Below are 121,896 nucleotides of genomic sequence, written 5' to 3' on the forward strand. Positions count from 1 at the left end.
TGTCAGCAGATTTAACAGGAGTGGATCTGGCTAGCGGTTGGTGGGTTTGGTTTAGGATGTTGAATGGATTAGTCGATTAGAAGTGTCTGCATCAAAGGAATCAAAGTCCTGATGAAAACTGAGGTAACCCACACTGTACACAAAGCCATGATGCGTCTTTGTTGCCTAATCATGCCTAATGCATAATACTATACACAGGTGTATTCATATTCATATGAAGACATGATGTGTCAATGTGTGGTAGTAGTGGTACCATTTATCACAGGTGTCACATTGATTGAATGGCTTTTTGTTTCATTGTGCATACTTTTTTTTTACAAATGTAGCATCTATCTCTAGGTCCTGAGTTTGATTCTACATCTCCTGCCAGTCCTGCTAATGCTATTATTAATTATAATATTAAGTGTGACAGGTATCTCTATTTTAGATTCTAGTCTAGATGATAGTAGTAATAGTAGATCTGTGTTCATTAGACCTCATTAGTGCTTAGATTTAGATCTATCTATAAATATAATCTAGATTCTAGATCTATATCTTAAAATATCTTAGAATATCTATAACTATAATTATATAATAGTAAATAGTAATAATTTTAATACTATAATATATCTAGAGTAGACCTAGATTGATCTAATAACTAGAATCTAATCTCTAGTCTAGATGTCTACTAGACTATCTAATTCTAAGTTACTACTAAGTATCATACTTAGTCTTAGTATGGTATAATAATAAAACCAGTATTAACTTTGAGGTCAGCTTCATACTTGTACGGAAATCAAATAGACAATCAGATATCTAGATTATAAAGTAGAAATTAATTTAAACTATACCAATAATGATCCTAATAAAATAGTCCTAAAGGTTGAAGTAGGCGTTTAAATGAAAACAGAATCAACATAGATCTAACTATTTATGTAGGGGAAAAAAAAACAATTCTATTCTTTTTTACCCTTTCCGAATGTTGTATTGGATAAGTGTCGATCATTGAGCGCCAGCTCTGCCATTTCTAGAATAACAAGCTTGCAAGTTGGCACATTCTTATGACCAATAGACGCTAAATCATTGCCGATATAAACGCCTTCTTAAACTTTGGATGTAATCTGCTAATATTAAGTTTTATTGATAGATCAATTATTTTCAATATTTATTTGAAAGCAAAATTTTTTAAAGTCAAATCTAAACCTCTAGATCTATTATGCACATTTTTTTATTTTTTTTACATTTTTTAAGAGTCTATTTAACTTTAAAATGCATCGATTTTGGCCATGAAAACAAATGTGATTTTAATTCGAAAGAGTGCTAAACCAAAGCGGGTAAGCCGGTTCTTACTCTCTTTAGAGACTTAAAAAAAAAATAGAATATAATAGACTCACAATTTAACATAGACCAAAGAGAAGAATGAACATTCAGTCCTTTTTTTTTTTTTTTCTATTTTTGAGATAATTTAATTTAATAAATTTAAAGTAACGGCGATATTATTTGAAGCTTTGTTACATTGTTTTTGGCGGCCAAAGAATGGGAAATAGCCGCTATTAGTTTTGTGTGGTCTGTCTGTCTGTCCGACCGTCCATCCGTCCCGTTTAGATCTCATAAACTAGAACAGATATTGAAAATCCGAACTCATGATATTTTAGATATTTTAAAGTTCTAAAGCAACGGAAGTTTTTTTCATTAAAATACATCATTTTTACAACTAGGCTATTCACTATTAATAGTAAAAAAAACAAAAAACAAAAAAAAAAAAAAACACGGGAGACTATTTAGCTATGGAAATATTTTTTGGCATAGGTCTACTTTTAACACGTTTATGCAAACGATCCCGGGCATGCTACCCTGCCTCATAGTGGCGCCCAAGTGGAAACGATCGTAAGAGGAAACGATTAGGCTAAAGGGTAGCAAAACAAGACTCCCGTGGGGGTGCCTAAGTGGCTGCGAGAGCATCCTCATTGCACTGTGCGGAGTTGTAAAAAAAGCTCCCACAACCTTGTCACAATCCAGGCACTGTTCCTCAAGGGGCCGTTACATAAATGGCGTGTCCCGCACAGTTATCCTGGTATAGAAAAGGAAAATGGCGGGTGTCTTAGTGTATGCGGTCTCTTTCCGCGAGTCTGACCCACCCATCAGACAGAACAGTGTAGGCCTACGTTGTTCTCATTCAGGCCGGTGAGAGGGGGCTCTTGTTCACTTTTGCTGGCCTAGAGTTCCAAGAGCCGATTGCTCAACTCTACCTGACAGTTTAAGAAGAAGAAGAAGAAAAATGCAAACGATTTTAGAATTTTTGTTAAAAAAAATGTTCCTAAACAATTAAGTAGTGTCTACCATATGCTTCCGCAGACTAAAATACTAAAATACAGAGGGAAAATGCCTTTGTTAGGAATGAGAGATTGTCATAAAAACAATTAAATCAATAAGATAATCGTTCAATAACATCAGTTAGGCCGGGTTCACATTGAACTATATCTTTATAACTATCAATTCATTGAATACATAGGCCTATGAATATTAACAATGGAAGCCTATAGGCCCTAAATCTCCGTATCCTGTGGTATCAAGTCGTTAGTTGAAACCTGCATTTTTACCTGCTAGAGCGTACCACTTCTGGGGCCGATTTAAAGTTTGTGTTTCAACGTTTCAACTCAAACTGTGTTTGTAACCATGTCTTTTTTTTTCAAATCAATATGCGAAAAGAGATAGTCGGTCCACTGAAGTATAACTTACACAAATTAAAAAGTGTTTATGCATGCACACACATCATTGCACTTCAAACCTATCTATTATATATTTACGAGGGCCCCGATTCACTCATCAATAATTCTCCCACTTGTCGTGGACGAAAAAATTCGAAAATTTAGCCTGTTATCACTTATGGACAAGTAATCTATTTTTTATAATCGAAACTGCAGCGGTTAAATTTACAGTAATCGATTCTTTATTCGTTATTTCACTTATTTCGACACGGACACCTTGCTTCACTGCATTCAAGAAGAACATTAAGACCTATCTGTTTAAAACTTTTTTTAGACTAGTGTAGAATATTTGTGTTATACAAATAACAAACTAGTGTTTAAGAGGGAAGACATATTAGGAACTCCATTTATTACGTAAACACAAGCGGTGTTGCACTGACGCGCTAGTGTGCAAATGTACATATAATACTATTATATTATATTATATTACATTTGTCATTTTAGCTCTCGTGTTTATGTTTGTAATCTTATCACAGCTCTATGAGCCTACATTAGACCTATAGGTTCTTTAGCAGCGCTCTAATGAATTAAATAATAATTATTATCTATATATATAATTCTCTTCATGGCTCAACAGTTTGGACAAGACGTAAAAGAAAGATCACTTTATTTCTAAAAGTCGGATTAGAGCTAACCTACGAAAAAAAGAAGGGGGGGGGGGAGAACAAGTAGTATTCACCCGTCACAAAAACAGCAGGGCCGAACTTAACCGTTGTGACCAAGAAGTCATGGAAAGGTCACTCTTTTTTATTTTTACCCCACGTAGTATTAGCGGCGAAAAAAGGAGGGGGGGGGGAGGAGGAGAACAAGTAATCTACTCTGTATTCACCCGTCACTAAATAGCAGGTCCGGACTAAACCATTGTGGGGCCCTATGCGAAACGGAATTCGCGGTGCCCAGTTTGGGTAGGGATACGGATTATAAGTGAAAATTAAGAGTTTATATTAGAAAATACATTCGTCTTTGCATTTTATTCATTCTTTTCTACGTACAGAATTACTTTACGAGCCTTGCGTGTAGCGAGGTCAAACAGTATATCATAACAATTCTATTTCCTACATAGATCACGCTCAGTAGCAAGAATTACCAAATGTTTCAATCTATCTACGAGAATTGTTGACCTCAAGTAATTCTTCATTAGTTTGAGGCGCTAGAAGCTTCTTTCACCAGATTCCAAAATTACGCATAATGCCGTTTTTTTTTTTTAATCGCGCGTAGGATTGTCGTTCTCCATATTGAATGACACCCCAAAATGACAATTTTTGTCTATATATTTTAGGAGATTAGTATGAGGTCACAGCTGGGGCTGCGCAGCCAAGGGAAATACTGTATTCCTCATTAATCTTCGGACTCGGAGACAAGCCTTATTATTATTATTATGAGTTTTCTAAAGATTTTAATAATTTCCGGTTATTTCTAGGACTTTTTCGTATATGTTGCATATTCAGGAGATTTCCAGGAGCTCCTGGTAAATCGACAGGAGTCCGCATGAAATCTGTTATAAGTTATAATATGGTTTTATTTAATAATTTATACACCTAGAATTAGCGCGGGTCCTATGAAAGTGTGGGGCCCACTGCGGTCGCACAGGTTGCAGTGGCCTAAGGCCAGCCCTGCAAAATAGCGGCGTATGCTACGCCACGGTCGACTAGTTATTATTATTATTACTACAGCTCATTGTTCATCCTATTAAAAAAAAAGACCTTTTGAATAGTGTTTTACTTGAAAAATATTCTAATATGAATTTATAGGCCCTTACTACAACGGATTTTTTTTCATTGAAAAGATAAGATACCCTACAGATTTAGATTCAGGATCGCCGCTGAAAAAAAAAATAAAAAAATAATGTTTTTTAAGAAAGCTCGTGAGTGATCCATTTTGTTCAGTAGGCATGTTTGTAACTTTGTTTTGTTACAGAACTATAATTCAAAGCTCTAAACAATTTTTTTTTTTTTTTTTTTGCGTTTTTAGGATTGAAGTATGTATTGTGAGTTTCAGTCCCAAATTTATTTATACAATACAATAGAAAAATATCAGTATGAGTAAAGGTTGGGAAAAGATGACTAATAAAATAATATTTGGATGCAGAACTCATCTCATATCATCATAGTTACTCTTATACTAAACATTTCGTATGAATTCTAAATTTTCCAAAATAAAGTATTTTGTTAAAATAATTTTGTAAATCATCTGCAATTACATCAACTTGGTTGCCATATTTGACTATTCTGTTTTAAAACGTCATGCCTGGAAAGGGGAGAGGGCGATAGAGTGAAAACGTTAATCCTCGCTCCTTTTTATAATTTTTTACTAATGATTGCATCCGGCATAGGGGTGGGGCGACTCGATATAAGAATTTAATTTATAGTATTTATAAATTATATTAGTGACAGTTTTTTTTTTAGTTTGTAATTTCTTAACTAAAATACAAAAAGAAAAAAGTATTGGTTTGTCCGATGGGCGGAGGGCGATTGCATGTATCGCCCTCCCACCTGGTACACCCCTTTTTCATTTAAATTTACTAATGATAAAATTTGAGATTAGAGTGTGTGTGCGACATACAAATGGATTCAAATATCAATATGTACGGTGGAAGCAATCACCCTCCCCCCCCCCAGACACACACACACACACACCTAATCGGCCAAGATACCAGAAGGGTAGCGACATAGTATAAAAATGATATAGGAATTCAACTATTTTTTTTCCCAAACTATGATTTCGTCATAAAAGTAGGACCGCCCCCCCCCCTCAAAGGGCTTATGTGCAAGGGCATTAGATATATTCGCCCCCTCCCCACCCAATCAACTAACAGGGGAACGACACATTATATAAAGATCGGTTAAAGTATCAATAACAAGTTTAATTGATTCTTTTATCAAGCTGTGATTTCTACAAATAAATTGTAAAGAAAACCTAAACCCTAACCCCGCCGGACAACGGCTTTGTCTGCATCAGTAGTGTGAAAACTTGTAGGTCGCAACTGGGTTTGATTGGCCGTGTAAAACTCTGCAATCATCCTTAATCTTCTGAATCGAAGACATTGCCATTCATACCTTCGTTTTTCTTTCTTATGAATGGGCTCTGAAAATAACTGATCAGAACGTCTCCACTTGAAACGGTCAATATACTGCCCAGTTTTCTTGGTCAAAATCTTAATTCACAAACCTCTAGTTGGCTAGTCAGTTTTGGTCAGGATCTAGAGTCACCGACTTAACAATCACAATCACTTCAATCAGATTACTTTGATCACTGCCTTGACATAACAAGATAGTATGGTGTGTTGATCATTGCAAGATTAGACAACACAATGGTGTTCTTTTTTTTTTTAATGTAATCTGTAAGATCCAGTTCTTGGTACTATCTAACTTCTTACTTACAATGTAAATGATGATTAATCTTTATATTGTTTATATTCGAACCGAATTTCGGAAACCGAACATTTAAAATGCCATTGATGCGTGAATCTAAAATGTCTTTATCGTTAAAATAGTTGTTCAGGATAACACGACATTTAGTCCTAAACTCATTTTTTTTTATTTGAAATTATAAATCTAGTTTTTTTCTTCGTCGTCTTCGCTGTCTCCGATAAGGTCTCGGTCTTCGCTGTCTCCGATAAGGTCTCGGTCTTCGCTGTCTCCGATAAGGTCTCGGTCTTCGCTGTCTCCGACAAGGTCTCGGCTATTTAGTTTTCAAATGTCAGTATTGGAGAATTACATAGGCGTTACATAGCGGACAAACTAGAAAGGAAGTGGCGATAGGGTGTTGTTTTTCCTTTGAAGTACAAGCGCTCTTTAGCACCGAATTTTCCAAGTTCTTCCGTTTGAAGAGCAATATAATTTCAACAGTGGCGTAGCTAGGGTGGGGGGGGGGAAATGAAAAATCCTCCCATGGCCCCCAATTGAGGGGGGGGGGCTAAAAGAGTGTGTTTTTTACATTAAATATTCAATATTACGCAAAATGCAAGGGCCCCTAAAGAGACCAAACCCCAAAGTGATTAAAAATTCATAGCTACGCCCCTGAATTTCAATTTGAAGGAAGTAATAGACTTTCACTCTAGGACATTAACTGAAAACTTATGAGCAACACCAGGAAATAATTATGTATTTTAAAATTATAGGGCAGTGCACTCAATAACAAAATTTCATTATTTTATCTTATCTAATAGTATAAATCCAGACGTAACTTCAGAAAAGAAGATGATTACTTCCTATGCTTCATGTATCTAGTCATGCATGTTAACCAAAGACTTACATTCGAAGGTTCAGCTCAATTATTTTTATTTAGATAGCAATATTGATGTTAAAGTTTGCGCCCCTGACATTGTTCAGTTCAGTGGCGTCACTAGGGGAGTGCGGAGCGTGCGGTCCGCACCGGGTGACACCCGTTAGAGGGGGGCACCCAAGTTAAAAAATGCACTTTTGGAATAGCTGACAATTTTTAAAAAAAGTAAGTGTCATTGGCTAAATATTGGAACATGTTATTCACAATTGATAAATAGATCTAAATATATTTTTAAAAATATTTCAGCTAAACATATTTTAATTTTTATATGAAATTCTACAAATATTCCAAAACGTTGCATCATACTTTATATTAAAAGCAGATGTGAAACCTTACTTTTAGATGTAAATTAGCTGCATGTATATAAATCAGCTTTGATTTTTAACAAGGTCGAATCTATTGAAATAGTAGCTAGCACCGTAATATCAGGATGCCATCCAAATAGTCACTGTTTAACAAATGACGACAATCTCCAGGCATATGTAAATTTTGTAGAATAGGACATAAATTAAGCAACAATTGAGATTTCTGAAGACGATAATGTAATAGTTGAATAGAAAAAAAAACTCTAACCAAGAAGAAGGAAATGTTACAATGAATCAGTGGAAGGATATAGGTTTCAATATTTTTGTGGTGTGTCCCCTTTTTCCATAAATTGCGAAAAAATTATCTCAAGGAAAAAGAAAAGTACATCAGTTATTAAAATAATGGTTCTGGTGCTTCTTGTTGAGGATGATTTAGTCACTTAATAGCAAGAAATTGTATGTGTTTTGTTGTCAACTATTTTCAACGAATTCTATAGAAATGAAATACAAATTAGTTACTTAATAAGTGCTAAACATACAAGTCCGAAATTAGAATATCAAAAGACTATGAAGAATAGCCATCAGGATTGGAAAACAATGGCAATCGGGTACTAATAAAATTGACAAGAAGGAAGTTCTTGCTATGGTTGATGTAAAGAAGAAAAACAATGGAAAGATACATTGCACAGACTGTTTCTATACAATCAGAATATTTGACATTTTGTGACTACATTAAAACGATTTGAATGGAGAACAAAGCTGGCGAGATTTATTATCTTTAATGTCTAGACAGGAGTGAGCTTGAATTTCTGATATGTCGAGCTCAGGAATATAAACAATACAGCTACGGTTTATGGAGCCATAAAGGAGTACAGAAAATTTTAAGAACCAAAAGAAAAGCTATTTAGTACATGTGTATAAAAGTTCCCCATTCAGGCCTTGTGATCTGTAGTGCAGATGATGTAAAGGTCATATGTATCTGTGGCCTAGGGTTAACAAGGGTGTCATGAAGCCAACTGCCTTTACTTTTCTCCAACTAATGCCAGGCATCCATTAGAGCTGGGTGGACTCAGAGATGCTCAAAGATCCCGAAATTAAAAATCCCAGTCTTCACCTGGATTCGAACCTGCCACCCAGGGTTCAGAAGCCAAGCGCTTTACCTCTCAACCACCGCTCCTCCAATAGATGTGTATAACATTCACTTAATCTGTCTCCTCCAATAGATGTGTATAACATTCACTTAATCTGTCTCCTCCAATAGATGTGTATAACATTCACTTAATCTGTCTCCTCCAATAGATGTGTATAACATTCACTTAATCTGTCTCCTCCAATAGATGTGTATAACATTCACTTAATCTACGTGGTCATTCTTTTTCCTAAAATGCTTCTTGCCTAAAATGTTGGTGCAATAGAATTTTTTTTTTCGTTCTAAAATTATTGCCTTTAGAGATGCAGCTTAAGATCTATTGCCAGATGCCTTTTATTTTACCTATCTTTACTTTATTTTTTTGCGGGGAAGGTGTATCCAACTAGAAGGTATACATAAGAATAGGCCTGCCTTTAAACAGTTGACAAAGTGGTGGCTTTTTCTTTACCAAGTTCGAAAAAGGAGCAGACGACACTTTCATGACGGGTAAATTTATTAAAAATGAAATCTTTCAAGACATTAATTTTTAGTGATTGATACGTTTTCAAATTTGATAATTTATTTAAAGTTGCATTGTTGCAAAATTGAACTATAGATAAATTGTAACAACTGAATTTTAAAATTTAATTGACATTGTATAGTTGTTTAATAATCAATTAATGTAGTTCATTCTCAAGTATGTGTATTATGGCTAAACAAAGAAAAAACACGAAATTTTTCTGTGTGTGTGGGAGGGGGAGCGGGAGGGTGACACCCTGAGTGGACCGCACCGGGTGACACCTACCCTAATGACGCCACTGGTTAAGTTTAATGGGAAAATCTCTTATAGGCCTACTAGATCTAGACCTAAAAGAAATAATAGACTTTAAAAACTGCATTATTTTAAAACATCTGTATTTTTTGCGAAACCATAACATTTACTTCAATAAAATCTAAGTTTGGTTAAATTTTAGTACATCTAGACTGGCTTTGATCAAATCATTTCGCTTTTTTTTTCCTTAAAAAAATATTTCTGTAGTCTAATTTCTTAAAATCACGATTTAAAAAAAACAAAAACAGCGCAGGCCAAAATGATTTTTAAAATGTATTGTTTTTATTTTATAGACATTGATGACGAATTATATACATTTTGATGCCTCCTAAAAATATAAATAAACAATACTTTGTTTTCTCTATAGCTATAAAAGTGTTTGTTATATACCAAAGACACGTCAGTAAATCATTGTTGAAATATCAGAGTTCAGTTTGGTAGTTTTATGTTTTCAACATAGAAAGCAATATATGGTCACTGTAATAAACACATTTCCTTGAATGCCCTGTATCACTTTTCATTCAAGAAACAATCTACATCTAAACTGTTTTAGTGTTTTAAAACTGTATTAAGACTTCTAGTAGCCTGTGTGGGATTTGGATGCGGGCCTAACGGTAAACAAGTTGATTAGTAAATATTTAACTCTTTACAGTACATACATTTTAGAGTCATGTGTCATCGCTCACATTATCAACCATATTATCTAGCAGAGCGATCTGACTTGAATGGATCACTGGGGTCAAGTTCGTGTACTCCAGGCTCTCTAATGAGGGCTTGCGATAGATGTCTTTGTCTATTTTGTGTAGCAGGATACAGTTTGAACTCTCATTCTTCTGTACTACGTTCAACGTGTCCAGGTCTTTCTCTTTTACGTCAGGGAGGGAGCAGACGTCTCTGTGGTATGACTTCTGAAATTCTTGATTATTTCCCTTGGCAACATCCGGTCCTGCTGTCTTCAAGCCATCAAGGAGGAACGCGGTTCCGGGTCGGCAGTCGTTGGTACGTAGCTCAGAAGATTTGAACTCGTGCGCCATTACCTCTGGGTAGTCCTGGATAGAGAACGGAATGTAGTTATATGGCGACGTAGACCGCGATGCTCGGGAGTGAGGTTTGAAGACGCGCCGTACACTTTGGTAGACGAGTAAGCAATGGTAGCAGACGAAAAATGTTCCCAAGGTGAAAGTCAGGACTAAGGGAACATTGTCCATGATAAGTGGCGATTCCTGTCTTAAAGCCAGCAAGAGAAGAACCAAAGGTAGCAGTGCTCTGCATGCGAAACACGTGATGCAAGAAACAAGCGTAGCTTTCTTGTAGGATTCAGAATCCCTTCTGGACAGCTTCACCAGCCGACAACACTCCAAGGGCGTAGAGCTGACCTCCATCAAGGAGGCGGTCACGCCGAACAGCAAGTTCTGCTTGTAGCCAAGAAAGACAATGTTCGAAGCGGAGCCCAAAATGTAGTACAGGATGTCCAGCCTCCGAATCCCGGATTGGCCAGCCGTTGCAGTGACTTGAGTAGGTGAATCTTGGGTTACCACAGTCTCTCGGACAAGTACCAGTCTGGCCGCAGCCACCATACAACGAGCTGCACTGGAGCCGAGGATGAAGCTGATGAGGAAGCTAGGATAGGGTGAGGGTTGGTAGCTGAACGGAAGTGATGAGACTGTGGTGTAGGTCAAGGCTGTGAATATGAGTACCACCAGAATCCACAATGTTATTTGTTCTGCCAAACTGTGAATGTAGAAACAAAATGTCAATGAAAACCAAATAGCAAATTGTACAAATTATAATTCTTACTTATTTATTTAGCTACTATCCGTCACGCAATCTTTTCTTTCTTGTTCAAGTGTAATCAAACTTGAAGGTTTCTGCCTCTAGTTCACGCCAGTAGGTGCTTCTTGGACGATCTATTTCCTTAATTTGAGGGCCCCTCTTTATTGCTTGCCTTGTTATTCTAGTTGGCGGCTCGCGCAAAGTGTGTCCAATACAGCCCCATATTATCTTATTTCTACTAATATAGAAGTTTGGCTGTACAAGGTCGCTTCTAAGTGACCAGCTCTTAATAAAAGTTTGCTATTTTCTAATCGCAGTTCTAGTTGTACTCCAGATCTTGGCTCTATAGAGCAAAATGACTTTAAACTTGACTTACAATACTCAGTCCTTTTGACTCCCAGTGGAACATAGGGCCGCATCCGTGCTACGCCACCGGGATCTGTTCTGGAAATTTCTCCTCGGGTTGATGTTCATCCTGTCATCTGCTTCTTGGTGCTCAGAACTCCTCCATATTGGTTTTGAATGTTCTCATCGGACTCCTTGTGGAGACTCCAGTCTAGAGCCAGTCTTACAAAATGTTGTCTGCTATTCTTCACATTGTGTGTCCAACACAGGGCCCCATCTGCGTCATACAATTTCCTGCTCTAGTTTTTGTTTGCTGAGAACTTTCCCGCAGACAATCATTTGAAATTTTGTTCGGCCATCTGACATCAATTATATGTCACAAGCTTTTGTTGGTGAATGCCTGGACTTTGGTTTAGTTTAAGCTATCGTCAAAAGGTCCTCCAAAAGCCTGTCGCAAAAGTACGTATATGTGAAATGTGCTCTTTAGCTTAATGAAATCTTAAAATATCTCAAGACAATGACCTGAGCTCTCTCTAACTTTGCATCTAAAGTCCAAGGCTCGCAAGCATACAAGTCGACGGGATACAGCAGCCGTATATTTATCTGTTGAAGTCTTTGTGCTTACATTAATATGAAATTTGTTTTCAAGTAAATTTTATTCCCCCCCCCCCTTTTCTTTTTTTGGCCCTCTTTACATCTTCAGTTTTTACCGCAAGTCCTGCAACCAATCGTTAAGATTATATTTCCTTTGTTAAAATCAGAGAGAGAGAGAGGGAGAGCACCAATGTTCTTTGCAAGTTATCAAACTTTTTTGAGACACGATATCGCCAAATTACATTTTAGTTTTTAATAATCGTTATAAGTATTATCTCCAAGAGCATGACGCTTTTCCTTTTTAGACTAGCCATTTCATCTATGGCGTAATACAATTTTAATCACTAATAGCGAATAGATTCACTCCTCGACAGGTATAAATAGTGAGATACTTGAATGAAATATGTACATTTTAAATAAGAGAGTTCCTCCCCGATTTTTAAGTATGATAAAGCCCTTATAGCTGTAATTGTTTGTTCTACAGTATATGATACAAAACTATAACTGGACACAATGTCATTGTGCTTCACAGTTTGTATTTACCCAACTAGAATAAACGTTTTACTCACACTCTTGCCAAGTGATAGGGATTACATCTGTACACATCTGCTAAGCCACCGATATAGGAGGATGACTTGGATACCACTGTGGTCATTATCTGGTCCACTAGCCTAGCCAGGACAAAATGGATTAGTACGCAAAAGTTGGCAGAGAAGGACATGATTATGATGTCCTGTTGAGAAATGGAGAATGAAGCCATAATGTCAAACTTTTGGTCGCTGAAGAGCCCCTGTCACGTGAGTCGAGTGACCGCTGTTACTGAGCAATGGCCTGTAGATTTAGTCCATCGGCGCTCTTGTACTGGACACAGCAGTAGAACACGTTGTAAGCACATATCTGAATGGAGATGTAGGTCTAAATCAAAGACACAAATTACTCAGTAATGTGCTCAGTAGAGCTACTAGCCGATCGAAGATAGACAATAATCAAAGTCCACTACAGTTACTTAGTTTGACTGCAGCTTATGGATTCCAAACCTGTTTAAGAAACAATAAAAAAAAATTAATAGCTGACAATTTATATACTCTCAACATCACTATAGACCCTATTTGTTGCCCCAATATAAATCTACTAGCCGGTTATGACCCGCGGCCTGCGGGCATTAGTTTGGGTATTACCGATCTACTAGATTGAATTTGATCTATGTTTGTGTCAAACATGGAGAATGTTCCCTTCACATTTTTTAAAATTTTGCCATAAAAGTCGAGTGTAAAAATGGGTTTACCCGTTCAGTTTCAACCATAAAGTACTGTGAAAACGGGTTTACCCGATTTGTTATAAAGTAGTTTCGTTCTTTCATAGAGATACAATTAGGTAGTTTTTGTCTATTTTAGGGCTCTCCGCTGACGGGAGGAACATCGCGATGGTAGTTTATGCTTTTTATTACTCGGTTCCGAGTAGCTTTCTTCATCTGCTCCCATGTCATTCCTGTATCCTGACCCTCTCAAGGTTTGCTTTGGCCTGTCCACTTTCCTCTTTCTTTGTGGATTTCAATCAAGTGCCTCAGTAGTGATGGGAACTAAACTAATTTTTTTTAGTTAAACTAAAACTAAGTTTGAACTAAAAAAAAGTAATTAAACTTTTAGTTAATCACAAATTGAAAAAATTAGTTAAACTAAACTAAGAAATTTTAGTTAAACTTTTACAAACTATTTTGACCTTTTTTAAGGACGAAACAGCCATACATGAAAAATATAAAGCACAACCAATCTCTTTAGCTAAATGTAATAAACATTTATTTGTGCACATGAAACAAGATTTAAATGTCTTTATGGGATAGATGTAGATCTTAATAGAATCACTAGAATTAGAATACTATTATAGAAAGAAATTAGAAGTAATTGTCCAAGTTCTAATATAAGTTACCTTTAGAAGTAATGATAAAACTGCACTCTAACTAACTCGACCTAGATTCTAGAATATTCTGGATCTAGATCTAATATCTTCTGCAAACGAAATGATCAGAAACATAATCTGGATCTAGAATTAAATCTAGCTACTAGACCTAGATCAAATAATTAATATTTTAATCAAAAAATAATCTAAGAAATACTAGTTAGGCCTACTACTACTACTACTACTATATTAGTAGCATATTAGTTGAAACATTGTTATTTTCATAAACTTCAGCTATTTTTTAACGTTATATATTTCATATTCCGGTTATTGTGTTGGATACATGATGTATTATTATGTTATTAAAAGTTCTATCATTTTTTAAGAAATTCACAAAATGTTACATTAAAGTTTCAAAAATGCGTTGACGAAACAGATCTAGATCTATTTTATTACTTAGAAACCAAATTTAACAATGAAAGGGCGGGGTAAGACACATTTGACCTGTGTAACTGTAAGAGTAGATCTCGATTTATCCTTGACTATCAGATGTGTTATTTGTTCGCTAAACAACTGAAGCCTATTACGCACAAGGAAAACTCATGGCAGTCTTTTTATCTTTTATAACAACTAGTCGACATATCGACTACACACTAGCCCTAGAGCTATCTGACCAATACACACTGGTCTGCTGTCCAACTTTTAGTGTTCTACTCAAGTTCAAGTTTGTTTACTTTTGGGCAGAGAGGAAAAGGGGGGGGGGGGATGAAAGTGTTACTTTTTTTTTCTAGGACTGGTTACCCGAACGCTAAGAACTGTAAGTGCAGTCATTCATTGTAGATCAAGAAATCTTGATCTCAGTATGGCAGATTATAGGCCAACGCTTCGGTACCTTCTATCAAAGGTTTAACTATTTGTTTTAGTTGAAACTATTAAAAAATGTATCTCTAGATTCTCCTGTTATTAACAAATTATAGTTTAGCGCTAATGAGTAAATTGAAACCACTAAATATTGACTTAAAACGCTTCAGATTCCCACTACAAACTAACTAAAACTAAGCACGGTGCGCGTTGTATACACACAACCACGTGACTAGGGAGGAATACGAATAGTAGAATCTCTAACTAATAGTTCTAGTCTAGTCTAATAAAGTAAAGTAATATAGATTTCAATTAATAGATCTATATTATTGACTTATAATTTTAAATTTACATCTAGATCTAAGACTAGGCTAAGAGTTAGACTCTACTTAAGACTAAGAGACTAAAATAATTAAATATAGACTATTATGCCTATAGATCTAATAGTAGTAATAGACTAATTCTAATACTAATAGACTAGACGTCACTAGACTCTAGATCTATCTACTAGTAAAAAGTTTTAAAATAAAATAGAGTCGACATTTCTTTTAGATCTATAGTAAAGCAAAATTCTTTGTCTGCAGCTATACAGGAACACACTGGTGTTTAAAAAAAAAGCAACAAAATGTAGATCAATAGAAGCAAGGAATTATCAGGGTTTATCAAGCAGCGAAACTTGCTAGAAATATAATGAACACGTTTATTTTTCTCGCCTTTCAAATACATTGGGGAATAGCGACCATTATAGGGTAAAGGTCAAAAGGCTTTCTAGTGAGCTGTGCACCCTCTAGTTATTTCTCCTCTATATTATTTATTACATATATTCTCCAAATTAGATAGATCTAAATATTTATTGGTATGTCTGTTAAAAAAGTTTGTAAAATTTGTAATTAAACTTTTTAGTTTGTAACTAAAAAAAATTAATTAAACTAGGATTTTAACTAAACTTTTTTTTTTAAATTAAACTTTGGCCTTAACTAATTTTTTTTAGTTAAACTAAAAGTTAGCAACTTTTTAGTTAACTTTTGCCCATCACTAAGTGCCTGCCTTGCAACATTGCTATTTGGTTTTCGCAAGGTGTGTCCTATCCAGATTCACTTTCGCTTTTTTGATATCTTGGGCGATGTTTTTTTTTTTTGCCTGGTTCTCGCCCACAAGTTGACAGTATATATCTTTTCAGGCCACATAATTCCCATGTGCCACATGTGACATAGATCAATGGAAGGAAATTTTTTTGGGGGGGAGGGTTAAAGAAGGTAAGTATTATAGTATAGTGACTAGTGAGAGTAGATCTGACTTAGTAATGATCTGCCTTTTCATCAAAATTAAAAAGAAACTTGATGCACTGTCAGTTGTTGTCACGTTTGAAGAGCTCCTTCTTCAAATCCTTTTCAAGTTACTCTGGAACCAAATCTTCGAACTATTTTTGGTATGAGGAAACCTCCTTAACCTACTCTTAGACTATAGTAACGTAAACATGTAAGATTTCAGGTGAAATCGAGAACAATCAGTCTGCCAGTCCAGTGCAGATCCCTCTAACTGATCCACGCCCAGGTAGCTTTAGTTCCGACTCAGGTAAGACACAGACACACTATTATTGAGTGTAGGGCTAGTTGTACTTTACCAACATGGACAAGTGACAAATAAAACGATAATGGACGATGCGAAGAAAAACAAAACAAAATAAGAAAACATCAAGTCAAATAAACTCCAGAGATCGGAAACTAAAACTTGAGAAGAGTGGAAACAAGAAATACAAATGTTGCAGCCATGTTTTAATTTCAGTTGATTTTATTTCTTGGAAACTGCATTCATATTTATGTTGCAGTGCCTTGGTCTTGAAGGAGTCGACTTAATGTGGAAACATGTCAACTTAATTGTGATAACTTGATTGTGGCAACTTGATTGTGATCATCATCATTATCATCAAACTTCATTTGAGTGAGGGCTTGAGAGGCTCAAATCCTCTCTTGCAAAAGCCCTGGACAGAAACCCTGCTGTCTTGCGAAGTGCATTAATGTCGCTATACAGGTCGAGAATTTTTGGTTTCCCAGACCTGTCGAGACGGAGATCAGCAAGTCTGGGGCAGTCAAACAGAATATGAGGCACAGTTTCCTCTTCCTCCCCGCAGTGGGGGCACCGTGAATCAAAATTTGGCCATAGCCGTGAGAAATATGAGCCAACAGGACAATGGCCTGTCCTGCACTGTGCTATAATAGCTTCCTCAGGCCTGGACAGCCTCCACCACGGGGAAGTGTGGTCAGGGCGCCTCATGCGCTCCCAGACTCCACGGGCTTTTTGGGAATTGTCCCAGCACTCAAACCACTTTTCCATTTCTGTTTTTTGAATTGTAGCCAGAGCATGATGAAAACTTACAACCTGTTCAGTGGGTGGAATTTGCCCTCCCTGGTGGGCCAAGGAGTCTGCAAGTGTTGCCAGTCACACATATGTGACTCGGTACCCACTGCATTATTACAGGGGTGCCATAGCGTTGTTTTATGTTGTGTGAAGCCATGATGACAGTGTCGATATTGGGAGGCCATGGCCCGGGGCTTTGCAAAGCCTGTAGTACAGATTTTGAGTCAGTGACCACAACAATCTGTGTTGCCCTCAAATGTCCCTCGCTGAGTTTAGAGTCAATGACTTTTAAGGCTTTACAGACTGCCATGGTCTCCGCATCGAAACTGCAAACACTACCACATGGTCCAAAGATTTTGACTGAGTGAAAGCCAAGAAAGTCGATGTAGGCCTGCTCTTCCAGAATCTATCGATGCCGACTTGATTGTGATAACTTGATTGTGGCAGCTTGATTGTGATAACTTGATTGCATCAACTTAAGTGTGATAACTTGATTGGGTCAACTTAATTGTGATAACTTGACTGTGGCAACTTAATTGTGATAACTTGACTGTGGCAACTTAATTGTGATAACTTGACTGTGGCAACTTAATTTGTGTCGACTTGAGTTGTTAACTTGAATGTGTCAAAAGAAAGTGTAGCCAATGCTGTTGTGATAAGTATTGTAAGGAATACTTCTTGATGTATTTTAAGATATGGCTATAGCACCAGTGGACACAGATAGTTGGTTAACAGTGTAAGTGTTTTAAGACATGGGTTTAACACAAAATTAAAAAAAAAAATGTTTCCCAGGCACTTAAGTAAATTGCTCCCCCCCCCCCCATCCAATTAAAATGAAAATTTCCTGTTGTAGCGCTGGGCTAAATTGCTTATTCCTGTAATTAAAAAAATATTTTTTTTTACCTTTTTTTCACTACCACCCCTCCCCTTTAACTATAAAAATATCCGCCGAAAGAAAAATCAAAGTGTTACTAATTTTTTCAAATTAAAAACCAAATGGGGCAGTCAGTTAGGTGTCTGAAATGAATTTCCATGATCAGGCATTCTTTCTGTCAAGTGTCTGAGATAAAGTTCCATGATCAGGCATCCTTCGGTGATGTGCCAGGGTTCTAAAGGTTTCTCCTTTTACTAATGACTGAAGCTCTGGACTAAACGTCTCAAGTGAACGTGTGTCCATGTCTCAAGTGAACGTGTGTCCATGTCTCAAGTGAACGTGTGTCCATGTCTCAAGTGAACGTGTGTCCATGTCTCAAGTGAACGTGTGTCCATGTCTCAAGTGAACGTGTGTCCATGTCTCAAGTGAACGTGTGTCCATGTGATAATCTAGTCGTACAAATTAGAGACATGAAACGAAGTCATCCGACTATACAAGTTTACTTGACCCGCTCTCACCAAACCTGTACTTTACACTTTACTTGACCACTCAGCTCCTTTTTTTTTTTTTTTTTTTTTTTTTTTCACATTGATAAGCCGCCATTTAATTTGATATAATCTACACCATGATGGATAGTGTCAAAAGATTTAAATCTCTTCCTTAAGCTTTACAGTAACCATCACTGGTAATAGTGCGCATTAGATCTAGACTATCATCCTAAAAAATAGGTTAACAATTTAATCTACGCAGGCATTATAGGCTTAGTAGGCACAAAAAGATACGCATATGCTAATAGCATAGTTTAAATTATGTGCATATAAAGTTTCCCCTTTCAGACCTCGTGATCTATGGGACAGAGAATGTCAGTGTCATCTGTTTCTGTGGCCCACGGTTAGCGAGGGTGTCGTGTGGCCAAGACAACGATTAACTGCCTTTACTTTTCTTCAACTAATGTCAGGTACCCATTAGAGCTGGTCTGACTCAGAGGCGCCCAAGGATCCCGAAATGAAAAAGCCCAGTCTTCACAAAGATTCGAACCCAGGACCTCCGCTTTGGAAGACAAGCGCTTTACCACTAAGCCACAGCGCCTCCTATGTGCATATAGCACATTGTATAATATAAAAATATAGTTCAGAAAATTGAATATAATGTAATGTGGAATCTACATGGTAATGAAAATTTTAAAAAATATTAGATAATCATTATAAGCTAAATTATAAAACGTATGCAAAGTGTTTAATATTGTGAAAGAAAAGGCTCTTCAATTAAAGAATTTCTAATTTAGAACTATTCTAATACAAACTAATACAAATAAATGATACAATGGTGTAAGTAATGTTAAAGCATACACACACTTTTTTTCCCTTGACGATGTAAAGAAATACACAGTTATTCCACCTTTGATCATCAGCCGGAGATATATCTACATGTCTCCTTTCTTGTTTCTCTTGTATTATCTCTCACTCTCTCCCTCCCTCTCTCTCTCTCTCTCTCGCTTGCCCGTATTTTTTTTCACCTCAATACTTTTTTTTGAGTTGTGGCACAGTGACGCTAGCTAAAACCAGGAAGTACAGAATCTAATGAACTCTTATGATTGGTGGCTATTTTAAAACTACGCCATTCTCCACCCCTCATCACGCATGTTGATTTGTAAGGGGGAAAAAATCGGGAAGTTCCCGAATCGCTAAACCCTTTAAAAAAAATTGGAAAGGAGAAAGCCGGGGTGGGGGGGGGAGCAATCGATGGTATAGCGACCGGGCTAAGATGTTCATCCATACAGCGTTAACACACGAAGACAGAAGTGTTAGGTTATTGTGAGGAGAATCATTCAATGTATTGCTTGGAACAAAACTGTCGAGGTCATCCAGTTTCAGAATTAACAATTATAGCTAGTCTATCTAATATGCGTGCTATTTTTAGTCTGCTAATAAGGTCAGATATGAAGACCTGTTAGCAGGTACTATTCATCTGTCTAATCTTGTGGTATGTAATTGCGACGGTCCTCACTGTTGCCCCTTCAAACCCTACCCACTACCATGTCTCTACGGTCCTGCAGGAGTTTTGAACTAGGAAGCAATAATCTTCATTTCTGAAAGAAAGTCATAAACTTAGAAAACCAACAAGTTAAGTTAAACCCTTTCATGGGATTTTGTTCCCGGCAGTGAGTGACATGAGTAAACCGCAATGGATCTTGGGACAAATAGGCAGGGAGTTTTTCTCCTCATCCTGACGGATATTGCGTGTGTATGTGTTTGGTGGTGGAATAGTTGTATTAGTAAGGGCGATCGATTGATGTTAAGAGAAAAAGGGGGTGGGGGCTTTTTTTTTTAAATTACACAATGTGTGTAGACTTAAATAAATTACACAATGTGTGTAGACTTAAATAAATTACACAATGTGTGTAGACTTAAATAAATTACACAATGTGTGTAGACTTAAATAAATTACACAATGTGTGTAAACTTCAATAAATTATACAATGTGTGTAGACTTCAATAAATGACACAATGTGTGTATACTTAAATAAATTACACAATGTGTGTAAACTTCAATAAATTATACAATGTGTGTAGACTTCAATAAATGACACAATGTGTGTATACTTAAATAAATTACACAATGTGTGTAAACTTCAATAAATTATACAATGTGTGTAGACTTCAATAAATGACACAATGTGTGTAAACTTCAATAAGTTGTTTGTAATGTCAATAAAATAGCTGTACATGAATATTTCTAACCTATTTTTACCTCCAACTCAAAAGTTCAGGATTCAACCCCACACACACACATCGTTGAATAGTTGAATGATGTATTTGAAAACTTGATTCCAGCTCTAGTGGTAGACATGTTCGACATGACCACACCACATAAGAGTTTCAGTTTGCTTGTAATGAAATCAAAACTTCTTGAACATATCACAGTTACAATGCAAATCACAAAGTTCAATACTTACGATAGCTATCTAATGCGTAGCACTCTGAATCTAATGTGTAGCACTCTGAACAATGAACTACTGAAAGGAAAGTGCACAGAAGTATGTACTAGGCACCAACTTGCTGACATCAACATCCTCAAACTCCCCTTGAGTGAGGGCCTGAGAGGCCCAAATCCTCCTTTGCAAGAGTCCTGGACAGAAACCCCGCTGCTTTGCGTAGTGAATGTATGTCACCATACTAAAGTGTGTCTCTCCAGGCTGTCGAGGCGGAGATCAGCAAGTCTAGGGCAGTCAAAAAGAATATGAGGCACGGCTTCCTCCCCTTACCCGCAGCGGGGGCACAGTGATTCGAAGCTTAGACATAGTCATGCGAAATATGAGCCAATGGGACAGTGGCTTGTCCTGCACGATGCCACAATAGCTTGCTTAGGCCTGGGCAGCCTCCACCATGTGCTCCCAGACTCCGCGGGTCCCCTGTGACTTGTCCAGCATTCAAACCACTTTTCCATTCTCAATTCTCAGGATGTGCATATACGTTTTGGCGCCGCCGTTTTGGCGCGAAGGTCGTTTTGGCGCGAGCCGTTTTGGCGACGGGACGTTTTGGCGCGAAATACGTTATGTACGTTTATTGTATTATTTCTTGTAAAAGAATTATTCATATCTATGTTTTGCATGAGTGTTTGTGTTAAGACATATTTTTCACGTACTAAATGTAAATGTGTGTTTGTTTTTCACATCATTTTCTTTAATAAACATTTTGGCTTGTGTATGTGTGTTTATTAAGAGGCACACTTTTATTTTCAAAAAAAGTTTTTTAAGATATTACTTTAAAATTAAAAACAAAATGAAACGATGATAGACTAAAAATTGATGCAATTATTTGTTTCCATTAACATTGGTTTATTTAATGACTGTATGGTATCTCCAGCTATACATACCAAACATTTGCTAATAATAAGTAAAAATATAATACATGTACCATGTTTCTCAAAATACTAAGTTAAGTATACATAGACACCATGGTTATTTGCCTAAGTCGCTGGAATTCAAGGATTCATTAAAAAAAAACTACGTGCTTATTAAATTATCGTCAAATGATATCTCGCGCCAAAACGTCCCGTCGCCAAAACGGCTCGCGCCAAAACGTCCCGTCGCCAAAACGGCGGGGCCAAAACGGCGTCGCCAAAACGGCGGCGCCAAAACGTCACGTACCGTGAAAATTCACAGCCTGCTCGGTGGGTGGGCCAAGGAGTCAGCAATGGTGTTGCCGGCCACTGCATTATTACAGGGGAGCCATAGCGTTGTTTCATATTAAGTGAAGCCATGATGACAGTGTCGATATTTTTGGGTGCCATCGTCCAGGGCTTTGCAAAGCCTGCACTACAGATTTTGAGTCCTTGACCACAAACAATCTAAGCTGGCTTCACATGTCCCTCGCCGAGTTGAGAGTCAATGACCCTTCAGGCCTCACAGACTGCCATGGCCTCCACATCGAAACTGCAAAGACTAACACATAGTCTAAAGATTTTGACTGAGTCAAAGCCAAGAAACTCGATGTAGGCCCCATAGCCTGCTCTTCCAGAATCTATTGATGCCGACCCATCAGTAGATACAAAAAGGCACTGAGCTTGAAGGTATTCATGGTCTCCAGTGCAAGTATCTGGAAAAGGACAAAGCACAGAAGTATGAACGTCTGCAGGCACCAACTTGCTTTAACTGACATGGAAGAGAGCACCTGGCAGCAGGCGGTTTCCGAACGAAGCAGCTGGAGGTTTCTTACAAAAGTTGCGGCGTACACACACACACATACTTTTGAGACCAAAAGAAAATCCACAGCCGATGACAGACGTCGACGGCCAAAAGTAAACCTAAATCGACCACCGCCTGACAACGATTATATCTATGGCAAAATATATAGGTCGCAGCTGGGACTTTGTAGCCACATGAAATATGGCTCCTTTTGTCTCGAAAGGCAATGGATGCGCCCAAGTGAGTCACTGGTTTTGGCTTAATCTTGAGACGGGGCAGAATCTGGTGTGGCTAATCAAGCCAATTCTAGAACGGCAGACTTTGCCACAATTCGTACATGTGTATGCCTCTGATTTAGGGCTAGCAGACAGGGCAGCTTTCTTTTTTTCCCTCTTGATTAAAGCCGCTTCACTTCTTTTGTTCTCAGCAAGGGTTGTCCCAGCACGCACAGTCTGTCTCCATGCACTCCGGTCTTTGGCTATGTTTTCCCACATACTTTCACTGATGCCTGAGGCTCTCATGTCTCGCTTGCAGACATCTCTATATGTTAGTCTTGGGCGGCCCTTGGGTCTGACTCCTTCCACAAGCTCAGCATATAAGATATCTTTCGGGATTCTACCATCTGGCATGCGGGTGACATGTCCGAGCCAGCGTAATCTTCTTTGTGTCAGGAGAGCATACATGCTGTTCATATTGACCAATCTCAAAACTTCCTGATTGGAGACATGGTCCCTCCAAGAGATGCCCATTATGCGTCTCAGGCAGCGCAAGTGGAAACTATTCAATCTGTGCTCTTGGTACATGTATGTTGACCAGCTTTCACTGCCATAAAGGAGAGTGCTCACAACACAGGCGTTGTAGACTAGGATTTTGGTCGCTGTGGTCAATTTACCATTTTCCCACATGAAATACTGTACTAATTAATCTTAGGACTAAAAAAAAGGCTTAAATATAAAATATTAAGGCCCTATAAGCGCTTTACTTGTTAAGGAGATTATATCAAAAAATAAATAATGCATTAAAATCTACACGATTTTCAGTCTTTTATTCTCGAACCCTTTCACTTCAATGTATTCACAACATTGTAATGACATGGAGTAGAAACTCAAACTGCATGTTTTCTAAAGAAAGTTTACATCTTAACCTCTTGCAAAACGTTTATGAAATTAATCTCCAAGTCTAATTTTATCGGAAAATTCTTTTAATTGTTAAGCTCTTAACTTTGTGATGTGCTGCTGTGCTCATGTTAAATGCAATCGCCTTCCGCCCATCGGACAAACCAATATTTTTTTCTTTTTGTATTAGAGTTAAGAGATTACAAAATTAAAAAAAAATCTGTGACTAATATAATTCATATATGCTATAAATTAAATTCTTATATTGAGTCGCCCAAGCCCTATTCTTTAATGCCAAATGCAACCATTAGCAGAAATTATGAAAAGGATCGAGGATAAATCGTTTTCACTCTACCGCCCCTACTTTCCAGACGAAAACGTGATGTTTTAAATCAGAATAGTCAAATATTGCGTCAGAGTTTATGTAATTTCACATGAATTTATCATAATTTTTTAAAGAAAGACTTTGCTTTGAAAGATTCATTCGAAATTTTTCAGTATAAGAGTAAAGATTGAGATGAGTTCTGAACCCAAATATTCTTTTCCTATTCGCTTTTTTCCAACCTTTACTCAATCTGATATTTTTCTAGTTACATAAATTTGGGACTATAACTCACAATTAATGCTTGAATCCTAAAATTAAGAGTAAGTCTAATTGGTTCACTTCATTTCTCCTCCCACTTCCGAAATTTTTTTTTTAGAACTTTTAATTGTAACTCTGTGACAAAACAAAGTTACAAACATGCATATCGTACAAAAGGTATCGTTACAAATTAGCTTTTTAAAAAATTATTATTTTTCGAATATTTCTTTTTTCGGCGGCGATCCTCCAAGTCTTAATCTAAATATGTGGGGTATATTCAAATCTTTTTTTTTTTTGCAATGTAGTAAGGGCCTATAAATTCATATTAGAATATTTTTCAAGTAAAACATTATTCAAAAGGTCCCTTTTTAATAGGATGAATAATGAGCTGTAGATCTCAGGAGAAAGCGTTTCTGTGATTTCTACAAATAAATTGAACCGCCCCCCCCCACTCAAAAGTTTATGGGGGGGGGGGGCGGGACTGATGCCATCGCCACCTCCCGACCCCACCAAATCGGCCAACATACTAGAGGGGGGGGGAATAATCTAAAAATAGGTTGAAATATAAATAATTAGTATATATTATTAACATAAGTAATACATTCGTATACAAATTGTGTGAATTTTATACAAAAATTCGTATTTCGGGGGGGGGGGGGCGATCGCCCCTACCGCCCCCCCCCCTGGATCCGCCAGTACTTCCGGCGGTAACAATAGTCACTCCCACTAATTTGTTCCGAAGAGAAACATCCTCCACGACGTCTGAAACTTCTTTGAACAGTTCTTTGCCAGTGGAGGTCCCGTGCACGCGCCTCATAGCAGCTATCTCTTCTGTGATTTTAAAATTGCTTTTCATAATGCAAAGGTTGAGCGCTATCAGATATGTCGGCGGCAAAAATAAAAAAAACATTTCCAACTCTGCTGTTCTATCGCTTAGTTTTAAATTGCGATTGAGGGGTTGCAGGGGCAGCTTCATTTCATGACACATTTCTTCCATCACTGGTAGTAACTATTGTTTGACGCATTCGCCGTCGTAAAAAAAGCTTCATTTCACGACTTAAAATGTGAGCAGCTCTGTACTATGCCTTTGTCGCCGACTCATTTTCTTGTCCCTTCTTGGTTAATAAAAACTTTAGAACCGCTGCTCTAATCAAATGTGAATATTCCTTGATTATTTTGCGTTTAGGTTTCATTGTCTTTTTCTTTTATCTGGGGGGGGGGGGGATGTCCAAAACAGAGGATGATTTTGTAAAATGATTTAATCAATAAGGGGATTCCATGAGGACAATAATTAATGATAACACCTAGATATTTAGAGTTTTTAATCTGTCCAACTTTACACTGCACACATGCAATATGCTCTGTAGATTAACCTTTTGACGTCATCAATGAGGTTATCTTCCCCCCCCCCCCTCCAACCGTTTGGAGAACATCATTCTGTTGTCCCATCTCGCCAGGTTATTGACACCTCGTGTCTTCCAGATCTGGCTGAACTTCCTGAATTAGGGGCTACTCTCTCTCTGTAGTCCTCGGTCAAACAGTCACACGCTCTTCTCTGCGGCACAAACACATAGATCTAGCCGTACTCTCTCTCTCACTTTGAAACTGGTGTCGCCAACTCGGGAATCCTGACGCGCGGAGGGCAATCAGCATTGCGCCGCGTCACTACTTCCGGGTTGCCCTATTTACTCAGGTCGAAGTGAGCCGTGGTGAGGGGGGAGGGACTTGTGTGAGTGTATTTCCGTGCTGTGCAAACGAGTGTGTGTGAGTAAATCTCACGCTACATCCCGATGACGTCATTATTTCTACACTTATCAAGCCTTTTATTTAACACCCCCTCCCCCATGTATTATATAACAAGATAGATCTCGAAGAGAGAAAACAAATTTAATCATGAATCCGGAAGTTAAAGGTTTTGAACAAATTTGCTTGTGATATAGGCTTACCACATCGAGTAGGCTGTCACATCTAATGTAGGTGCTAATATAAAATGTAGCAGTGGCGTAGCTACCAATGTGCGGGTGGTGCGGGCCGCACAGGGCACCAAGTGGAGAGGGGCACCAAAATTCCCCCAGTGTGTATTAATTTCCTATTTCCGTGAGCTTTTTAGTAAAAACGACTAATTGTATGGACACGAACAAACTTAAACTACTGTATTTTAAACATGAACTAACGATTTATAAACTAGTCAAGTCGCTATTTTGTTTCATCTCCTTGACTATTTCTTCCATACAATGTAAGCTATAGAACAGTTTGAATATAATTTACTAGATTCATTTCGGACACACGGTACATGATGTTACTACACTAATCGATGCTCTGTAATATAAGGAAGAAGAAGAAGATAGGCCAACCTTTTTTAACTTCATTGTTTAGTCCATTGGTTTAATCTAGATATTGAGTTTACAAATATATTTCTAAACTCTAGCTCTAAACAATTGTCTTATTTTATTCATTTCTTTATGATTCTTTATAGTTTAATTTTGGAAATAATTCTATTGTAATGTCAATATTTTTAAATAAGCTAACCTTTGTTTTCTACGAGTTTTTTTAAAACTAACTAATTAATTGTAATACTGTAACGTAAACAAAATGATGAACAATGCTCAAGACTGACTAGTCTGGCTGGCGACTCAAAACCATTTAAGCTCAGACGGAGAAATCGGCATCTCTGGTTCTGTCCGGTCTGGGTAGACTACAACTAAGGGCCCCATACCCAGATCTACCGACCCATCGGTATAACAGAAAATGGCATCTAATGGGTAGGACTTTAGTGTAGCTGATGCCAAGTTTTGGAGTATGGCAGGTGTTAATCGCCTCTTGGTGGCTCCCTCTTGCCCTAAAAGGGACATGCTTATTTGTGGGGCCGGCTTCCCCTCCACAAAGGGCAAGTACTAATTATTCTAATTTGGATTCTGTCAGTGGAGAGCCCAAATGATTTTGACAAATTGGCCACAATGTGGAGGAACGATCTCATTTTATGCGGTTCCTCTTTCTCCACTGTCGCACTAATATTGAGGTGGGTAGCCTAAAGTCGCCCCTTTTATATCGCTCATAGGCTGTTAGTACCGCCCTCTCCCTCCTTAAATGTAAAGGGGCCACGTTTGTTAAGATTTCAGCAGCGTTTGTTGGGCTTCTCCGAAAGGTGCTACAAATGAACCTTAGTGCCTGTGATTGTACTCGGTCGAGTGATTCGAGGGCAGTTTTACTAGCATATACTTGAGCTGTACTCAATTTGTGATCTGACTGACCCTAAGTACAATGTGCGTAGCATGTCAGCTTTGGCACCCCACTTTGTGCTGGCCAGCTTTCTTAGTAACGCTAACTTCTCCGAGGCTTTTATTTCAACCTCCTGGACGTGCTGGAACATTGACAGTTTTCTGTCCAGGGTCACCCCTAGATATTTTGGCGTGTTTTCACGTTGGAGTCGCAGCCCACCGAGTTGAAGCTCGAATGGAGCCTTAAAAATGTCGATCCCTAGGCTGAACAGAGACCAGGTCGTTTTGGCAACGTTTATCTGAATCTGTCATTTGTCGCAATATGAGGAGATGGTTTGGAGGTCTGCTGTAATGCCGCCTGTATTTGGTCGGCTTTCTTCCCGGTTGACCAGAGGACAATGTCATCCGGATAAAGCAGTTTCTTTGACCGCAGTGAGGTGCGTTTATTAAATTTCTTAAGTCTAAAGAAGCATCGAGACAATTTCAAGTCACATCATTGCCAGAGTCCACCAACCATAGGCGAGCTGTTAATGGGTATGAATTAACTGAACAATTAAAAGCAGCAAAGCAAGATGAGACGGTTATCATTGAATCCAGAAAAAAATGATGAGGCCGACATCGTGAAGAGAAGAAAATACTTCAATACCGCAGGTTCTAGAGACTAAAGGACAGCACACAAGCATGTCCTCAAAAATTCATACTGAAGAAGCTGAACCATCAGACAGTGTAAACAATACAGAAAGCAGGATAATAAACTCTAGACTAAACGACATTGGAGATTGGCCTGATGTCATCACAGATAATATTCGCATACACCTTCTCACTCAAGGATCTGAAACAGTTCATCGTATGGACAGTCTATTTAGAGAGGCGTATAGACATCAAGAATCAGCAAAAGGAAAGGCTAGAAAGCTTTCAAAGGCTTGGTTTTTCCGGCAAATGTCAAACGGCGAGAAAGTTCTTAGTAAAGTGGATGTGTTATTCGCCAAAAAAAAAAGAATCCTTATTTTGCTTCCCCTGCATACTCTTCTCAACAAGATCAAGTACCAAATCTTCATTTAAATCCAAAAGATGGATTCAATGAGTGGTGGAGGTTATCCCCGAAAATAGAAAAACACATTCAGACATCGCTTGCTTGGAGGGAACTTGAAGTTTGCCTGAGAGTAGGGAACAATATTGACAAGGCCAAAGATTTGATTATACAAGAGACGAAAACCTGGAGAGTTAGTAAAATTACTATCAAAGTACGATCCACTCTTGAGGGACCATGTGCTTCGAACTAAGCTTTGTTCCAGACCGAATACATACATGTCTCCACAAATACAAAATGAATTTATTTCAATATTGGGGGATCACGCTAAAAAACAAATCATACAGCAAGTAAAACAAGCCAAATATTTCTCTATTATTTTTGACAGTACACCTGACATCTCAAAGCTGGATCAAATTTCCCAAATTTTACGGTATGTTGTCATGGAGAATGACGGGGTGCAGGTTCGTGAGTCTTTTGTTGACTTCATCGACACAAAGGACACGCATGCTGCTGGAATCGCTGAGATGATTCTAGAGAAATTGCGTTTGGATGGCTTAGACATAATGGACTGTAGGGGTCAAGACAATGATTATGCTGCGGTCATGAAAGGTCATTAAGGTCATGAAAGAATTAACAATATTTGATTAATGAATACATATTATTTTGAAAAAAAAAGTAAGGTTTTGCAATGTTATATAATTAGTTAGTTGGGTTTTTTTAGGGGGGGGGCATCAAGATGAGGTACCGCACCAGGCATCATATACTCTAGCTACGCCACTGATGTAGGTGCTAATATCTATTGTAGGTGCTTATATCTAATGTAGGTGCTAATATCTATTGTAGGTGCTAATATCTATTGCTGGTGCTAATATCTATTGCTGGTGCTAATATCTAATGTAGGTGCTAATATCTAATGTAGGTGCTAATATCTATTGCGCTAACATCTAAAGTAGGAGCTAATATCTAATGTAGGTGCTAATATCTAATGTAGGTGCTAATATCTATTGCGCTAACATCTAAAGTAGGAGCTAATATCTAATGTAGGTGCTAATATCTATTGTAGGTTCATTTCCAACTGCAAATTTAATTTTATTTGACATGAAGCGTCTATTTTTATTTCCAAATTTACCCTATCTAGATCTAGTATTCAGGTATGACCTGTGAGAAATGAAATCCATAAAGTAGCCTATTTTTAGCTCCAATCGTTTCCCGTGGAATAATCTAGAACAAAATATCGGTTGTATTACGCTATATCGAAGTAGTTTTTTTTTTTTTTTTTACATTCTGACATCTGTGTACTGAATACTGAGTTGAGTGTGTGTTTGTGTACACATGTGTGTGTGTGAAGCTAGATAGAAAGCCTTGTCTAAGAATGCACACTGACTTGGGGGGGGGGCGGGCAACACTTTGAGCTGTGATCTACATAGTTTGTCACCACTGACACAGATGAATCCATTGTTTGCTGATAGGGGGGGGGGGAGAGGTCAATGTACCCTTCTTCAACGTCTATGCCCCCTTTTTTTTTTAAGCGTAACCCTCCCCTTTTTTGGTTGTGAAACTCATTCTCTGATGTCTTGACACATCCCCCTTGCAGGCTACAAAGTCAACGTGCCCCTTCCAGCACAGACAAAAGTCTTCACTTCTTCAATGTTGACAATGACTATACCATTGATCAGAAGAGTTTTATTTGTTGTAGGGCGTAGGTGACAGATTCCAGACATTTTCTTGTCCAACTATTAGAAACATCCATCATGGAGATATATGCCTGCCGCCCCCCCTCCCCCCCCCCCCCCCCCACTGACAAGATCTTTTTATGGCTTCATTCTCCTTTGATTCTTTCACTTTGAAGCTCGCAAAGTTTGTTTTTATGGACGACAGTTGACGAGTGTGTCATGTGGCCAGCACAACGACATTTACTTCCTATTTCCTCCATATATAATATCAGGTTAGAGCTAGTGGACCAGTACCGAGGTCTTCACTAATTAAGGAGCAAGGATAGTAAACTGTAGGGTCCATAAATGTGAATCTCATTTCATCATCTTTGCCTGTGGTCCCGTCTGTGGCATAGGCCACCAACCAGCTTCGTCCAGGCATTTCGGTTCTGGGCGAGTCTCTCCAACTGTCCCCACGTGTCTTGCCAAGGGCTTGCCTTGTTATGTTGGATGCAGGCTTGCGAAGGGTGTGACATATCCATCCCCAGCGTCTCTTTGTTTTGTTCTTTGCAACAGTTCCTCATTCGAGATCTTTTTTGGCCAAAGGATCATAAGAATCTTCCTCAGGCAGGTATTGAATATAAGGATTTGTTCATGGTGGTGATGGTGGTTCTCCAGGTCTCTGCTCCATAAAGTTGTATTGGCTTAACTATTGGCTTAACAATGGTGTTAAAGAGCCTGTTCTTGGTGGTGGTGCTTATTTCCCTAGATCCCCGGGTGTTCTTCAGCTGATGGAAGGCTGCTCGAGCCTTACCAATGCGGGTTCTGACATCTGCATCTGTTCCTCCATGCTGGCCTAGGATACTGCCGAAATAGGTGAAGTTTTCCACCTCTTTCAGCGCCTCACCTTGGACTGCTATGAGTGTATTGTTGCATGCCTTTATCTTAAACACCTTGCTCTTCCCTCTGTTTATGGTAAGACCCATTCTAGCTGAATTGTCCGCAACCGCAACGACCCTTAGCTTTTCCTGCATCTTCTGTTGTGTGTGAGAGAGAAGAGCCAAGTCATTGGCAAAGTCAACGTCGTCTAGCTGTTTCCACAGTGTCCACTGTACACCGTTCCGCTTCTGGTCTGTTGTTGTCTTCATGACCCAATCTATGGCTAGTAGAAATGAGAAGGGAGAGAGTAAACAGCCTTGTCTCACTCCTGTTTAGACTTCAAATGCCTCTGTCAGTTGTCTGCCATGCACTATTCAGCAAGTCATCCCCTCATATGACTTCTTGATGATATTAGTAATTTTTTCAGGCACTCCATAGTGTCTCTAAAGTCTCTAGAGGGTCTGTCTGTCTGTCTGTCTGTCAATGCTGTCAAATGCCTTCCCATAGTCTATAAAACTGAAGTAGAGAGGAGAGTTACATTCCGTGGAGAGTTATGCCGTAGTGTCGCTGCTATCTGATCTGTGCATGATCTCTCCTTTTGAAAGCCGGCCTTTTGGTCACGGAGATGTGGATCTACATCAACTTTCGGTTTAGCATAATGCGGTTAAACACTTTGCCTGGAATGGACAGTAGTGTTATCCCTCGATAGTTGGAGCAGGAACTGATATTTCCATTCTTTGGGAGTTTGATAAGGTAGCTCTCCTTCCACTATGGTGGCACTTCTTTTTTCCATATCTTGCAGAAGCTTGATGTCAAATCAATTCGTGATATATTTCGTTTAATGCTTTGTCTGTATAAGTAAATACAAAGGTTTGATAGACCTTGCGGTTTTGTTTTTTTTTTGTTTTGGGAATTGCGGTCGTCAGGTTGCAAATGTCAAAAAGCGTTCTTAGTGAGAACCTAGGTGGTAAAAGAAAAGTGCACGAATTTTGATTCGGATACGTACGATAGTTTAAGAGATCTCGTGATCAATGAGCGGTATTTTCAAGTATGTAAAGTAGACTATCAGTACACACCAGATACGCTAGTTGATTTGTTATTAGGCTTTATATATATGGCCGGAACACCCCCTTATTTTATTTTAATAAACGGGCCACACTTTAACCATCAACCTAACATACTTATTTAGCCTGTGAATTAGTGTATCTGTTACAATGAAACTTTACGGCTCTCGGAAACCCCCATTTTTTTTTTACCTGCGTATCTTAATCCCCCCCTCCCTACATAGACTTTTGACTTGATTTGGTAAGACCCGCTTCAGAGTGCACCCCGATAAATTCACGCAGGGCCAGCCCACATACATACCGTCATAGTTTTGGCTCATTAATTTAGTAGCAATTTATTCCCCCCCCCCCCAACAACAAGTAGTCCCCTTCCCACATTCTATCTTGGTATTTCGTTCTCTTGGAATAAAAATAAGTAGATAACTAAAAAGAAAGATCCATTTGGTTTTTATGAATTGTAGCTGTTTATTTGACTCCTTTAGAACGACAATAGATCTAGATGTAGCCTTTTCAATGTCATTAGGATTTAGTCGTTTGACAATGTTACAAAGTTCCATTCCTTGCTTTATCGCTCTATTGAAAAAAGAAAGACTCTAGTTCTATCTTATTAATGCTATTAGGTTTCTTTTTTATTTAGACCGTGTCTACAAGAAAGTGGAAATGACGTAAGAAATAATAAAAATAAGTAGTCTTAGGGCAAAATTTAAAAAAAAAAATTGCTTTAAATAGGCAAAATTAGTGATATTTTAAAAAATGGTTTAAATGTAGACAGCGGACTATATATGTGGATGTTCGAAATTGATGCGGATACTTACGATAGTTTAAAAGATCTCGTAATCAATGAGTGGTATTTTCGTATATATATATATATATAGTAGATATACTTTTATATATTTATTTAGCACTACAGAATCCAAATGTGTAAAGTGTGTGTACAGAAAACTGTGTTTCATTAGCCACCATTCTAAAAGACAAGTTTTACACTTTGACCACATAATTATAAAGGAACATAATGCAGTAAATAAACAAGACCATTTTTTTTTGTTCCAAACTGAAATATTGTCTGTAGGAGCAAGGCCTGTTTTTTGTTTCCTTAGTGAGGGGAAGGGGCGTTAACTGTTTCTGTACTAGGTGAAGGGGCGTTAACTGTTTCTGTACTAGGTGAAGGGGCGTTAACTGTTTCTGTACTAGGTGAAGGGGCGTTAACTGTTTCTGTACTAGGTGAAGGGGCGTTAACTGTTTCTGTACTAGGTGAAGGGGCGTTAACTGTTTCTGTACTAGGTGAAGGGGTGCTAAGGAGTAGGACAATCATTTCATTGTGAAATATAGTGAGACTGGTGAAGTGGTGGCTCTAGTTAAGAATTGATGACAGGACAAGACAAGGTACATATTGACTTTATTTGGTGTGTTGTGTGAATTGAAGAAGATAAGACAAGGTATATAGTGACTTTATTTGGTGTGTTGTGTGAATTGAAGAAGATAAGACAAGGTATATAGTGACTTTATTTGGTGTGTTGTGTGAATTGAAGAAGATAAGACAAGGTATATAGTGACTTTATTTGGTGTGTTGTGTGAATAGACTTAAAAATGACAGACCATGAAGTGTCAAATAGTAATGACAAAGTGATTTGTTTTTGTTTCAGAGAAAAGACTAAATAGAATCATACTCTGTGGATCAAATTCTTTTTTTAAAACCATAATATTCTTTTTTCTTTTGTCTGATTTTATAACTAAGTGATTTATTCACAAAAACATAACTAAAATGAAAACAATAAATAAACACAAAAGCCACAAAATTGTCCATTTTAATTGAAATATATCTACTTCATGACATCCACTAGTGGCATGTGGTGTCTCTGACAACACAGTACATCCACTAGTGGCATGTGGTGTCTCTGACAACACAGTACATCAGCTAGTGACATGTGGTGTCACTGACAACACAGTACATCAGCAAGTGGCATGTTGGTGTCACTGACAACACAGTGCATCAGCTAGTGGCATGTTGGTGTCACTGACAACACAGTGCATCAGCTAGTGGCATGTTGGTGTCACTGACAACACAGTGCATCAGCTAGTGGCATGTTGGTGTCACTGACAACACAGTGCATCAGCTAGTGGCATGTTGGTGTCACTGACAACACAGTGCATCAGCTAGTGGCATGTTGGTGTCACTGACAACACAGTGCATCAGCTAGTGGCATGTTGGTGTCACTGACAACACAGTGCATCAGCTAGTGGCATGTTGGTGTCACTGACAACACAGTGCATCAGCTAGTGGCATGTTGGTGTCACTGACAACACAGTGCATCAGCTAGAGGCATGTTGGTGTCACTGACAACACAGTACATCAGCTAGTGGCATGTTGGTGTCACTGACAACACAGTACATCAGCTAGTGGCATGTTGGTGTCACTGACAACACAGTACATCAGCTAGTGTACCATTAAACAATTAGATGTTGGAGTGGGAGGGTGATAGCGTATTGCGCACTATGTTTTATTGCTGACTCCACCAAAAGGAAACAACAAAACCAAGATGACCACAACAATGGCAGCAGAACACATAAACTGTGTGGACCTACACCCATGGCCTAGAGATTAGTTTAGTATGTGAATGAAAGATGATTCAGCACACATCCATCTGCCAGACCTAAGAAAATAAGCAAAACCTCAATACATAGAGACAATGTAGTTGTGTTCTCATCCACTAATACAATACATCTTGAATGCATTTATCAATTTGTGCCATGAACAGCTTCTCATGTAAATCAAGCTCTCACTTCAAGACATGTTACAAACTTTTCTTTCCAAGTTCAGAGGTCATAAGCTCACACAGTTACATAGTAAAAATGAAGAAAAAGTTTTGTCAGTTTATCAAGTTATGTTCTGATTTTTAAAAGATCTACACTTTGTTTGTCAAATGAAACAGTTTAGCTGAGAACCATCTCCCTCAAAGCTTTCCAAGAAGATAATTCTATTCTTTACTGTTACATGCTCCCTCTAAAGAGACAAGCTGGTCAGTCCTGGTCATTTTTTGCAGCTTACCCACCTCCTGCATGCTGTCATTGTTGCTGATAATAAAAGTGATTTACTATCAAATAAATATGGTTGGAATAGCAGCTCTTTTTGAAGACTTAAAATTCAGGGAACATCCTCAGAATGATCAAAATAAATTCTAATTATTTCCCTTTTCATTCAAGAAAAAAAACGCAGCCTTTCACACCCATGTCAAACAATGCAGACTTCAAAATGACTTCTTTAAGCCATGACTGAGCAAAGTTCATGACATTAGAAGAGTCACTAAGTTGGTGGAGTCACTAAATAGTCAACCTATTGGACACAACACAAATGAAAGAAACAATACAAACATATTTTACTGACAATGTTCAAAAATGAATGAAAAAAATAAGTCAAACAAATCATAAATCGGTTGGTATAATCAAGTTCTAAAGAAGAGTTGACCCTCAAAGATACCCAAGGAGCGTGTGATACTGATATAGGTACCAGTCATCAAAACTTGAAACACATTTTTATTGATAAATGTTTAGGTGGGCAGAGCTAAGACTGGATTCAAAAAGAATGATAGAATGCATTATAAAGCACAGCCACGAGAAGACAATAACATAGGCCTGGCCAAAACTGCTGCTTGTACTTGCAAAAACCTGCATGTTTTATTAAGAGGTTAAATGGCCAAGGTGTCAACACCTCAGTTACACTCCACCCTAAGTTTCTTTATTGTCTACGTAAATGTTATTTGTCCTATAAATTACAATAAGTCTATTTTTTTTTAAATGTGACAAAATCTGAACTTGAAACTATTAGAATGAGGTTCAATGAGAAATATAAAACTAGAGCCCAAATCCCAGTTTTAAAATGTCCACAAATAATTGAACAAAGGAGGTCTAGTCTCAGGCTTTTTGGCACACTGTGAATCCACTGTATCAAGCAAGTATGGCCAAGTGAGTTCATTCCAAGCCAATCCAAACAGCCAGTTGGATTCAAACCCACTCTCTACTGCACTACATCATGTACACTAGCGATGCTCAAGTCTAGACCAGGCTGAGACCAAGCTGAACACAAGGACTACATCACAGGCTGTTGGTTCAAAAGTGAATTGTTTATGTTATGCATCATCAATAGAGTAATACTTCCACCAAAACAAATAAATGTAGAGTTCTGTTTTAGGACCAAAAACAAAATATAAACAGGAACTGTATAAAAACTTTGGATTCTACTAGGCCAGAGACATGGTATAACAATTTGTACATAATTCAATGTATGTAAAGAATATATTATAATAGTAAATAAAACAATGGATGCTTATGGCAAAGTGTAGAAGAAATGAGTCATTATGCATTGAATGAAAAATAAAACAACCAACATTTCAAACAAAAACTAGGTTAGGGAGAATGACTTCCCCTTCCTTCAGAACTCTTCAGTCAAATCTAAGTAATACAAACAATTCTATAAAGGTGTGCATTAGGAGGAAGGGGCAAGCTCAGCCAAACAATCAGGTCTAGAAATCAATGGTTACAATCATGGGAAATTCACAATTCACTTCCGGGTATTAGAAGGGTACTTTACAATAGCAATGCAGACGTGTACACACATGCAGAGGGGTGGACAAAGAAGAGGGGGGGGGGGGGGAGGAGACATTCTTATTAGTCATGCAGACATTTATAAAGAAATGTAAATAAAAAAAAAAAGCATGCATACATATGATGAAAAAAAAAAAAAACTTAGTTCAAGCTATGTCAGACAACAAGGCTTTCACTAATTGCTGGCTACATAATCTAAGGTTAGGCAATAAAGTTCAATTCAATGAGAGACTGGGTCACTATTTACATGCAGGTTATTCAACAGAATCAAACATGGGCAGTTTTATTGGTGCAAATAGGTTTGCATGTCTTGCTTTGTAATTTTTGTTTCTTTATGAGTTCCAACAAATTGGTTATCGCATTCCTAAGTTGACTTGTTATCATACCAAATATCAAAGGCATTGAAATAAATAGAATTTGTCACTACAGAGGTATCTTGAACATTTTGTTTCTGCCATATACCACCTCAGCTGATTTGGCTTTTCAAAGTTTCTCCCTATTAGAAAAATACATTCAAATAGTTTTTTTTTTGTTTCTTTACTAATCCTTGAAAAAGAGCCAGGCATTGCCGAAGTTGTGAAACATTGTCACAAAACACAATTTACACACACTTTTAGCTATAATTTCAATCTATGTTAATTGAGGCCAATAATTAACAGTTGGAGCTCACTGTTTGGCCATGATTTCTTGGAGTGCACTTTTGACATACAAAAATGATTTTGGGGTTAGTAATGCCCAGGTCTGATGTACAACTGACCAAACAGAAGACAAACTACGCTAAAGGTTTTGGATTTTAATCTTTTTTTTTTTTAAACTTTTAAAAATTTTAAATAAAAATGAAAATAATAACTTGTCCTTCTCTTCTTATAAATGTCTATCTGATGTTCAATGAGATCTAACAGATTTCTAGACCACTGTATCATATAACAGAGTTCTAGACCACTGTATCATATAACAGAGTTCTAGACCACTGTATCATATAACAGAGTTCTAGACCACTGTATCATATAACATAGTTCTAGACCACTGTATCATATAACATAGTTCTAGACCATTGTATGATATAACAGAGTTCTAGACCACTGTATCATATAGCATAGTTCTAGATGACTGTATCATATAACATAGTTCTAGTCAACTGTATCACAATGTTTAGGACTGGAAATTAAGTCAAATGTTAAAAAAAAACAACACAAACATGAAAAAGAAACAACAACAACATAATTCAGGGCTGCACATCCATCAACAAAACCTATGGAAAAAAGCTTTGGCTAGAGACCAATAGAAATGTTCTAACTAAAGGAATAATGTCAACAAACATTTGAACCAAAGAATATTTGAAAGTATATCAACATATGACACTGCCAGCTTCTGTTGTATATTAAGAAAACATGAACCATATTATTGGATAATGTACTACTCATCTAGGTGTCTACTTAATTGTCCAGATTTGTAAAAAGTGTACAAGTTTAAAGCCAACTCAATAAAAAAAAAATTCTTTCAAAAACATGGTAACCTTTCTTCTCAGTCAGTGAGAACATTTTTTTTCTTTTAATTGAGCTGATCCAAAGTTATTTATGCTGTCATTTTTGAAGCAGTCAGTCAGAGTCAATCTCGCTAACAACATAAGTAACAAATCAATGTCACAAATATTTCTGAATTAGAAAAACTGCTTATTTCTACAACTATTGTCTATTCAGTCTTTTTAATTTGAAAATATTACTGGATGTCTGGTCAACATTTTTTTTAAGCATTAAAAAAAATGAATGAAATACCATGTTATGATAAATTTATGTTTAAACAAAGAAAAGTCACATTAAAAATTACCCTAAAAATAAAAGGTAATCAAGTATTCGTCACCGGTCTCTACCTTACAAACAATGGTCAGTGGTACAGATAAGACCCAGACTATCTATCCTAGTACACAACTCAAAGAGGAGAGACTGGACCAAGTCAAACCTGTGGGTGATTTCAATGTTTTGATAGTTCATTCTGTCATCCCACTAGCTACAAGAGCTCTTGCTTTCCATAATGACTTGCTTAGTCCTCCTTACAACTGGATCTCTTGGACCTAGTACTCATGCTAGGAGGTGGTCAGTTTGTTATGGCCATGTCCAGCCTCGGAGAGATTATCTTCCTGCAATGTTTTGTGGAATGAGCCTGAAAATTCAAAACCTCGCATCCAGATGGTGGTGTAGCAGAGGAAGTACACCAGTATAACCACCACAAACACCAACAGGATAGACCGGTTCTTACAGATGCGAAGTCTGTGCAACTTAGAGGATGACTTGGACAGTGCATACAATGCTGCTAGAGCCAGCAGCACCAGAAGTAAAACAATAAAAGCACTAATACCTCCTTTGTTGAAAAACTGTAAAAAAAAATAATTAAAAAATAATCATTCAATAGATAATTCATAGTATATGATCTCTATCATATCATGAGTAGCCTTCTACACAGTAACAAAAAAAAATTGATATTCTAGGTAACAAAAGTTAAGTTCTCATAAAGCTGCAAATATTTATAGCAATAACACCAATTTCAAATCACCTAAGTGGCACCCTTGAGGCCAAAAATGTATTGAGGCCTTTAACAATTCTGTAGACAAGAGTTTTGGGTTTAAAGGAGCTTAACAAGAGTTTAATGCTATGCTCTGGATAAAGATATCCAAGAAATGACATTTTAAGTTTGAGGATTACAAACAATATTTCAAAAGAATTTTTGATGGTCAATTTTTAAAGGTTCTATTCAACTGTAATTATCACACTGGTATATATATATATATATATAGCAACACACTTTTCCCATTACCTACTAGTACATTCCTAATTCCAATATGAAAACTAAGAAAGTCTTTTTGTTGAACTACTTGTTCTAGAAATAAAAACGTTTTGTTGAGGTCAGGAACTCTGTTCTATATAAGAGAAATACTACTAGACTCACACTGCCACAATCTGCTAGACTTCCTTTTTGACTCAGAGTCAACTGAATGTCCTCAATGTGTACAATATTATGTGTGCGGCTGCAATTACCACCCTGACAACCAACAGTGTCATTAAACAGACGACGTCTTGGTGGGGCATGTAGACAGTAGCCAGGCCCATTAATCTCACCAGCATTAATTCCTCTCCTGAAAACAAAACCAAAAGTCACTGGTCAATTCAAGAATTTTAGATTTAGAAACAGAGAATAACAAAAAAAAAACAACAATATGACAATCAGTTGAATGTAGGGGGAACATAACTACAACTAAAAGTTTGCCGATATTGTTCACTTACTTCAACATTCGACAACGATGTTCAGTTAACCTTTCTGCTGCTTTGTCTAGATTTCTCACATCTTTACTGCTCCATAATCTTTCTGCAGCTGCTGATGCTCTAGGCCTGCAGTGTAAGAAAATCAGATCTTGACTATCCATAGAATAACACAAGTAACATAATCAAATCTTTATTGTCTGTTGTGAATAAGAAGAAACTTCTTCCATTGGACAGACATAAACCCAATGAGCGTCTACAGCTTAGAACACAATAGGTTAAGTAAGACTGAACATAGGGTAATACCCACTTCTCAGGGACCTACTATCTTATGGATAAAGCCAGGTTGAATACACTTAGAACCACAAGAGTTGTTTTAGTGAGTCTTTCATGCATGGTAATAAGATAGCTCATTAGGATTAATACTATAGCACAGTGTGTTCCTTAAGACTTCTTGTGGCCTTACCCCCAGAGAAAGAATGGCTTAAAGGGACCAACACAATCCTGGCATTGCTTTGTTTTTTTCTCCAAGTTCGTTTAAGCTTAACCAAAGATTTTACCTTCCAAGTTATTACATGTACCTGAAAATTGATCATATCTCATTCTAAGTTAACTATTCCTCAGCCAAACTTACCACATCATGGGGATGAGATTCTCATTGGTAAAATATTCTGACCAAAAAGCTGCCTCTCCACCCAGAACTTTTTTCTCATCAATGTGATAACCTAAAACATCATTGGTTGGAATCAAAAAATTATTAACCTATAAAGTTCACTGCTCTAAAGCTGAAGTATAGTACACAGATTTCTCTAGTCAATAACTGACAAGTGTAAGGTTTGGTCAACTCAATGGAAATGTGATAGAGTTTTTTTTTCTCAATAAACGTGAGATAGCATAGAAAGCTAGGAGAACTCAATTTGAAACTAGAGTCTTAGGATTAAAAAAACTTGACTAAAAACTTGACTACATGACATATATTTTAACTTATTTACAAGGTAATCATAATTGTGTACTAAGCAGATTAAATCAGAAACATCAATAACATTGTTAAAATTATAGAATTTTAAGAGCACTTAATAGATCAATTATACTTTTGAATTACTAACTATGATTACATCAATTTAGAAAGCAGAGTTTATTATCTTTATTTAATTAAAATATATTGCCGTATTTTTTAAAAATCTACAAAAACGTAGCATATCCTACCATAACTGGCATCTACTGGATCACAGTTGTAGTATTTGGGCCATTTAGTTCCATACTCAATGTGGTCCATGTACCAACATGTGGAATAGAGTACATGATAGCCTAGGGAGGTAGCCCTCATCACATCTCCCATATCCCCCATCCAGACCTGAATGATGGTGTCATTAGGCAACTGAAAACAGACACAAACAATATTATTAAACAATTTATTATTTTATTTAGTATGAAAGACAACTCATTTTAAAAATAATACTCATTTTTAAATTTGTCATAGAAAGTTAAAAAATAAATATCAGTGTCAGATTAAATTATTAATTAGTATTAATACAAATTGAAAGGAAAATCTTCAGAAAAATTTATGGTGCCATACATGAGGAAACCAGATGAAGGACTCACACCAACCAAGAAATATACTGGTTAATTGAAGACACCTCCAAAGTGACAGAAATAAGAAATAAAAAGGAACAGATTACGTTGGGCTGTCACCTCGAAAGAATGTCAAAGAACAGAAGATGTAGAGGAAGATCTATAACAGCTAAGAGTCCAGGCATGGAGACATAAAGCGCTGGATAGATCAGAATGGAAAGATGTGCTATAGAAGGCCAAGGCTCTTCACAGGTTCTAGTGCCACTGGGATGGATTAATACAAATCAATACTGAGGAATATTGAAAAGTTTCTGACCTAACAATGAAACAAGTAGTTCAAATTAATTTTAAAAATCTCTGCAAAATATTCTTTGGATCTATGCACCTCTTCATGTGATACTTTCACCTTTCCAAGCACCTCCAATCAGTCTGGATAGTGGGCCTAAATGTTGCGCTCAGAGAGCAGAGATTTTCAACTATTTTATGGATACTTATATACTAAATAATATTGAACATCTTTCTCCCTAAACTAGTTGAAATAATGTCAGCTGACTACCTGAAGGTTGTTGTTCATGACTTCTTGCCACATGATGTATTTAATTCCCTTCTTTCTCTTCTTTCCTAATTCATTCAGGATCTGGATCAATCTGGTTGACAGTAGGTATCAAATATTTGATTAAACATGTACATTTCAATCTTAATTCATGCACTATATTAACTCCACCAGAGCATGAACCCGCTTTTCCAGGCATTTCTTAAAATGGCTATATACCTGCACTTGTGAAAGCTGGAATTTTTGTTACCCTATGCAGAACAATCGTGTCAGAATCTAAAAATAGGTACCGGGTAACAAAATGTGGGGAAATTTTGATATTAACCATTTAAAATTTATGTGGATTCACAATAAAATGGAATCAGGCACGTATACTGTAGGTCTAGGCTTGTAATAAGCCTAAAGTTAATGTTAGTTGATTTAATCTAAATTTAACCAAACATAATCTTTTAACTTTCATTTATAGAGTTAGTGACATTTCAGCTGATAAGAACAAATTTGAACTTTATTGGATCTAGAGCTAGAAAAATGGTCAGATAATAGCAAAGCTGTATTTAGTTTGATAAATTCATATAATGGAAAACATAATTTATAAAAAAAAATCTTTACTAAAATGGTGACTATTTCAAACCAAAGAAAAACTGTTGATGAAGTCTTTGCCTTAAAGAAAGGAAGTTCTGAAGTTCAATCACAACGGCAATATAAATAAACTTCACCTATTTTCATAATATTCATAAACTCGTTTCACATCGTCAGACCAGATGGACCAACTCTGGAACTGTTGGTTGGAGTTGACAGACTGAGCATTAGGTTGTTGCTGTTGGCTCTGTCGCAACTTGGCAAGTTCAGTAGCAAAGGCCATGACCTCAGCATTGGATTGCCTGAAAAGTGAATCAGTCAGAAACTTCTTACATTTTATTTGTCAATACTTCATAGATGGTTTCATTAATAAATGCACAAGAATAACTAGAAGCAGACAAGGACGTGATTAAAAAAGAAACAACAGCCACACTCATGATCAGAATAAATCAATAGGGATAAGCAGTGCTATTTTTGTGACAGCACGGCACCTTTTTCAATGTGGGGAAAAAAATATTACTTTTATAATTATTAATAATAATAATAATAATCTTTATTATCCGTAAGGAAATTTGTCTTACAATTTGTGCACTACACCAAACAAAAAACATTATAACTATAAGAAACCAAAGTGTACTTTCACACCAGACTCACTCATAATTTACATGTGACAAAGTTTATACCAGATTGTTCTTATTTAATGATTTGATTGCCAGGGGAACAAAAGAGTGTTTGTGTCTGTTTGTCTTTGCTATCGGTGTCTTGTATCTTGTACTAATTTATTAGTAGTTAAAAGTTAGGCAATCCATCACTGAGTACCAGCACTGGGAATAAGATATTACAAGTAAAAAAAAAAAAAAAAAATTGTCAATTAACATATGGAGAATAAAAGTAGCTAAGAATTTTGTAACCAGATCATAAGTCAGACAGGTCCTAACTAGAACCAAATCATTTGTGTAACACTTACCAACAACCTAAGGGTACTTCATCCCCTCCCAAGTGCAGGTATTGATCTTTAAATACATCCATGACTTCCTGAAACAGTGTCTTGAGAAATCTATAGGTGGAATTTTTGCTAGGATCAATGGGCCCTAAGTAGCCTTTAACTGGGCTACTGCCAGAGTAGCACTGAGTCAACAGTTCAGGACGGCTCAAGCCCCAGGAATAGGTGTGACCTAAGAAAGCCAAGTCAACAATAAGTAAGTTTTTAAAAGCATTCATCAAAAGAGAAAGGTTCAAATGGTCTATAACACAGCCTTTGTCATGAATAAAACCTTAGAAGACACCTTCCATTCAACTATAAACACATAATGCTAATTTAGTTCTTTTTGTCCACATTTGGGTAATACAGCTAGTCTCTCAGAGATGTGTTCAAACAATATATAGATCAATATATCCGTCTGTTATACATTTATCACTTGTAAATGACTGTTAACATTGTGATGACATACAGTCCTCTCTATTGAATGTGTGATTGCTGAACCATGATCATGTCTGACCTGGTCATAAACTGTTTCTGACTTTTGAAAGATTATTTATTGCCTTGAATATCTTGAGATTATGTTATTTTTCCTTTCTTTCCAAGAAATCAGCACAAATAGAAACAGCATGATGTCATTCATTCTTTCAAATAGTTTGCAGACTATATAAATAAAGATACAGTAACACAGACATTCAGATAATTATTAATTCTTTTGTCTTTTGACATTTTTTTTTTTAAACTGTTAATTTGATTAGACCACTTGTATTTGTGTATGCAATCAATGGAAGTGACTTCATTTTTCTACTATTCAGTTATGTTTAGCTAACTGTGATTTTAGTTCAGTCTATTCATTCCAAAAATATATTTGACATTATGTGACAAAATGTAAAATCCATTTATTTCTGTCTTATTTATTAGTAGCTCTCGAATATTATGCTTTACTTGAAGTTATACTTGTTCATACTTCTTCTATTACAATTGGTTCATATAGGAATACAAATTGCAATAGTTCTAAATTCAGATTTAAATGTGCACAATCATAAGTATATGTCACAATAGCTTTTTATGATCTAGAATAGATAACTGTGCCAATATGATATGCCAAATTGATATGAATCTGTAGCATTAGGAGTTAAATTCATAACTGAACGCCACAGACCAATCTTCAAATTTGAATTGGACAATAACAACCTCAGTTTTTTTAACATTTTCATGGGCAAAAATGCTTGCTTGCATATTATGTTGATATGAATTGATAGCCATTTGGGCAAATTTTCTTAGTTCTGAAAAATGTTCACATGGTAAAGAACGACAAAAATTAAGCATTTCAGTACTTCCTGAATGTGTTTTCAGATAAAGGACTTCTGTTTGTATATTACTAGATGTTATAAGAATATCTCGTTCAGTAAGCGAAAATGGATTTAAAACACAAGCATGCAGTGTACTTCTCCATCAAAATCATTAATCTTGTAATAATTTGATTTCTTTCAATGTATTTTGAATAATTGACTTCAAATATTCTCTTTGTTCCTTCTAAATTGAAAACTGTCCCAAATTTATGTTTTTGAGATATAAACATCTTTAACTTCATTTTAAATCAATTAATATTATTTACTTAACAAGGAAACAATTTTTCCTTCCCCGCAGTTTTAAATTTAGGTCTCTATGATGGCTAGTGACATCAACTAAAATGCTGAATCAAACACCCTCTTGTCATCAAAACTGCTCTTTCTTCAGGCAGCTCATCTTTCCTTTTTAAAAACTCCTAAATGCTTGGATTCCAAACGAAAGGGTCTCAGGTTCAACTATTTTAGGATGCCCCACAGAGTAAACCCACAGGATACCTGACACTAGCTGGGGAAACTAAGGGCAGTTGGGCGTTATTCTGGCCACACGTCACCCTCATTAACCATAGAAACTTACAGCCTTTATATTATCTACCACATAGATCACAAGTTTTGAAAGGGCTACTATAGTATTTGTTACAATATTTTTTAGTTAACAAAATATTATGAGAACTTTTCCTTTAGGAAGCCAACACACCTCACAATTAAGGTTGAGATCACTATATTCCATAGCTAACAGTTCACAATATTCTCTGAAATCTCTTCTGTTTAACTCACTTGCTCTAATTTTGTTCACACACTTTTGTAAAGATTGTATCATAACATGCTGCAAATTCCAAATTCCTACACACAGAGCTTCTTGCTGTATAATACAATAATAGTTCAGAAGGGGGCAACCAAAAATATTTTCAAGCAATGTCACAGTTCCAGCATCTCTACCAGTAATTGACAGTGCTCCATTAGTACTTACATTTTTGTTGATGCTTTCTGGACATGACTTTGCTTTAATCAATATGTCCGACCCTTTTTTTTTTCATGGAGTGACACTCAAGGCAGTTCTTCACCGAGGTTAAAATTTTAATCAATCCCTCTTATAAAAAAAAGCTTAACTGGACAACATCATAAATGTCAGTAGACTTTTTTTTAAAAGGCTAATGAAATGAAGAACATCTATGTAAACATGAAATCAATTTGGTAATCCTAATAGCTAGTGAGTTAAAATTCTTTTGTACTTTTTTCCCCCTAAAAATTGGTTATAATTATTTTACAAAAAAACATGCTTTTTTTTTTTTAATCAGGGGTATGGTGTGCCACTTGTAATTGTGCAACGCTCCATAGGTTGGCCTCTCCTGATCTAATGTCATGTAGCATTAGCCCAAAAGTGTTATGAAAAAAAACAACAACTGTATTATGATAAGCCAATTGACATCCTCAGTGCACAGCTTACAACTTCATTATGCAAAGTGAAAGAAGTTTCTCAAGGGCCAAATAAGGCCTGCAGGCTTTTGGACGTCACTGTTTTAATGAAAGCTACATTCTTCAGTAATCAATTATCATTAGAATCAGATTTACATCTTAACTTCATAAACCTTCATTCCTTTTGTTGTTGTTGTTTTTTTGTCTTACTGTGAAAAAAAAAGAAAAAAAAAATACAAATGATTAATTGCTATTATTTTGGTCAGCCTGTACCTGGTGTATCAAACTCAGGCATGACCCGAATACCACGCATCCTAGCGTACTCTATGATCTCACTGATGTCCTCCAGGCTATAGACATATGTTGGGTGAAAGGCTCCCTTCCTGCTCAGTTCAGGGTAGACCTGACTCTCATAAGGAAAGGACTGGTCATCAACTATATGCCAGTGGAACACATTCAGTTTGTTCATTTCCATGCTATCCTGTGAAACAAACAAATGAAATAGAATCAACATTTTGAACCAGAAACAAGTATTAGAACAAGTCAAGTAATCTGTGTTTGTCTGTGTGTGCATGCCTGTAAGTAAATATTTTGTTATCCTACACCATAAAAGAGTAATAATGTAACTGTATGTCATTCTAAATTATTTGTAAAACCCTATTACAAAAACAATTTCAAGGGAAATTTCTATGCAGGGTATAAAAAAACATCTTTCTATGATGTTTCAAATATTCTACCAAAATTATATTTTGCAACCATGCATGGCATAAAAATCCTGTTAGTTTTTTTTTTTCCAGAAACTAATTCTAGTTATGAGGGTTTTGAAACAAGCAGTAGGATAAGTTCATAGGAGAATGATAGCTAAAAAATTTACTAAAAATTACTAGAAGTTTCAGTACTACTATTAAAAAAAAACACTGAAAATAATTAATAATAAAACTTTAAAAATTAGCCTACAAACTCTATACCAGTACATCGTTTGTCATCTGAAAATATGCCCAGGTACAATACAATTCATTAGAACTTCATATGATTGAGCATGGCTGTGCATGTCTCATTCCTAAAGAGATTTACTCAATGGTAACACCTTACCAATATATCAAGAAGCACTTCTTTGAAGAGGTAATGTCTTGATGTGTCTACATGCAGACCACGATGGGGAAATCTTGGATAATCACTGACCACAGTTTCTTTAATATAAAGCTGGGGAGGAAGAAAGAAATGCAAACAAAAAAATTAACATCTGATGTTGGCATGTGGAACCCTCACCAAAAAATTTTGTTTTAATTTTTAAAAAAAGGGTGTTGTCACCACGGTAGACATAAAACTATCCCAAGATGAATGGAAAATATACATCATAGACATATATTCAAAAGAAACATTTTGGTACAATATAAAACAAAAAATGGATGTTACAAAAAAAATCTCTGGTAGAATAAATTCAAATATTAAAATACAACACAGGATCTACAGTACAGACAAAGCTATTAGGATTGATTTATTCCAAGACAATTTGAACAAGACCAGCCTCAGTAACCTTCTCAACAATGCATGAAAGAACAAAAAAATGACATGGAAGTGCTTTCATGTGCTAATCTATTAAAGAACTATACTATCCTATAGGATTTACAAATCATAGTTAAACTGTTTTCCCAGTCTTAAGAAAGTTTTCTTTTGTCATTTAAGAAAAGGAAAATATTCTCAAAGAGGACAGAAATGATTCAAGGATAATCTCAAAACAACTAGGAAAGTGTTCATTGCTGATAGAGATGGTAGCTGAGAAAATAGTTCCTGGTGCAGAGATAAAACTTGTCCTCTCCCCCTCAACCAGACTGAGTTGTAGGACATCTCTAGAGTTGTAATGACTTTTTTTTTTTGCAATAAGCTGCCGCTGTGATCATTATCATTATTCAATGAGTAAGGCAGTAGACTAAACTAATCAAATGTACAAAGAAGAAATTGTTTGTATGTAGACTGTATTGGATTGCTCATCACCAATCAGATTTTATAGTGTATTTCAAAAACTTCAATGTTATGACTCATTTGAATTCTAAGCTTCTATCTCTAATAAATTGTAGAAATTGTTCATTTTAGTACAATCATTTATATAGAACTAGTCTGACCACACTATCTACCATTCTAAAGGGATGGAAGTTTGATATCAATGCATCCAAGTGAACATGATTTGAAAATAAACAGTAAAAAGTATAAGACTTACAATATTATCCTTAGGTCCTGTCCACACCAGCTGACCAAAGGTTTCCAATCCTCGAAGTACTCCCCAAATCTCATTGGCCCAAATGTATGTTTTCTTTTTCTTGACCACCAAATCATCTGAAATGAAATTCATTTGGATATAACTTGATGGATTAAAATAAAGGATCATTTTGACAAAGTTACTGTAGCATTCTTAACCATGAGAGTGGGAGGAACAAGAGAGAGAGGGAGAGAAAAAGAGAATAGAAATTCATTTTGTTGATCCAATACAATAAACTGATTACTTATTTTTATCAATTTTTGCACAAATTTAAAATTAGTCAATTCTATGTGAAAATTAATTGTTTATGACATTTTTTCAATAGTTCTGCAAATTTTAAAATATATACTTATTAAAATCACCTAAACTTGTTTCCTACGTTAGACTTTTAGATAGAAACGGTATAACATTTTGCTGTGTTATTCAAACTTTTACTACCATCTAAAATGTAAGTTTGCCGCTACCTTTGTCATCTATTGATAATCTATCAAGGTACAGGGCAAAGCCCCTGTCACCAAGCATTTTTCAGCATTTCTGAGCTAACTAATTTTCCTTCAGTTTATCATGTACTATCTCTACTACAAAGAAGTTAAATAAAATTCAATTAAGAAGAGGTGAAAGGCCTGTATCTGAAGTGTGAGAGACATTCAAGGCAGTGTTTCTTAAAACTTTTACCGTTGGCGCCCCTGCACACTAAACTTTTTTTTTTTCAGAAATAGTGCTATGTACATAATTTTAGACTTCTGTATAACCAAAAATTTTTTTCTTTCAGGAGATAGTATTAGAGAAGCATCAGGTTCCCTATCCATCCAGCAAGATGGTCTGTTGAAGCGTCGTTAGCTCCTCCAAGCGTTTTTTTTTAGTTCTCAGCTTGTGTCGTCATCATCGTATTTTTCTTCTCGTAGTAAGAAGAGCCCATTTCACTGTTCAATTATAATGAAGTGGAACGTTCCGATAAAGAAATATTTTCTTGGAATCTGAGCGCAATATTTATACTAGTTTAAAAAGTCTATTAAAGAAGGAGGCAGCATTTGCCAATACTATTATACAGGGGATGTTTTTAAATACATATAGCACACATATGTCTTTAAGATCATCTTCATGTTCAGTAAGAAGCCTTGCCATGAACTTTTTAGTTTGTTAAACACTTGTGAAAATTTTGACCATGCTGAGTAGAAAATTTTGACCATTCTGACCAATAAAAAAAAATCACGTCAGTAGAGACGTTTTGAAATGTCTTCTTTAAAAAAATGTAATCAATATTTTTGCAGATGCCTCACACAAAAAAACGGTAAACATTTTAAAAGATCCTATAAGTAGAAGATACAAAGTCTTTATCTTACAATATTTTAACTTTTTATACATTGATAATGTCATTTCACTGGGTTAATATTCAAAATTTGATTGATAACTACAATGAACTTTTTAATTATACTCCTGTAAAATAATTAGAATTGCTTCACCCTCTCCCCATTGGTTAGGACGTCGCGCCCTCAGGAGAGAATGTCAAGGGGAGTTAGTTTGGAAACTTAATGTATCTTCACTAAATCATCGGAAAGATATTTCTACTCACATGACTCATCAGACTCCAGACTCGGGTATTTATCACAAGGTTTTCTGACTTTGATTTCCACACTGGTAATGACAGGAGCATTGACAAACTCATCTTTCTCATAGCGCAAAGCTGGATCTTCAATATTGGTACCCTCCGCGTTCTGAAGGTTGTCATACATGTCCTCTACAGATCCCCGCAATGTCCTCTGGAGATGTCGGACAAGGGCTTCATCGAGGATATCACATGTAATTCCAGTGCTGACAAAACGAAGATCTCGGCTGATCTGATACACCTGTCATGGAATGGGTACAAGTACAAGAGATAAATTTTAAAAAAATCAATTCCTACTTTCATTCAAATAAAATTAGATTGGTTCCGATCTAACAGAATCCAATAAGGTAGGATTCAATCAAATTGAAAAATAAAAGCCAGTATAGGATCATTGCCATTAGGGAGATGCTCTTTCAATTTTACAAATGACATGAATGAAAAAATTGGATTCAGGTCCAGTGACTTTAAAAATAACATTAACTGCTAAATTATATATATATATATATATATTGTTATGAATCTCACTATTATCCAGGCTCTCTGCAAACTGCACCATACACCACCAACTTAAAGAACTTGACAACCCAGGGCTCCAAAGTAACATAACACTTTAATAGTTGAATAAATAACAGCCAATACTGTACAATTGGCAACACGTATGGCTGCCTGGTCGTGTGGTTTGTGCGCTGGACTGTCGTTCGGATTTATCGATGGTCGAGGGTTCAAATCCTGCCCGCTCCCATCCCCCGTCGTCCTGCGGGAGGTTTGGACTGGGAAGTAAACTATCTTCAACTCTGAAGGAACATCCGAAACATGTAAAACAAACATTTTACGTACACTGTACAAATATCTCTCCGATAACACCGTTCAGCCGTATCAATTCTTGCACTGACCTCTCCATCTCGTTCCGGGCTTGCACTGGGTTCAACAGTCCAGGACTGACTTCACACACTAGGCTCGTTGTGTCGGACTCGATCGCAGACCAAGATCAAGATGCCAGTTGTCTCAACTGTACTTGACAGTACTCCGCACTGAACCGTCGTAATGCTCCGTACAGAACCACACCGTTGAACTGTGCTGTAGTCGACAGTGTTCTGAATCCCTGTCGTGAACCTTCTCTCGTGAACCTTCTGTCGTGAACCTTGCTGTATTGAGCCCCTTTTCTCAACTGTCTTGACTGCGACACCTCCGCTCTTATATAGGGTCCCTACTGGCCTTCTCGAACCGGACAGAACGCCGCTCGATGTTTCTAGGTGGTGAGATGACTACAACTCTCGTGACGCTCCTGAGTTCTGTTCACGACGTTGATCCTTCCCGAACCGTCGTGTTGACACTTGTCTCGGCTGACCGTCGTGTCTCGGCTGACCGTCGTAACTCATCACGGTTGACCGCTCGTCTAGCATTGGCCTGGGGCGATTTGCGTGGGCTGACTACACTCACACCACTACCCCCATTTGTGCCACCACCAGATTTATAACAATATCTTTAACTATAAAGTAGAATGTAAGGTGTATGTATGTCATGAGTAGAAATCAAAACCGTTTGAGCAACCTTTATACAACTTGGCAAACATGTTCCTTGGGTACTAACTTAGACCCATATTGTAGCCCTAAAACAAACTTAAGACCCTCAAAAAAAAAAAAAAAGTTGACCAACTCTATTAAAGCCTTAGTATTTTATTTATCTAAGCCATGTTTACCATTTCTACATGATGAGACAAGACAGAGATGTCATGCATGTGCAGAGAGGAAAATCTCTAGACCTAAATTAGCTCTCATTCAAGAAAACAAAATTTTTTACTTTTACACATGAACATAAAAATTAGTGTCTATTCATTTCATTATTTCATGAAAATTAACCTTCCAATTTGAGTTAACAAAACATTTATAAATAAATTTGTTCGCTCTAAATGTGAATAGCTTTAGCCATGATGACATACTTTTCCATAAATCGTGCGCACTATTACATGCGCCGCGTAGTGATACAAATCAAATTAATGTCAGGTCATTATATCGCACATTATAAAGGCATATTATCTAAATAATAAACTACTTACAAAATACAATTTACTTTCCATTGTATTTTTAAAGCATTTAAGCCAACCACTACCGATTTGGTTTAATTTTAAGTCTTCATTTTCAATTTACTTTTTTCTTTCAGATTTACTTATGCGCATTTAGACCTGATAACATAGCTATACATATACATTAGACGTGTTCACACACGTCATTCATCATGGCGCGTTATATAGGTCAACACTACAGCCTACATTATCTAGGGCAACACAACCTTAAAGTGACAACAAAGTGTATAGTCTTTTACTATAATAGGCTCAAAGTTTTTATTTATTGACTAGACTGCTGTGGCATTCAAATTGTTTAGTTTCTAGATCTAGATGAAATTAAACTAACAATGTTATATAAACAATTACATTCACGCGTTCGATTTTATTATAAAATATATTTTATCGCTTTTTGTCACCCCTTCATGTGTCATGCACACCGCTATGTAAACATACTATGACTGGACAGGCTACATGAGGCTCTATATGGAGGATATTACATATACTAATATACTATAATTAATAAGCTTCTTGAGCCATTGAATTCACACTTACGATAGTAGGTCTATATATAAAAGTCTTAGTGGGAGAAATTATGATGCGCAGGTAAAAAAAAAAAAGGTTCCAGAGATCGAAAGAGATAGAGAGAAGGAAAGAGAGAGCTGGCCACGAAATTTCATTGTAACAGATACACTTATTCAAGGGCTAATAAAGTCTGTTAGGTTGAATGTTAAAATGTGGCCCGTTTATTAAAATAAAAAACAAAAGAAAATAAGGGAGTGTTCCAGCCATAATAAACAATATAAAGCTTATTAACAATTCAACTGGCGTAACCGATGAGTACAGCTAGTTATATATATATACATATATGCAAACTATTTGCTAGATTTTAATTAGGTTTATATTTTATTATTCTGAGAAAGGTCTCAGTACTTTCTAAAACTTTTTAAACAATTGTCTTATATCACTTAATATTTTGAACATCTCTAAGAGAGCAAGTGTGGAAAATTAAACAAATGTAACAAAACACAGAAAAAAAACAACATAACGATTCAGGGGACATAACGATTCAGGGGACACAACTCTGCTCTATGACTCACTTTATTGTCTTTCTTGGAGTAATACTGTGGCATAGGCCAAGGTTCCCCAGTGGATGGGTGGGGGGCACGTCTGACTTTCATTTCAGCAGCACCATAGTTATTGAACATAATGGAGAAGTCCTCCCAGTCCCAACTAAGGTTGATGCCTCCAATCTGTGGCTGCTGAGGCTGACGCTGAGCATTTGGCTGCTGTTGAAATTCTTGCTGCCTGTTGTCGTTAACCTGTCCAAATTGCGGTTGGTTATTGTCATTATTGTTGCTGTTCCACTGAGGGATATTATTATTGTTGTCGCTGTTGCTGTTTTGGACATTGTTGTTATTAACGTTGTTCTGGTTACTGTCAGAAATTGGGCTGGCTGTGCGTCTGCTGCCAAGGTCATCAGACAAACTCAAGCGATCTACAGGCCTTTCTTTGTTTTCTACAACAGGAATTCGGTTGTTGTCAGCCTGACCTTGAACCACCAAGTGCTCAGTAGATTTCTTGATGGTTTCCTCACCCCTCTGTTTCATGTTCCTCTCTACATCTCTTAGTTTCTTATCAACAGACTCTTCTGGCTGGCCTGCAGCAACAGTTGTCTTGGCCAGTTCAGCCTGCCTCTTCATTTCCAAATACTTGGCTTGGGTTTTCTTGTGCATTTCTTTTAACCAGGCTTGCTCACGGAGCTTCTGTAATAACATGAAGTAATGCATAAAAAACAGGTAGTTCAAAGGCTAGGATGTACAAACAATTTTTAGACATAGTTATACCTGGGTTGCTCAATGATAAGTGGTTGAGTGTGAAACAAAACTCAAACTTATTGAATTGACTTGTAAAAAACTAATAATGAAAAATAATGCTTAAACACTATTTTATTTTGGCATTTATTAATTATAACACAATAGTGATAAAGGGTGGAGTAAGAACAACGGAGTAAATTGTTTTTTTGTTATTGTTTTTTTTAATTCCATTCATTTTAATATGTAATGTCTTAAGGTCCCCCTCCCTCAAAAGAGCTATGGGTGGGTTATTAAGAAAAATGCATGTGCAGAATTCATTCACATATTCTAAATTTTTATTTACTAATGAACTTAAAAATAAAGACACTACAAAATCAAATCAATAAATGAATATATTTCAGAAAAAAAAAAAGAAAACTAATGCAATTATCATTATGCATTACCTCATCCTCTGGTACCTTTGGGATCATTTTATTTTAAATTCGTATCCATTAATGGACTTAAAAATAAAGACACTACAACGTCCAATAAATGAATCAATATAGTTCAGAAATATAAAGAAAGAAATGAATGCAATTATCAGAGACTGACCTCATCCTCTGGTACCTTTGGGACTGCATTGATTTCCTGCTGAACAGCTTGACCAGCAAGTGGCTGATTGTAGGTTGTATTTGATGATTTCTGGAACAAGAGATATAATGGATCCAGTGAGTTTGAAGAACTAAGGTACAAAATAAACTGCAGCTAAGGGAAAAACAAAGGAATATAGCTCCTAAATGTGCACAGTATAAAGAAACTGGAAGAAAATGATGGAGAACAGAGGATTGAAAGTAAAGTAGTGTTGGAAAGCCAAACAGGAAATACAAGAGAATCACCTCCCACATCAGCATTGCCTCTCACCTCCTCCCTCCCCCACCCCATGCAGATTACCCCCCCCCCCCGACAGTGATGTGTCCAACCACAGAGCAGTAAATAGTTGAGTCAGAATATGGGCTCCTGTATTTACTGCTATGTGCTCTACTTAGATATCAGAAGAAAGGTTTAGGTCTAAATTATACAAAGTAATCAACTAGTAACATTAAAAAACAAATATTGGGGGAACGAGGCCAATAATTTTAGACTATTTCTGACCTTTCAAAGGAAGTACAAGGGGTGATACTAAAACATCTTTCTCTAAAGTGTATGAATGGAGAAACAAATATATTATAGCTGTTCAGAATTTATTTGGATTTATCAGAATGTCTTCAATGATGCATATGTAGTATTTTACCTCTAAATCTTCAGCCAGTGGCTTATTTAGGCTTAAAATGACAAAACACCTACAATAGAATTATGTAACATTAGTTTTCTGTTTCAATTGCTTTTAGAAATGGGCATCTTCATGCTATAGCATACTTTTTGTTGCTAGGTGCACTATGGTCCAATCTCTTTTATGGACCAGTGAGGAGAGGGCTATTTGGGAGAAGGTTTCCGAGCTGTCTCAGCAAACAAAACTCAGCTCAAGAGTCAAGGCAGGTTTTGAACTCGAGCAAAACAATGTATGCCTCTCAGCCAAGCCTCAAACATTATTCACTCCCATTTAACCAAACCAAAAAAACATAAAGAGTAGATATGAAAAATAAAAGGAGGAAAATGAAAAAAATGTCTATTATAGAATTGTAATTTACTCATCAACTGTTGAAAAACACATGACAGTGATAGAGGATTTGAAATTCAATAACAATGTCCTTAAATAGCAATGTCCTTAATGAGTTGAAGCAGTTGAAACCTAGCTTAATTAATTGTTATGAAAAAAAAAATATTTTAATTTGAGGGAAATAAAAATTGCCCATTTCTATTGACATATATCCAGCTCAATGAGGCCTGGCTGCCAGCATATATTATATACTTGTTTAAAATCTTCTGCGTAGCTCTCACTCACCTTCTCTTGGTTGAAGTCAATATGAACTGCATCTTGAACAGGCTGGTTCACATCAGCAGAACGTCCTTCTTCTCCTGTCTGGTGGAAGCCTTGTTGCCCATTATTGTGCACCTGCACCTTGCCCGCGCCTTCAATGCCGGTTAGATTGGACAGTGCCTGCACATTGTTGCTCTTAAAGTCCTGACAGTCATAGGAACGGGCAAAGATGACCAGCACCACTATCAGGAGTTTGTAAACATGAATGTGGTGGTCATCACTGCCGTGACCCATCATTATGCTGAACTAACGCCGTTCTTCTGTTTGTTTCAAGTCTGAAAAGTTGAATAAAGATGGTGACAGTTTACTTTCTAACAGATAATAAGTTTGTAGTATAGTGACAATGTTACAGGACATCCTTTGGGCCAGTGGAAAACTATACAATTGATTTTTTTCCATTTGTTGTTTACTAATGAATATAAAAAAACACAAAATGACATGTTCTATAAATATTAAGGAAATCCTCTGGGAAAGTGTTTGTACCATAGTATGGTCCTCAAAAACATTATTAAATTTGGCTTTAATGCACTTAATGCATAGTATGCAATTATACCATAGGGTTCAGGATGAATATATACATTTATATGATACCACTTTTTAAAAATGTATAAATATCTATAATATATATATATTATGCTATTAGGATAATGATAAGTGATAGAAAAGATTTTCCTATCATTCTGTCTGAGTAGATAAGAAAAGTCAAAACTAAGCATATATATTTATTTCTTTAGGGACAGCTTTTGGTGGCAGATAGTAAAGAGCTATAATGTTGTGACTCATTGCTCCATAGTCAAATAGTTGTAAGAAATATGGAGAAGGGAAATTTCTACAATACTAATGTAACCAACAAATTAGTGTTACACAAGTAGTGTCCATTAAAAAAACACTCAAGTGGCAGATATGAATACAGATAAACTTTGTGAGATAAAATATTTCAAGAAAAGAAAGATGTAGACCACGGGGGATAAACAATTACAAATGCAACACATTTCTTGTTTTAATGAAAAGAAAAGTTCATGTATGGCAATAATGATTATCCTTATGTAAAACAATTTTAATCTATGTGTTATAAACTTAATAAAACACAAACTGTTGAGAACCAGGTCTTTAATACAATGAATGACTGTAAACAACACAAGTATCAAACACATTCTAACAGACAATTGACAAGCCCATGTTAACATAAGCAGGGCAACTGATATAGTAAATCCTATTCCTAACCTACACACACACCCAGTTCAAATGGTGCCCATTAATAGTATTTACAGTGAAAGAATGAAAGAAGTAACTTCAGTAAATATAGAAGATAATAAGTCAAGTCATTCAAGTCAATAAACAGAGTAGAATAATAGATGAGCTTCAGAAGAGGAAATAGTTTCTAAAATGTCAAGTGACAACAAATAAAATAAAGATAGTAGTAACATGCCAAGTGAAATTAAATCAATTAACCAGTATGATGTCAAGTGACACAAGAAATATAATGATAGTAAAATGACATTTGAAATTACTTAAATCAAATATGACAAAATGCCATGCCAAGTATTATCAAATTGCATGTCAACTTAAAAAAGAGTCCAGTAAACTGGTGTACTTTTACTCTTCATAGTTAAGCTTACATCCATTGGAGCAAACATTTCTAATGAAACTATTTTCTCTCTGCAAAATTGTATTCTGATGACAGCATACTGACAGTTGCATGTTGCAAGTATACTTACGTCAAGCCTATCATTGAATCAGAGTTTGAGAATCTAATATTATTTATTAATAGTGAAATCAGAAATTTCATTCTTTGAAAATAAGTGTCTACTAACTAACCTAAATGTGGCCACATGACACTCTCTTCAACCCTGGCCAAAGAAACAGATAACCTTTACATCATTTACACTTTCGAGGGCAAGGTCTGAAAGGGGTACTTTACTTTTTTAGCCGCCCCCGAAAGAGGACACTATTAGTTTTGTGTGGCCTCTCTGTCCGTCCCGTTTAGATCTCAGAAACCAGTAGAGAAAATGAAAATCGGACATCATGATATTTTAGATCATTCAAAGTTCTGATGCAAATGCTACTTTTTTCTTTTCCGAAAGTGAACCATCTAATTTTTAAAATTATATATGCAAGCAGATTTTTCCAAAAATTACACCACTTTTCAATGAAAGACATCAGGGGAGGTAACTTTTTTTTTAAAAGGTCATGGACTTCTTCATTAATAACTTAATATTCATTCATACATTCATTGCATCTTAGGTCACAATGGTAAAAAAGTGTCAATGGTTCATTATAAAATATATTTTCCATTTATTAACTAACTCATTGAATAGAATACTAATTCAGATGTTGTTTTTAAAAAAGAATTTTGATACAAATTTCGTTTTAGTTATAAGTTTCAAAAATAACAAACTATTTTTATAGCGCGCAGTTTTGACATATCGTCATTATAGGGGTCTACACTTGACAGTCTAAATAAGACTAAATAGAGCCAAGATCTAGATATATTTATAATAAATGTATTAATAATTTCAACAAAATTTTAATTATTAAGGCAATAACTTATCTTCTGACAGCTTAGGGATACAGATTTATTTATTATGTAAACAAAAGTATCACATTAAATAAGAAATGAATCGGATATGAACAGCATATTACACCATTGCCAGCCATTGGTAAAGGTCTACTATTCATGACCATAACATTGGCCTAGGTCTAGCTAGTAAATTTAAGATTAAACCTGTAAATTCATACGAGTTGAAGTCTAGATATAGTAGAATCTATGTCTATATCCTGAGATTCCATATCTAGTTCTAGATTTAGATCTACACTTACTAGACTTAGATCTATTTCTAGATCTAGACTTACTTAGATTTAGATCTAGAATCTAGATCTAATTCTAGACCTAAACAGATCTTGAATCTAGATTTAGATCTAAAACCAGGTCTAGATCTAGCTAGATCTATGTCTGGTTTGTTTCACAAATGACATAGGAGATATTAATTTTTATTTTGCGAGGGGAATGTCTGGTCCAAGTAGACCCTATCCAAGTCTTTCAAATCATTTCTAGCTAGCTCACTACCTAACTAAAATAGTAAAATAAGTCAAGAATTTTTTTCAAGTTGCCAATTAATCTAATTTTGTAAGAAGAATAAATCTTTTTTAGTTTCTCTTTATTACATGTAACATGTTCTAAATAATTTTGAATGTATGGATAACGTTAATAAATATTATTTTTAAATAAATAAGTGTACGCTAAATGAATATATGGAGATACTGTGGCTGAGGGGTAAAGCACTTGGAACCGGAATCCCGTGTTCAAATCCTGGTGAAGACTCTAGGTGGACCACTTTGGGAACAGATTTTGAGTTTGTGTTTCCTTTTTTTTTTTTACTAACTAGTAAAAATCTAGTAACTATTCATAACTATTGAGAAATGCAGAGATAAAAAACAAGCAGAAGATTGCCAGAAGTAATAATGATTGATAACCAGTGGACTAAAAAGAAAATGACTATTAACACAAGAATTAGAATTCCAAGGCAACCTCAAGTGAAAAACTAACATCCTTGTCCCTCTCTAGGTGAATGAAAGTTTTTATCAGCAGTCCGGAAACAATTTTGTTTAGAGATTAGAGATGGCTTCACAGAGGATTTAACAATAACAAAACAATTGGCTTCAGAATCGGGGATTCCGGGTTCAAGTCTGGTGAAGAAATTTTTTAATTTCGGGACCTTTGGGCACCTCCGAATCCACCTGGTACCTGACATTTTGGTGGCCACATGAAACCCTTATTAACCGTTGGCTATAGAAACAGATGACTTTTACATCATCTGCCCCATAGACCATAAGGTCTGAAAGGGGAACTTTACTTTATTATAAAAGAACATTTAAAAATGTATTAGAAAAGTTTGAAGAGATCAGGAATTTAAAAAGGCTACTTAAAGACCAAACAAAGGACACTCTACATTTTGTGTGAATAATATAGTTCTCTGAATAGAGAACTTCCTAGAAGCCAATATGAACAAAAAGACAATGACTGTCGCTTAATTGCATCAATAACTTTGATTATAAAGAGTTTAATTGCATCAATAATTTTGACTAAAATGAGTTAAATTGCATCAATAATTTTGAATATAATAAGTTAAATTGCATCACTAATTTTGAATCCATCATGTTATCAATCATCTGGGAGGTGTCTGTGCAGCAAAAAATAAAAAAGATCTGCTAGAGACAGAATTAAAAACTCCAAGCCGGCAAATGGGAGGCCAACATGTTTTGCTTCTGAGCTTTTATTACTTCATTGTTAGTTTGAACATTTTATCAAACGAACTAATTCTCTACATTAGACAATTGTTTTATAATTTAGTACATTTTGCATATTTAATTACAAATAAATTAATTAACTAATTTGTTCATTTTTTTTTTATGATTCATGTGTTGTCATTGAAAATGAATAATTGTGAAAAGTTTCAACTTAATCTGAGAGTAGGAGAAATAACGTGAACAAGATTTTGACCAGACAGAATGAGCTAATAGAAGCAGGGCCGGATTTAAGGGAGGGCAGGCAAGGCAACTGCCCAGGGGTCTCCCCAAGAGGAATTTTGACGAGTCAGAAATTTACATTTTTATTTTTCACATTTGTACCGACAATACTTTAATTCTTACACTTTAAATCAAGATCAAGATTAATAGAAACCCAGGGCCTTACCTCCACTATCTCAAAAAATATACACTTAAAAAAAAAATATGCATATTAATTAATTTTTTTAAAGAAGGATAATGAGATTAAATGTACAAGTACTCTATTTCTTTATTCTAAAATATGGGATACTTTTAGATATAAGTATTATTGTTAATAAGAAGATTTATATTAAAACTTTCAAAAAGGTGTAGGGTCCTCCACAAAAATGCTGCTCCAGGGCCTCCACTTACTTAAATCCGGCCCTGGATATAAGCTAGGTAATAACAGTTCATGTAGAAGAAGGGCAAGTTCATGAGTCTAACCTAGGCACTCTGTGAAGCAGTGATTACATTCATCTTAGTCTGACAGCCACAGAAACAAGCAACTGGCTCTCTCTCACAGCATTTACTCAGACAGTAAATGTAAATAACTCCTCATTCCATTATAGACTAAAGATTGTTTATCAGTCATCTACAGTGTAGGCCTACAAATGACTGGCTTACAAGGAGTCATGATAAAGATGTAAGGGGAGAGAAAAAAAAAACATAAGTCCTTTAATAAAATTGTTTATCTTATAAACCAGTGGTTCTTAAACTAATTTGACCCAGGGACCCTTTAAATAGTAAAAACTTGTCCACTGACCGTAAGTGAAAAAACTACATAAACGCATAATATATGAATTACACATTTTTTTTGAAAAAACAACATTTTGTTCAATTGGTATTTATTGAAATTATAACTTTTGTTTAAAGAAAAAGTTTAAAATATTAATGACTTCAATGAGGTTGCTGAGGTATTAAGAGTGTATTTATGTCTCACTCCATTGTTTGTAAGTAGCAGCCACAAATCTCCATGAGCACAAATTTCTAGTTCGTTTCCTTAATTTGTGATGGCATAATGGCACTGAATCAAGGCTCTACAAAACAAGAACCTTTTTTCTACCAAACAAGAAGATGGGAAAGCAATCAGCAACATACGTACAATGACCCATAATGCACAATGTTTTTGTAACCAGAATTTGTGGTTTCCTTGTTCAAAAACTGATTTAAGTTCCTCATTTGTGGATATTTTGCGATGTGAGTTTGTCCATGCGTTAAAGCAGTGATGCCCAAAATACGGCCCCCACGGGCCAGACGTGGTTTCATCCAGCCTGCCAAAACGTCAGCACAACGTGTAGAAAATCCCCCACCCCCTTAATTTTTTTTTAGGGCCATCTTGTGGATATTTGTGCGTTTACGAAATGGGAGAGCCGAAAAAACTACAAGTGGACTCTGAATTTAGAATCTACCAGGAAAAGTGAATGGATCTTAACTTGTTTGTGGTACATGATTATAAGCCAGCATAGTTGTTTTATAAAGAAACTAAGACTTTAAAACAAACAAAACATATAATATAAACGGCATTATAAACCAAATATGGCTGCATTCTTAGTTTGAGCCGCAAATAAAAATATTGTTAAACTGTGCCTAAAGATTGGAGGATCGATTTACCAAAAAGAAACAAGAAAATGAGTCAGTGGTAAAGCTAGCTACAATGTTGCTCACATTTTAATTAGAGAAATTAAGCCATTTTCCTACGCATAAAAAACAACTTCCAATAACCCATTATTTAATGCAAGTACTAGATACACAGGTTTCTAATAAAATTGTTTCAGTTCAATTTCATTTAGTTTTTGTCATGTGGCCTGCGACATAAGTGTCCAAAATTAAAATGGCCAGCAGCTCGAATTAGGTTGGGCATCACTGCGTTAAAGTGTTGACTACCTAGTCAGGAATATCCAAGTGAACAATGTCTTCAAATCTTTGGCTTAGGTCATCTAATTAGACATATTGTGAACAGTAGTGAGGGGCCAGTTGATTAGTATATAGTAGCTAAGAAAGTATTTTATTGTATACAATTTTTATCATTCTGCAGACCCCTTACAGTTGTCTCATGGACCCAAGGACCATAGCTTGATGATAACAACTGTGATAAAGCAATCATCCACATATCAGAAATAGGTAACAATAGGGCAATGACCTTAATTGAATATGTATGCTTCTACCTATATATAGAAAAAGTCACACCTCACTAAAAGACTATTGATCATTTCTAAACAATTCTCATATATCTACCTAATGTTTTAGGAAGTAGACAATTGATATTTTTTTTAATTGCCCTTTGATGGGCTGAAGCATGAGTTTATTGTCTCAATTCTTTGTTTTTTTATTTCAATTTTTTTTCAATCCATCTTTAAAAAAAAAATAAATAATAATGTTCCAATTTTCCATTGGTGTTCATTTCTTGTTTCTAGTTCTACAAAACCAGGACTAGCTAGTCAACAAAGAGCCTCATTTTTCTCCTAAAAACTCTGTTTATGATAATAATCTCACTGGTTAATTCCATGTCACTGCTGGGACTGAATTGTAGGTGTGATGTGTTACCTAACATGTGGGCTGACCTACAGATCAGGAGTTGAAACTCTCATAAACACAAACTCCTTTTGTCATCTTTTAGTTTGCAATCAAGTGATGTGGGAAGAGTTGGTTGCAGGTTTACCTACACACTTAGCAAACCTGTCTTCCTTCATCTCAAAGTATTTGTAATAGTTAATAAATAGGTCATAATTAAACACTAGCCATTCTAGCTTGGTTAAGCTAACACATTAGGAAGTAGCCTATTTATTTAAATCTCTAGCCATCCCAAGATGGTCACTGAATGACATGTGCTAAGTGCTTAGGGAAATGAACAGGAAAAGAGATGCCACAACAGAAATAATATAATTACACCAAAACATATAGATCTAGTAAAACGTGGTATAGGGAGGATCTGTACCCCAATCTCAATTTTTGCACTACTTCAAGGATACACCACTGATTTGCTTATATGTCAACTGAGAATACATTTCTAAAAAAAACAAACAGGACACAGTGTGATGTCACCTAACTAAAGGATATCGGAAAAGTTGCTATGCAGTAAAGAATGTTTAGCTTAGTTTTTGTTTTATTGGTAGACACTCCTTATCTGTAATAAAACTATACCAATATAATACAAGGCCTCCCCGGGGCGTCATTTTCAACATTTACTATTGATGGCTGCGTGTTACATGTACATGTTCATCAACATGAAACCGTACATCCCAAATGTTGTTTCACAGCAACTTTTCCCGACACCTGGTAGATGAACAAGCAGAGACCAACATCAACACACTTAGCAATGTGTTGGATTATCACGGCTTAGGGAATTAGAACAATAAGAAAAAGTAACAGCTGGCAGTCTCTACCACTGACACAATCGTCTAGAGTGTAGGCAATGAGATCATTGACAAATTGTGTGGAGACAATTAGATCTATGACAAATTGTGTAGAGGCAATGAGATCTATGACAAATTGTGTAGAGGCAATGAGATCTATGACAAACACATTGTGTAGAATCAATGAGATCTATGACAAACAAATTGTGTAGAATCAATGAGATCTATGACAAATTGTGTAGAATCAATGAGATCTATGACAAATTGTGTAGAGGCAATGAGATCTATGACAAACACATTGTGTAGAATCAATGAGATCTACGACAAACAAATTGTGTAGAATCAATGAGATCTATGACAAACAAATTGTGTAGAATCAATGAGATCTATGACAAATTGTGTAGAGGCAATGAGATCTATGACAAACAAATTGTGTAGAATCAATGAGATCTGTGACAAACAAATTGTGTAGAGGCAATGAGATCTATGACAAATTGTGTAGAGGCAATGAGATCTATGACAAATTGTGTAGAGGCAATGAGATCTATGACAAATTGTGTAGAGGCAATGAGATCTGTGACAAACAAATTGTGTAGAGGCAATGAGATCTATGACAAACAAATTGTGTAGAGGCAATGAGATCTATGACAAATTGTGTAGAGGCAATGAGATCTATGACAAACAAATTGTGTAGAATCAATGAGATCTATGACAAACAAATTGTGTAGAGCCAATGAGATCTATGATAAACAAATTGTGTAGAATCAATGAGATCTATGACAAACAAATGGTGTAGAGCCAATGAGATCTATGACAAACAAATTGTGTAGAAGCAATGAGATATATGACAAACAAATTGTGTAGAAGCAATGAGATCTGTGACAAACAAATTGTGTAGAATCAATGAGATCTATGACAAACAAATGGTGTAGAGCCAATGAGATCTATGACAAACAAATTGTGTAGAAGCAATGAGATCTATGACAAACAAATTGTGTAGAAGCAATGAGATCTGTGACAAACAAATTGTGTAGAAGCATGATTTGATTTGATTTGATTTGATTTGTTGATTTGAGGCACATCGGCACAATTTAGGCCATGTCGTGCCTGCAGTCCCTCAAAGACCACTCTCTCTCTAAACAACAAGGGCCAGATTCTATACAGTCATATAATTAAAATCAAGGTCTATTCACAGTTAAAATAGTAAAGGTAGTATAAATTTAAATATTTGGTAAAAATCTAATGTAAATAGTGCATGTTCACAAATTCAGAAATCAGATCTTCGTAGATAGCCCCACTTCCCGAATAAAGCCCAGTACCTTCCCAGGGTCGACATTATTAAATAGTGTTTTTAGATTAGTGGCCCTAAAATATTTCGCCCTGACATCCTGGTATCTGGGGCAATCAACGAGGATATGTTCCACGGTGAGGCGAGAGTCACAGTACTCGCAAAGTGGGGGCTCCTCTCTCTTCAGTACAAAAGAGTGCGTGATGTAGGTGTGGCCAATCCTAAGTCTGGACATGGTTGTGCTACCACGCCTTGTCAGACCCTTAGATGTGGGCCGCCACCTGACATCCGCCACAATCTGCCTGAGTTTACTGTGAGTCTCAGCCTCCCATCGGTTCTGCCACTCTCGATAGGTGGCAGAGGCAATACTTTGTCTCAGGTCCGAGTAGGGAATTTGGGTTCCTGACACCGCATGATTTAGGGCTCTCTTTGCTTCTCTGTCTGCGGCTTCGTTTCCCTCAATGCCAACATGGGAGGGGACCCAGATGAAGGTGACATCCCTACGGTCGGCTGTTATTTGGTCCAACAGCTTCAGGCTCTTATGTACCAATGGGATGTCAGTCTTCATCCGCCCCAAAGCTTGCAATGCAGATTTGGAGTCGGAGCAGATTATAAATTTACTCCTTTCTGATGCTTTTACGACCATAAGTGCAAGCAATATTGCGTGCAATTCGGCCGTAAAGATGGAGCAGCCATCGGGGAGTCTACGGGAGATTGTTTTGTTCCGAAAGGAGCAGGCACACGCGACCTTTCCCTCCATTTTGGATCCGTCTGTGTAGATGGTGCCACAATCTCCGTAGCTCTCCTGCAGTTCCCTAAAGTGGACTTGTAGTATGCTTGGGTCTGTATTTTCTTTTTTGAAATTAAGGAGGGATAAATTTAATTTGGGTTTATTCGTTAGCCAAGGAGGATTCTGAGGGGTTTCTATTTTAGAGATTTGGTCAATGGGTGGGGTTAAATTTTGGATGGGTTCTCTCATTCGAAGGCCCAACGGCTGTATGACGTTAGGCCTTCGATTGTATAATTCTACCTCTGTGGGGTTAAATATGGAGTCAAAAGCAGGGTTCGTGGGGTTGGATTTTAGCTTGACTATATACTGCATTGCAAGCTTTTTCATTCTTATATCCATGGGGAGTTCTCCAGCCTCCACATGGAGACTTGGGATAGGTGATGTACGAAACGCGCCGAGACAGAGACGCAGGGCAGCATTTTGTATTGGTTCCAGTATTTTTAGGTACGACTTCCTTGCTGCTCCATATATTATGGATCCGTAGTCTAGCTTGGATCGAATTAGACTCCGATAGAGCAACAGCAAGGTATCTCTGTCAGCTCCCCAGTCCGTATGGCTGAGTACTCTTAGTATGTTTAATGACTTTTGGCATTTCTTCTTAAGTTCCTTAATGTGGGGGAGAAAATTAAATTTGGAATCTAAGGTGAGGCCTAAAAATTTTGTAGTTTTCACGACAGGGATCTTCTTTTTGTGTATAAATAGTTCAGGGTCTGGGTGGGGTCCCCTTAGATTACAAAAATGCATACTAACTGTTTTGGAGTCTGAGAATTTGAAACCATTATAGTTTGCCCAACCCTGCATTTTGTTTAAACATAACTGTAATTTCCTTTCTAAGGTGTTCATGTTTTTCCCATAAGTAAGAATGACAAAGTCATCAACATACAAAGAGCACTCTATGCCAGGGGACAGCGCATTTATGATGCTATTTATTTTAATGTTGAACAGGGTGACTGACAGAATGCTGCCCTGGGGTACACCCATTTCCTGGTCATGAGTGTCAGAAGCGGAGTTGCCCACTCGAACCTGAAATTTTCGATCTTTCAGGAATTCCTCCACAAAACGGGGGAGGTGTCCCTTAAGCCCCATAAGCGCCAGGTCACGTAGAATGCCATGTTTCCAGGTTGTGTCATAGGCCTTTTCTATATCGAAGAATACAGCTACTAGATGTTCTCTTCTGAGTAATGCATTTCTAATATAAGCTTCCAGCCTTACCAGGTGGTCAGTTGTTGTCCGCCCCTGCCGGAATCCGCATTGGTAGTTTGAGATCACTTTATTCCTTTCCAGGTACCAGACCAGCCTACTGTTAATCATTCTTTCCATGGTTTTGCAGATGCAGCTTGTTAGTGCTATTGGTCGATAGTTAGCTGGGTCAGAGCCGTCTCTTCCCGGTTTAGGTATCGGTATAACTGTGGCTTTCCTCCAGCTGTTTGGGAAAGCGCCTGTTTGCCACACACAGTTATAGACCCCTAGCAGGACTGCCAATGAGGGTTCGGGAAGGTGCTTGAGGAACTGGTAATGGATTTCGTCTTCTCCAGGCGCTGTGTCATGTGACTTGTCCAGCGATTCCCTCAGTTCCTCAAGCGAGAACGGTTTGTTGTAGTCTTCATTGTTCTCTGACCTGAAATCAATGGGGTGTCTTTCCTCCCTGGTTTTGACTTTTTGGAACTCTGGCGTGTAGTGTGCAGTGGATGATTTTTCTGCTATTGAGGATGCAAGGCAGTCAGCTATTTCTCTGGGGGACGTGACAGTTCGTCCTTGGTTTTTCAAATGCCCTATTGCATTTGATTCTTTCCCTTTGATTCGCCTTACTGCCTTCCAAACCGCTCTAGCAGAAGTTTTGGCATCCAGACTGCCGACAAAACTTCTCCAGGAATTCCTTTTGGCTGACCGTATGGTTTGTCTAGCCTTTGCTCTAGCTATCCTGAATAGCTTTAGGTTTTCCTGGGAAGGATTCTTTATAAATGCAGCCAGTCGTTTTTTCCTATCACCAATAGCACTTTTGCAAGCTGTATCAAACCATGGTTTGCTAGGCCGTTTTGGATTTGCAGAGGTTAGGGGTACAACTTTCCTGGCTATACTTAGTAGCTTGCTAGCAAAGGTATCAGCTGGGTTCTGTTCATGGAGGATATTTTCTGTGATATCCTCAGAGCATCTTTTTTGGAATTGTTCCCAATCGGCCTTATTCAGTTTCCACCGCTGAGGTCGTCCCAATGAAGGGAGATTGTTAGTAATGATGATTGGGAAGTGATCACTTCCCCGTAGATCATTGCTAACTGACCATTTAAAATCGTCCAGAAGTCCGGGGACGCATACGGTGAGGTCAATGCATGTGAATGATCCAGTTCCTGGGTGCAAGTAGGTCGGTGATGCATCATTAAGTATGCATAAATCATGTTGGAGGAAGATATCCTCCAGCATACGACCTCTTGTGTCGGTATTGTTGAATCCCCACATGGTGTTATGGGCATTGAAATCCCCAAGGATTAAATAAGGCCGGGGGAGTTGTTTCAATAGGTCCTCCATGTCTGTTCGGTTTAATGGAGCGCCTGGTGGTAGATACAGGCTGCAGCAAGTGATAACCTTGTGAAGGGTTATCCTAGCTGCTACGGCCTGTAGTGTGGTCTGTAGTTCTACCCTCTCATGGGGGATGCTATCCTTCACAAGGATACAGACTCCACCTGATGCTCTCTCTGCATCCTCAACATTCTTGGTGTAAGCACGGTAGCTTCGGAAGCTGATGCAATCTTTCAGAAATGTTTCCTGTAAGCAGACAGCTACAGGAGTCCCAGAGTCCATCAGTAGCTGCATTTCCTCGTAATTGGCCTTGAGGCCTCTACAATTCCACTGTACAATTCTGGAATCCATGGCTTATTCTAGATGACCTACTTGGAGCTATTTGGCCTTGGGAGGCCCCCGGAGGGGTTTCCCTTTATTCCAGTGACCTTGGTATTTTTATTCTTGGGTTTGGATGGAGAGGAGGACAACCCCCTTTTGGGGGAAGTCTTTCTCTCTGGAGAGGGGAGATCCCTCTGGTTAGAGCGGAGGTTATTTCCTCCTCTCTCACCTCGGGCATCCTCTCCGCTTTGATTTCTCCCCTTAGGGAGTTGGTCAACCTCTAACTCGGTAGAGGTTGGGGTGTCTGGCTGGGTTCTCTGAGGAGAACCTGTGTCAGACATGATGTCTCCGGGTTCTCCCGGAGTATTGGTTTTGACATGCTGCTCAGTCTCCATGCTCTCATCAGCGAGCACAGAGAACCTGTTCTTTAGCATGACAACAGGGCTTTCTTGTTTCTTCAGAGGTGTGTTCTTTGGCGGTGTTTTCTTCTGAGTTGGGGGAGGAGGAGGGGGTGGTGGGGTCAATGTGTCCGTCTGTGTGGCTATGGATCTTCCTTTCTTAGCAACAGCCTGGGCGTAGGTCTTTGTCAAGCCGAATTGGCCCTTGGGTAGGGCCAGTACAGCCGATTTCGCCTGGCTAAAGGTACATCCGTTTCTTGCCTTGTACTCCTGCACGGCAACCTCCTGTTTCCACACAGGGCAGTCCTTGGAGTAGGCTGAGTGGTCAGCTTGACAGTTTGGGCATTTGAACTGGGCTGTGCAGCCCTTGTCCTCATGACCCTCTCCAGCACATCTGGCACACACAGTGTTCCTCTTGCAGACTGCCGCGCCGTGTCCATAACCCTGGCACTTGAAGCACCTCATGGGGTTAGGTATGTAGGGCCTCACTGGAACTCGTAGGTATCCTGCCTTCACATACTCTGGCGGTGTCATAGTTCCGAATGTGAGGATAATAGTGGCGGTTTTGACCTCCTCACCCTCCCTGCGCCTGGTAATGCGCCGGGCATGGGTGACTCCTTCAATGCCCTCCACTATTTCCTTCTCGGAACATTCCAGTAGGTCCCTAGAGCTGATTACACCTCTGCTGGTGTTCAGACTCTTGTGTGGCATGACTTCCACTTGGAGATCACAGAGTCTTCTGCATCTTAAAAGCCCATCAGAGTGTGTCTTGCTGTCTACTTCTACAAGGAGTTCCATTGTTTTGTGTAGCTTAGACACACTCTTGGGCTCTCCCACTACTGACTTGAGTCCCTTATAGATAATAAAAGGGCTCAACTTGGTCAGGCTTTTTCCCTCCTCTGTGCATCTAACCACCAGAAATGATGGCCAGGTGGCACAGCTTTTTGGGACCTCCTCTTTTTTATCGTCAATTCGTCGTTTCTTGCCCAGACATAGGTCTGGGGCAAGTAGTTTTGTGTGTGTTTTTTTGTCCATATATATTTTGGTTAATTCGGCACCTGTGCTCCCCACCCGCCATCGAGTCCAACAAGGGGACGGGCCATTCGGATGTCCAGAATGAGCCCGCCAGGGCTACACAGGTGCTATACTCAGTCAGCTGCTACATCGGACATGTGTCCGATACAGCAGCTCCCTGATTGACCCTCCAGCCACCGCCCTCCAGCATAGGTCGACGACCTATGCTGGTAGCTCGGCATGACCAGCCGGTTGACCCAGAGCGGGCCATCTGGGTCTCAGGTCTAGGGGAACTTGGAGCCAAAGTATTGTGTTGTTGTGGTTTATCCTCAGATAGCCACCACTCAAACACCAGGATCTCTTTATCCCCCCTTACCCGTCGCAGTCCACGGCAAACGGACTGGTCTAGGACGTAGTGAGAATTTAAAGTTAAGGAGACAGTGTGATGATCAATAAAGGCAGACTTAGGAAAAGAGGAGGCAGACACAATGATAGAAAAGAAGTAGGGCACTTTTGAGCTCCAAAAGTGCTAAGGAAAGAGGAGCGCAGTTTAACGTCATGTCTCGGGACGTGTGTGTAGAAGCAATGAGATCTGTGACAAACAAATTGTGTAGAATCAATGAGATCTATGACAAACAAATTGTGTAGAGGCAATGAGATCTATGACAAATTGTGTAGAGGCAATGAGATCTATGACAAACAAATTGTGTAGAATCAATGAGATCTATGACAAACAAATTGTGTAGAGCCAATGAGATCTATGATAAACAAATTGTGTAGAATCAATGAGATCTATGACAAACAAATTGTGTAGAGCCAATGAGATCTATGACAAACAAATTGTGTAGAAGCAATGAGATCTGTGACAAACAAATTGTGTAGAAGCAATGAGATCTGTGACAAACAAACTGTGTAGAATTAATGAGATCTATGACAAATTGTGTAGAGGCAATGAGATCTGTGACAAACAAATTGTGTAGAATCAATGAGATCTATGACAAACAAATTGTGTAGAAGCAATGAGATCTATGACAAACAAATTGTGTAGAAGCAATGAGATCTGTGACAAACAAATTGTGTAGAAGCAATGAGATCTGTGACAAACAAATTGTGTAGAATCAATGAGATCTATGACAAACAAATTGTGTAGAAGCAATGAGATCTGTGACAAACAAATTGTGTAGAATCAATGAGATCTATGACAAACAAATTGTGTCCAGATTGTTGGCTAAGTTCCCCTAGATTACTTTATGTCACTAAGAATTCCAATAGAAAATAAATATCCACTTGATGAAGTGTAGAATCTACTTCTATGTATTGTAATGCTAACCAAGAATAAACACACTAGTACAGGGGTGGGCAAATTGCGGCCCGCGAACACCTACAGAATTTAGGTGTGCCCACAGATTAAACAGATAATACAGAGGAAAAAAATAAATAATTTTAAATACCTTCTTATCTCTTATGATGTAGAGGGTGGAGAAATATTGTCTCTGCATGTCATTCTAAAAAGTTTAAAGCAAATGAAGATTATGCTTCTTTGCAATATTTTCAAACATTTAGTCCAAGACATAAACTCATGCCAGTACTTGTTCAATGCTATGAAGAACTGTGTTGAAAGTGTTGGGTTGGCTTGGAACAAGAACTGGTGGAGCCCGTGCTTTGGCTTGGTAAAACAGTTTTTTAAATATAAATTAAAGAACAATATCCCAACTATAAACTCGGCACGGGAAAGTTTGCACAAAACTGCATCATTTTCCTTTGCTGAAATGGTTGAAAAGTACAAGACTTGTTGAATTTGAAATGCAAATTTTAAGACATCCAGATCTGAAACCAGTTTTCAATATCCTCACTTCACCATTTAGTACAGAAGCTGATTCATCTCCAGATGAAATACCTCCAAGCAAATTACGATCTTCCAAGGGAGTTTTATGGGTGCCAGAAGCTGTGTTTCCACACTTAAAAAAACTTAAAGCTACATTTTTACATTATTTGGGTCTACGTAAATCGTGAACTTTTTGTTTGGTTTGAAAACAAACGAGTGTAAGAACAACTCGATGCTGACAGTCTGTCATCTGACAGCAGTCATAAGGATAACAACTAGTTAGCTAGTTCCACCACAGTTCCGGAACATTATGCACGAGTGTAAAATTAAATACAACCAGATTGTTGTGCTGAATTCTTGTGATGTAAAAAGGCAATTACAAATTTTTTTTTAATATTCGTAAAATTAGTTTTAGAAATCGCTAAATCTTGTAATTCCTCAATTGGTAGTGTAAAAAAATATATACATGTTTAATTCACTATCCTTATATATTTTCTAAGTTGTAAATACATATTATATAATTGCGGCCCCCCAGTTCTAATTTTTTTAATGCGCCCTCGAAAGAAAAAGGTTGCCCACCCCTGCACTATACATTCTTTGGCGCTAAACTCGTTTGTAAAACCAAAATAAGCTCTCCTAGGCGGATCAAAAAAAAAGAGATCTCTATATTTTTTTTTTGTAACTATTTGCAACAGTTTTGATCAATATGTATTTGTAAATTGAATCAATGCTGCTATTCCATAGAGATAGTATTCTCTGATACTCAACAAGAAAGTAAAGATGTCTTGTTGTTTGGTACAAGTTACAGATGGCAGGGTCAAGTCCAAACAACGTCATCACGTCGCCGGCATGATGTCCTATAAGTCCGTACAGACAAATTTTGAATGATGACTTTCAACGCCACGGCCGTGCACTCAACCGTTTAATAAAAAACATTAGCAGAAAGAAATATGACTTTGGCATGCATGTGTCATGCATGTGTCATGCATGTGTCAGGGGTAGGACTTTTTTTTTTGGAGAGAAAGTGTAGATTTGAAAAAACTTTCATTGAGATTAATATTTGGGAAAACAAGACAACAACTAATAAATATGGTACAAGGTCCCTGATAGGAATACAAGTATATGGAACAAAAAGTTGTACATGTCTTCCTTCAATAATCCAATGAGCTCAATCAAAACAGGTTCCTCTTTCCAAAGCTTCTATCAACTCACTCTGTCTGATGACAACTTTATGCACGTTATTTCTCCCACACCCATTCTCGGATCAAGTTGAAACTTTGAGCAATTATCTATTGTACCTAACAAAACATGAATCAATTAAACAATTAACCAATTAGTCAATTCATTTTTGGTAATTAATTATTCTGTTGGTATCGAAAAAGGGAAATAACTACTACATTCTTCAGATATATAGTTGTAAGTGCGAAGTTCTTCTCCTTAGATAAGCTTTTTTTTAAAAAAAAAAAAGAGTTCAAGATGTTATCAAGTAATAGACATTGACATCGGCTGAGTGAAATTACATGTATTAAAGCTCACACACGAGATACAATGCGACATTCTATGAACACTAACTAGACGCCACAGATGACTAAAACATCATACGATATCATAGTTTGTGCATTACTAACTGCACAAAGATCGTATGTTGAGAACACCATAGAATCTGAAGAGCTACGGAAACAATAACCCACCCACAACGTGGAAATGCATACGATGATTTGAAAAGATGATACATACATATTAAACATAAATAAACAGCAGCACCAGGGACCAGGTTTTTAAATGAGAGAAAGTAGTAAATTAAATGCGACGAAAATAAGGTTCTGCGCGTACCAAGGCTCGAACCAGTGGCCCTGGAAACGACAACACCGCCTAGCGATAACGCACTAAGCGAACTTAACCTCTAGACCATCGGAATGTCCAAAAAAAAAAACATTCTTCTAGTCCAGAGTTATTTCACTGGTATGCAAATTACCACCCCATTGGTCTATATTTACGATGATTTGAAAAGACTTTAATCACTGCCGCAACCGGCCGTCCCCTATTCAACAAGTGCCCAGTCCTGCACTTACCCTAGTGTAGTCCTTCTGTCAGAAACTCAGTATGTCCAAACTCTGAGCGTACCTCCCAGGTGGTGTGAAAGCATTGCTCCAGTGTAACAAACACCATTGACCCGCACCACACCATCGAGTAAATAAATATAAAGGAGCACTTGTCTTGACTGTGGGCGATGTCATTAAAAGATAACTGTCTGTCTATGTCTGTCACTAAAGATTAACATCTCCCAAAGGAGAATGACTTCTCTTCAATGTATTTCTCTTTATTATGTGGGTTGACATTAAATGTGTTAACTCTATCTTCGAGACAGTAGAGTTTTAAATTCCTGACATTTGTGTAAGGCCAACTCGATGTGAACACAAACACAAGCAGATGTTACAAGGAAAACGACTGAGCAGCTTTCCTTGGTAACAGAAGCTAACAAAATGGTAGCCATAAAAGCTTTTAGGATTTGATTCCGGATGCTATTTATCTAACTTATCTAATCTTTTAAATTACAAAGGTTACTTCAAAAGCGAAGATAATTACGCCCTACACGTATCCATGTTTAGTGCATGTTGATTGGTCATTAGTATTCCTGGCTGATTCAGGCAACCCGTTCTATGCTCTTATGACACTTGCATGGGAAGGGGGAGCACTTGTACTAGGGGTAAGGATATATGATTTTGGTAAACAAGAAAATCTTATCTATGCCTAAAACTAGGAAAGATGTTGAGAAAAATACAAATTCCCTTCACATTTTGAAAGCTAAAAATAAAAACAAAAATAAAAGTAGGCTGGGTGCCCAATTTTTGTGACTTGACTGATATTTCAAGAAAAGAAGAATTGACCAATATCTTGGCCTCATATAAACATCTTTCGAGATGCAAACGATGCATAAGAGCGGATGGGGAAACAATGGTTTAACGAAGAAAGTCTCTCGAGAAAAAAAAAAAAGAACCTATTTGATCAATTTTACTTAGAGCAAAAGTTCCAATCCAATCTGTCAATCATTCAAACTTTCGCAATGAAGACATGTTACAAGCCTCCATCGCTGACCTAAGAAAGAAATGGTCATCTATCCTGTGAGGAGTTGACTCTAAGCTTCACGGTCTGTTGAATAAAGACAGACTTGTACTAGACTAGACCATAATGCTGTACCTCTGTACCCGTTGTAGAACCTTTAATGGGAACATTGTAATAGAGATTTCATTGTAAAAACATGTGTATGGTGTTCACTAATGTTTAGAAAAGAAGTCTAATCGCAGTCAGATATTGTCAAGCCTACCGATTTCTTATTCCTAATATTCCCATTCTCCAAATCCTAAAAACAGATTGAACTTGACAAACAAAAGAGACAATCAAATACAAACAGGCTTATATCTACAGTCACACAAAACTAACGGCGGCCCTATTTGGGCCCGCTAACAACTAGGTCCACAACTGAAGCGTGACCACCTTGAATCGTCGCGCGAGACTAGCTTTGAGAGGAAAGGAAAATGAAATTTACGGAAGCTATCAAACCAAAATTCAAAAGGTATACGAAACAAAGAGGAGGGGCCTCGGTCATTCACTGTTCTCGTTAGTAGTGAAGTTTTCTGATGACGTCTGTATACGTCACACTTGGCGACATAGTAATATGACAAGGCAAGCAGATAAGCGTAACAAGTTTACAGGTGGTACATGCACAGCAAGACACAAAAGGCCAATTGGAAGAGGCGGTTCCGGGAAGCGGACACGGGGACAAACAAAAAAAAAGTCTGCTAGACAAATTGTACGTTTCTGAAATCAGTCCCCACTCCATTACATACACGCAGCGCAATCAGCGCCTTTCATTTTCTAAACTCTGGTCCACTTTGAGGTGGCCTAAAGACCAGTCCAAGCAGGTAAGCAGTTAAAAGAGAGGGGGGGGGGGGACAACTAATCGAATGTACCTGATTAGCCAAGTATTCGACCCCTAAACAAGTAAATGCTTTCGCAAACTGGATTCGTTAATTTTTTAAAAAGAAATCTAAATCTTACAAATTAGAGACATTCCTTCAAAAAAGTTTGTTTTAAGCCTGCCCATGTTCATTAGAGACTTTAGCTCTAATAAGTCAGTGGTTTTCCTGGCTGATTCAGGCAACCCGTTCCTCGCTCTATAGACAATAGGAAAGAAAGGGCGATTATGCGAATTTGACCTAGCATAAGAAATGTGCCTTTATCTTTTAGAATATTGTATTTGTACGTTCGGCTCATTATTGTATGTACTATTTGCTCCTGACTTGTTGGTCTTCTAAGCTGAGTATTTTTACAAGTAGGTCCATGGAAATATTCATTCTCGTTGGGCGTGAACCAGGGACCTCCCCCCCCCCTTCCGGTTCGGAAGCCAAACGTTTTACCACTCAGCCACCGCGCCTCCGTTAATAAACCATTGATCTAAATGAATTGATTTTTTTTTTATAATTTCGTGAATGTGTAGATTCTATTTGTTATAAAGTTATAAATGACATAATATTTTGAGGTTTAGTCTGTGTAACTGGTTCACCGTGAATAAGGTAGGCCGAAGTAGTTTGTTTTTATTTGTTTTAGTTTTGTGCAGTTATTCTTATCATCTGTGGCATTTTACGTCTTTTAAAATGCAACTTCTTGTGTGACTAAAGAGGCCAATCCTTGATACACAGCTGCGGTCGCAGGATGGGCATATGTAATCACCAGGCGCCGTAGCATTTTCACCCTTCTTTCTGCTTCTGTTGTGTATGACATCTGCAATCCGAGACCCTTCCTTTATGCTCTCTCTCTCTCTCCATATGGATCTATCCAGTGCCACTTTTCCCTAGCTGCTAGTGTCGATTTTCAAAAAGCTTCATGTCGCGTTTGCATACATCCGTATACCGTAAAAGGGGGCGACCAGCGGCTCTCCTGCCTTCTATTAGATCGCCATACAGAATGTCCTGTGGAAGTCGACCTACTGGCATTCTACGAACGTGGCCAAACCAAGCCAAGCCTGCTGATAACAGAGTGGATGTCCTGGCACCCTGCTCTTCGTAGCACTTCCTCATTGGTTATTTTAAAGATCCGCCTTAAGCAACGGAGGTGGAAGACATTCAGCTTTTTTTCCTGCCATGAGTAGGTTGACCATGTTTCACTTCCGTATAGCAAAGTATTGTTAATCAGCATTATGTTGTCCCACACTCTTTTCTGCAACCGTGACATGGTGCCCATTGCTTTGGCTATCCTATTGTTAATGTCTTTATCCAGTAGAGCGTTGTTGGATATGATGGATCCAAGCTAGCAAAAGTGATCAACAATTTCTAGTGGTTGGTCATTAATGTTTACTTGAGGTGCAGTATTTGTGTTCTGAACTAGTATCTTAGTCTTGCTTTGACTAATATTTAAGCCGAACTTCTGGCGAGCAGCAGATAGTTTGTCAACCAGGGACTGAAACTGAATATCAGAATCAGCCACAATAGCTGCATCATCAGCATACAGGAGTTCCCTGATAAGAAGATACTTATTCTTATCGTAGGCGTATACTAATTCAAAAGGATAGCTTAGTTTTATACCATCAAGGAAATTCGTAGTATTAATATTATGGAAAATCAATTCAGATATGCGCACAAGTTACCATAGAATATAGAATCAATATCTCTAGTTTACTCTTCTTTCATAAGTCCTTCTTGTTGGTCGATTTAATAGTCACGGCTCAATTTCTTCGGTTCTCAGTTTCTCTTCACTTTGAAGTGTCGGATTTCTATCTTTCATAGCGAGTTCAACGTTTTTTTTTTTGTTTTTTTTTACATAGTTTGCAGGCTTACACTTTTATTAACAAACCCTTGGGAGCACTTAAGCTGAGCTCTTATTGTTAACATCTCATTTTTTGAAGAAGAGACTCCACCCCTGCCAAACCCATTTTGGCCTCGGGGCCTGGTATACATTTCCTACACGCGTGTCCCGTTGTCATCCCCGAAAACACAACTCCTCCAGTGTCAAGGTTAAGAGCGTCTTCAGCATCTTACTGCACTGTGGACACGCGGGGGGGGGGGGTCTAGATGGCACCGAGTCAGTTGGGCATCACCGACATTGACACAGGCGCTAAGGTGTTTTTCCTACTCAACCACACACGCATACATAGTGTTTACCATATGTTCGCTACACGCACGCAGACGTATTGTTTACCATATGTTGGCTACACGCACGCACTCGTATACCATATGCTTGCTAACGGTCCTTTAATACCCGTACGGTAGTCTCATTCGTTCAACTTCTATTCTCTTTATACATTGCTAAGTGAGAGGGTGGTGGCGGCGGACACTCCATATGACAAGTAGAACAGTAGAACTACGACCTGTAGTCAGATTCTCCTACTGACTGTCCCACGTTTCAAACAATAAACAAGAAAAACATTTAAGCTTATCTAAAGGGGAAGAACTTCGTTCTAAAACTATATGTTTCAATAATGTACACGTTATTGCCCTAATTCGATATCAAACAAAATAATTAATTACCAATAGTCAATTGACCAATTGAGTATTTTTGTTTTTTGATTCATGTTTGTTAGGTACAATAAATATTTGTTATAAGTATCAACTTGATCGGAGAATGTGTGAGGGAGAAATAGCGTTAACAATATTTTAAGGGGAATAAACCTAACACATTTAGCCATATATGTGACTATTGAAGTATTAGTTTCCGTTGTTGGTATCAAACAAAATAATGAAATACCAGTAATTAATTGTCTTATTAGTTACTTTTTTTTTAATTACTTCATGTCTTGTCTATGCCAATGAATAATTGTGCGAAGTTTCAACTGGATCCGAGACTGGGTGTGGGAGAAATAACGTGGACACACTTTTTACCAGACAGACAGACAGACAGAGTGAGTCAAAGTATTGAATATTCAATATGCATACTAATCAACTGAAGATAAAGTTGCATCAAGTTTGTAGAGCTGGTGACATTAAGATCTGCTAACAAATTGTTGTAGGTACAAAATAAGTTAATTTTCCATTCAAATATTTTGTTTCTAACCTTATGCTAGGTTTACAAAGGATGACGATCAAAGCACACCCCCCCCCCTTTTTTTTTTCGGTGTGGACTGTAGCAGTATCAGTGCAGTGCACGTGACGGGGATGTTAGGTTCTATAACCTCTTGCCCCATAACCACTCACGGAGGCATTTTCCCAATGGAAACCTTTACACTGTCAGTGACCACTAGTGGTATATTATAGGACTATATCATAACGGAAATGAGACGGAGCCAAGTCATTGGAATTGTTGTGATTAGATCAGCTTACAGTTGATGGAACTTGCAAGAAACAGGGTTCGGGAAGAGTCAACCTCTCGTTTCTGGCAAGTGATAGGAAATCTTTCATTCGATGCTGCTCGGTAGTAATATTATAAGTGCATTCCATCCTTTTAATCGATTTATTTTCTAATATATATAATGAATGCCAATCTCGAGACTTTCAGCTCAGTATTCAAACCCATCAGTCAACAGTCTGCCAGCCCTAATGTATATTTTCTAGTGTAGAGCTTAAGCAATTTAAAATGAATAAAGCCACACAACTAACTCAAGTAAATGTAAGAACTATCACACTATCACACTCACTCACTCACTCTCTCTCTCTCTCTCTCTTTTTCTGTGTGTGTGTGTGTGTGAGTGAGTGAGTGAGAGAGAGAGATGTACATCAAAACACATTTACAATGAAACATTTACTCCATGATTACAGATTTATCCCAGTCAAAACAAATGATCTAGCAAAGCCCTCAAACTCGTGAACGGTTAGCCAACCCACAATGCTCTTCTGCTTTAGTTTAAGTATTCAAAACGTTCAATTCAACACAGAAATTAGGGTTTAAAACACAGCACTTACCATCGTGCAGCCGCTGTCAGCAGCACAACTTGTTACATAACCGCTGGCAATGTGTTACGACTTTCAAAGGAACCACTAGAAGCAGACGTATGTGAAACCACTTGGGTCTACCAGATGTGCACAAAGCATCAATACACCTGCTGGTGCACTGGTCACGCTCACATTAAGAAGAAAGCTTATAAACGACTTGTTCAGATGGTCTTTTAATGTTACCTTGTGAATTAGGATCCTCTTATCGGTCCAGTCCACTTTTCTTGCGGATGGGGCTGAATAAAGACATTCCACCAAAATGATAACTGTGACGGTCCAAGCCATGTTGGCAACTAGTTCACTCGTTTTTTTTTTGTTGTCTGTCTTCACTTTGTGTCTCCCATAGAACTCTTCACCTCATCAATGTAGTGTCTTCACTTTGTGTCTCCCATAGAACTCTTCACCTCATCAATGTAGTGTCTTCACTTTGTGTCTCCCATAGAACTCTTCATCTCATCAATGTAGTGTCTTCACTTTGTGTCTTCCATAGAACTCTTCACCTCATCAATGTAGTGTCTTCACTTTGTGTCTCCCATAGAACTCTTCACCTCATCAATGTAGTGTCTTCACTTTGTGTCTTCCATAGAACTCTTCACCTCATCAATGTAGTGTCTTCACTTTGTGTCTTCCATAGAACTCTTCACCTCATCAATGTAGTGTCTTCACTTTGTGTCTCCCATAGAACTCTTCTCCTCATCAATGTAGTGTCTTCACTTTGTGTCTTCCATAGAACTCTTCACCTCATCAATGTAGTGTCTTCACTTTGTGTCTTCCATAGAACTCTTCACCTCATCAATGTAGTGTCTTCACTTTGTGTCTCCCATAGAACTCTTCACCTCCTGAATGTACAGTTCGTCTTTCTTTGCTTTAACACGTACATCAACACGGACCTCTGTGTACAAAATACCCAACTCATTCTTTGTTGATTTCGAGCATTTGAAAACTGTGACCTGGTGTTGAAGTAGTTTGTTTCCAAAACCTAACCTTCAAACTAATGTTAAATTGTTGGTGAACAGCAACATGAATACAAACATTGCTGTAAAAACCTATTCACTACAATGGTTCTACACAAAACCTCCTGCAAGGGTAGTCAGCAAGGGATGACGGCGGGCAGGAAACTCATGCTAGATCCATTTTTTTGTTCAAAGCTAATATAACTCACTCTGCTGTCTGGTCAAAAGTTTGTACACGTTTTGTCTCCGACAGCCAATCTCAGATCAAGCTGAACATTTTGCACAATTATTTCTTTGACCTGACTACACAAGAATCAATTAAAACAAAAATAACTAATTAGTTAATTTACTATTAGTAACTAATTATTTCGTTTGGTATCTCGAACAAGGGAAAGAAATTGTACATGACTGAAGTGGTGGTATAAGCTGAATTAGTCCCCATTATAGGTCGCCGCTTTAATAATAATAATAATAATAATAATCTTTATTATCCAGAAATTTGTGTTACAATGAGTGCATTACACCAAACAAAACATGATAACTACAGAAAACCCAAAGATACATGCACACCAGACTCACCCATACTTTACAATCGAAAAGTTTATATCAGATAGTTTCATTTTATTTCATGATATGACTGCTAGGGGGACAAAAGAGTTTTTGTGTCTGTGTGTTTAAAGTAAGTTTAGAAGCAAACAATACATAACTATACAATCATTAGCACATGACTAGCAGAGTGGTTAGCATGTTAGCTCCCACAAAACTATCTACTCCACACTATAATACCCAACTTCCGTGGTCGGCCAACGTTTGTTCTCGTCGTTCCGCGCCATTGGACCGCTAGTGGCACACACTCGTTTAGAACATGCAATAAGATACAAGGAAATTGCTTTCTATTTGGACACATTGTTTCACACATTTGTGTTTTCCCATACGACATGCTGAACTCTCATCCCAACTGGAACATTTGGTGAACTGAATTTGGTACAACAAGCAAAGTCCGCTGGACATCTTCTATAGGCCCACACGTTCAAAGTCTATTTCTATCCAACTCAAGACCTGAATCCAGCAACGGCATCTTGAGACAAGAGGTTGCAAATGAACACCTGTCATGAAATGTCAGACGCCATGACAGTAATGCTATTAAGTAGAGTGCCACTGTGCCAGAGTGATCTCAGCGCCTCCCCCCTCCCTCCTATTCTCTCTCCCCCAACTTCCCCGATCGCCAGCTCTTTGCGTGGAAAACAATGTCAGAAGAGAAGAAAAAAAACACTTGTATCGTTGAAATTCAAAATGCTTATACTAGTACCCAGACTCTATTACTAAATCTAACTGACTAGTTTAATGTCTACCGCAACTATGTATTGTTTTATTAATGCCAACGTTTCAGTAATTTGTATGGTTTCGATCAACTTAGAAAAGTGGGTCAATGAGACCAGAACCCATAAGATTTGACAGGTGTATGCCCGGGGGGGGGGTGTCGATCTCAAGTTTGATTAGTGATAAGTCTTTGAATTATGCATGCTATTTCACTTTTTAAAGCCTCGTCTTTCACGTCTCTGTGTCAGTCTGCAGTATATTGAGCAACACGTTTAGCTTAAGTCAGATACACAATCCAGGGTTAGTAGCACTTTTCCATGACAAAATTTTAGGAGATTTTAGGAGGTTTTTTTAAAGTATGAAATGTATGATATGTGTGAGTGTTTTCTATCCGTTTGTGTGATACATAGTAAAACATACACAAAACTAAGCATTTATCAAATCAATTATTGTTATTTGATTTTAAAAATAATAAATATCTTGCCAATATGCCACAGAAACAATGTTATCAACTGTGGTATGTCCACAGAAAATGTAATGAAAGTTATCTTTTAATCAAGTAACAACTTGACTGTCATCCAAAACCTCAAACAACCATTTTTTTTTTTTCAAAGATTTATTTAAAAACATTACAAATGGTTGCTTTTCCATTTTTTTAAATACGAAACATTCTTAGAGATGCCTTCATAATGTGTATTCTCTGTGATGGAAATGTACATTATTAGTTCCTATATGTATCTTATAGATACTAGAGTCATGGTGTGCATTTGAGGTAATGTTTTATTCTTTTATTAGCTAACTTAAATCCTTCTCATAAACAGAGCCTGTAAAAAGTGTAATATAAAGGGCAATATAGGCCTATTTGAATGTTTAGTTGACAATTGCTTACTAAAAATGGCTTTTGGATTTGGGGGTGGGGGGGGGGGGATTAGACCTATTCACGTTTTTTTTTCCTAGCAGAATCTTTTTCAACCATAGGCCTATAGTTTCCCTGGCTTTTACGAGTGAAATAATTTTTGCGGACTTTTCACAGCTGTATGCGAAATATTTTCGTTAAATCCACAGTAGATCTAGACTCTTGATCTAAGTCACTAAAATGCGCGGACTTTTCACGGCTGTGAGAGAATTATCTTCACTGAATTTACAGTAGATCTAGAGCCTAGATCAAAGTCACAAAAATTCGCGGACTTTTCACTGCTGTGTGAATATTATCTTCACTAAATTTACAGAAGATCTAGACTAATTCGCTAAAATTCGCGGACTTTAACTCTAAGTCACTAAATTTTGCGGACTTTTCACGGCTGTGTGAGAATTATCTTCACTAGATTCTAGTGATTTCGAGTAAATCTAGAGTCTAGATATAAGTCACTAAAATTCGCGGACTTTTCGCGGCTGCGTGTGAATTATATTCACTGAATATACCGTAGATCTAGAGTCTAGATCTAAGTCACTAAAATTTGCGGACTTTTCGCGGCAGTGTGCGAATTATCTTCACTGAATATACCATAGATCTAGTCTAGATCTAAGTCACTAAATTTGCCGGCTTTTCTCTTCTTTGTGCTAATTATCTTCACTAGACTCTAAGTGATTTAGCGTAAATCTAGAATCTAGCGTATTTCTAGAGTAATCTAGACATTAGATGTATCGAGATCATTAAATTGACTAAAATTCACTGAGTTTTCAGGTTAGGTGCGAATTATCTTCACTAGATCTAACTTAGATCTAAATTAGATCTAGATACTATTACTAGATACTAGATACTAGCTAGATCTAGAAGATTTACGGACTTTCCACGCGAAGTCACTCTTACACTCACAACAAGAAGATTTTAGGTGAGGGAGGGCCCGGAGGGGTGTAGCCTACAAATTTGTCTGGTAATTGCACTAATTATAGACAATAGTCACTACAGACTAGATCTAGCGCGTCTTTAGTGGTAACAATAAATGGAAACAAACATTTCTACGCTGACTTCAGAAAAATACTGCCAGGTGAAATGCTTGCTTGAGCCAAGGCCATCCTCAATCACGAGGTCGCGCTTCCCAAGTGGGTGAAAGGCGGTGTAGAAGCGTCACTGGTCAGCTCATTAACACAGCCAGCCCGTAAGGTTATGCGATCAGAATGCCTGGTTAGGCTGCTTTTTTTCCCCCGCATTTTTAACAAGAAATAAGCAAAATAAAAAATTTTAGGAGAGTGGACAAAATTTTAGGAGATTTTCGGCAATTTTTAGGAGAATTTTAGGATTTTAGGAGACTTTTCATTTTTTAGGAGATTTTAGGAGTTTTTAGGAGCGCTACGAACCCTGACAATCTGTTCAGATAATTGATATTCTCTTAACATTTTATGGAAGTTAATGAATAACATAGATGTGTCTACAATCTACAACAATCAGCACTACACTGTATATTTCTATTAAGTCCTAGGTACATCCAGGTCTTCAACTAATAAATAACACTTGTGGTAGACAACTAATTATACAATTCAAACTCAGATCATTTTAATTAGTTTGCAGTGAGGAAGAATAGAAAAGGGAGGGAGAGACAGGGAGAGGGGGAGGGAGAGAGAGGCATAGAGCAAGATAAAACACACGAGAGGCCAATGAAATATATTCAGACATTAAATGTAAGGGTGGGGGAAAGAATGAGGTATCTACGTAAATGTTACCGTGATCGCTCTTTAAATGCATTAAAAAGATGTGTAAGGCTTGAACTTTAAATCAATTAGAACTAATTCAACCTATACCACCACATGTCAAGTGCGATTTCTTTCCCTTGTTCAATATCAAACAAAATAACTAATTACCAATAGTTAATTAACTAATTGTTGTTGTTTTTTTTTATTGATTCATGTTATGTCAGGTAAAGGAAATAACTGCAAAATTTCCACCTGATCCGAGATTGGGGTGGTGGCAGAAATAACGTGTAAAAACCTTTATCCAGAGTGATACAAGCTTTGTAGAGAGAACAAAAACATCTATTTGGGACTGCTTTTTGACAATGTTTTTTTAACGAACCAGTTACATGACTTATCCACATAATTGGGATGTATAACTTTTAGCTGGAAGACCATTGAACATGTCATCAAATAGTTAATAGTGATGTGATAGAATTTATTTTGTTACTTAGAAGAGTGTATTCAGATCTTTTGTTTCTTTAGATCCATTTATTCAAGCCTATTACTAAATTATTCCAGAAGTTTGTAGATCACAAGTCAGGGCTCATGGAACACTAGGGTTCCGCGGAACAAAATTTGGGAAACATTGAATTAACTAATTGGCTAATTTTAAGATGAATAACACAAGAACACCATATTCTAAATGAATAATATTGCTGCCTCTAAGTCTAGATCTAAATTTAATTAAAGTCACTGGGCATAGACTAAAGAATCTATTCTATATTTACATTTAGATCTAGATATAATGTAGATTAGATTTAAGATAGATCTATATGTAGAAAAATAGAGCTAGATCTATAAGCTGAAAACGACATTCAAAAAATAATCTACATAATGATCTAGATAGCTTGGCTATCCTACTTAGGCAGTAAAAAATGTAATATGATAAAAAACGACATTCAAAAAATAATGTTCATAATGCTCTAGATAGCTTAGCTATCATACTTAGACAAACAGAAATTTAATGTGATCTAGATGTGTAGAGCTTAATGTAGGGATTACAGCGATTCCGAGATTATCTTTTTATGTCGCATGGGAGAGGAAGTTAAGGCATTTTTATGTGTTTAAAATAGGACAATAGAAAGTACATATATCCGAAAAAATGTGACCGAAAAATGAATTTTTGACTTATTAATAATTCTGAAACCATGATAGCAGCTTGAAATTTAGAACAGTTATACTTCATTCATTCTCTACTTTTCCAATTCAATGCTCCAAGGAGAATAGCCTCTATTAGTTTTGTGTGTCGCCAGTCAGACTAAACATACAATAATGTGGGTAACACGTATACGATAAGGTTGTGGTTCTTGATAGTTTGCAGTTCAAATCAGCTTCTTATATGCATGCTAAAAATATTGAAAGCAGTCATTTTACCTGTCTGATTAGACCAATTAGGGGGCAGATTTTCATATTATGCAAGTAGTGCGCAAATAACTAACCAAACTGTACATTCAGACAATCTTTATTAAGGGTTGAAAAAGAGATTACCACTTGAATTCTAGAGAACTAGGTCTAGAGTCTTAGTTATAGAGTTTTATATTTATACATTCAGACACTTAATTAAAGGAAAAGACTTCTTTTTATTTAGAGAGATTGACTCTACCATCTGAAATTCTAGATCTAGATTTTGTTACAATTCTAGATATAGATTAAATTTATTCTAGATCTATTTATAGTTTTAGATCTAGAGCCTTAGGTTGAGTTTTATATGAAGATATAGAGTAAATCTAGTTAAAGATCTAAATCATGATCTTCTATCATTTCCTTATTTCGTCGCGATATTCTTTGATCAATGGAAACATGACCATTAACACTTCAGATTATTAAGTCGTAGCCCAAGCCTCTGCAGGACGGTAAGAAATGGGGTCGAATAGTGTTCAACCAAGAGACGCTAAAGAGGACAGCGCGGAGCGCATACCACAGAACCAGACAGCCATCATTCCAGTATTTTCTGTGTATTCTAGTTTAGATTTCTTAAGAAGAAAACAACTACTTCATTTTTATTAGGAAATAATTTACATCCAAAACAAAAGAAGCTCTGTGTCAAGTCTTAGTGTTATTACAAAAAAAAAAAAAAGGAGGACTCATTATTATTATATGATTTAAAAAGAGTTAGAGGTTTGTTTTTTTTTTTTTGTTTTTTTTTTTGTTGTTGTTTTGTTGTCACAGTCTGTCAGAATAAACGCGGGGACCGCATTTGAGTTTCCATGAAACACAAACACCTTTTGTTTTTATTGTTTCTTTTTTTTTTTTCGTCAGGTACAAGAAATAATTGTGCAAAGTTTGAACTTGTTCCGAGAATGGGTGTGAGAGAAATAACTCAACATTTTTACCAGACAGAGTTGCTCTGAACTTTGTAATGAGGACAAGTATGAATGGACGCCCATAAGATAGCACGTACTTTGTGGGTCGGATTGTTTGGTAATGCCAGGGAAGATTTTGACACCCTGTCCGCATCTGTATATAGCCTTTGTTTTTCCATACAAATCAAACTTAACATGATCCATTTTTTAATAAGGCAAATATATGTATACCTCAAATAGCTTTAAAGAAGAAAAAAACAAACACGGCACCTAGTTTGACAATCGTTTGAAAACCTACAAAAATGGTGTAGGGTATAGCAGTAACACATATTTATTGGAGTTGAGCATTTAATGATTTAAACCTTGAAATAAACCACAGATTCATTGTCAGCAAACTTTTTTGTTTCCAACGGAACGTATGAAACATTGGGCGTACTTTGAACCAGAAAAACACAAGACTTGTATACCATGGTTTGCAAGAAACAAAGAGTACATGAAATCTCAAATAAAAGAGTTAACGCCTGAAGCCGACAGTGGAAACATTTGACTACACCTAAATGTTAACAAGACCCGCTAAGTGAATCAACTCGACTTTTGGCTAGCTGTTGTAACTTTTTAAAAACTCATACACGATGTTACATACACACACGCCACTGCTCGACACTGTACGGCCAAACTAAACATAGCACTCGCTGAACCAGCGACCAACGCTGGACCAAAACCACTCGACAAGTACCACGACTAAATGAGCACATATAGCTGTCCAAAGGGTTTCATCAGTATCAGCGTTCAAGAATACAAATTGAAGACTATTATAGATCTGTATGTATTTGAACTAACAACGTGATACATCAAGTAAAACAAGATAGACTCGCACCTGTATATTCAAAGGGAAAATGTAGAGTCCATAATTCTATTCAAATGAAGAAATTGTAAAACCACTGTTGACTGTGTGATCCCTGAATACTTTCACAGAAGCATATCCCATTTGCTCTTGACATCACTGTCTTTAAGGTGTTTTTAATTCCAATGGTGTGACAAGTACATCTTTACGTTTTCCATGTTTAGGACTGGGCCATTCTCAGACCACAACTCGATTCACTTTCCAAAGTAAATGTGTCTTCTCAAGCTTTCTCCCTAAACCAGAATATTGGGAGCCAATAAAACAATAACTTCAATTTAACAAACTGTAGAATGGACAGCGGGTTACGATACAGAATTCTGAATGACATTTATAAAGTTGAAACAAGAAAACTAATCAAAGCTAAATCGACTTTCTTTAAGTTTGTACCAGTAATTAACATTCATACAAAAAGACTGAAAGATAAATATAATGATAATATAGCGAGGTTATGTCGAAAGTTCTATGGCAGGAAATAAGTCACAGCGGTCAGTGTTAGTTTTTAACAGCGGGACTTCACCCAGTGTTTCTCAAACTTGTATGGTAATACCCCCATCTAGATGAAACATAACATTCGTTAGCAAGCTGGGGACCTGATGAATCGTTGTAGGCGCCCATAGTGGGGTCCGGGAGAATGTAAGAATGTGATGAAAAAGAAAGAGAAAATCATATAATTATAATTAGAAAACAATTTTCCGGTTTTAAGAAAATTAAAAAAATGCATTTTCCTGGCCCTCCCCCCCCCCCCCCCCCCCCAAAAAAAAAAAAAAGATTTAAGTAAAAAGGGAGTGAAGCGAGCAGATATTGAAGTGTCACTATTCATCCTAGTTAAAAAAAAAAAAAAGGTAATAAAAAAAAATTCTTAAAAATAAATTCTTTCTTTATAAACATGATGGTGGTCTGTTATTTTTCATTCTATTTATTTCTTGTAATGCTTCCTTATTGCAAGGAGTTTTTCCAGTGAGTTCTACCTAATCAAGATCTATGAACAGTGCAGCTAATGATTTCTACATAAGACGGTGTGCAAATTATACATGTTATACAACTCTACATAATTGAACTCTGTACTGAATACAAAGAAACATTTGAGTCGAGCGCGGGACTTCACAGTGAGCTGTGTTCAAGACGTAAGTCAATCTAAATTTGAAGAGGACCTTTAGTATAAGGATCAAACCACAATGTGGAACCAATCATACTTAAACTGTTATGTTTGTAAGAAAATCGTTAAAGCTGTTTCCGAACTACTCATCCAGTGTCCAGGTTCCACCCAGTTACTACCCATGAACAGTTTGTAAACTGATAAAGAATTAGTCGAAAAAAGAAAGAAAGTAAAAAAAAAAAAGTCTACCCCCCCTCCCCTATTTTTTAGGAGGACGATGCGCCCCCTTACTTTGAGAAACAGGGGGGTTAACGTTTCCTATGTACACAACAGTAGACTAGAATGCTCACGTGTCGGGCCATATTACATTTACTTGTGAAGAGAAATAACTAAGGGCTATCAAACGTTGCAAGTCGTTTAAACAAACAGCCAAATACTGGGCAATAAATGTATGCTTTGTATGTTTAATACTTATTTGACACTAATCTAAATGTTATAGCCAGGGAATGCAGGTGTAAAATGAAGTTTTCATACTTGAAAGAAAACCTCGATCTCAGTTCACTTATCGACTCTCTCAAGTTACTTTCAAGTAGTTCAAATTAAGCAGAAGAAAATTGATCATCCTCGGAGACATAGAACTGGTATGGCTAGGTGAAGGAAAGTATCACGCATTCAATAGACACACATCACTTACCTACTGGAGTCGAGGTCAAAAGCTTTGTCAACGATGGAGGCTACTGCATCGACACTGTGGCATAATAATAATCCAAGCATTCAGCCATGAATGACCCCATTACCGATGTGCTACTGACTGGGGGGCAAGTGGTTGGAGGGAAGGGGGGTTCTCCAGGGAAATAGCGTCAGTTAACGATGCAGTATGATGTCGTTCTTCAAGTCTTTTTGTTATTGTGATCACTCTACTCCTGGGTCACTGTGAAAGATAAGTCAAATGTCAGGGTTAAGAGACATGAGTAGTACAAACATGGAGACAGTTGGACTTGCACGCTAGGATGAATGGCTATGAGTTGACATTTGGCCTGGTACATTCACTAGTTTCTTTGTATCAAAGATAAAAACAGGCTATTAATAGTAAGGAAATTAATATTGTGCAACTTTTGTTCACTGTACTGAGTGTACTCCCAATGGCTCCACTTTTGACGTTGCAGGCCAACATTTGGGTTTAAAAGCAGGTTATGCTCTAGATTCTATATGTCATGTCCACGGGGAAATAAAATAAGGCCAGTGAGTTCAACGAGCCACGGCAGGACCATCCACTGTTAGTAGGGCTAGGACGTCATAGTCAGGTGCTCAACATTGTCTTCATTGTTAAATGTCTTTGTAAGAGAAAAAATCAATACTAACCCAATACTTCGAGTGGCTTTTTTTTTAAATAGAGAATGTCTGAATTTTGCACCGGTAACATATATACATGACACTTATTTCCTAATTATGCATTCATACTCACCAAAACCCACAGATTTACGATCATCTCTGGATGTTGATAGTGTGATAGTGTGTCTAAACTATCTACTAGTATGTTAGTATAGATTATACATTCATTCTCAACTATCATTGTTCCTCGAATATCATTGAAAATTGATTGTCACCTTGTCACCTGGGACTATCTCTCATCCACATGAGAAAAATTAACAAGTTATTGCCAGGGGAGCTGGGTGGAGGGTGCATGCCTCCCCCAAGCACAAACCCGTCCCTTCCCCCATATCCAGCAATCACACGTGTCGCCCCCACCTGTCTTTGACACCCAACGAATCAAATAATATCTTAACACAATAGGCTACATGACATCAGAGGCAAACAACTGTGAGTGTGCAATAATAATAATAATAATTGTATTTATAAAGCGCTGTTAACAAACAAAATGTAGGCTCAAGGCGCTGTAATAACATTACAAACACAAACTCGACAATAGAGATCAAAAACTAATCTAAAAAAGTTTTAAACGAGTAGGTCTTAACTCAATCAGTGTGTGTACTCAGAAGAAAGTGGATAGAAGCAAAACTACTTTAGTTCTCAGTTCTCAGTAAACATGTTAGTAATCCAGTTGGAGGAGGGGGTATTGGGAAATGGAAAAATTTGGAGGGAGGGGGTCGCAATATATTTTTTACATTTGAAGGATGAAACATTTCAACGAAGGGTTTCGAATAGCTTTAGACGATGAGAATCAATTGACTGAAAGCCACATTTCTAGTTCAAACTCTCATCTAATTGTGCTCTAAACAGAATTGTAAGAAACAATAAAACAAAACCTGTTCCCAATACATTACGTTCTAATAGATCACAGAAGAATGAGAAAAAGAAAGTCTACTAAGAATTCGCAGCAATTAGCTCAAAAGTTACGGTCTTGTGACTCTATAGTGGTTAATGAGAACAACGAATTCAAATCCTAGTTTATATATATATTGTCTGTATTTCTCTCTTTAATTGTATACAGCGTGACACCTGACTGTGTGATTATCAGGTTCAAACAACACTCGCTCGCGAAGCAAAATCAATTCCGTCAATCAAACAACCCTTGCTCAATAGCAACCTGTTCTTTCAAAGTGTCACCCAGTTCAAAGTAGTTTTTAAGCAAGTACAACTTCCAGAGGAGAGAGAGATAGGAATATCAAATCAAAAGAAGACTGGAGAGAGAGAGACAGAGAGAGAGAGAGAAAGAGAAATATCAAATCAAAGGAGCAATAAAGAGAGAGAGGGAGCAATATCAATAGCAAAGACAGAAAGAGAGTTAAGGGACATATATCAAGTGAAAAGGAGAGAGAGAGAGAGAAAGAGAGAGTGGAATATTAAATCAGAAAGAGAGAGAGGATAATATCCAAACAGAAGGAGAAAGAGATGAATATCAAATCAGAAGGAGAAAGAGGGGTATATCCAATCAGAAGGAGAAAGAGAGGAATATCAAATCAGAAGGAGAGAGGAATATCAAATCAGAAGGAGAGAGGAATATCAAATCAGAAGGAGAGAGGAATATCAAATCAGAAGGAGAAAGAGGAGAATATCAAATCAGAAGGAGAAAGAGGAGAATATCAAATCAGAAGGAGAAACAGGAGAATATCAAATCAGAAGAAGAGAGGAATATCAAATCAGAAGGAGAGTGGAATATCAAATCAGAAGGAGAAAGAGGAGAATATCAAATCAGAAGGAGAAAGAGGAGAATATCAAATCAGAAGGAGAGAGGAATATCAAATCAGAAGGAGAAAGAGAAGAATATCAAATCAGAAGGAGAAAGAGGAGAATATCAAATCAGAAGAAGAAAGAGGAGAATATCAAATCAGAAGAAGAAAGAGGAGAATATCAAATTAGAAGGAGAGAGGAATATCAAATCAGAAGGAGAGAAGAATATCAAATCAGAAGGAGAGAGGAATATAAAATCAGAAGGAGAAAGAGAAGAATATCAAATCAGAAGGAGAGAAGAATATCAAATCAGAAGGAGAGAAGAATATCAAATCAGAAGGAGAGAGGAGAGAGGAATATCAAATCAGAAGGAGAAAAATATCAAATCAGAAGGAGAGAGGAATATCAAATCAGAAGGAGAAAGAGAAGAATATCAAATCAGAAGGAGAGAAGAATATCAAATCAGAAGGAGAAAGAGAAAAATATCAAATCAGAAGGAGAAAGAGAAGAATATCAAATCAGAAGGAGAAAGAGGAGAATATCAAATCAGAAGAAGAAAGAGGAGAATATCAAATCAGAAGAAGAAAGAGGAGAATATCAAATTAGAAGGAGAGAGGAATATCAAATCAGAAGGAGAGAAGAATATCAAATCAGAAAGAGAGGAATATCAAATCAGAAGGAGAGAGGAATATCAAATCAGAAGGAGAAAGGAATATCAAATCAGAAGGAGAGAGGAATATCAAATCAGAAGGAGAAAGAGAAGAATATCAAATCAGAAGGAGAGAAGAATATCAAATCAGAAGGAGAAAGAGAAGAATATCAAATCAGAAGGAGAGAAGAATATCAAATCAGAAGGAGAGAAGAATATCAAATCAGAAGGAGAAAGGAATATCAAATCAGAAGAAGAGAAGAATATCAAATCAGAAGGAGAGAGGAATATCAAATCAGAAGGAGAAAGGAATATCAAATCAGAAGGAGAAAGAGAGGAATATCAAATCAGAAGGAGAAAGAGAGGAATATCAGAAGGAGAGAGGAATATTAAATCAGAAGGAGAAAGAGAAGAATATCAAATCAGAAGGAGAGAAGAATATCAAATCAGAAGGAGAAAGGAATATCAAATCAGAAGGAGAGAAGAATATCAAATCAGAAGGAGAGAGGAATATCAAATCAGAAGGAGAGAGGAATATCAAATCAGAAGGAGAGAAGAATATCAAATCAGAAGGAGAAAGGAATATCAAATTAGAAGGAGAGAGGAATATCAAATCAGAAGGAGAGAGAAATATCAAATCAGAAGGAGAGAGGAATATCAAATCAGAAGGAGAGAAGAATATCAAATCAGAAGGAGAAAGAGAGGAATATCAAATCAGAAGGAGAGAGGAATATCAAATCAGAAGGAGAAAGAGAGGAATATCAAATCAGAAGGAGAAAGGAATATCAAATCAGAAGGAGAAAGGAATATCAAATCAGAAGGAGAGAGGAATATCAAATCAGAAGGAGAAAGGAATATCAAATCAGAAGGAGAGAGGAATATCAAATCAGAAGGAGAGAGGAATATCAAATCAGAAGGAGAGAGGAATATCAAATCAGAAGGAGAGAGGAATATCAAATCAAAAGGAGAGAGGAATATCAAATCAGAAGGAGAGAGGAATATCAAATCAGAAGGAGAGAGGAATATTAAATCAGAAGGAGAAAGAGAAGAATATCAAATCAGAAGGAGAAAGAGAAGAATATCAAATCAGAAGGAGAAAGAGAAGAATATCAAATCAGAAGGAGAGAGGAATATCAAATCAGAAGGAGAAAGAGAAGAATATCAAATCAGAAGGAGAAAGAGAAGAATATCAAATCAGAAGGAGAGAGGAATATCAAATCAGAAGGAGAGAGGAATATCAAATCAGAAGGAGAAAGAGAAGAATATCAAATCAGAAGGAGAAAGAGAAGAATATCAAATCAGAAGGAGAAAGAGAAGAATATCAAATCAGAAGGAGAGAGGAATATCAAATCAGAAGGAGAAAGAGAAGAATATCAAATCAGAAGGAGAAAGAGAAGAATATCAAATCAGAAGGAGAAAGAGAAGAATATCAAATCAGAAGGAGAAAGAGAAGAATATCAAATCAGAAGGAGAGAGGAATATCAAATCAGAAGGAGAAAGAGAGGAATATCAAATCAGAAGGAGAAAGAGAGGAATATCAAATCAGAAGGAGAAAGAGGAGAATATCAAATCAGAAGGAGAGAGGAATATCAAATCAGAAGGAGAAAGAGGAGAATATCAAATCAGAAGGAGAAAGAGAGGAATATCAAATCAGAAGGAGAAAGAGGAGAATATCAAATCAGAAGGAGAAAGAGAGGAATATCAAATCAGAAGGAGAAAGAGAGGAATATCAAATCAGAAGGAGAGAGGAATATCAAATCAGAAGGAGAAAGAGGAGAATATCAAATCAGAAGGAGAAAGAGAGGAATATCAAATCAGAAGGAGAAAGAGGAGAATATCAAATCAGAAGGAGAAAGAGAGGAATATCAAATCAGAAGGAGAAAGAGAGGAATATCAAATCAGAAGGAGAAAGAGAGGAATATCAAATCAGAAGGAGAAAGAGGGGAATATCAAATCAGAAGGAGAGAAGAATATCAAATCAGAAGGAGAAAGAGGGGAATATCAAATCAGAAGGAGAGAGGAATATCAAATCAGAAGGAGAGAGGAATATCAAATCAGAAGGAGAAAGAGAGGAATATCAAATCAGAAGGAGAAAGAGAGGAATATCAAATCAGAAGGAGAGAGGAATATCAAATCAGAAGGAGAAAGAGAGGAATATCAAATCAGAAGGAGAGAGGAATATCAAATCAGAAGGAGAAAGAGGAGAATATCAAATCAGAAGGAGAAAGAGGAGAATATCAAATCAGAAGGAGAAAGAGAGGAATATCAAATCAGAAGGAGAGAGGAATATCAAATCAGAAGGAGAAAGAGAAGAATATCAAATCAGAAGGAGAAAGAGAAGAATATCAAATCAGAAGGAGAAAGAGAGGAATATCAAATCAGAAGGAGAGAGGAATATCAAATCAGAAGGAGAGAGGAATATCAAATCAGAAGGAGAAAGAGAGGAATATCAAATCAGAAGGAGAAAGAGAGGAATATCAAATCAGAAGGAGAAAGAGAGGAATATCAAATCAGAAGGAGAAAGAGAGGAATATCAGAAGGAGAGAGGAATATTAAATCAGAAGGAGAAAGAGAGGAATATCAGAAGGAGAAAGAGAGGAATATCAAATCAGAAGGAGAAAGAGGGGAATATGTAAATGAAGACAATTCGACCTCTTGAGAAAAAGATTAGTTGACAAAGAAACGCATGGAATAAACTGGTGTTTGCAAGAACGACAAGAAGTTCATCTGGATCGTCCCCAACTGTTGGGAGAACGAAGCACTGGATAGATCCACATGGAGTGCAAGCATAAAGAAAGGCTTCTGGACCGCAGCAGATGGTGTACACACCAGAAATAAGAAGAGAGAAACACTGCAGTGTCTGGTGATCACAAATGTGACCGCAAATGTTTCTCAAGGATCACACGAGAAGCTGCCAAGAGACTAGTCTCTCGAGACGTAACATGCCACTGAGACACGGCAACAACTAAGGTCATTCCAGAATCAGACATTCTACAAGTCAAAGAAACGCAAAAGCACCGACACCTACTTCAACGTTTGAAAATGCTTGATACTGATGTGATTAGTTACTTTTACTCAAACTCCCTAGCTCAACCATTACAATACAAACATATACATCATTCATAACCAAGTTTTGACAAATAAAAAGTACAGCTAATATTAGTATAGAAAAGATGCTGCCCTATTTTGCTAATCATAAAAATATTCAAATAACATACGCTGTGTAAAACAAAACCGCTGAGTGTTTTAGCACACTGCTGGTCAAGATATTTGGTTTTCGTTCAACAACAGATCATGCTAACAATTGTTTTCTCGTTTACTTTCTACTTTTGCAACTTGAAAAGACATAACAAAAGAAAAGCTGTAGATGTGTTGTTTTGATAATACAATATCAATACAGAAATTACTGTATGCATGGCTTGAAGCAAGTTATGTAGGCTTGACCTGACAGAAATGTAAGCTTAGGAGAAACGAGCTGTTACCACTAAAAAGGCAAAATATATATATATATATATATATAAATGAAGCCAGCCATTTTCAGTTTATAACAAACTTTCAAGGATTAAGGAAGATTTCGTTTGAACATATGTTTGAGAACTAGATAAATAAAGAACATTACTTGGTATTCCCTTGCACTCGTACTTTCTTCTCTCTCTCCTAACTATTTTTGTTCCAACTAGATCTATTTACAAGAAACCATTCGCGACCACTCACACCAAACAAAAAGGACACCCACCCACCCCGGCCCGTCACAATGGTTCAACTTCTCAGCCTAACTCTAACTCTTCAATAAACGAAATAGGTTTTTGTTTGCAATGAAGACAATGTGTCTAGGAGCTAAAAGAGACGATGCTGCGTTTCCTCTCAGGTGCAGTGCAGTAGTCATTGAGACAGGATGAATTAATCAAGAGAAACTGCAACAAAAGGCGGCTTAAGCCTTGCTACATTTAGGTACATAGAGTGTCGCAGAGCAACCAGACGCTTTATATCTCTTTGTACTCGCTAGTGTGTGTGTGTGGAGGGGGGGGGGGGTAAATGTTACATTTCAGTTGCATAAGCGAACATCTAGTTATTATAAACACAAATGGCACGGTGACATCAGCAAAAGTGACAAATTATTTGATTACAGTACTTTTTTAAAGCAGGACAATTTTTTTAAGTTATGGATTACATTTTATAACAAGTTGATTATAAAACAAGCAAAATAAAAAAACTAATCTAAGGGGAATAGCTCAACACTTAAAACTATATATCTAAATCATGTAGACGTTGTTTCCCCTTTCCATATATAACAAAATCATTGATTACCAATAATTAGTTGACAAATTGGTAAAAAGTTTTTTAATTGATTCATGTTTTTAGATTCAATAATGATTGTTTAAAGTTTCAACTTGATCCAAGAAAGGGTGTGGAAGAAATAACGCGTACAATTACCTAAGTGAACAAAACCCCACATATTTAGCCATATTTCTGAATACTTAAATATTAATTTCCTTTCTTTGGTATCAAAAAAAAAAAAAGATTAATTAACAGTAATTAATTGACTTATTGGTTAATATTTTTTTAATGATTCACATTTTGTCTTGGCCAATAACTAATTGTGCAAAGTTTCAGCTTGATCCGAGAATGGGCGTGAGAGAAATTCTAGACTAACAATACTAAATGTGTGCGATTGGAAATATTTGTATGCATTGTTTTTGTTTCCTGCTTAAAGCCTGCTCAGTGCGCTCTAGTGGATCAGTTGTTGGGCGATGGAAGGAGGTCAGAGACAAAGTTTCCGTGCTGCCTTCAAAAACGATTAAAAAAAAAAAGTTGCTCGGGCCTGAATTCGAACACAAGTCTCTAAATACAAGCTAATGCAATTGAGTTGAAAGAAAAAGGACTGGAGAGTTTAAAAGCTAGTTAAAACATATACCAAAATACAGAGTTTCTATTTGGCCGGGGAAAAATTTTTTTTTGGTTGAACTAAACCTCGCAGTGTAAAACTAGTTATGTGAGCAAGAAGAAAAAAAGCGATGACTGTTGTAGTCTACACATAGTCTGTGCTTAACTGGAGAATCATCGGTAAAAGCCTTCCATAGCTTCTAAGGCTACATGTCCATCTGATCTTGTCAAATACATGTCCTGCATTCTTCCTTTATCTTCGAAATCTATAGAAATTGCATTTTTTAAAATCTCTTTATTTCATGAACCCCGTATATGTAAATATATTAGATCTTCTCGTTCTATTCTGGCCCGAATATCTCTTTTACGATCCACTTTAAGCTCTAGATCTAGTATTTTTTCGTGACTGATGTAGTAAAAAAATTTTTTTTTTTTAAAAGGCAGCCATATTATGTACTGGTCATTCTTTTTTTTTTCCCTTTTTTTTTTTGTAAACGTGTGCTTGTGATCCATCGTCATTCAGGAGATCAGATGCGTGCAAGAGATAATAAACTTACCCCCCCCCCCAAATCCAAAAAAAAAAAATTCGTTAAAAGTAAATTGAAAGTGGGAGGAGCAGCAAAATGAATTCTGTCCCAAAAGAAGGGGAAAGTAGTCAATGTTGTCTAGAGCAACTATAAACCCAATCGAACACAGCACTTAACACAGCTCTAGTCCAAAGGTAACAACTCACACCAGCGTACATCGAGACTGGCCTGTATGTGTCAGGGCGCTGAACCGTTGTCCCAAAGACAGCGCACTACGCTGGTTCAGTGCGAACGAACTTTGCCAGTAAAAAGTAGACCAATATCCAATTCTAACAAGAGGATAAAGGACAAACACACCAACCATAGAGGGATTGACCTTTTCAATTCTCAATTCCAAGTTAATGATCTTTCCACAGCATCTATCCATTTCATCTGGAGTTGGTCTAACCTAGGCGACAATGTTTCCAAAAAGGTCACTTCCGTTTAATTTTATACCATTAGGAGAGGTGATCGCACCTTGCAAACATACGCCCCACAGAATAGACGTTATAGCCACTTTTGCCCCACAGAATAGACGTTATAGCCACCTTTGCCCCAGAGAATAGATGTTATAGCCACCTTTGCCCAGAGAATAGACGTTATAGCCACCTTTGCCCCACAGAATAGACGTTATAGTCACTTTTGCCCCACAGAATAGACGTTATAGCCACCTTTGCCCCAGAGAATAGACGTTATAGCCACCTTTGCCCCACAGAATAGACGTTATAGCCACCTTTGCCCCAGAGAATAGACGTTATAGCCACCTTTGCCCCACAGAATAGACGTTATAGCCACCTTTGCCCCACAGAATAGACGTTATAGCCACCTTTGCCCCAGAGAATAGACGTTATAGCCACTTTTGCCCCACAGGATTGATGTTATAGCCACTTTTGACCCACAGAATTGACGTTATAGCCACTTTTCCCACACAGAATTGACGTTATAGCCACTTTTGCCCCACAGGATTGACGTTAAAGCCACTTTTGCCCCACAGAATTGACATTATAGCCACCTTTGCCCCAGAGAATAGACGTTATAGCCACTTTTGCCCCACAGAATTGACGTTATGGCCACTTTTGCCCCACAGGATTGACGTTAAAGCCACTTTTGCCCCACAGAATTGACGTTATAACCACTTTTGCCCCACAGGATTGACGTTATAGCCACTTTTGCCCCACAGAATTGACGTTATAGCCACTTTTCCCACACAGAATTTACGTTATAGCCACTTTTGCCCCACAGGATTGACGTTAAAGCCACTTTTGCCCCACAGAATTGACGTTATAGCCACTTTTGCCCCACAGGATTGACGTTATAGCCACTTTTGCCCCACAGAATTGACGTTATAGCCACTTTTCCCACACAGAATTTACGTTATAGCCACTTTTGCCCCACAGAATAGACGTTATAGCCACTTTTGCCCCACAGAATAGACGTTATAGCCACTTTTGCCCCACAGGATTGACGTTATGGCCACTGACTTGGATTATCACTGAATTTGTAATGGACCTCATTCACCAATCGTAAACAAACAACATTTAGCCACGTGGTTCTCTATCTCTTCTATATAATTTACGATCTCATGTTTAATTCATGATGGTTGTCAGGTGACAGTTTTTTTTCGTTGTTTTATCAATAAGATCACGTGACTAAATGTTGTTTGTTTACGTTGGTGAATGAGGTCCATTGTTACTTATATACATCATGGTTAACATATTTGAAACAAGGTTAAAGGGATCAAAGTGCAAAACGTGAAACATACAAAGTTGAAGAGATGAATAAAAGCGTCCGTGTTGAACAGGTTCCACAGGTGGGTGTGATAAGGTCGCCAAGATAAGTGATTGGGGACAAGTCTGTAAGTCAGCGCTCAATACCAAACAATAAGTAAATGTAGACACTGTTAATGCAGAGAGTGAATAAAACACTTTTGTAATGGAAAGCTGTTGTCAATGAATTCACTCCGGCTAGTAAAAGGAAAACAGGGCTAGAACAAGTAACAAAGCTAACACGGCGTTACTGTGCGCTTCATTGCCGTGCACTGCGGGCACGAAATACGGTGGAGCAGTTGTTCACTAAAAAATAGATCAATGTACACACATGTTGAAATGTTGATCAATGTACACACATGTTGAAATGTTTTCTTTCAACACAAAATGTGAGTTGTAAAAGCATAACGTTCTCTTGTGTGGAATGAGCGAAAAACAAATGTGTGTACATTGGCCAATGATGACCCAATGAGATATAACAAATGTGTGTACATTGGCCAATGATGACCTAATGAGATATAACAAATGTGTGTACATTGGCCAATGATGACCCAATGAGATATAACAAATGTGTGTACATTGGCCAATGATGACCCAATGAGATATAACAAAGGTGTATACATTGGCCAATGATAACCTATTAAGATATAACAAGTGTGTGTACATTGGCCAATGATAACCTATTAAGATATAACAAGTGTGTGTACATTGGCCAATGATAACCTATTAAGATATAACAAGTGTGTGTACATTGGCCAATGATAACCTATTAAGATATAACAAGTGTGTGTACATTGGCCAATGATAACCTATTAAGATATAACAAGTGTGTGTACATTGGCCAATGATAACCTATTAAGATATAACAAGTGTGTGTACATTGGCCAATGATAACCTATTAAGATATAACAAGTGTGTGTACATTGGCCAATGATAACCTATTAAGATATAACAAGTGTGTGTACATTGGCCAATGATAACCTATTAAGATATGCCCGAAACAACGCGCAATGCCTCAAGGTAGATCAAAATGTTTCGAAAAAAAAAAAAAAAGAAAATGCTTGTGGAATGTATGCTATAAAGCAGAAAAGAATGTAGCTGTGTCGTGGCCGTTGACTAAGGCCCCAGGCCAGGCTTAAGAGAATGTCCTTACCAATGTTGCTATTTCCTTCATATCACATCTTCTTTTTTTTTATTCAACATATTTAATTGGACAAAAAAATTGCTTTGAGGTTTTCTGTTGAACTTGTATACCACTATATCTATATATTGTGCTTACTAATATGAATCTCTCTCTCTCTCTCTCTCTCTCTCTCTCACACGATGAGGTTCCTCATTTAAAAAAATGGAAACAAAATTGAACCTAGCACAAAGAGTATCTATCTATATATATATACATAATTCTCTTCTTCCCTCAATAGTTTGGACGAGAAGCAAGAAGTAAAGGAAAGATCACTCTCTTATTTCTGGGGATAGTAACCCCACGAAAAAACAAGAGGGGGGGGAACACGTGGGTATTCACACGTCGATACGGATGGCTGCGCGCTGGACTGTCAAACCCTGCCCGCTCCCATCCCCCTTCGTCTTGCGGGAGGTTTGGACTAAAAAGTAAACTATCTTCAACTCTGAAGGAACATCCGAAACAGGTAAAACATTTTACAAACAAACATTTTACAAACACTAAATAGCAGGGCCGGACTTAAGCATTGTGGGGCCCTATTCGAAACGGATTTCGCGGGGCCAAGTTTGGGTAGGGAAACGGACAATAAATGAAATTTAAGAGTTTGAATTAGAAAATAAATTCGTCGTCTATGCATTTTATTCATTCTTTACTACGTACAGAATTACTTTACGATCTTCGCGTGTAGCAAAGTCATACAGTATATCAAAATAATTCCTACATAGATCTCGCTCAAAAGCAAGAATTACCAAATGTTTCAATCTATCTTTGAGAATTGTTGATCTCAAGTAATTCTTCATTAGTTTGAGGCGCGAGAAGCTTCTTTCACCTGATTACACAATTACCGGTACGGCTAATGCATAATACCGTTTTTATTTATTGCACGTAGGATTGCCGTTTTCCATATTGAATGGCAGCCCAAAATGAAAATTTTTGTCTATATATTTGCGTATAATTTTAAAGACCTTTTCGTATATTTTGCAATTTAGGGAGATTTCCAGGAGCTCTTGGTAAATCGACAGGAGGGCGCGGGATATCTGTTTTAAGTTATAATATGGTTTATTTTAATAATTTATACACTTTGAACTAGTGCGGGGGCCCACTGCGGTCGCATAGGTTGCAGTGGCCTAAGGCCGGCCCAGCAAAAGACCGGCGTATGCTACGCCGCCGGTCGACTAGTCAGTATAAGTTTTGTTTTTCCTATGGAGTTGTTTTTTCTCTAATTGCAAATGAATGTATCCTACACATTACAAACACCTCCGATAATTCCGCAATCAATAAACGAGCGCCTAGGTAGAGACTTGTCAATATGATTAGTTTTGAGAGGATTTGTATAACTTCAAATAATGTATACGTCATCGTTCTTTCCCAACACACACTCAACATCTCAAGTCGTTAGCCATAAACTAGGCGCAGTTTGAGAACTCACAAACAAACAAATGTCCACAGTCGTTGTTTTGTTTAAGTTCAAAAAGACATGCTACTAAACACCCACTAAAATTGGCAGAAGGCTACGAAAACAGGTGTGAATGCAAATGAACACGTGAATGAGCTTCATTATCCCTCGCGTGACAGAGCCTCTAATTCAAAGAGATTACCTCATGTCGCACTGAAAACATGGCTATTGTTCAAGTGAAAGGTGCTGCTATTGAACACACCTTTACAAAACACAGCAGCAGTAGATCCATGGGAGGATCAAGGGAAGCGAATGTAGTCAATCTAAATGGCATTTCAACGGGGTTAGAATAACAGTAAGCTACAAACATTAGCTGTCTCCTAGTTGAAATGACATCAGAATAGATGAAAACAGGCAGACAGGATGTCTTATTCAAGGGCAATCGTACAGCACAGGAAACAGTAAACGCTAAAAGTCACAGGGTAGTATGACTTAGCATTGGACTGTCAAGTCAAAAAGTATGCCAAGATGACGCGACTTTGGCTACGTAGTTAAGCGATTGAAATTTTTAAAAAATGTTAGGTAGAAAAAAAAGGAGGTTCCTTCCATTCAACTATTCGCAGTTGTCACTGATTACCAAATTGTTTTAAACACAACTTTGTTAACAGATTTTCAAATAGGAGTTTTAAGGGTCGCATTCCTTACACCCGAATGTGTGAATTGCATTGCAATTTCATGAAGAAAATAGATAATTTTTTTAGAATTTTTACCGTAAATAAAATGACTAAATGAAAATGCTGCTATTCCGCTAAATATAAATTCCCACATCAATAAGTATATATATGTAGAAGAAGCGTATCGATGGTTGCCTGGTCGTGCGGTTTGCGCGCTTGTCTTTCATTTGGATTTATCGATGGTCTCGAGTTCAAACACTGCTTGCTCCCATCCCCCGTCGCCCTACGGGAGGTTTGGGCTAGGAAGTAAACTATCTTCAACTCTGAAGGAATATCCGAAACATGTGAAACATTTTACAAACATTTTATGGAAGAGACTTTTCAACAGTTCGAAACGGAAGGATAATTTCTAGCAATGTCTAGAGACTTTCGGAGAGCTTCTTTTGTAGACTTGTGAACCTTTAGAGTCGTGTATATTAGTGCCACGTATTAATGTCACTTATTCAATCTCTAAGATAGTATTTAGATCTAGAAATATACATTTATAGAATCTCCGGCATGTCACAGTAACTTCTTGTAACATCTGACATCTCAAGAAAAAGTCTACAACTTAAGCACTTCTCAGCACCTTCAGCACCTACATCGACAAGAAGACTCGTGATAATTAGTTACAAATAATTGCCACACAGGAAAGATCCTGATGATATTTGTGTCAAATATTGAACATTGCATGAATAAATCTTTCTTAGAAATTCGAATGCTCTAAATAGGTTACAGTTTTCGAGCTATGAATGTGACAGATGGAGAAAATTATTGATAGCGGTATTAGGTAACTTGAATACATTTATTTATGTTTAATGTCTTAAACCAACTAGGTATCTTTGACATAACTAGACGTAAACACCTCTTAACAGCGGTAATTTAAAAGTAGAGCGTCAAGTAAACAAAAACAAAATGTAAGTTATAACACCAACGAACAAGGAAATAAAACTACACATGTCCACCTCCTGATAGCGGTCAGTGTATTACTGTGGTATTGCAACATCAAGTAAAGAAAAACAAAAGTGTTGAAGTGAATGACAAACGTACAAGTTTCAAAGTTGACTTTGTTTCAGTTCACATAGAGCCTTCTAGTAGCTTCTTGTACAAGTAGCGTGTGTTCTAACAGAGATCCACCGTAGGGTAAAACCTACAAACAGAAGTACCAAATAATGAAGCGTACTGAGCCAAGCCTTTGTGTAATGTTTGTTTGTGTCCCAGCCTCCACACCAAACAAGCTTACACTAAGTCTTGTTTCTAAAGTAGAATGGTCGGTAGTCCGCTTCAATAGGACAAACAAATCCACAAGAAGAAAGCTGATGTCTGCTCTTTGAAACATCCTCAGTTTCACTCAAGCAATGGACGTGTTCATAACCAATTGAAATTCCTTTATTGCATCACAAAAAGAACATTTACAATAGTTTGTTCAGTAGTGCAACTACACTGTGACAAACTCTTTCAGATAATGTACTTTTAGCTTTGTCTATTGTAATTTAACTTCAATAATATTTTCAGTTAACTGACTTAGACTAAATACTAAATATACTTAGAACAGTTCCAAATGATTGAGACAGCATTGATTAGGAATTAGTTTAGGAAAACTTATACACAGGGAAGTTCTTACTTTTAATGAATGGCTAACTTTATCACCAAAATATACCACACCAGGTTTATTCCAATCAAGAATAATGGTAGCAATTTCTAGTATAATTAAAAAAATATATAGGGAGAAAAAAAAGAACATGTTAATTTTAAGCAGCAATGACAAAAAGTTGGATTACCCGCAGAATTGAACATTTTCACGTTTTTCATGTTTTGTTTGGTGTAATGCACAAATTGTAAGACAAATTTCCTTACGGACAATAAAGATTATTATTATCATTATTATTTGTATAATCTTTTTTGAAATATTTTTTTTTCACGAATTAGCAATACTTGAACAAAGAATGCACACTATTATTTGGGGGAAAAAAGACACTTCGCTGTTTTATTTCGTTTTGTTTATCCTAGCTACGCCACTGTCATACTGTGTCAATATTTCAAACCATTCCTGGATCTGTTTTATAACCAAACAAAAAAAAAAGTAGTATCGCTTGTAATGGACCATGAGGCAATGTTGTTGCTCCATTAATCTTCGGTTTTGTCCATACTCGTTTTAACTTTCCAACCAATACGCCTCAAGAGAATATATTACAAGAATACAAGACAAAACAAAGGAGGCTATAGTATAGTACCCATAGCACAGATCAATGAATCGTTTCTAGTCCAAATCTTTTCACCCATATCGGGTAACCCCTCTTCCCCCCCCCCCCCATTCTTTTCCAGCTATGCGAAATATAGAACTCCATTGAAAGATTTCTTTTAAGGAACTACAATTTATAAGTTACAGTACCCAACTCTTTCCAATCCCAGCTTTCATTGCACTCAAGTTTAGAGATATTCAAATCTAGATCTAGTTCTATGTAAAGCTTTGCTCTGTCCTAAAATATGGTCCAATAGAACCTAACACTGAAAACAACACAATTTGAATCGCTTGCGCTTTGAGTGAATCAAAACTACTCGAAATGATTCCTGCCTGTTACAAGACACTGGCCTTAAAACACCCTAATAAAGAAAACTATATGGAGAACTCCCTGATTTGGAAACCAATGCGCAGTTCATCTCATATATTCAATATAATATTGGTCTAGTCATCTGAACGCTCCAGCATAAAAATGAAAACGAGGAAGAAGGAAAAAAAAAAGTGGAGTGGGGGGGGGGGGGGGCGAAAGCAGCTCAGGGATATGTACCAATTAATCAGCGCAGTGTGCAGTAGCTGTACTACAAACTGTACTTAACACCAGATCTCTCATTAGCTTACAGTCACATTGACATCTACATGGACAGCACGAAACATGAAAACGGCAGTGATATGGAAAACGTGCTTGCCCCTGAAATGTTACTGACACGGGGGAAAAAAAGCTACTCAAGTTTAAGGTTAAGCCAGCGGTTCTCAAGCTATGATTACTACCAAACAAGATCTACATAGGTAGAGGCTTTCATAGGTCTGTAACATGTTTTTAAACAAAAAGAAAGATGATCCTCCAACTGGTGTAATTTAAAAATGAATGTCTTTATTCAAAGATGTCATCAGAATAAAATTCAAAAAGAACTTCAGATCACAAGACATGTAAAAATAATGTCGACATTGAAAAAAAGCAAACACTGAATCAGATATCATGACCGATGCCATGCCCTGACCTATGAAACACTCGTGTTTTCAGTGGCGCCCCAAATCTCTGGATGTATCTTTGTGATCGCAGGCCCAATTACCCTAGTGTCTCCTGAAATGTTTTCAAACACATTCTCTACTACACAACAGAAGAAACAACTTCTCGCGTTTGTCCAGCATGCACGAGATTTATCGAACGCATGCCTTCAATGACAGGCATCAATCAATACGCTTGCAGTGTGCCACCAGTCAATCGGCACAAAGACACACAAGCCTGTATGCTAGGAGTGAAACACATTTATTTGACCTACATGCTCAAAGATCGAACCCCACTCCTGACTTGTATATCTAGTTATTGTGTTTCACTCTTCCATTCCATAGACACATACTTGTGTCATTCTTGTATTGGTTTAATACCGCATATAATAAAACATTAAATCTTACCCTTAGTCTAGACTAAAGTAGACGGTCTTATCATGTTACCTTTGTTATTATTTATTAAGTACTACCAAATGTTACAACTTTTCCAAGTACTTTTTACCCCCCCCCCCCGGTCATTGCTTTCTATTCCCTCAATCAATTTTGTTGAAGTATAAAAAAAATATATTATTTTTAAGCAAATAACAAAAATTAATGTTTAAATTATGAAATAATAAAAATCTCAATTTGACTCACGTTTTCTAAAATTATATGTCAACAAAGTTTTTTTTCATTATCACACTGCACATGCAAAGAACAAGTTCGATGTATATTATTGTTAGATATCCACCCATAGAATCTAGGGACAACAAAATAACAACATCTCTTGAGCTCAGACCCAATCTTAACTTGAACTTCCTGTGAATGCAGCTACAAAGCTAAACATGAAAAATTCAAGCAGAAATGTGATAAGTTATTGTCTAGTGAACTTTTTAAAGAACAATCCACAATAATACATCTACCACCAGCTGGCCTAAGAAAGAATAAAAGGACCAGGGTTTGGTCATCTTACTTTAAAAAAAAAAAAATAGTGCGGAGGGGGGGGGGGCATGCCTCTCAGAAGCTAATTCAATACCAAAAGAGGAGAGGGGAAAGTCAAGTTGCCAGACGTCTGATGGTTCTATTAATAATTTGGTCTGCACACTTCTCACTACTGCTGACAAACACACACACAGATGCTAACAAACAAGGCTGTGGAAATATGCTTCAAAAAAAGAACAAGATGACGACTCAACTATGCCGAAAATGTCCTAAGTTTTATACTGCCTGGTCTGTCCACTATGTAGCCCCCACAGCCAACTAGTGTGTCTCCAGCTGACATCTCCACCTTTTTGGTGTTCTTAATGCACAAACACTACAATCATTTTGGTTCAGAGCCAATGGGTCAGTATTCAAACTAGATCTCAAGGAACACAATGCACTAAGTAATAGGAATTCTGTTTTCATTGAGTTGACTTCCAAATAAAAATGGCATTATCTTACAGAATCTATTGTTGGCATCAGCATTCCACCAGGCATAGTGATTTCAGAGCTGGTAATACATTACCTACAACTTTACATATAATCAAGTACAAAGGAAATTCAATTAATTTACAAATTGATATCTATTTGATTTAATTTACCTTCAATATATTAATATAAAGGGGGAGAGAAGTAACAAGCAAAAACCAATATTTGCAAACACGTAATTAGCAATCCACCTTATAATGTGTATAAAATATATTTTGAATTTTAATGATAAAAATTAAGTTTTCAAAACAAACTATAAAATGTTCTATCAAGCGTAGAAAACAAAATTAAAATTACACCACATTGTTTCTTTTTTTTTCTTTTAATAAACTAGAATTTAGCTAAGTTCTGACCCTTCCCAATGTCCTAATGCAGACTTCATAAAATGTACATAAAAAATTTTCTGATGTTTTATAACTCTAAGGATCTGTAGTCTGTGTAGACACAAAAAATGTTTTCAAATATTTATAAATAATTTATAAAAAATTGTATCATGCCAATCACACAAACAAAAACTGAACCCAGATATTTCATCTTAGACAGGAGAGATATAAGCTATATTATATATCTATAAAAGATAGATATTTATATATCAGAGCGCCTAAAGATTTTCAAGTAAAGAGTTTGTTATCCTTTATCATCTAATAAAAATTTGTTTTCTATATTTTCTTAATTTTTTTTTTAATTGCTAAAAAATCAAACGGACATCAAGAATGCACCTGCATGTTCCAATTTATCCATTTACTATCGAATACTACATCATGCCAGGTTTAATTTTATTGCAATCTCAATGGAATAAAGAGTTCTTAAAAGCAAACTATAATAAAAACTTTAAATGTAATTTAAAAGTAATTTAATCTAATAATTAACTCAATTTCATCTATAGACAATCAATCTAGATCTAAAGAAAAAGATAGTCATAAATAAAATTAATAGTATTTTAGTAGCGTCTAGATGAGTAGATGTATACCTAGATATAATTTAATTATTATACATTGTATGTTAAAGAATAAAGATAATCACTGATAATCTCTATCTAGACTAGATCTAGAAGTCTAGATCTCCACTAGCAGCACTAACTAGTATTAGTATTAATTACTAATCTAGACTCTAGTCACTCTAGATCCATTATATATTATATAAATAGCACTATTATATTCTTGTTCTAGATTATTTTATATAAATATAGTGTATAGAATCTATACTATAGAATTTAGATTTTTAGATCTAGATTCTAGAGATATATTCTAGATCTTGATACTATAGTTAGACATCTAGACTTCTAGATCTAGAATTCTAGAATCTAGATTCTATTCTAGATAAATAGCAGATCTATATTTAGTAGATTAGATCTTTAGTAGTTTAGTATATCGATCTATTCATAGATCTAGATCTAGTACAACCGAGTAGTAGTCTTAAAGGGGAAACTCAGATGGTTTTTCAAATTTGAGTTATTGACATATTTCAATTCTGCGTAAAAAGTTGTAATAGTAAACATTTTACCATTTTTTATTTAAATGCTTAGAAACATTTACATTTAAAAATTAGTCAGTAAATTCTTGACATTTAAAATATAACGAGATTCTTTGAGATTTTGTTTTTAGCTTAAAGACAAACATACTTTCCTCAACTATACTGAAAGGGAAACTAGATTTAACCAAACGTCACTTCCCTCATCTATACCCAAAGGGAAACTAGATTTAACCAAACGTCACTTCCCTCATCTATACCCAAAGGGGAACTATATTTAACCAAACGTCACTTCCCTCAACTATACTGAAAGGGGAACTATATTTAACCAAACGTCACTTCCCTCAACTATACTGAAAGGGGAACTAGATTTAACCAAACGTCACTTCCCTCAACTATACTGAAAGGGGAACTAGATTTAACCAATGGTATTGCTTCATTCTTACAGTTACTTCCCTCAACTATACTAAAAGGGGAACTAGATTTAACCAATTGTATTGCTTCATTCTTACAGTAAGTTACAGTAGCTGTTAGGCTGTTCACTGTTAGGCTTAGTGACGACCTAGTCCAGAGCTATGGTACAGTTATATATATATATATTATATAGATCTAAAAGCATTAGGACTTATAACCAACATCAGAAAAAAAGTAACATTTTCATCTAAGACCCTCCCTGTCCCAAAAAGTAAATAGATCATGTGTCTGACTGATTCTAACAAACTGGTCAATGTAAGGCTAGTCGAGATTACGTGTAGTCGGTCATGACAAGACAACCAAGCGATAATGTTTGTTGTGTATTGAGTGGTCAGGCGAGAAAATACACACTGCCGCAGTTAGTCAAGCATGTCAATCTACTTTTAACATGCATTTTTTTCTTTGCTTAGATCTAACTGCATAGATGAAGATATTTTTTTTTTAAGAGAATGTAAACTTTACTATATGGTTTACCGTTATACATTAAGCCAATACTGCCAATAGATTAAATTAATAGATCTAGGTTTGTGTGACGCCACATAGAAACCTAATGAAAGTCTGCCAGTTTAGGAAGCGCAGGAAAATTACATCAGAACAACATCAATTTCTATGTAATTATTGCAAATTGCAAATAAAAAAAAAGAATTTAATATATTCATTGTATCTTTAAAAAATCAAAACACATATTTATAATCATATTATATCAAAAATTGTCAAAACTATCAGACTTTCCCTTTAAAAAGTTTAAGTCTAGAAAATTAGGTCTAGAGTCTAGATCAAGTAGATCTAGATCTAAATCTAGACTGAATCTAGACACTTAATTTATTGCAAAGATCCTATGGATTAGACTAAAAGGCTAAGGTATAATATATAGCAACATCATAAACCACTTAGACAAACATAATGTCCTCACACCATACCAACATGGCTTTAGGAAATATAGATCATGTGAAACACAACTAATAGGACTAATTGATGATTTTTCAAAAGGTTTAGATAATAGTGAACAAATAGATGCTATCTTACTAGATTTTTCTAAGGCTTTTGACAAAGTTCACCACCATAGTTTGCTTAAAAAATTAAAATATTTCGGCATTAATGGTCCACTGCATCAGTGGATTAAAGACTTTCTGATAGGGAGAGAACAAACTGTAATAATAAATGGCTCTAAATCAACACCGATAACAGTAAACTCAGGTGTACCTCAAGGTACAGTCTTGGGTCCACTACTATTTTTAATTTACATAAATGATTTACCAAATTGCATTAGTTCAGGAACAAAAGTCAGATTATTTGCAGACGATTGCATAATATATAGAACAATAAAAACAACACAAGACACAGATATTTTACAAAGAGAATTAGATGAATTACAGAAATGGGAATCAAATTGGAGCATGTCTTTCCACCCAGAAAAATGTCAGTTGTTAAGAGTAACAAAAAAACTAAAACAAATTAATTCCACTTATCTTATTCATGGCAAACCAGTATCACAGACTAAAAACGCAAAATACCTAGGTGTTATAATAAATGAAAAACTATCATGGAATCCACATATTGATGAAACTACAAAAAAATCAAACAAAGCATTAGGATTTATTAAAAGAAATTTCTATAAATCAAATAAGAACATAAAACTAAAATGTTACTTAACCTTGGTTAGGCCAATAATAGAATATGCATCCTCCGTTTGGGACCCCTCAACTCAAGAAAACATTAAGAAACTGGAACAGACACAAAATAGAGCAGTGAGATTCATAACAAACGAATATTCACATTTGACTAGAGTAACACCTTTAGTAAAATCACTAAATTTAGAAAGCCTTCAGGACAGAAGGCTCAAAAGTAAAGTAGCAATCATACATAAAACACTGAACCATAATCTTCAAATACAAAAACAAAATTTAATAAAATACTCTGAAAGACACAAAGATAAAGGCACATTCCTCGTCCCATATGCTAGGACAAATTTGTACAAATACTCCTTCTTCCCTAGTGCTATTAGAGCATGGAATGGGTTGCCTGAGCTAGCCAGGAAAACCAGTGACTTGGCAGAATTTAAGTCATTGGTTAATATGCATGACTAAATGCAAGACGCGTAGGACGTAATCATCTTCTTTTTTGAAGTAACGTCTGTATTATATAAGATAAGATAAGATAAGGTCTAGATCAGGGGTTCTCAACCTGTGGGTCACGACCCCCTTGGGGGTCGATTGACCATTAGCCAGGGGTCGCCTAAGATCATCAAAATTATGGATTGTTATTATCTATTCTTCTATTGCTGTATGTGTGTGTGCGTTGGGGGGGGGGGGGATGTCGTTGCAGAGTGGGGGATTGTAAAAAGGGTTGCCGAACTTAAAAGGTTGAGAGCTGCTGGTCTAGATTAACTTGATAATAGATTCTAGATACATCTCTATATTATTCTAGATCTATATAGACTACTATACTAGATCTATAATCTATAATTATTATATTTATAGATATATATATATATATAAGTAATAGACTAGTATAAGTAGGTCTAGATCTAGAGTAGTTTATTAATTCGGACATTACATGAATTTGGACATTCATTGTTTTTATGGTCATTAAATAATTATTTTAATATTTATTATAAAACTAGCGCACTGTATAATCTGCTTGTCCATTTTCCAGTGATTCTGACCCAATTTCCTTCCATTTAGCTGTCTTTTATGTAAGAAAAACGAATTTCAAATTTGTAAGTCAGGTTGTTTTTTTTTTTTACTATGTTACCAGGATGACTGTACCTGTTCCTAGGGTTAAGACAATATTTTTTTATTGGCTATGTCTATACTAATGAGACGGGCAATATTTATTCTGTTTTTGGAGCTGATTTATTTGATTCATAAGCCAAGTTGTTTGATTCCATACAAAAAAAAAATTAATAATAGGGTGTCCAAATTTAATTACGATTTTCTTACCAAAATTTATTTCAGACAGCCAGTTTTGGATATCAATGTTAATGATCTTATATTATATTTTTGTTCATTTGTTGTTTTTTTTTATAGAGAATAAATGGGCAAATGTTTGTAGTGAGCTTGGTACATTGAATGAAGTTAAATGCTTAGATTGCTTAGATCTAGACGTCTAGACCTACTAGATAGATCTAAATTTATATAGAGAGAATATAGAGAGGATTCAGTTAGGCAAGAATGGCTATCCTAACCTGTACTATACCACAAAAGATCATCTGTATTAGAAATTTATTAAATTAATTAAACCAAAAAGACTAACATTTAACACACATCTAATCATGCAAACATAAAATAAGTCAAAAAGTCGGTATAGAAGTCAGTATTCCAGTGACCTAATTTAGGTAGAATAAGTGTATTTATATTTTTATTTTTTGTGTTCGTATTTATGCATAATTTGAAAACATCTTAATGATTTCATGTGAGGGGCTATGCCTGCGCTGCCTGGGGATCTTAAAATTTAGTTAATATTAATATAGAATCATTGATGCTTAAATATAGAGACTGTCGAAAATAAATTATATGGTGTCCGGAATCAAATAATGTGGGTCAAATTTGTCAGAATTAAATGAAAACACACGGCCTCTTTGACCTTAGCCTTAAATATAATAACAAATTTACAAATATTTCAGGCTTAGGGGTACAAATATAAGTAGTCATCCTTATTCTCCTTAATATTAAACTCTTAAACTAAAGAAGATTTTGATACTTCATTTTCTTTTCTAGATTAAGAATTATGTCGAACCACTGTAAAATAATGCGCTGTCAAAGTCAAACTTTCAAATTTGGGCCTATAGAGTTATAGACTTTAGACTATGTCACTATAGCCTAGGTGTCCGAATAGCATAAACTACTCTAGTTATCTAGATCTAGACTTGGAAAAAAGAGACGACTTACGCACTCTAGTCTAAACTCTACTGACTTACCGAGGGCGAGCTCAAAAACTTAAATAAATAGTCTAGATAATGAAATGTTATGTAGGCTTATTGAAGTTTTAGTTATTCACTTTCACTTATTATTATTGGTCAATTGAAAATAAATCCATTACTTAAGAATCACAGAATGTTACACAAATTTATTCCAGCTAGATCTAGAGTTAGAAATATATCTAGACTAGATCTATAGCAAGATAGATCTATATAAAAAAAACAAATATAGACTCTAGATCTATATCTAGATATCTAGACTATAGATCCAGATTTGTCGGAACTGCTAAACAGAATCAGCCTACTGCGGAACAATAATCTTGAATTGCAAAACCGTTCGTAGATTTTTCCTTCCGGTTCAAAATAAAATGAAATAAGGGCAGGAATACACTGACCTACATTACCTTTTTTCTTGAACAACAAACTCTAGATAATTATTTTGGCGGAGAAAGATAGATAGATAGATAGATAGATAGATAGATAGATAGATAGATAGATAGATAGATAGATAGATAGATAGATAGATAGATAGATAGATAGATAGATAGATAGATAGATAGATAGATAGATAGATAGATAGATAGATAGATAGATAGATAGATAGATAGATAGATAGATAGATAGATAGATAGATAGATAGATAGATAGATAGATAGATAGATAGATAGATAGATAGATAGATAGATAGATAGATAGATAGATAGATAGATAGATAGATAGATAGATAGATAGATAGATAGATAGATAGATAGATAGATAGATAGATAGATAGATAGATAGATAGATAGATAGATAGATAGATAGATAGATAGATAGATAGATAGATAGATAGATAGATAGATAGATAGATAGATAGATAGAATATCAATAGCGGAGAGTTTGATTGTGCTAGCAGCTTTAGATTAGTCAAAATATGCCATTAGGGCTGACAAATTAGGCTTGTGTCAGGCGTCCACCAACATATCGTAAGGCTTGTAACGGGGTCCCTGTACTGAAAAAGTTTGAGAACCTTTGATATACACTGTAGTTGACTGTCAGGGGTCTACGAAAGTGAAAAAAAAATGAATTTGGGATCTATGACATGTAAATATGATTTTACGATTGTAGATCTCATTTAAGACTTAATCTTTATTCACATATGATTTGTATTACTCTTGTCAGGGCCAGCCTTAGGCATAGGCAGCAGCCTATGGCCTCTGAATGGTAGGGGCCTCGCACAGGAATAAATAGCGAAACTTGTCCTCAGTTTTACTGTTGGAGTACACTTGGTTTTTAATCAATTGCGTACTTTTATTTTTATTTTTGTTGTTGTTTCGCTGTTTTATTATTATTATTTTTTTTTTCTATTTCACCAAATTCACTTCGCCTGGATCACAAAACTCCATTTGGCAACGCTCATGAATTTAGTGATCGTAGCTTTGCTTTTCTTTTTATTGAAACGAGGGTTTTTACATCAAAACCCCTTTAGGTTACGCTCATGCTGATTGTAATTGTCCTTTAATTTTGTTTTGTTTTTTAATTGGAGAGGTTTTAGCCCCAAACCTTTCTTGGCTACGCTCATAGAATTTGGTGGCTGCAGCTTTTCTTTTCGTTTTTTTTTTTTTTTAATTTTGGAAGGGGGATTTTAACATCCTTGGTTACGATTATGGAATTTGGTAACTAGTTATTCACCAGTTTGTTTGTTTTTTTATTTTAAAAAAAAGTTGGGGGGGGGGGTTAAACCAGTTACACGCAAAAAACCCTTTTATCTCTAAATACTTCTATGAAATTGAGTGACTTTCTTTTGTATTGGAACAGGGTTTTAACATCAAGATTCACTTTATGTTTTTATTGGCAGGAGGGGGAGATCAACCCCTTTCTACAAAACTTCGCTCATGGAATTTGGTGACTATGATGAAAGGGGGTTTTAAACTCCAAACTTCCCTTGGCTACGCTCACAGAATTTCTAGACTGTCGTTTGCTTTTGATTTATATTAAAGTGGGGGAGTTTTAACATAAACCCTCTGTCCTGGAGGGGGTTTAAACCCAGAACTCCCATTGTCTACCCTTATTGAATTTGGTGACTGTCGTGTCGATGTGTCAATACAAAATATAACATTCATTATTAATTATTTGCCTATTACATGACTGAAACGTTAAATTCCAACCATTTTAACTTATTAGCTAATCAACATAGGCCTACTATTATATAGAGTTGTAGACCAAGTATTAGGCCTCTTATACAAAAGTATTGCCTTTACTTGCGAGCGTCTTGATGGCCCCAAACGGGCCAGACAAGCTCAGAGAATATGCCACCTAGACGTGCACTACGCTCAATCATTAAATTAAAAAAATTATTTTACGTGAATATATTTACAAGTCTTTTATAACAAAGACTTATATTATATTTCGTATTAAATGTACCGGTAATTAATATAAAAAAAAAAGCATAAACAACGTTAAGCCTTCAACAACATGTATGCACTGTTTAAAGTAAAAACAGATTAATTTAGCTCAGTAATTTATTGACAATTGCTTAGTAAAGCATTTCTCATGTTTGGGCAAACATAATTTTAGGGAAAGAAAGGTGGGAATAGTGAGAAGAAATTTTGCAAAATCAGAATTGTATAAACATTTTTGTCATGAATAATTCATTTGACTTCAATCGACTCAAGCCAAAAGAGAATTATGTAAAAGTAGCCTGTATCCGTTGCAAAAAACACCTTACAAATTATAGTTAGTACCTAAGAATACTGTAACTTAGATAGTCTAACCCTTTTTAAAAATTAATCAACCCTATTAACTATTTAAAATATGAAAGAAGTGGGTACTAAACAAAAAAAAAATGTTGAGAAACACTAATTTTGAAAACGCAATGGATGCGAAGAAGATGTTAAGCTAAACTAGTGAATGTATTAAATGAGGGTCTATATCACGGTTATTACAAAATCATATAAATTTAAGGTTTAATATTTTTAGTTAAATCATCACAAATTAAGTGTTCCGAATTTTTAGTTTAAAAAGTAATATAAACATTTAAGAGAACACAGACCAGTCTAATATAAACATTTTTTAAAGCATAAATCAAATAAAGAAAAATAACAAAAAAATCCAGAGAGCATATGCTTAAATTAATTTTTTAAGTAAAACATTAATAATTATTTTCAAAAGCCATTGTTAAAATAATTCTATGCAACAATAGGTTCTGCCAACTTAAGGGCCTCCTTAGCTTGTGTAAATTCTTCTACTTCAGAAAGATGAGACTCTTTTTCTAATAATTCTTCTAGTTCAGCATATGCTTTCTTAAGTCTTAACTGTGTCTGGTACCATTAATCTGGATTCCTGAAGCACTTCACCCTGCTTTCTAATATCAGGTTCATCTTTACCATCTGCTTTCATCTTTTCAAGCTTTTCCTCCAGTTACGCAGCTTCCTTTTCATAACTTTCTTTTTCTTTTGTTAACAAAAAAACTGAAAGCAGATTCTTATTCTTTTAACTATAGGACAATAAAAATAGCTGTGTTCCTTTGTATTACCACTCATAGTCAAGATCTTATTTTAAAATAAATTGGGTCACTTCATGCTCCTATGCTGAACGCAGTTCTTATGCTTTCTCCTTTTTTTTTTAAAATTGGATTTTTATTAACTTTCATAATCATGTTGTATTTTAACTTTAATGGAAACTGTTTCCCAAACAGAAGTCTGAAGTAAAAAAAAGATATTAAATAAAATTGTTAACAAATTTGTCGTGGAAAAATTCAGCTAATCTAAAAGAAACTTTTTTTCTCCATATGTAGTAACAATAAAATGTGGATTAATGGCATTCATATGTTAAGGCTTTATGCAAAATATTGACATCATATTCATGTACAAAATGTTATTAAATCTAGGCAGAATCCTAACTTGAATGTTCACTAAACATTTTTCTCTGAACTCCGAAAGTAAAAAAAAAAATAAAAATAACATGGCCTGATCTAAATAAGTTTGTATAGCACATCACAGCTACTTCAAAGAGTTATCCACTCTTGACCAAAAGAATGAGTTGTTACAGGATTCAAACAATTTCCACTTACAAACACAATTCAATAAGATCAGAGGAGATTAGGAAGCCTCAAAAACAAACATTTTAGCAGTTGGCAGTGTGCACACCTTGTTCATGTCAACTAAGTCACATATTAAGAAGAAATTACACAGAAATTAAGACATCTATTAGATCTATTTAAAAAAAAAAGATAATCAAAAATATTTTGTCAAATTGTATACTTTCAATGAGGAAAAGTTTTAATTAAAAAATGTATTACTCTATCAAAAGATAATTTTTCTTACTTACCGCTTTCTATTTGGAAAACTTTAACAAAGAAAATAGGGCATATTCTCTTAAGTTTACAACTTTCATTAAAAAAATATAATCTCCGAGACAATTTATTTGAGAGATTAATTTACGGTTTTACAGAGCACCGTACGGCATGGTACAGACAAGGTGTGATATGTTGCACTATTAGTATAGATTGATAATTGATTCTATTTTGGTAAACACCTTTGGTGTTGCAATGGGGTAGAGGAGAGTGCGAGGGGTGTAGACCGCAAAGAAGAAGCAAGAAAAATATCAAAATACTTTTAAAAAGCTTATGCTAAGTGCAATTGTATCAATTAGATTGGATCAGTCATTTAATTAAATTTGCAATAGATCTGTGCTATTAGAAATAGTTTTACCAATTGTTTTTTGTTTAGCGCTATTTCATGCTTTTAGCTTTCTCAATAAGCTTTGATCCTATCACTTGTCTGGACCAGTTGGGAAATTGGTCAATTCCTCCTTTATGAATCAGGGGATTGTTCGTAAGAACTATAATTGTACTCTTAATAAATTAATGAATGATTTTTTAAAAAATTTAACAAATTTTGCTCTGCCAAGACAGACGGAGTGAATTAATATAATCTTTGTGCAAAAATACAAATAAAAAGGCAGGATATTGTCGCTTAAAGAAGACATAGGCCTACATTTAACAAAGTCTGCATTCTCTTCCAATTTGAGTCAATAATTTTTTATTTTTTTTTTTGTAATTATTACGTGGAACCATATTTTATTTCCTCAGTTGAAGAGTTTCTTACATGGCGGAAAACCTATAAATAGCCAGCATTTTGGTGCATCCGGTGTACAAAAATACAAGAAGTGTTGATAAGCCCTAGGTTGTTTTTGAAGCTATATGAGAGAGACTTTGTGTACACTTTTAAGCTATATGCACGGCTTCATACTATGTCATCATGTTCTGGAAACGTTTATACAGCTTGTACAAAACACTACTTCTTGTGTTGCCGCTCACATGCAGCTGGTGTTTTAGCAGAGCTAGTTCCAACATTTCTTGCCTCTTGATCGCCTCTTTTGCATCTCTTTCTTTCTACCTCTCGTGCTACTCACGCCCGTTCATATTTCGGGGTCTCGACACCCTTCACCCATTTCCTCAATCTCTCCTCTTCAGCCCACGCCTCTTTCCTCATTCTCCTCACACGCAAGTCGGGATGCCTCCACTGTCCTCGCCTCGTTCTTCAATCTCTCCTCAAGATGTCAACTACAACTTAGAGTGTGTCATATAAATGGCAAAGAAAGAAAAAGAAACAGTATCCCATTTCTGACACCAGTTGTTGTAAATTTAAAAGAACAACTCAATGACCGGGTAGAATAAAGACAGAAGTTAAACACCAAACCAATAAAATAAAGAAGAAAAAGAGTGAGATTCTTATCTTGCAATTAAAACAGTCTTTTTTTTTTTTACACATTTGAGACCCAGCAATCCATCAGCCGAAAACATGTCTTTGTCAAACACAACATAGTGCACAGTCTTCCTCTAGGGATGCCTGTGTACATCACAGAATTACAACAATATTTGTTTTCAGTTTACAAGGAAATCTTGATACAATATTTACCATTATGGTGTACGTCTTTTTTAATCGCTTCTAATTGATATATCTAGATTTTAGTTAAAACCAAAGGCTTACTATCAGTACAAACCATGGGCGTAGCCAGGACTTTTTTTCGGGGGGGGGGGGGGGGGGTTGGGGGGGTGAATTTTTCTCCCCCCCCCCCGCGAAAAAAAAATTATATGTATTTATGTGTGTGTGTGTGTTTGTGTACATAATCTTTATTACATTCTGACCCTTCATTCTTTTGGAAGACGTTTATTGTGCCCTAGAATAGGTTCTTCCATGAGTTAGTGAAAAAATTGTAGATTCCCCGACATTACTAGCAAAGGGGTCTGGGGGAGCGCTAGGAGCTCCCCCAGCGCGGGGCGAAGCCCCGCCGCCAAGCACAATTTCTGATATTGAAAACCAACAAAATGCATATTCTGAGGTATCTACAGTGCATTTTCCTGCTATTAAAAAGTTCTATTTAAAAAGCCTAATGTGCTATTCTTACTGACTTAGACCCTCCCTCGTCGTTCGGCGCATTTGCCATCAAGCTGTTTCCATAAAATTGTGGACTCCCCGCCATTACTAGCAAGGGGGTCTGGGGGAGCTCCGGCAGCTCCCCAGCACGGGGCGAAGCCCCGCCGCCAAGCACTATTTCTGGTATTGAAAGCCAACAAAATGCATATTCTGAGGTATCTACAGTCCATTTTAATGCTATTAAAAAGTTTTATTTCAAAAACCTAATGTGCTATTCTTACTGACTTAGACCCTCCCACTCCGTTCGGAACATTTGACGGCAAGCAGTTTCCATAAAAATCTGTCACTGGTAATGTCAGAAGCCTCTTCCCACCTACCATGAGGACCTCCATGAATTGCAACTCTTCTTATGCGTAATTCATTTTGTCGGAGAACATGTCCCGCAAACCTCATGCGTCGTTCTCTCACAATCTAACTAAGGGGTCGACTCCCAGTTCGGCATAGGATTTCCTTGATATAGATCCGATCTCTATAACTGACTCCTGAGATCTGTCTTAGCCATCTTTGTTGAGCTATATTAAGTGTTTTTCGATTTCGGTAGATGACTATTCACTGCAGTTTATTAATGGAGCCCTGCCACTGGTAAAAATGTGTAACCTCTCTTGAATACGATCTTGGAATTAAGTGACTGTAGTTTGCTTTAGATTTTATATCGAAAAGAGAAGTTTTATCGTCAATATCTTCTATTGGGGGTTTTCCACCTCAAAATGCTCTGTAGGGGGATCTTAGACTCAAAACCATCTGGAGGGGTTTTAAACTTTAAAAAAAAAAGCCATATGTAGAAGAACTCAAAACCCCCGATTGGCTTGGCTACGCTCAAATAATTTTAGTGTGTAATTTGCTTTTTTTTTATATTGAAGATGTATTTTTAGCACCAAACCCCTCTGAATGGGGGTTTAAACTCAAAACCCCTTTCGGCAACGCTCTTAGCATTTTGAGTGCGTAATTTGCTTTTTTTCTTACACTGAAGATGGCGGGGGGTTTAAACTCAAAACCCCTTTGACTACGCTCATAGATTTTAGAGTGAGTAATTTTCTTTTATTTATATTGAAGAGGTACTCACTGGAGGTGAGTTTAAACTCAAAACCCCATAGACTACACTCCTAACATTTTTAGTGTATAATTTGCTTTTTTTTTTTTTATTAAAAAGAGGTATTTTTTACCTTCAAACCCCACTGAAGTGG

General features: G+C 36.6%; 4 protein-coding genes across 13 annotated transcripts in view; 1 reads left to right on the forward strand and 3 right to left on the reverse strand.

Annotated features, from left to right (window-relative positions):
• Window positions 1–1,056, reverse strand: part of LOC106071857 (zinc finger protein 431-like) — an 8,349-nt gene extending 7,293 nt beyond the window's left edge. Inside the window, exon 1 of one of the 4 annotated variants that reach the window (XM_013232064.2) lies at window positions 950–1,056. The gene's annotated coding sequence lies outside the window, so the exon portion shown is untranslated. The other 3 variants (XM_056034633.1, XM_056034631.1, XM_056034632.1) reach the window with 3 other exon arrangements.
• An 8,501-nt stretch (window positions 1,057–9,557) lies between these two features.
• Window positions 9,558–21,143, reverse strand: LOC106071856 (uncharacterized). 2 transcript variants are annotated; one of them, XM_013232062.2, is made up of 3 exons: window positions 20,955–21,143; window positions 12,579–13,046; window positions 9,558–11,028 (listed from the first exon to the last, which is right to left on the reverse strand). In XM_013232062.2, the coding sequence occupies exons 2-3, from the start codon at window positions 12,767–12,769 to the stop codon at window positions 9,966–9,968; spliced, it is 1,254 nt and encodes a 417-aa protein (XP_013087516.2). In that variant the 5' UTR covers window positions 12,770–13,046; window positions 20,955–21,143; the 3' UTR covers window positions 9,558–9,965. The 2 variants fall into 2 exon arrangements, with proteins under 2 accessions (XP_013087516.2, XP_055890615.1); XM_056034640.1 differs by lacking the exon at window positions 20,955–21,143 and adding an exon at window positions 19,354–19,542.
• Window positions 21,144–34,018: 12,875 nt separating this feature from the next.
• On the reverse strand, window positions 34,019–114,628 carry LOC106069853 (beta-hexosaminidase subunit alpha-like). 6 transcript variants are annotated; one of them, XM_056034625.1, is made up of 17 exons: window positions 114,294–114,628; window positions 90,140–90,376; window positions 56,194–56,504; window positions 54,864–54,953; window positions 53,556–54,221; window positions 50,361–50,634; window positions 48,749–48,864; window positions 47,623–47,733; window positions 46,804–47,011; window positions 43,754–43,961; window positions 42,924–43,088; window positions 42,211–42,301; window positions 41,289–41,460; window positions 40,717–40,807; window positions 40,107–40,211; window positions 39,772–39,958; window positions 34,019–39,199 (listed from the first exon to the last, which is right to left on the reverse strand). In XM_056034625.1, exons 3-17 carry the CDS (start codon window positions 56,464–56,466, stop codon window positions 38,912–38,914), a joined length of 3,045 nt encoding a protein of 1,014 aa, XP_055890600.1. In that variant the 5' UTR covers window positions 56,467–56,504; window positions 90,140–90,376; window positions 114,294–114,628; the 3' UTR covers window positions 34,019–38,911. The 6 variants fall into 6 exon arrangements, with proteins under 6 accessions (XP_055890600.1, XP_055890603.1, XP_055890602.1 ...); XM_056034628.1 differs by having other exon boundaries at window positions 114,265–114,628; XM_056034627.1 differs by lacking the exon at window positions 114,294–114,628 and adding an exon at window positions 107,618–107,732.
• On the forward strand, window positions 92,669–98,083 carry LOC129927126 (uncharacterized; the record flags this gene model as incomplete). Its single annotated transcript, XM_056034350.1, has 3 exons — window positions 92,669–92,764; window positions 93,383–93,590; window positions 97,941–98,083. Coding segments are annotated over 3 exons (447 nt in total), but the record flags the coding sequence as incomplete, so codon positions are not given.
• Window positions 114,629–121,896: the final 7,268 nt, after the last annotated feature.

This window comes from Biomphalaria glabrata, chromosome 7 (assembly GCF_947242115.1).
Source record: "Biomphalaria glabrata chromosome 7, xgBioGlab47.1, whole genome shotgun sequence".
NCBI lineage: Eukaryota > Metazoa > Mollusca > Gastropoda > Planorbidae > Biomphalaria > Biomphalaria glabrata.

Bases quoted from the DNA above. Each gene is read 5' to 3' on its own strand.
- LOC106069853 (XM_056034630.1), bottom strand. From the start codon at position 56,466: ATGATGGGTCACGGCAGTGATGACCACCACATTCATGTTTACAAACTC. The intron at 42,302-42,923 runs GTGAAGTTTATT...ACTGTCAACCAG, and splicing joins TATGAATATTATGAAAATAG to ATTGATCCAGATCCTGAATG. The intron at 40,212-40,716 runs GTAAGTTTGGCT...CTTACACTGCAG, and splicing joins AATCTCATCCCCATGATGTG to GCCTAGAGCATCAGCAGCTG.
- LOC106071856 (XM_013232062.2), bottom strand. From the start codon at position 12,769: ATGGCTTCATTCTCCATTTCTCAACAGGACATCATAATCATGTCCTTC. The intron at 11,029-12,578 runs GTGAGTAAAACG...CTACATTCACAG, and splicing joins CCCTATCACTTGGCAAGAGT to TTTGGCAGAACAAATAACAT.